Source organism: Mytilus edulis, chromosome 6 (genome assembly GCF_963676685.1).
Source record: "Mytilus edulis chromosome 6, xbMytEdul2.2, whole genome shotgun sequence".
Lineage (NCBI taxonomy): Eukaryota > Metazoa > Mollusca > Bivalvia > Mytilida > Mytilidae > Mytilus > Mytilus edulis.
In genome coordinates, this window is record NC_092349.1 from 62,404,505 (window position 1) to 62,529,207 (window position 124,703).

At 32.6% G+C, this 124,703-nt stretch overlaps 5 protein-coding genes and 3 long non-coding RNA genes across 12 annotated transcripts; 3 read left to right on the forward strand and 5 right to left on the reverse strand.

The window, feature by feature from the left end:
* Positions 1 to 3,130: 3,130 nt before the first annotated feature.
* Positions 3,131 to 45,915, reverse strand: LOC139528057 (HEAT repeat-containing protein 6-like). 2 transcript variants are annotated; one of them, XM_071323861.1, is made up of 24 exons: positions 45,654 to 45,915; positions 41,169 to 41,279; positions 40,592 to 40,732; positions 39,964 to 40,079; positions 39,042 to 39,156; positions 38,645 to 38,740; positions 36,883 to 37,332; positions 36,084 to 36,206; positions 35,482 to 35,558; positions 34,928 to 35,057; positions 31,939 to 32,038; positions 30,325 to 30,805; positions 29,457 to 29,538; positions 28,816 to 28,902; positions 27,514 to 27,648; positions 26,813 to 26,935; positions 26,148 to 26,272; positions 7,983 to 8,143; positions 7,731 to 7,807; positions 6,928 to 7,005; positions 6,203 to 6,424; positions 5,679 to 5,808; positions 4,685 to 4,849; positions 3,131 to 3,393 (listed from the first exon to the last, which is right to left on the reverse strand). In XM_071323861.1, the coding sequence occupies exons 1-24, from the start codon at positions 45,822 to 45,824 to the stop codon at positions 3,338 to 3,340; spliced, it is 3,552 nt and encodes a 1,183-aa protein (XP_071179962.1). In that variant the 5' UTR covers positions 45,825 to 45,915; the 3' UTR covers positions 3,131 to 3,337. The 2 variants fall into 2 exon arrangements, with proteins under 2 accessions (XP_071179962.1, XP_071179963.1); XM_071323862.1 differs by having other exon boundaries at positions 4,742 to 4,849; positions 45,654 to 45,906.
* Positions 45,916 to 46,077: 162 nt separating this feature from the next.
* On the forward strand, positions 46,078 to 56,426 carry LOC139528058 (2-methoxy-6-polyprenyl-1,4-benzoquinol methylase, mitochondrial-like). Its single transcript, XM_071323863.1, has 7 exons — positions 46,078 to 46,255; positions 50,133 to 50,282; positions 51,996 to 52,244; positions 52,733 to 52,839; positions 53,734 to 53,822; positions 54,514 to 54,625; positions 56,119 to 56,426. Exons 1-7 carry the CDS (start codon positions 46,102 to 46,104, stop codon positions 56,218 to 56,220), a joined length of 963 nt encoding a protein of 320 aa, XP_071179964.1. The 5' UTR covers positions 46,078 to 46,101; the 3' UTR covers positions 56,221 to 56,426.
* An 11,281-nt stretch (positions 56,427 to 67,707) lies between these two features.
* LOC139528059 (uncharacterized) lies at positions 67,708 to 68,960 on the reverse strand. The gene is made up of 2 exons (XR_011665510.1): positions 68,785 to 68,960; positions 67,708 to 68,073 (listed from the first exon to the last, which is right to left on the reverse strand). It is a non-coding gene; the product is annotated as an uncharacterized lncRNA (long non-coding RNA).
* Positions 68,961 to 73,543: 4,583 nt separating this feature from the next.
* LOC139528060 (serine/arginine-rich splicing factor 1-like) lies at positions 73,544 to 83,672 on the forward strand. 4 transcript variants are annotated; one of them, XR_011665511.1, is made up of 6 exons: positions 73,546 to 73,794; positions 77,308 to 77,591; positions 80,203 to 80,375; positions 80,679 to 80,854; positions 81,736 to 81,814; positions 82,525 to 83,672. XR_011665511.1 is itself a non-coding variant. In XM_071323864.1 (5 exons), exons 1-4 carry the CDS (start codon positions 73,622 to 73,624, stop codon positions 80,823 to 80,825), a joined length of 777 nt encoding a protein of 258 aa, XP_071179965.1. In that variant the 5' UTR covers positions 73,544 to 73,621; the 3' UTR covers positions 80,826 to 80,854; positions 81,736 to 83,672. The 4 variants fall into 4 exon arrangements, 2 of the variants coding, with proteins under 2 accessions (XP_071179965.1, XP_071179966.1); XR_011665512.1 differs by having other exon boundaries at positions 80,679 to 80,839; XM_071323864.1 differs by having other exon boundaries at positions 73,544 to 73,794; positions 81,736 to 83,672.
* A 5,434-nt stretch (positions 83,673 to 89,106) lies between these two features.
* Positions 89,107 to 94,808, reverse strand: LOC139528061 (glutamyl-tRNA(Gln) amidotransferase subunit C, mitochondrial-like). The gene is made up of 4 exons (XM_071323867.1): positions 94,698 to 94,808; positions 92,837 to 93,057; positions 90,151 to 90,254; positions 89,107 to 89,357 (listed from the first exon to the last, which is right to left on the reverse strand). The coding sequence occupies exons 1-4, from the start codon at positions 94,770 to 94,772 to the stop codon at positions 89,299 to 89,301; spliced, it is 459 nt and encodes a 152-aa protein (XP_071179968.1). The 5' UTR covers positions 94,773 to 94,808; the 3' UTR covers positions 89,107 to 89,298.
* On the forward strand, positions 91,903 to 96,096 carry LOC139528062 (uncharacterized). Its single transcript, XR_011665513.1, has 2 exons — positions 91,903 to 92,238; positions 95,818 to 96,096. It is a non-coding gene; the product is annotated as an uncharacterized lncRNA (long non-coding RNA).
* An 8,294-nt stretch (positions 96,097 to 104,390) lies between these two features.
* LOC139528063 (uncharacterized) lies at positions 104,391 to 106,046 on the reverse strand. The gene is made up of 2 exons (XR_011665514.1): positions 105,981 to 106,046; positions 104,391 to 104,923 (listed from the first exon to the last, which is right to left on the reverse strand). It is a non-coding gene; the product is annotated as an uncharacterized lncRNA (long non-coding RNA).
* Positions 106,047 to 115,995: 9,949 nt separating this feature from the next.
* LOC139528064 (dynein light chain 2, cytoplasmic-like) lies at positions 115,996 to 117,523 on the reverse strand. The gene is made up of 2 exons (XM_071323868.1): positions 117,368 to 117,523; positions 115,996 to 116,479 (listed from the first exon to the last, which is right to left on the reverse strand). Exons 1-2 carry the CDS (start codon positions 117,474 to 117,476, stop codon positions 116,202 to 116,204), a joined length of 387 nt encoding a protein of 128 aa, XP_071179969.1. The 5' UTR covers positions 117,477 to 117,523; the 3' UTR covers positions 115,996 to 116,201.
* Between the last annotated feature and the right edge of the window lie 7,180 nt (positions 117,524 to 124,703).

Here is a 124,703-nt window from a genome sequence, read left to right on the forward strand (position 1 = left end):
AGTTTATTCCCATTTGAGTGCCAGAGGTGATACTGTGATAGTTTTGAATCTCCTGGCAGAGGTGATACTGTGATAGTTTTGAATCTCCTGGCAGAGGTGATACTGTGATAGTTTTGAATCTCCTGGCAGAGGTGATACTGTGATAGTTTTGAATCTCCTGCCAGAGGTGATACTGATAGTTTTGAATCTCCTGGCAGAGGTGATACTGTGATAGTTTTGAATCTCCTGGCAGAGGTGATACTGTGATAGTTTTGAATCTCCTGCCAGAGGTGATACTGATAGTTTTGAATCTCCTGGCAGAGGTGATACTGTGATAGTTTTGAATCTCCTGGCAGAGGTGATACTGTGATAGTTTTGAATCTCCTGCCAGAGGTGATACTGTGATAGTTTTGAATCTCCTGGCAGAGGTGATACTGTGATAGTTTAGAATCTCCTGGCAGAGGTGATACTGTGATAGTTTTGAATCTCCTGGCAGAGGTGATACTGTGATAGTTTAGAATCTCCTGGCAGAGGTGATACTGTGATAGTTTTGAATCTCCTGGCAGAGGTGATACTGTGATAGTTTTGAATCTCCTGCCAGAGGTGATACTGTGATAGTTTTGAATCTCCTGGCAGAGGTGATACTGTGATAGTTTTGAATCTCCTGCCAGAGGTGATACTGTGATAGTTTTGAATCTCCTGGCAGAGGTGATACTGTGATAGTTTTGAATCTCCTGGCAGAGGTGATACTGTGATAGTTTTGAATCTCCTGGCAGAGGTGATACTGTGATAGTTTTGAATCTCCTGGCAGAGGTGATACTGTGATAGTTTTGAATCTCCTGCCAGAGGTGATACTGTGATAGTTTTGAATCTCCTGCCAGAGGTGATACTGTGATAGTTTTGAATCTCCTGGCAGAGGTGATACTGTGATAGTTTTGAATCTCCTGCCAGAGGTGATACTGTGATAGTTTTGAATCTCCTGGCAGAGGTGATACTGTGATAGTTTTGAATCTCCTGCCAGAGGTGATACTGTGATAGTTTTGAATCTCCTGGCAGAGGTGATACTGTGATAGTTTTGAATCTCCTGCCAGAGGTGATACTGTGATAGTTTTGAATCTCCTGGCAGAGGTGATACTGTGATAGTTTTGAATCTCCTGGCAGAGGTGATACTGTGATAGTTTTGAATCTCCTGGCAGAGGTGATACTGTGATAGTTTTGAATCTCCTGGCAGAGGTGATACTGTGATAGTTTTGAATCTCCTGCCAGAGGTGATACTGATAGTTTTGAATCTCCTGGCAGAGGTGATACTGTGATAGTTTTGAATCTCCTGGCAGAGGTGATACTGTGATAGTTTTGAATCTCCTGCCAGAGGTGATACTGTGATAGTTTTGAATCTCCTGGCAGAGGTGATACTGTGATAGTTTAGAATCTCCTGGCAGAGGTGATACTGTGATAGTTTTGAATCTCCTGGCAGAGGTGATACTGTGATAGTTTTGAATCTCCTGCCAGAGGTGATACTGTGATAGTTTTGAATCTCCTGGCAGAGGTGATACTGTGATAGTTTTGAATCTCCTGCCAGAGGTGATACTGTGATAGTTTTGAATCTCCTGGCAGAGGTGATACTGTGATAGTTTTGAATCTCCTGCCAGAGGTGATACTGTGATAGTTTTGAATCTCCTGGCAGAGGTGATACTGTGATAGTTTTGAATCTCCTGGCAGAGGTGATACTGTGATAGTTTTGAATCTCCTGGCAGAGGTGATACTGTGATAGTTTTGAATCTCCTGGCAGAGGTGATACTGTGAGTTTTGAATCTCCTGGCAGAGGTGATACTGTGATAGTTTTGAATCTCCTGCCAGAGGTGATACTGTGATAGTTTTGAATCTCCTGTCAGTTCAAATGAAAGACTTTAAAACTGGTATTTGCTGCTACTCTGTTAAAGATGAGACACACAGAAGTAAGAGACTTGCTCCTTTTGTTGGAGGTCATGTGATTCTCTCAGCTTTTTTTGTTACCTTGTCTCTTCCTTATCAATAAAGGTATTTAAAAATCAATAAACCACTTGCATCAAAATACTGGTTAAACTGATATCTACTGACACACTTTCACACTAACTTTAACAGAAAACTTAACAATTGTTGACAACAGTGACCAAGATGTACTGCTGGAAAACTATACCTATTACTCGACTTCTTCAGGCAAGACAAAAGCTAATTGTGTACTCAGTTTCACTATCACTGCACATTACAACACTTGCATGTCAGCATTGAGTTTTTGAGTTCTACACATTTGACCATTCTACCCATTTGACCATTCAAGATACTGTGGCTTCATTATTATTTGTTGAAAACCATTTAAGTGACGGTCTAGTTGAAATCTTCAACCCATTGCTCTATAGGCTTTTATGCAGAGATTATCAAAACCATGAAATTAAATACCCTCAAAAATGCAAGTTTTCCTCCACGAAAAAAAATAATACCAAGGAAAATAATTGGATCCACAGTAGTACTGTGACTTATTTGTGTTTTTCTTTACCTATTGCAGTTCATTCAAATTTCTGATCAAATTGTAATTTGCCACAACAAATCAAACTGATCAACCGGTAAACAATTTAAACCAACTGCTGTTTTCTTCAAAGTACCAAGTGACAAAATAAAGCATAATGGGTACTTATCTCATATAAATTCATTTCCATTCCATTGGTGGATCAAGGGGGAGGTTCCGGGGGTTGGAACCCCTCCTTTTTTGGCAGATCAATGCATTTGAATGGGGACATATAGCTGGACCCCCCCCCTTTTAAAATGCCTGGATCCGTCCCTGCATTCTATACAAAATAAGCAGATTGTATTATTTCCAATGAGACGACTATCCAACAGAGTTCAAATAAATCAACTCTTCATTATAAACATGTTCTCGGCCTGAATATGTATATTAATAAGCCATCCATTATCATCATCAAATGAATCAGACCCATTGGTGAAGATAAAATATCATAGATATTATGCAAGGGAGGTTTGTGAAATAACCAATATTCAATAACTTGACAGAATAAAAGGATTTATAAAATGCATTGAAGCACTGATCAGCTGACAAGGATTATCAAAAAAATATTTTTTTAATAACTCCTCTGCATGCAATATAAAATAAAGTGCAAAAATCTGCATTCATTTTAATTCCATTCTAACAATTAACATTACAAATATAAATGTATCACATAAAGTTATTATTCAATAATCACATTACGGAATGCAGAATTGTATCTTTGTTATTGAGTAACCACTTAAAAGTTCTTATTAATCATATGTTTGATCCAACTTGGTCTTTTCTTATATCTTTGTTCAGCAACCACTTAAATTCCAATTAATCATATGTTTGAACAAATGCTGTCTTTTCCGGTTCCTTTTCTTCATCTTCATCTGCAAAAAATAAAACAATTATTGAAATAAAACATTCAAACCAAAAGATAAAATTAAGGTGGTACCCAACACTTTCACTAAAATTAATTTGGCTCGTTTAATTTTCATAAAAAAAAAAGTATTTACTTTGAGACTTTAATAAAAATATAAAAATTAAAAAAAAAAATTGAACAAACCGTTTTGTCAGAAAAATTACACTGGTTATGTAGCAATTTGACAAACACCAATTTTGATAATTGAGAAGCTTGATATTCCTTTTACAACACAATGTAATTAAAACGTTTAGCTGACTTTACAGAGTTATCACCCTTTAGTGTTAGGTACCACCTTAAATAAGAGATTGTTCTGTATGGCATATTTGAGTTTCTTCCAAATCAGAAGCTTACTGTGGATTCATTTATTTACTTGGGTACCAGTTTCATGGTTTGGGGAAAATTGCATATTTGTGGATTTTTAATATATCATTTCATTTGTGTATCAAATTTCATGAGTTTGTTGTTTATTCATAACCATGAAATTTAACACCTAATAAATGAATAGTTATTTTTATTTTTGCTACGTGTAAAATATGAAAGGAGAATTTCCAATATTTTTTTTTTCATTTTACAAATAATACAATTATGAAACCACAAATAAAAGAAAAGTAGTCATTTGTTATTATCTTTATAATTTGAATGATTTCATTATTATATGTCATACTGGTCCAAGGACACAGTTATCGTCAATTGGTTTTCGCTGTCTTCAAATATAGTCCCTTTTGTAAACAATGTACTGTGAATTCATTAATATTCGTTGGACACTAATTTTCCTGGATTTTGTGGGTACAGAAGAACCACAAATTCAAATGTTCAAGGAATTACAAATGGTCTACAGGAATGTATGCAGAATTTGCCAAAACCATGAATTCAAATATTCATGAATATGCAAATTTTCATTGAACCACGAAAATTGGTACCCAATGAATCCACGGTATAACTTTCAATTTTTTTCTCCAATACTTTCCAAATTCATTTCTTGATATTTCATGCATGACATTTTAAGTAAATTTTAAGTAAGGGGATGAAATTACATGTTACAATTTTAGACCCCTTTAACATAGAATTGTCCATATTTTGAGTTAGAGCTGGTAGACTTTTCTATTATTTTGATATTATTTGTCCCAACAGTAGTACACTTCACTGTAAACATCTTTTTGAGATATAGCAGGTGCTTTTTATAATTTGAATTTATTGTCTAAAATAAATGCACTACGAAATAACTGTTCTTGGCCATATTATTAAGGTATTTTTACCTATACTTCTTTCTAACTTGTCTAATCTCCTGATGTATTCCCTGGCGTGTATATTACCTTCAATACGACATAGATCTATTAAGATGTTGACTACACTTTTTTCTGATTCTGTCAGGCTGCCATCAGATTCCAATTTTCTCAGCTGTTCTTCAGCTTGTGGTAATTCTACAGTAAAAATTAATACAATGCAGCTCTTAAAATTAAAATTCAAAACATCTACAAGAAAAGTTGCAACCCATTTATTTTAGTTTTATTATATACAAGAGCAGTATGAATGACAATAACCAGATTTTTTACCATTAATTTGTGTCCTGGCATTTATCAATATCCCAAGGACCAAAACTCCTAAATGTTAAAAGTTACAATTATCAATATCAACCTTGACCTCCATTTTGTCAACAGGAACAACATTTTAAAATTTGAAAAGCTTTGGTTAAATGGTTTGTGAGTAAATAAAACAACATGACTGGAAACACCATGTTCCAATTTTTCAAGAACCATAACTCCTGAAGAGGAAAAGTGAAATTCACCATAATTGAACTTGACCTCCATTTTATCATCAGTAACAACATATTTATATTTGAAAAGCTTTGGTTGACTGGTTCATAAGTAAATGCATGGATATATGACTGGAATTACCATTTTTCAATCTTTCAAGAAACACAACTCCTGAAAGGTAAAAGTCAAAATCGTCATTATTTAACTTCACTTACATTTTGTTGTCAGTATCAACATATTAAAATTCTAAAAGCTTTGTTGGAATGGTTCATGAGTAAATGCATAGACAACATTTGGCTGATCCCGCCTGCTCGCCCAACTGCTGGACCTACCGACCACCCTGACAGTCTACCGCACATCCCAAAATCAATAACTTATTTTTACTTTGTAAATCCAGTAAAAATACATAGATTTTAAATTTTTTTAGAAAAACTATAAAAATGTGTGAAATATATGTTCTACTGACCTAATTTCCCCTTAAATGGTAATAGTTTACCTTTATGTTTAGTGCTGTTTTTAAATCTATCAAAATACACAGTAATATCTTCTTTCTTCAGAAGGTCACTTAGTGTGGTCAGATCTTCTTGTGTGGTCAGTAGAATAATATGGAGAATGGCACTGCATATCTGAAAATGGTAAAATTTGTATAAATTACAAAACTCACAATATTCTTGAAATACAGCATTGCGTTTTTTACTCTGACTAATGGTTACAAATTTGTTCATATTTTCCATGGTTTTTTTTTTTTAAACTTTAACCCTTACAACGCAAGGGGTCATTTTATTATTGTCTGTTTTTTTTGTTGTCTCAGACATGGTAATGGTAAGAAAAATCTGAAACCACCTAAACTACACCATGTACACTTAGGACTGTTCCATAAAAACATACAGGGGACCCAGGGAAGGCACTTCCAAATCTCAACTATGGGGGGTGTCATCTATGTTTTGGCATCTAGTGGAAATGTAAATGAAATTCTAATTTGCCTCTATAGGTGGTTACCCCATTTTTAATGTTTCTTACATGATCATTTAAACTGTCTCTATATCTGTACTCAGCAAAATCTGTTATGTCTTCTGCTGTCTTAAGTCCCTTGATTAAACTCTCCCATACATGGAGGTACAAATCTTGGTTACCATAGTGACAACGTTCTGCTGGAGATCCTAGTGCTAGTGCAGCATTGATGCGAACTTTGAAATTCTTACAATCAGTTACAACAGAACACAAAGTTATTAGAATGTCTTTCTATAAATGAAAAGAAAAAGAATTAAATTTTATGATATTGAAAATATCCTTGCAGTTTCATGTCAATCACGGAATTAAAAAAAAAGAAATTGAACATAAGTGATAAAGAAGTTTAAGCATTTTCTTATTCTTGCAATTGCATCATTTTGCACATGTAAAATCACTTTGCATTTCTGATTTCCCAAAACCTCAGAATACATGCAGTTGTCATTATAAAAAAAACAGGACCAACACACAAGTCCAACAATTCTATGTTTTCAAATTATTCAAAAGTAAGTACCAGTAAAAGTTCCAAATAAAAAAAAACAGCAATGCAATAATTGCAATTTATTCCTACCAAAATGTTACAATCTATTTGATTAAAAAATGTGAAGATAAAATGATTTCATCAGCTTATTCAAGTATAAGTTTTGAGATAATAAAAAGCACCAAAAAAAAATCATGAATCTGCGTAAACACAACTCAATCTAAATCTTTAAAGGAATATTTTTTGTAATACTTACAATCCAAGGAGAATTGCCATGATTGAGTAAACTGTTTCTGAATAAGTTACTAACAGCATAGCATGCATTCCATCTAACCTATAAAATACATTTGTATGATAGAATGGTTAATAACTCTAAATTATACTAAACTAGAACATGCCCCCAAAATCATGGTACAGTTGGGCAAGTGTTGAAACAAAGAGTTTTTAGATTTAGTTGGCAGAACGTCGACTGAGCAAGCGCAAAAGTGTATAAGGCACGGATCAATATAAGTCTCCAAATTTGGATATTTTCTAAAAAAAAAATGGTGTTTTATGTGGAAATTATTGTATATAAATGGACAAATTTAGGAAGTAAAAAACACTACATTTATACGAGATAAAACCAATATTTTTAACTTTCTATGGTTTCAGAGGAGTTGCAGCTCAATAAAATCGGCCTTTTCCTTTAGTAGTATAGATGTATTTAAATGAATGTATACCGTAATGCATTTTACAAGAACAATGGAACAATGGAACTTAGTTTAAATAGCATTTATTCTAAATTATCAGAAAACATCTTAACAAAATTAAATCAACTATAAATAAATTATATTTCCCTGTCACAAAGATGTGTTTAGAGAACCACAAAATTTATATCTAAACTATATTTTATAAAGTTACCTTTCATAAAGCTTATTTTTTACAAAATTTCAAGTTGTTTACAAACTACCTTAAACTTCAACTTTAACAGAAAGACAGACAATTGGACTGAACAACAGACATACAGGCCAAAACATTATGTTCTAAAAAAAATCCAAACAAGATGTATATAGATCCTACCTTCATAGCTCCACTACTGATGTTTTTAACCAATGCCTTTACACCATCCTCTACTGCTGTTCGAAATGGAATCTTTGCTGAAATTATAAGGAAATATCTAAACTGTCTATTTTTTATATAGATTATTAGACTGTTGGTTTTCTCGTTTGAAAGGTTTTACACTTGTCATATTTTATGTCCTTTATCAAAAAAAAGCTCAATAGCTCAAAGCTCTGACAGCATTATATTAGACTTTCTTGCTATGTTATTTACCTAGACTTCTGGTGGGCAGGTATCTCATGATGTTTCCCAAAGCTCTGACAGCATTAGATTTAACCTTGTCATTGTCCTGACAAGCATGTGTTGCCGTGGTAAACAGTTTCTGTAGCAACAAGTCAGAGAAATCTTCCATGAACTCTTTATCACCGTCATCTCTGTAATTATAATTATACTGTGTTAGATTTTATTGTGTCTTTATTGATTGTTGACGTGTAACAGTACTTTTGGCACACTTTGCTATACAGTAAACAAACATATTTTTACGAATAATTTATTTTTTCGTGACCTGCGTGAGTAGAAGTAGAAAAATATCACGAATATGTAAAACTTGGGTCTATTTTCATTTAACTACATCAAACAATGTTGAAAATCACAAAAATAAATCGCGAAATGGTTTAGTAAGGACTAAATGTGAAATAAAGTATCCACGAAAATAAGTTGGTTTACAGTCTTATAGCAGTTGTATTTCAATGGTCGACTAAGCAGAAGTAACAATAAATACCCATTGATATTTGGAAGGAAAACTGGCAATCCTGGTTAATTAAGATAGAACAACTAAGACTACTTAGGCACTGAGATCCTTTATTAATTTCTCCATAGAGTTGAGTTTTGATATAAAAAACTAGAGGGTCCAAGGACCCTGTGTCGCTCACCTTAGATTTTTGTTGACAATTGATGCATGAAATAACAGTAATACTTTTTGTTAAAGGAAACTTTGAGAACCAAAATCTAATCTTTCTTGTGATTTAACTACTTTGAACTAGTCTATTATTTTCAGTTTTGAGGTCTAAAACACACTTTTCAAGTATTGTGTTGTTCACTCATGGACATACATGTCTATATATTTGTTCTATATAAACTCATCATCGATACCAGGACTACATTTTGTATATACGCCAGACCCTATCATTACTAATACTGGTCAAGGATAATTAAGGAAACTTTAATTGATTTTGTTCAATATATATAAGTTGTTCAATTAGTTATGACAGCAAAGTTACTGATCATTATGGAGAATGACAACAGATCAATTGTATCAATCTTTTTACTGGACCCAAGATTATCATCTTTTATGAGTGGTGACCTGAACTTTAAATTAAGATTCAAAATGAATAGGTATTACTTGAATTGAACAAGGTAGACACAGAGAACGAAGTTTTTGCTAGCTTAAATAGAGACGACCTTTATAGTAGTTCTAACATGTGTGAAGCTGCTATTTGTTTGTTCTTTTAGGGTTGTGACCATGTTTGTTTTTCTCTTCTTGACTGGAGGTTTTGTTCTTATCAATTTCAAAAATAAATGGGGTGTGAAAAATAATAAAAGACATCAAATTTAATAATAAAAGACATCAAATTTAATTGTTTATTATGAAAAATTTGAACACATGAAATACTTCAAATAATGCATTATAATATTCATTGTCTTATACATTTTTTTTTATATATGTGGATTAAAACAGTTCACTTATAGAACAATATTTACATTCTATATCTATAACAACACATTTTCAAAGTCAAAATATGACAGTAAAAACAGTATATATAAAAAGCAACACAGCGATTATATTATGATATGATTATTGTTTCCATAACTTGACCTTCAAAAATTCTTGAAGTGAATTTGTAAAGACTTGTCGAGAAGAATATTTAACAGTTATTTCCAACTTAAAGAGTCTAGATTCTATATATAATTTATTTTCTCTTGAGCATTTAACAACTATCTGTCAAAGTAATTGTCATTTTTGTTTCATTTCTATTCATGGTATACTGAGTTATACCATAGTATCTCTGTATTAAACTTTATTCATATCAGTTCTGGTGGCTTTGCTTTAATGCCAGATTCAAAAGTTTACTCCATACGTTTATTAATTGTTGTATGATGTTAATATAACAACAACTGAAACAATCTATATAATTCTTATTTTCTTCAGCAGTTAGTTTACTGAATTCACTTTACATTGGCTTATTATAAAACAGTCATTAAATGTTCTCAAATTTCTTCTCTATTAAGCAAATGTTCACAAATTTCTGCTCTATTAAGCAAATGTTCACATATTTCTGCTCTATGAAGCAAATGTTCACAAATTTCTGCTCTATTAAGCAAATGTCCACAAATTCTTTTCTAATAGGCAAATGTCACAAATTTCTGCTCTATTAAGCAAATGTTCACAAATTCTTCTCTAATAGGCAAATGTCACAAATTTCTGCTCTATTAAGCAAATGTTCACAAATTCTTCTCTAATAGGCAAATGTCACAAATTTTTTCTCTATGAAGCAAATGTTTACATGAACTGTTCATTAGTTTCTGTTTTATAAATGACTTCTATATATATATATCAAATGTATAAGCAAAACTGCAACCACATAGTTAAGTAGAATGACAAATTAATGCAATATTTGATTTTTTTTCTTTTCAACATTTAACCCTTTGCATGAATTAATGATTTACACATTTTGATAAACCTGTAATTAGAATAAGACATAATTGAAATCATAAGAAACCAAAAATGTTGGATTTATGGATTGTTTTTCAATTTGGAGAACTCCAAATAATTATATTATAATAAAATATGTGGTTTTTGTACAGAACTGATTTATTATGTCTGATATGAACATGAGAGCATTTCTTAAACAGAAAAGTCAATGAATTGGATGAGATAAATATACAGATTAATTTGGCATTACAAAAAGTAAACTGTACATACTTAATCATGATAAATGTTTTATATATCATATATATATACAGTGAACAAAAGTATTGTAAATTGTATCAAGTTATAGATATGAAAAATTACAATGAATATATTTACATAACAGCAAGGATTTCAACATTCATAAACATTTTGATTATTTAATCATAGTTTATCAAACAGCCAGTTAAATTTAATCATTTTGTAGGAAGAGAAATGAGGCATGGAACTTGTGGTCTTCAAAACTCCATTTTTACATCTATATTAAAGCAATGGCTTTTGTTTGTATTCAAAACAAATATTTCAAGAATTATATATAGATACATTTATAACAAGTAAATATCAGGAGTGTTCACATGCTAAGTGCACACAACTCTCCACTGATACAATGAGCATTCAGGTAGTAGAGGTTCTAAAATTTGATGTCTCCAATCATTACTGACTTGAAATGAATGGAATTCTACTTATCTTCCATAGCAAAATGGTTGACCAATCACCAATGGCCTTTCTGCTTTATGGAAGACAAAGTAACACACTTTCAAATTTCTTTACCTCTGCTACCGTTAATCCAGTGTACTTGTTAAGAAGAAAGATTTGTAAAGAAGCTTTCTTCTAAACAGGCAAAACTGGATATTAGGAGTCTTGAAGCCAACTCAGTCCTATCCCTACTTATGAAAAGGCAAATCTGTTGGAGTGGAAACCCATTTTCCTTTAAAACCACTCCTGCACATTTGAGGTTGCATTTTCAGCAACCGCAAATGTGTCATGTTTTTCAGCGGGTTTAATTTTCATTGTTTCAAACAAAGCTGGTTTCGGCATATAAAATAATTATGACATTGAATCATTGTGTTTCAATGGCTACATATATAACTTTATGATCTGACCAATAGGAATCAAGAACTTCTGTTTCAAAATTTACCTTACTATCAAAATTTAGAAAAATTAAGTCCAACAATGTACCATAAGATGTAGTAGGTTTAGACACAATTTGTGAACAGCAAAATGAATCTCTCATGAACTTTAAAAAAGAAGTGTTCCCAGTATTTAAATCAATATTAAAGTCTCCCATTATGATAATTTTTGGATGTCTTAAATACACATCAGGAAGAAGGTTTGCAAGGAAAGTATCTTTAAGTTGTTGCAATTTGCAGTTTGGTGCTTTGTAAACAAAGACAACCTGAAAAAGACCTTTGCTGGGTGATATTATGTCTGCTATAACAAACTCTAAAGATGGAGTTGAGAAAGTGACTGTATTGTGAAGAATACAATTATTTCGATAATATAATACCAATCCATGAGGTGGTCTTGTATTAAAGTTTGTTTGCTTTTGGTCTAATCGAACTGGTGGTTCAAAACCAGGTACATGAAAATCATCATTTTCATCTGTCGAAATAAGTCTTGATTCAGCAATACCAATAACATCAGCATCCAAGATGTTAGGGTCTGATTTAAGATCATTAAAGTGAGCATGCAATGACCTTGAGTTGTGAAAAACTACTTTAAAATAGTTACTTGATAAGTTATACAATGGCTTAAAGCACAACTGTAGAGTTGCATCTGTCCTTAGTCTGTGTAATTCTTGTCGAACACAATCTGCTACAGATATTGCTTCTTGATTAAGATCTAATATCTGTAATCCAGTTAAAGATGTTACTCTGCTTAGTGCAACATAGTGAATATGTGGTATTTTCCCTTTACGTTTTGATTTCAGACTAACAACAACCTCATGCAATGTATCTCCTTGCGATTTATGAATTGTTTTTCCGGCTGCTGGGCGAAGAGGAAACTGAATTCTTTCAAAGGTCTTATATTTATAAGTAAATGATCTTTTAATGTCAAACATTGGAGTCCATGTTTTTTCAACATCTTTTCCGTACAAGTGTGAATATTTTTTTCTATTGTTAGCACCTATTCTGGCATCTTCAAACTTAACCCATATGATACTTGGTCTTAAAGATGTAGTTTTGCACTCAATCAATTTAAGTTCACATGTTGAACCATTTGTGAGACCATCAGTGACTTCAATATTAGCTGTAAGATCATATTTCATCCCAATTGCTAGTACTACTTCTTTTGCAAGATTGGCTGTATCAGACTGTTTTTCTGGTAAAGAACTAAGTAATTTTGTTTTTACAGATGTTGGTAAATCCCCACAAACTGTGTCAACTGCTTTAACTTTAACTTTTGTTGAGCATAATTTAGATATGTATTGCAAATTAAAATTATCCACTAAAGCATTTTCAACAAACAAATGTGTAGCATTAGTTCTGTATGTTGGATCACTGATTGAAACAGTCCTTGTACTTAAAACTGCAAAATCTTTTTCAGTCAGCTGATTTTGTCTCAACCTATTTAGTAGTAGAGCAAATTCTAAATCATCTTTTTGTCTCATTATTTCAGTAAGTTCATGAAAAGAAAATAATAATTTCCAGTAATTAGGGGCTAATGCTGTTAATCCTTTGCTAAGATCATTGAAAATCCAGCTGTCAAATACAGGTTGGAGTTGGAAAAAGTCACCAATAGCTATGATACTGACGCCACCAAATGAACAGTTGCTTCCCTTGATTTTTTTCAGCCTTCTCTCCAGTAAAGAGAACATTTTGTTTCCAACCATAGAAATTTCATCAATCAAAATCAGAGACAAATTTCTGTATTTCATTCTGAGTGTATTGAGAACATCACATGACAGTGACTGGTCAAGTCCTTTATTTGGTTGTATCTGGAAAGCATTGTGAATAGTCAGACCATTTATATTGTAAGCTGCCTTTCCAGTAGGAGCACAAAGAAGAATTCTTATATCGTCAGGGTCCTCACCTTCAATAGAACATAAGTGTCTATGTAAAGCTTGAAATATTGCTCTGACAACTACAGATTTTCCGCACCCTGCTCCACCTGTCAAAAATGTATAAAATGGTTCATGTTTTGTTTTAACCCATGTGACAACATGTTGGAAAAATTCCCACTGCTTTTTATTCAAGGATCTTATCAATGCAAAATAATCACTCTCACTTATTCTGTTGGCATGATTTGTCAATTCTACTGTTCTTGCTTCTATTCCAACTTCACGGGACATATCATACAGTCTATGTTCTGTTGGTCTATCTGGATTGAAATGAACATACTGTTCAGATTCTGTTGGGCCTATTTCAGCATCTTCCATTTCTACTTGCTGAGTGGCAGGTGCTATCTGATCATTCTCATTACAATCATTTTCTGCCTCTTCTATAGCTTTCTCTAGATCTATTACTTTACCCTCATATTGCTTGGCTTTTTTTTCTAATACTCTTGCAACAGTCAAGTACATTTTTTCAAATGTTTCATGTCCACATTGCAAATCTGAAAGTTCATTTCTCCATGGATAAAATAACATTAAGCGTTCTCTGTAGAAGTTTTCAGAGTCAGTCTTGTAATTGTATTTAACATATCTTATAACCTTAGGTGTTTTTCTTTGGTATATTCTAATACCATTCTTCAGAGTTAAGTCAATTTTGTTATTGTTTTCTTCTATAACATCTGTATTTGCCTCTTCATTTTCACTTTCAGATCTATTGTCCTGCTGTTCTGATTCATGATCTGAGGACTCTGAAGTTTTAGGATACTGCAATTCAAGTTCAGATACATAGTCTGCTAGACACCAGTTCTCCAGTTGTTTTGGTCTACGCGAGTATCTTTTAATATCATTGTCTGATTCTATTTCAGTAGAGTCTGGGCCTAGTTTTTCTAGGGCTGATGATTGCTTAAGGAGGAAAGTTCTTTTGTGACGTGGAGATGTGTTAATGAATACAACTTGTCTTGTAGCTTTTGTTAAAGGCATCTGTAGCGTTAAGTAGGTTGCTTCTTGTGCGCTTGTTTCAACAGAATTTGAAAAGTAATTCCCAATGTGTCTTACTTGATGCTTCAAGTCTAAATTTCCCTGTCGTGCTTCTTTTGCTGCTTGGTCTAGTAATGCACTCATACCTTTTTGTGACTTACTTATGTATGAAACAATATACACTGCACATGCAAATGCATCTAAAACAAACTGTAAATCATGATTTGCTTGCCAGGCTATCAACACAGTTTTCATGTAACCATTAACACGGACTTCAGATGGTTTTCGTTTGAGAAAAACTTTTGGACCATTCAAGTTGCTTCTAATGGCCTTAATGTAATTTTCATCATTCATTTGTAACACGTCATCTAAAAACATATCATATGTCATCTGGTCTATATCTTCAGAATTGTGAAGTGTATTAATTTCGTTTTGTATTTCTTTATATATAGCCTTGTATTTTTCTATGTCATCATTTTCTCCCAAAGGTTCTAAAATTACTGTTGCTTTCATAGGTGGAAGGGGAAAACCAAAACGACAAATTGGGTGACCTTTTTTTCTGCACGTTTTTGAATGTTTATGAACTTGCAAATTGACTAAACTGTCATTTTCTAAAAGTGAACAGGAGACATATTTATCAATAAATGCTACAACTTCTTCATTTGAATCACTTTCATATACTGGTGCATTTTCAATCCAAATTAAGATATGAATATGTGGTGAACCTCTCTGTTGAAATTCAACCCTATAAAAAAAATCTGTCAATTTCCCAATAGGATCATGATCACTTTTCAACACCAAGTTGATAAACTGTTGGACACGATAATCAAAATATCTAGAGCATGTCACAGGGTCTTTCTGAACAAGTTTAGATTTCTGATTCCAATCCATTTCTTCCAATTCGTTGTCAGTATACTCTTTTCCATCATTTAATTTGCCAAGAATTCGTAACAAATCTTTCCAGTTAGTGTCTGCAGATGAAAGAGAGCCAAACCACGTTGGAAGACCCAACTGTCTAATCATTGCAAACAAATCTTTTTTCCTCTTTTCAAGGTATACTGGAGAGTTTCTTAAACTTCTAAAGATATAATAACCTTCATCCAATCTTACAAGATCATTCACAGTATTAGGATTCAGTACATCTTTTGCTGTCCATTGTTTTCCTTCTGATTGACACCTTCTCAGAGCAAGATTGACCTTATCACTTATGTTTTTTAACTGAATTTTCTTTAACTTAAAAAAAATGTTTGGTACAGACTGTGCTACTCTCCTATCCATGGACCTTAGTTCCCATTTGACAATATCAGTATAGTGAACAGAAACAGACCTGTCTTTATTATCTGGCCTTCTTTGACCACAAAATATAGTTGGAAAAGATAAGTACTCTGCATCAGGATCACTGTAGAGACTAATTGGTCGTTGACCTTCACCAGGAGCAAAAGTTAAACCTGTATCACATAGTGGATTGTCGTCTGGAATGTGATCTAACAGTGTATCTGTGTTTCCAACATGCGTTTCACTTTCATCTACTTCACTGAAATGATCGGAGTCATCGACTGAATCATTTTCATCCTGATGATCCTCTTGTTCTGTACTATTGTTTTCATTTTGTGTTTCTTCTTCATTTATTTTTGCTATTTCTGTAATCCAATCATCATTTATTTCAATCCCAGAAGACTTGTACAAGTCACTTGTTCTCATTAAATAATGTAATGCACAAATGACAGCAAATGGTCTGACATTTTCACTAAAATCACATTTTTTGAATTCAAGCTTTTTCTTCAATTTAACTGATATTGTACCTGATTTCTCTATTGTATGTGGAAGAGAATTTATTGTAGGTTGAACTTCAACAGGCACATTTACAACATTGCCTTTAACTGATAACTGTCCACCTCTAGGCAACTGTCGAATCTGCATAAAAGGAATTCTTAATGATAATAGTCTCTCTTCTAAAGGATACAAATTTAATTCTTTTGGTTTTTGAGGAAATCCCATTTTATTTGCTATTGCAAAACGAGGTATTTTTTGTCTTTTAATTGCATTTAGACAAGTGTGGCATATCCATTCTATGTGCTGTACAGATTTAAAATTAGTAAAGCAATGAGTCATGTTAGCAGGAGTGTTCGTTTTGACAGTTTTAGAATTTACTACAGAATCACAGAACCAAGTTTGATGACATGAAGTACATATATATGTAGGACCTTGATTTATTTTTGTTTTAAAATTTCTTATGCAAGCATCAAGGGTTATACCCTGAGTTCTTTTCTTTTTTAGGTCTTTTTCGTGATCTGTAAAATCAATGTTTTTTCTTTTAGTACTTTTGACTGTCTTTTCATAAAATCTGTCTATATCTAGGTTTTTCTGTCTGGAACTTTGTTTCTTCAAACGCTCATTTTCTAAATTTTCTGGATTTGACCTATATTCTTTTTTTCGGTGGAAGTCACGTTCAGACTCATGTTTTCTGTAGTCTTCATCTTGTCTGGCAATTTTTTTCTTTTCTGTTTCGTTTGTTTTGAAATCTTCATTCTTTCTAGCCTCTCTTTTAGAAGCAAGTTCTCTTTGTCTTTCCATCTGTCTTATATCAGAATTATCTCTTTGAGACTTCTTACTTTCCGCTTCAGCCCTTCTATAATTTTCATCGTTTCTAACTTTTCTTTTAGCAGCAAGTTCTCTTTTTTTGAAATCTTCATTTTTTCTAGCCTCTCTTTTAGCAGCCAGTTCTGTTTTTTTGAAATCTTCGTTCTTTCTAGCCTCTCTTTTAGCAGCCAGTTCTGTTTTTTTGAAATTTTCATTCTTTCTAGCCTCTCTTTTAGCAGCCAGTTCTGTTTTTTTGAAATCTTCATTCTTTCTAGCCTCTCTTTTAGCAGCAAGTTCTGTTTTTTTGAAATCTTCGTTCTTTCTAGCCTCTCTTTTAGCAGCCAGTTCTGTTTTTTTGAAATTTTCATTCTTTCTAGCCTCTCTTTTAGCAGCCAGTTCTGTTTTTTTGAAATCTTCATTCTTTCTAGCCTCTCTTTTAGCAGCCAGTTCTGTTTTTTTGAAATCTTCGTTCTTTCTAGCCTCTCTTTTAGAAGAAAGTTCTCTTTTTCTCTCTATCTGCCTTATATCAGAATCATCTCTCCGAGACTTTTTTTTATCTGCTTCAGTTTTTCTATAATTTTTATCTTTTCTGGAATATCTTTTTGCATTTAATTCTTTTTCCTTTAATTTTTTATTTTTTCTTCTATTTTGCATGTAGTTTTTCATATATACAAATTTGGGTACCTTCATATACTGGTAGGAAACTTTTGTTTGTTTTGTGTTCCTTAGTTTCTGATCATCGAAATAATTCTTAATCTGCTTGGTCACATCTTTGTCAGTATCTATACTACTGATACTTACAGGTAAAATTTCAAATTGAGAGTCTAAATCAATTTGTAAACTTGTGTAAAAAGCATATAAGTAACTGAGGAGGTCATGCAAGTCAGTAAATCCAATCAAAATACTTTTGCCAGAGGAATCTAATGGATTATTCAGTGTACATTCTGAATGAGAATGAGTGTCAAAAAAATAGTATGTATGATTAAAATAATAAACTGCCGAACATATGGCTCCGATCAAAATAAGAAATTTGTTAGACTGTTTTATACAATTTTGAATTGCTTCTTGTAATGTTAGAAATCCAGTCAACTCTTGGTACTGTAAAGCTAGACCAAACAGAATATTTTGTTTGTTAATTATAAAAATCCCTTCAGGAATTTCTATTTTGACAGGAATTTCATCAAAATTTAAAAGCATATTTTTAAATAATCCCTGTGTTGTTAATTCTTGAACATGCTTCCTGTAAATATCATCACCTTTATTCAAAATGTAATCCAGGTTCAGTGTGTTTGAATCAAAATTTGATGTAGAAAGTGACAAGAAAACTAAGCAATTACAAGTACATTGGTTTCCCCTGCTTTGATCAGCAAATTTTGTGGCATATTGGTCAAAAGTTCCAAATTTCAGAAATTTTGCATTAAAAGAATTAGAATAATCAGATACTTCTTCTAAATTATTTTTAGATTGTTCATTTTGGTCTTGCAACAGATCAGTTTGGATATTAATATGAGAATCTTTTCTTGCATAACTATTGTTTGATTCATTTGACAGAATATCTGTTTGTATTTGACAAGTTTCTTTTGCACAGTAATTGTTACTGTTTTGATTCAATTCTTTTGCACAGTAATTGTTACTGTTTTCATTCAATTCTTTTGCACAGTTATTGTTACTGTTTTGATTCAAATCAGATAGTTCATGTTTATTTAATTCAGATATTTCAAGTTTATTCAAATCAGATAGTTCAAGTATATTCAGTTCAGATATTTCAAGTTTATTCAATTCAGATATTTCAAGTATATTCAGTTCAGATATTTCAAGTGTTTTCAATTCAGATTTTTCAAGTAGTTTCAAGTTACTGTTGTTTGCATTTGAGTGGAGGTCAGTATCCCCCATATTTTTTGAGTTACTGTTGTTTATATTTGTGTGGAGGTCAGTATTCCCCATGTTATTTGAGTTACTGTTGTTTATATTTGTGTGGAGGTCAGTATCCCCCATGTTATTTGAGTTACTGTTGTTGAGGGTGTCAGTATCACCTATGTCAAGGTCGAACTCTGTACTGTTAATGGGGCCAGTATCCCCAGTCAAGTCCGTCAGTCTCTGTTTCTTTGGGTTTTTCACACCACGTTTAGCCTCAGCTGCCCTCCAATTTTTTCTTCTTGGCATCTTTAAAAATCTAAAAATACATATGCAAACAATGTACAATAACGAGGACAAAATGTTATAAATGCATAGTGTGATAAAAGAAAGGCTAGATGAACAATTACATAATGAGAGCTAATATGATTGGGGTAGACATAGTACCTTTATATATATCATGAATATAATATGTGTTTTCTGCCATAGAGTTGTCACTTGTTCAGACATATTTATAGCTATATCTATATATTTATGCTTCATATATTTGAATAAAATAATATATCAAAGTGCAATTATAGTTTCTAAACATGTAGCCTTTGGTTAAATAAGGAAATGACCATTTCAGAAATTGGTATTGCTAGTGCATTTGTGTATATTTAATTAAGCAGTATTGCAATTTGAATAACACATATGGACACAAACATGATGGTAGTCTCACATATCAAAAATCAGCTCAAAATGTGGAGGCTTATAGAAAAAAAGTCTGTATAACTGTTATTTTCAACAATTTATCAGAAGTCCAAAGCCCATAATTTCTGCAATAATTAGCAGGGCGGAACAAAAGTTAAACTTGATCTGTAACTCATCATGGTTAACTCACATACTTAAAATCAGCCCAATATTTGAAGGCATTTAGAAAACAAGAATGTGTCCATAGTACACCGATGCCCCACTCGCACTACAATTTTCTATGTTCAGTGGACCGTGAAATTGGGGTCAAAACTTTAATTTGGATTTAAAATTAGAAAGATCATATCATAGGGACTATGTGTACTAAGTTTCAAGTAGATGTCACTATAACTTCCATCAAAAACTACCTTGATCAAAAACTTTAACCTGAACTTTGCACTTTCATTTTCTATGTTCAGTGGACCATGAAATTGGGCTCAAAACTATAAATTGGCATTAAAATTAGAAAGATCATATCATGGGGAACATGTGTACTAAGTTTTAAGTGGATTGGTCTTCAACTTCATCAAAAACTACCTTGACCAAAAACTTTAACCTGAAATGGGATGAACGGACGCACAGACGAACGAATGGAGGCACAGACCAGAAAACATAATGCCCCTCTACTATCGTAGGTGGGGCATGAAAAGTACGTATAACTGTGATTTTCAACAAGTTATCAAAGTCCAAAGACCATAATGTCGGCAAAAATTAGCGGAGCGGAACGAAACTTAGACTTGATCTGTAACACATCATGGTTAACTCACATACCAAAAATCAGCCCAATATCTGAAGGCATTTAGAAAAAAAGTATGTATAACTGTGATTTTCAACAATTTATGAAAGTCAAAAGCCCGTAATTTCGACAAAAATTAGCTGAGCGGAACGAAACTTAAACTTGATCTGTAACACATCATGATGGTTAACTCACATACCAAAAATCAGCCCAATATCTGAAGGCGTTTAGAAAAAAACTCATTTGTTGCGGAATGACGGAATGATGGAATTTCGGAATTACGGACTAACGGAATTCGGAATTACGGAATTTCAGAATTTTGGGATTTCAGACAAGGGTAAAGCTATATGGCACCGACAACTTCCTTGTGGGCCATAAAAATGATCAGGAAAATTTCCTGAATGTTTTCATTCTGCTAATGAACTCAAAATCATTAACATATTTTCAGACTTTCAATAAAATATATATATTTATCAGTCTAGTAAAATATGTTTTCAGACTTTCAATAAAATATATATATTTATCAGTCTAGTAAAATATAGGAAGGAATTCAATACCAATTCCTTTTTAATTATTGTTTGGTATGAAAAAATCGTAACCTGATAACAGCGTTTCTTTGTTTACATTGAATATGACGTCATAACTTAAATAACTTCACAAGTAATTTCCTAACAACATGAACAACAGAAATAAAATCAGGAAATAAAATCAGGAACATTATAGTATTTCCGTTTCTTTTTTATCATGTTTGAATTACAGCCTTCATCCCCATTCACAGCTAATGTCTGCCGCATATTAAATCTGGAAACAGTATATCTAACGTGAAATAAATGTGATCAGTTTTTCACTATAAAATTGATAAAATCTTAGACTTTACAAGATTTTGCAAGATACATTGATTATCGGAAACGTCTGACTGAAAAACTATTGGAACTGCTCAATAAATTAACCACACAATTCCAAATATTCAACAAATATGTGTGTGATGTAAAATAAGTATATTTCGTCATGCAATATAATTAATTTTGGTGGCATTCTATTAATAATAAAAGGATACAAAGGGAAGACCCCCATTTTCTACCTCCAAAGACCTATCATGACTCAAAGAAACCTAAACCTATATGTCCTGAATGAAAACAGATTTTGATATAGTCCGTTTTAAAATGAGAAAATTAATAAAATTTGAGTTATCTTTCTTTGTATTCAGAGGTGCTCTTACCGGAGTAGGCTTACACATACGGTAAATGGTGCAAATTGTGCTCATATGATAAATTGATTAAATATGAAAGGCTGTATGACCAAATTTCTGTTTACAAATATCTGGCCGGGTGGGCACTAGGTTTATATTATACTAAAGGAAAGTATGATAGTCCCAGCAAATATTAATTAGTGAAGATTGTTGACCCATCAGGTAATCCAATTACATGCAATAACAAATTATGACACCTGTTGTGACTGTTGATTAGCATAGGGTCTTTAACTTGTCATTATATGTCCCCACGTAAAATTAAACATTCATTTGAATGGACCAGAAAAAAATAAAATTTGAAACCAATAATTTGGGATTTTGACCTGATTTATGATCCTGATATCAGGATTCGGGTAAAGGTATGAAAATCAGGATGATACCGTGAAAATCGGGATAGTTGGCAAGTCTGATAACAGATGTTTCAATTGTTATTTTGTAGAATTACAAATAAAGTATATCAGTACACAAGTTCCAACAAACAAAACTCAAATGGTTAAAATATTTTTAATGAATTTAATATTTCCATTGAAAACTTCTTTTTAGCTTCATCCTTCTCTTTTACATACACCTTATCGCTAATCCCGGCTGACCCGGCCGCTTGAACTTTTGACACATACAACAATCACTTATCCATTATGGCGTCAGATATTTTGTTTTATGACGTCAACATTTTACAGGAACCTGTGTGATATCCAGTAATGGCGGACAAATAGCAATAGGGTGTATTGTAAGTCTTTAACAAGAATATGTTTTCACGACAACATAATAATTTGAGAACATGTAAAGTATTGAGAGTAAAATTTATAAGGGTTTGCAAATTAGATACATTTAGTTGTATGCTACTATATTTTCAACTGCAAAACGCAGTAAAATAAATATTAACAGCAAAATAATGTGTAAACTATTTTCATCAGGTAATATTATTTGCTGTCATTTATAAATCTGTATAATTTTTTCCCTTTCATCAGGTTGGTAACAAACCCTCTATATGGCGATTATACCTGTATAGAGGGATAACCCTTCTTTTAAAGAGGCATACAATTATTCATCTATAGAGGGGTATTTTTGTTTAGATTGGATTTAAAACAAATTAGGGCAGAATGGCATTTTTTAGTTATATTGGCTATAATCTCTAGCATAACATGCATCAATTATTGCACTTACTAAAAATTGGGATGACCAGATTTCTGCAAAAGTGACAAAACATGCAATCTATTGTTTAGCTTAGGAATAATCACCGTATAGAGGATTTGTGATCATTTGTTCCCAACCTGTTCATTGTTATCTAGCTTCTTTCATTCTAAATTTAGAATGCTAGCTATTAAAATTTTTCATTTAACTATGTTGATCATATTCATCTATATTATATCTGAAATACAAAGCAGTTTATGTGTCCCTATTATAGTTTAAAACTTGAGCAAACTCCTCCTTACTGTACCTTTAAGACCAGAAAAAGAATTCTGACTTTTCATTGAAGAGTTTCTTTTTGCTATATCTTATTACCACAAAAAAAACTAAAAACAACAAAGTCCAATAAATATGATGACTGAAACCAAAAAATTAATGACACTGAAAACATGGGTCTTTATTCTAAGAATGTGAACCTCCCGACAGGAGTACAATAATCCTGTTTTTAGGGGTCTCATCCAGTTAAGGAGAAAAAAATCCTCTGTATGAAATATTTCATGAATGAAAATTTTCAGCTGCCATTTTTGATAATTTCTACTATTATGACTACTGTAGGGTATTAAATTTTACCTGTAAATGAAAGAAGATGTATAATTATATGGCTTCACTTGACAGCTTGGGTGTCAAACATACTGGTAATCAACAATGTTTACCTCTGGCTAACTGCCGTTGTGTATCATGTGTATTAAAAACTTTTGTGTATTGGAAAAACTGTTACTTCCCTTTGAATTATCCTTTTATAAGTTATTTTTCTCTAAAAATGTAAATTGTAAAAAGAATATAAATTAGTTATATTTTAATAAAATAATCATAAAAGGGCAGTAATTAAATGAATTTAAATGTTTTGGGACAAATAAAAAAAAACATAAATTTATAAGTTATTTTAGGAATCTAGACTTCTTTTCAAGGATTAAATTGAAAATTATATTCAAAATCTGATTTATTTATAACTTTTAGAGTTATATCGTTTAAGGAGCATAGCCTTGAATTGAGATTGGAACACCCCTTTTTTTTAACGATCAATGCATTTGAATGGGGACTAATAGTTGGAACACACACACACCCTTTTTTTAAATGTCTGGATCCGCCCCTGACACATGCATATTACCTGTGAAAGGGGACAAAGTCTATATCAATGATTTTTGGAATTCGAAATTGACATTCAAACTTCAGAATCTGTTGAACAAGAAACCAAAATACTTACATTATTGCTGTTTACATTTTATCTCTATCTATGATAATATTTAAGATACTTACAATTTTCTAAACTTGGTCCTTAAGATACAGAGGAAAAAATTTTGTAAAATTTACAAAAATTTACCAATTTAGGGAAAATTGTTGAAAATTGACTATAATGGGCAATAACCCCTTTAGGGGTCAACTGACCATTTTGGTCATGTTGACTTATTTTTAGATCTTATTTTGCTGAACACTATTGCTGTTTACAGTTTATCTCTATCTATAATAATATTCAAGATAATAACCAAAAACGGCAAAATTTCTTTTAAAAATTACCAATTTTGGGGCAGCAACCTAACAACAGGTTGTCCGATACATCTGAAAATTCCAGGGCAGATAGATCTTCACCTGATGAACAATTTAAAAAGCGTCAGATTTGCTCTAAATGCTTTGGTTTTTGAGTTATAAGCCAAAATCTACATTTTACCCCTATGTTCTATTTTTAGCCATGGCGGCCATCTTGAATGGTTGGCTTGGTCACAGCACAAATTTTTTGAACAAGATATCCTAATGATGATTGTAGCTAAGTTTGGTTAAATTTGACCCAATATTTTCAGAGGAGAAGATTTTTGTAAAAGATTACAAAAATTTACGAAAAATTTGTAAAAAATGACTATAAAGGGAAATGACTCCTCAAGGGGTCAATTGACCATTTTGGTCATGTTGACTTATTTGTAGATCTTACTTTGCTGAACATTATTGCTGTTTACAGTTTATCTCTATCTATAATAATATTCAAGATAATAACCAAAAACAGCAAAATTTCCTTAAAATTACCAATTCAGGGGCAGCAACCTAACAACCAGTTGTCTGATTCATCTGAAAATTTCAGGGCAGATAGATCTTGACCTGATAAACACTTTTACCCCTTTTCAGATTTGCTCTAAATGCTTTGGTTTTTGAGTTATAAGCCAAAAACTGCATTTTACCCCTATGTTCTATTTTTAGCCATGGCGGCCATCTTGGTTGGTTGGCCGGGTCACGCCACACACTTTTTAAACTAGATACCCCAAAGATGATTGTGGCCAAGTTTGGATTAATTTGGCCCAGTAGTTTCAGAGGAGAAAATTTTTGTAAAAGATTACTAAGATTTACGAAAAATGGTTAAAAATTGACTATAAAGGTCAATAACTCCTAAAGGGGTCAACTGACCATTTTGGTCATGTTGACTTATTTGTAAATATTACTTTGCTTAACATTATTGCTGTTTACAGTTTATCTCTATCTATAATAATATTCAAGATAATAACCGAAAACAGCAAAAATTCCCGAAAATTACCAATTCAGGGGCAGCAATCCAACAACGGGTTGTCGGATTCATCTGAAAATTTGAGAGCAGATAGATTTTGACCTGATAAACAATTTTACCCCATGTCAGATTTGCTCTAAATGCTTTGGTTTTTGAGTTATAAGCCAAAAACTGCATTTTACCCCTATGTTCTATTTTTAGCCATGGCGGCCATCTTGGTTGGTTGGCCAGGTCACGCCACACATTTTTTAAACTAGATACCCCAATGATGATTGTGGCCAAGTTTAGTTTAATTTGGCCCAGTAGTTTCAGAGGAGAAGATTTTTGTAAAAGTTAACGACGACGGACGACGACGACGACGACGACGACGGACGACGGACGACGGACGCCAAGTGATGAGAAAAGCTCACTTGGCCCTTCGGGCCAGGTGAGCTAAAAAGGAGATAATGGTATGATTACCAATGAGAAAACTATACACCAAAGTTCAAATGTAATTGATGTAAGCAATTATAGGCAACAGTACAGCCTTCAACAATGAGAAATACCCATAAGTTATAGTCGGCTATAAATGGCCCTCACATGAAAAATATTAAACAATTGAGAAAACTAACTGCCTAATCTTTTATGCATTTGAATATATTACTAGTATGCATCAGCTTCTATTAGGGTGAACATAGTTGCAACCAAACATAAGCAACAATTGTATAGATCTTTTTTTCACTAAGATTTGCAACCATTGAACATCGTTTGTTTTTTTGTTGACCAGAATAAATCAAAATAAAAAATTGTTATGAAATTGATATTGTAATTAAGAAGTTAGTTTCCAACTTACTTATTCAATACAAGAGCATCACATAAATTAGCCAGTGACCATGCTGTCTTGAGACGGACATTCAAACTACTGTCAGCCATGCAGGTCAGAATAGCATTAGCAGCATCAGCAACAAAGTTCACATCCTATGAAACATAGTGTAGAGATCAAATTACTTATATGAAATATAGTGTAGAGGTCAAATTCAATATATGAATAAAATAAACGAAATGTAGGCTGGAATTAAAAAATTTACTCAATTAGTTGTAAACAATGCCTTGTATAAAATCAAGAATTAAAAGAAAATTTAATGGTAAACAAGATTTTATCCATAAAAATTTCTTGAATACTGTAATATTTTAATCTTTTTAAACATTACTGAATAGCGAATCCATAGTATGTTATTTCTTAAAAAACAATTATATATGACCAAAGAAGTGCGAAAAAAGGGTCAAGGTTGTATGATATAAACTAGACAGACGTGTTTTAAATATTTTTGACCTGTATTGAGATATTGAATAAACAGACTGATTACTACAAACAAAGAGCTTAAGTAAATAATCATATATTTCCTTCGGGAGAAGATGTTATTAACAGAGAAAACAACATTTCATTTACTGGCCTAATCATGTTAAATCATAACTATTTAACAACATGCAAATTAAGCTATCATTACTAAAACCCACCTCTCTGAGACAGGTATACAGTACATAGACTCCAAGTGTTCTCACAGCAGAGGATCTCACAACCCTATCTTCATCAGAGGTTAAACCTAAGATCAAAGTTATACATAACATTCTTTTGTCCATCTGAAAAAATAAGAATTTATATTCTATTCTAATGAATCAATGAAATTTGAAAATACATGTATCAAAATGCTTTACTACTGTTTTTAATATTTCATAATGGATGTTACAAGCCCAGTTGGTAGAGCAGAGATCTATTGAGCTTAGGTTGTAGTCATGGTCTGCAGCTGGTTCAACAAGGACTATAACTCTGCACAAAATCAACAGACTGGAACAAAACAAAAACATGATTTGTAACTGGTAATCATAAAACTTTCTACCAAATATCAAATCAATACCTTCAAGTAATAAAAAAAACTGTGGAAAACTGATTTGCAAGAATAACAGATGGTTAAACTGTTAACCTAAAGTCCCCTTTGACATCACCAGTAGGAACTAACTAGTAATCATGATCTCTTGTTTTATATTTTCTGTTTAAGAGCAAACACACTGACAGATATTACAAGTCACTTTGATTTCATAAATGTTGTTAGGTGACCTTTAAATTGACGATCAACCGACAACTTCATTTAGCTGTATGTCTTTTGTAAAAGTTGCAATCAAACTTGAACTTTTTGGATAATTGCTATACAATAACTTACAGATATAATATTAAATACATCAGCTCCTATGTTAGACAGACAATCACATGTAACAGCTTTTACTGGGTTGTGTGTTTCTCTCTGTAGAATCTTAGGAATAGGACCATTTAATATGTAGTCCCAAAACTGGTGCACCTAAAAGAGAGGAAAACAATTACATGTATATGCTTATAAAGATATATTGTTGTACACTTTATTTCCAATCAAGACAAAAATTAATCTTGCATAGACTTCAGAATGATTCATCCTTCATTAATTGTAAATGCTTTTTTTAAATATTAAACGACCCACTGAAGCGGACAGCAACCTTAAGGTTGGTTAATTGTGAAAACTTGGTCATACAGGCTTTATATGTCATCAAATATACAAGATCTGAATATGTGCCAGATTAGCGAGAGATTTCATCTGTTTGCATATAGTCTATTCTGCTCTGCTGTCTTATGGTAAATATGGAAATGATATTCTTTCTTTAATTCAAACATCATGAAAGAAAGTTTTGACCTGATATGAATTATAACTAAAGATAAAAATTCATATTTTAACTTTGTGGTCTCTGATTTCTAGAGGAAGACAACAGAAACATCAACATAAAACTAGAGGCTCTAAAGAGCCTGTGTCGTTCACCTTGGTCTAGGTGCATATTAAACAAAGGACTCAGGGATTCATGACAAATTTGTGTTTTGGTGATGGTAATGTGTTTGAAGATTTTACTTTCCTGAACATTCTTGCTACGTACAATTTTTCTATCTGTAATAAACTTGGCCTTTTAGTTACAGAGGAAAATATTTTGTAAAAACTTACAAAAATTTACCAAATTAATGAAAATTGTTAAAAATTGACTATAAAGGGCAATAACTCCTTAAGTGGTCAACTGACCATTTTGGTCATTTGGACTTATTTGTAGATCTTATTTTGCTGAACATTATTGCGGTTTCAGAGTTATAAGCCAAAATCTACATTTTACCCCTATGTTCTATTTTTAGCCATGGTGGTCATCTTGGTTGGTTTGGCAAGTCACCGGACACAGTTTATAAACTAGATACCCTAATGATGATTGTGGCCAAGTATGGTTAAATTTGGCTCAGTAGTTTCAGAGGAGAAGATTTTTGTAAAAGTTCACGACGACGGACGACGGACACCAAGTGATGAGAAAAGCTCACTTGGCCCTTTGGGCCAGGTGAGCTAAAAATATATTTCAGATTTTCTTCAACATTATTTCTGAATATGGTTTCCTAATGATAATACTTTTAATATTCCTTGCTAAAATATACACTATTGCATTCGAAATGTAATGATATATACCTCTGTGGAAGAAAGTCTCTGAGCTCCATCTGATTGATCAAGTGCCTGAATGTCTTTTTGTAAAGCTTGGGTTAACTCATCCAATAACTGAAGATACAACCATAAAAATACATATTAACATTATTTAATCTATTCAAATTGACAGCTATTACAATTCAATTACATGAAAAAAGATCTAGTCAAATACAAGAGTTATAAAATATAAAAAGAACATAAAATTTTTAATAAATCCTGAAAGCTTACATCAACTTGCATTAAAAATGAACTTTAAGGTTTCAGGGTTTGTTCATTGTTGAAGGCCCTTTAAGTGACCTGTATAGTCGTTCACATCATTGTGCTGGTCTTTGGTAGACATAACTATGTCTTTAATATTGGTTATCATACCTCATCTTATTTTCATATTGACTAATTTTAATTTTATTTTCAACCCTTTTTTTTGCTTTTTAAAACTGATCTTTATGACAGAAATCATCTCAAAATTATGATTTATTATGCAGAAATAAATATATTCTGAATCCTTTTGGACATTTTGATCTACTGTTACATCATTTTTATTACATGTTTTTGTACTTATTTCTGACTTTTACTTTTGTGTCATTCTGCTAAGACAGGTTTTCTGTCTAAATAACAGTTCAAGTTACCTTAGATGTATGTAGTCTGATAACACCATCACTGTCCTCAAAACATTTACACGTCAGATCTCGTAATATTGGTAAACTATTCCTGTAAAAATAAAAAGTAAAATAGCAAAAATATTTAACTCCGAGGAAACATCAAACGAATGGACAACAACTGTCATATTCCTGACTTGGTACAGGCATTCTCAAATGCAGAAAATGGTGGATTGAACCTGGTTTTGTAGCACTAAAACTCTAACTTGTATGACAGTCACATCAAATTCCATTATATTCATAACGATGTGTGCACAAAACAGACATAAAAGGTAAAATTGTCAAAATATGGATACAGCCATCATCACCACGTCACAACCTCAACAGAACAACAATAAACCATTAATGATTACTGTTTCGGTGTAACTATTTGTCATGTGTCGATTTTTGTGTCTAATGGCAGATCTTTGATTGTCTGTAAAAAAATATTTGTTAAGACTCTAGGTTAGTTAGAGCTAGAGATATTGTAAAGACACCTGTCTGCTGTTAAGGGCTGTATGCTAAACTGTAGAAATATTGCTAAGATAGATAAAGTGCAATAGATTTGTAGTTAAATGAAGTATAAATATTTAAATGATGTACAAAAGACAGTAACTGTGGATTCATTATTATTCGTTCAATACATATTTTCATGGATTTCTTTGGTACATGTGAACCAAGTAATTAAATGTTCAATGAATATCAAACTGCTATAATGTTGCATGCAAACTTTGGCAAAACTATGAAAATACATATCCACGAATCTGTAAGTTTTCAATAATCCTCAAAAATTAGTACCCATGAAAATATATGAAATATCATTCTGAAATATTTGTATCTGAATCCACACAAAACAAACCTTATGATAGGAAAGTATCCTTTAGTAAGATGAGCCAAAACTTGTAATGACTCTAGCCTAACAGGAAGTGGTTCTGTGTAGTACTCTCCATTCTCACCAAACCCTCTCGGCTGAGGTGTAATATTTTTAACACATAATTTAATCAACCATGAGGTTTGTGAAGCCTGGCTCTGTAACAATGGATCTGCGTACACAGGTGTCTGGGTACCAGATATTCCAGGAGATGGTGTAGATAAACCAGGTGATACATTCCCAGCCTCAAGATTTCCAGATTCAGGTGACTGGTTGCTACTGAAACCAGAATCGACAGGATCATTTGTTTTGATTGCTGTTACTGGGTTTGGTAAGTCTTTAGTCGAACTTGACAGAGACAGGGATGTTGTTCTTGATGGTTGTATGATGTGGCACACCTCCATTAATGGTGGCTGAATGGCAGATACCGCACCAAAACATGTTAAACATGCCACTCTAACATTGGGATCTGCAAGAATAAAATAACATTTTGTCAACAATGTCAACTATGTGCATTTTATTTTTTTTATAGCAAAAAGCTTATTATATACAGTCGAACCTCGTTGTGTCGAAGTCGAAGGGACCGGACCAAAGTATTTGACTCGTCCGAGGTTCGACTCATCTGAGGTCAAGTGTGTCGTCATAAATTTTGAATGCATGAAATACGGTATGAGATTTGTGTAAAACTAGATACAATGAACAGTGTGCCTTTTCCATTCAATCTCCATTTTTGGTCCTTCGTAATAATTAAAAACACGAGTATAGATACAAATCATGCACAAATAAAATCAATAGTCTACACAAATATTTACAAAGGTCAGTCGCTATAAATTATGAAATCACGCACAGCACGAAATAAGTCCTGAACGGTCTCTGATGAGGTCGTCTGCTTTACATTAGATTATCATGAATTTATTATAATTGTCCTAATCCTTTTATCTATTGTAATTAATGAGTTTTAAATCTAACGATTCATTTAATATCGGCTTGGGTCATTTAAATTCGTTTCGTTTTTATCTCATGTGAAAAATGTTCAACACACTAACATTCCGCTTGAACGATCAACAAAGGTGTTAATTAGCGGCCACCATAAACATGTCATTTTAACTGTTATACAAACAATTATGTTTACTCAGCTTTAATCTCTTTTGAAAATGATTAATTGACATAAGAAATACATCCGACTTAAATTTTTATCATCATGATCATTAGGTCTGCATCTTTTGAAAATTCTTACTTTCAAAGTTCGAGACATCAGGGTCAATTTATATTAATTTTACTTCGACGGGACTATAAAATTTACTCGACTTAACCGAGTATTTGAATCAACCGAGTTCGACTCATCAGAGGTAATAATGCATTGTTCAAACGGGAATTTATCCGGGACCGCAAAATTACTTCGACACAATCAGATTCGACACAACGAGGTTCGACTGTATTGTTTGTGGTTATAACTCTTTTTTCTATAATTCTACCTTTTTTGCAACATGCCACCTTCTGACAACTTGTGTTCATATGTATTGATATGTAAGAACAATATGGAAAACTTTTCATATTTGTCAAACCTTAGTACAAAATATGCAATATATCAACACAACTAACCTCTATGACCCAGAAAATTCCTGACTTGTTTAACCACTCTAGACAGCAGTCCTGGTCTCATTTTCTGGTAGGGTACATTGGAGATAAGTGTAGATAGACACTGCAAATAAATTGAACAAGAATTGTTACAACACATTATGTATCATTTACTTACTGTCAGTAATATATTTAATATAAGTTTAAACCATGTTTGTTTCAAAGCATATGCAGGGAATTCACGTTTCCTAGGTTATCTGTCTTTAAACTTGTTCTATCTTTTAAAAATCTGCAACTTCTGTTTTGGAGAAGATTTAGACAATAATTTGTAAAACTCCTGTCCGAACAATTTGTCATTTTAAAGTGAATTTAAACCCTAAAATATGTTTCAACTAACTGTCGTTAATAACTATGAAATAAGTTAACTAAATGCTTTATCATACACAGATATTTGTAAGAGAAAATATAATTCCCTCAAAGGCGGGTCCAGGGGAGCCTAGGGAGCAGGCCTACTTTAGGTCAGTCACCACCCCTCCCCCCTTATGAAAACTATGGATCTGACACTGTCCTTGTAATAATAAATAAAAGTCACCCTACATGTAACCTTTAGTTTAATTTGTCCAGCCTAAACAGACTAAGCAGTTATTTCTGAACACAAGTCAGACTTACTTCAATAAGCTGTGTTAGTGTTAATGCAAGTCTTCTAATACCAAGGGAAGTAACTTACTTTAATGAGATGTGCAAGTGTTAATGGAAAGTTTTCTGATACCAAGGGAGGTTAACTACTTTAATGACCTGTTTAAGTGTTAATGGAATAATGAGCTGTGTAAGTGTTAATGGAAAGTTTTCTGATATCAATGGACGTAACTTACTTTAATGAGCTATGTAAGTGTTAATGGAAAGTTTTCTGATACCAAGGGAAGTAACTTACTTTAATAAGCTGTGTAAGTGTTAATGGAAAGTTTTCTGATACCAAGGGAAGTTAACTACTTTAATGACCTGTTTAAGTGTTAAGGCCACACCAATTTTATTTTTTTGTTCTACAGATTTTTGGACTCCAAAATTTGGGGCGAGCGAGCGATTTGAAAATTTTAATAAAAAAATATTTAATTTGCAAATTTTTGAGGCGAAGCTTGAAAAGTAAAGGCGAGCGATTATAAATTTTTTTTGTAAACATAAAATAGTAGGTTTTGACAATATTAAAACTTGATTTATCAGTTGTACTTTGACATTTTTTAAATTTCTGAAGTATTTTTTCCCTGCTCACCAAGAAATAATTAAATCTGGTCTATGTATGTGTGACTGACAATGAGACAATTCTCCATCCAAGTCATAATCAGTTTGGGGGCAACCCCTTAATGTTATAAATATCCCTTTTACATGTTTTATGAGGGATCAATATAAGCTATAATATATGTGTTTGTACAAAAGGGCTCATATTTTCTCAAAGAACTCTAAATCTATCTGGTATCAAATGGTCAAAAACATGTCCAAGAAATTTGTAATATTCCTGGACTTTAACCATGTTAAATTAACACATTTACTTTAACAGTTTAATATTATTCAAAATAAGTGGACCCCTCTTTTAGAAGAAGTTGTTTAAAATATGATGTAACTCTCCTCTTTTTGAGTACAAAATTCTAAGTTTTCAAAGGTTTTGTATAGAAGATCTATACAAATCCTTGGTATTTCTATTTTCTTTTCTACAGCAGTAAAATGACCCCTTGTCTGAGGGAGGGTTGTTCTCAATCTAATAACAAACACAGGTCAAAGTACGGCCTTTTACACAGGGCTTTGATACAGACCAAACAGCAAGCTATAATCTGATAAAGGACCCCAAAATTGTTAGTGTACACAATTCGAACAGGAAAACCAACAATCTAATTTATATATCCAATCGGGAAAATACCAATGAACAACATCAACAAACGATAACTGCTGACGACAGGCCCCTGAATCAATCAGGACAGGTGCATAAACATGCAGTGGCTATGGATAGTTTTGTTTCGCCAGTATACAATATAATTGTAGTTGAAGGCAAATCCTTCAGAAGTTCTTTGTACTTTATTCTAACAACGAACATTTTTTGATAGGGAATATAAGTAAAGGGGAAAAAAAACAATTTTTTGTTCTTTACAGGTATTTCCGCTGTTATAAATTTATATCGGAGCACTCCCACTTTGGATAAATAGGTTTCAAGCTGAAACAAATATTCTCACAGGAGTGATTTTATGTTTAAAATCGTTATAAAGGTTAGACTATGATTTTAAAAACAAATGTTGATATCTTTTTATAATATTTACAAAAAAAAAACGGTGTAGGAAATGAACATGATTACATTTCCGGATGCGGGAAGCGGGAATATAAAAAAAATTAAAAAATTCTGTTTAAAAAAAAATAGGTGTGGGCGGGTCCGTCGAACAAGGAATCAAATTGGTGTGGCCTAATGGAAAGTTTTCTGATACCAAGGGAAGTAACTTACTTTAATGAGCTGTTTAAGTGTTAATGGAAAGTTTTCTGATATCAATGGATGTAACTTACTTTAATGAGCTATGTAAGTGTTAATGGAAAGTTTTCTGATACCAAGGGAAGTAACTTACTTTAATGAGCTATGTAAGTGTTAATGGAAAGTTTTCTGATACCAAGGGAAGTAACTTACTTTAATGAGCTATGTAAGTGTTAATGGAAAGTTTTCTGATACCAAGGGAAGTAACTTACTTTAATGAGTTGTGTAAGTGTTAATGGAAAGTTTTCTGATATCAATGGATGTAACTTACTTTAATGAGCTGTGTAAGTGTTAATGGAAAGTTTTCTGATATCAAGGGATGTAACTTACTTTAATAAGCTGTGTAAGTGTTAATGGAAAGTTTTCTGATATCAAGGGATGTAACTTACTTTAATGAGCTATGTAAGTGTTAATGGAAAGTTTTCTGATACCAAGGAAAGTAACTTACTTTAATAAGCTATGTAAGTGTTAATGGAAAGTTTTCTGATACCAAGGAAAGTAACTTACTTTAATAAGCTGTGTAAGTGTTAATGGAAAGTTTTCTGATACTAATGCCAGTAACAGGCAGCGATGTAGTTCATGTACAGTTGATCCTAACACAGTGGAAAATGCAGTAAAGGCAGTTCGTGATTGGTCACTAAAATGTAATATCATAGATAAGATTAGATAAGATATATTTTATTTCCAATTAAGGGCCCACAAAGGGCATATAGAGAATACAAGTATAAGGAAAAAGATCATTGATTAGCATAGATACATAGATATCATATAACATACTTACTGTAAAATATAAAATGTAAAAGACTGTCTCACGATGTTTTTTGAAAAATTTATGATGTAACAAAGCAATGGGGTATATGACCTGATCCATAAGGTTTTTTTTTACAATTATAGGGAAAATTGTTTAAATTAAACCTTTTCAAATTTATATCTCTAAAACGGATTCTATGTTATCAAAATTTATTAGTTCTTACTTAATCGATGAACATATATATTTTTTCTAATTCATTTAATTTTATTTATGCTAATTTCTTAATTATTATTTATTAAAAAAGTCTCACCTGTCATCAGCAGCAGCTAAAAATGTCTTGGTTCCATCTAACAAAGCAGTCAATGTTGCTAGAGCTCCCATACGACACTGAAAAAATACACAGAATATTTAAACACAAAAAAAAAAAAAATGTTCCTACTATTGTCGATTCATTTCTTGTGGGAAATTGTTTGTGGATTTCCTGGGTAGAGGTGGACCTCTATATGTCTAAATAATTATAAAAGTGCATATTCCTACAGGTTTGTATGCAGAATTTATCAAAACCAAGAAATCAAGTTCATGTATTTAAGACAACACACAATTTTTCTTCAATCCATGAAAATAAATGAACCCATAAGTATGCTATTTAATTACACACAATTATAATTACTGTATTCTGCTGCTGTTCTTATAAATGGTGTGTTCAACACTTGTTTTCCTCAAACTTTGTGTGAAGGATTTTTCAGAATGTTCCCTTTGCTATTCAGTGGATATTTTTCTCATTGGTGATCATACCACATCTCTTTATCTCTACTGTATATGGAAACATTCAGAAACATTCCTTGGAAGTAAGATCATCCAGGATTATGGTAAAGAAATCTCAATTTGTGAAATGTAACTATAGTAACATACCTTTGGTGATGGGTCCTTCAGGATTATGGTAAACAATGTCTGTATTTGTGAACTGTTACCAGAAGTTACAGAGTCAGGAATGAATGAGGACCAGTAACCAAACATCACTTTCTTGTCTGTATTCTGTTAAATTATATGTCACATTCTATTATAAAAACTATTATATGTATAAAACTAATTCTTTAAAAAAAACACCACATTCAATTTGAGCATTTATGAGCTTTATAAAACAAACTTACAAAAAATATTTGCAGACTAACTGAAAAAATAAGTTGCCTCATAGAGTCAATAACCTAAATGATTTTTAATTAAAGATATTTTAAGACCCCACATTTGAATAAATGGGGAATGTGTCCAAGGGACAAAGATAATGCACCTTAATGCATAAAACTTAATTTAGGGACATAACTCAAGAACGGTGAAAGCGACATTACTTATTATTGTACTTGATGATCTGAGTTGAATAAGCATTGTGTATAAGTTTTATAATATTTGGTTAAGATAAACATTAAGTTAGATAATGGAAACGAAAAAATAAGCAATGTTTCCATTTGTTAAGGGGCATAACAGTAAAAGTGATGCCATCAAAATTCAAACTTGATCTGTGTTTTGTGGTAATAAGCATTACGCATAAATTTCAGAACATTTAGTTATTGCAATCTAATGTTAGAGAATGGAAACCAATTTTGGGACATAATATGTATGGACCTATGGACTGAGGTGCAGACAGAAAATGGTAAAACTTAATGGCCATCTGCTACAGCAGGGGCATACAAATTCTTAATGAAAATATACTTACTTTTATGACTGTGTGAAGACATGCTAAAGCACATTGCCTGACTTTAGCACATGTTGATCTATATCTTGAACTTTGACCTCCTTCTGTGTCAGAGAAATCAGACTCTGAACTACTTATTTTGGCCCAAGCAGGTCTGAATACTGCCTGTTCACCTCTAACTTGTCCTTCAACTGACAATCCATTCATTGCCTGTGATAACTTTGTGTCATCTTGACCTTGTCCTTGATCTGGTTGACCTTGTTGATCTCCATCTTGTTCTTTCCCCTTTTTTGGTTTCCTTTTCTTTGATTTTTTGTTGCCTTGACCTTTGGCATTATCTTCTGCTTGTGACTTCTGTGGTGATGTTGGAGTCTTATCTGCACTAGACGGTTCCACATTACTTAGAGGGGTTGGATGCAGTGTTTCAGGTACCATAACTGGTATGTTAGAAATTCCATGAAACATTGAAGTCTGAAACATACATGTAACAGAGATTTCAAATTTCAAAAATTTATTTTTTGCATATTTTAATCAAATAAAGGTAGTTTAAAAATTAAAATGGCTTTGTAAAAATGAACAGATATAAAGTATATAATCAAAAACAAAATATAATCAAACGCTTTTATTTTAATTTATACCACTAGTTCATCTAAATGCTAAACTGATTTGAGAGTTTGATTAGATTTTATATTATTATGAGTATATTTTTCCATTCAATAGATAATTATAACTATGTGTATGCATGAACCAAACAATTAAGAAAAACACATATTCTGTGAAAACATCTTATCTGATAATAATTCAATGTACATATATATTTAGGTTTTGATACATATATATACAAGTCAAATTATAATATAAACAGTACTTCTATAATAAAGTAGGTCTAGATTCTTATTTAAATGTTTTTGTACAAGCCTTTCACAAGAAACTAAAATTTAAATACTGTGGATTAATTTATTTTTGTGGGTATCAATTTTCCTGGATTAGGGAAAACTTAAATGTTTGTGAATATTTAAATTCGTGGTTTTAACGAAGTCTGCATACAAGCCTATTGAAAAGGAGAAGGTTCACGAAGGGTTAAAATAGGCCCTGAATTTTTTATGCTTTTTAAATTGGGCCAAAAAATTAAAAATTTCATATAGAAATACTTGTGATAATACTATTAAGACAAATTAATTTTTCTGGCACTTTCCTTTACAATTTATCGAGCTATGACCCCTTAAATAAACATAATTTGTATTAAAAAGTCAATTTTGGTACTTTTTTCCCATAATTCTAATTGTTTTTGGCATAATTAACTTTGGCCGCAATCTCCGATCCAAAAAGTTTTTATATTGATGAATTCTATATCAAAATTGAAATCTTTTGGTTACAACACATTTTAGATCGTAGGTGGCGGCCAAAGTGTTTCTAAAGCTTTTAGGTCTAAGAAATGCACAAAATCATCATATCTTGACAAAAATGGGCTTACTTTGGAGAATATTATATACTTTTATGAAAAGAACTGATATATTCAGCATTTAAACTTTAGAAAGAGACCCATTTTCGAACCATTGAGACCTTTTTGGTGTTTTATGATAAAGTTGATATTTAAGGCCATTTTGTGCCATAAGTGAACCTTGTCCTTTATCATTTGTTGAACATTTAATTTCTTGGTTCAACTATACCACAAAAATCCACTAAAGTTGGTATTCAAGGAAAAATAATGAATTCACAATATATCACAAAATAAACTCCCAAAACATCAAATCAGATGATAAAAACAGTCTGTATTCCTTACCCTAACTCCAGCTAAAAGTGGTCCAAGTTGTTCAGATGGCATTATTTTAGTGGCAGCCAGTAAATTTTGTAATCCCCTCAAGGTACAAATCATTACCTGAAAAATGGTCAATAAGATAGTCATACTGATGGCTCTAAGGATAGTTTACATTAAAAGTACATGCAGTACTAACTGTAAATTCAGAAATTATTGCAAACAACTAGTACAGCTATTTTGACATAGCTAACAAAGAATCAAAATAAATTATTGTGATTTAATGAAAAGATATGTGTATCAAATATCAGAGTTCTAGTTTATTATTACAATACACATCACTAGGGATAAGAAATATTTTTCTTACATCGATCTAGAAATGTGAAAATAGCAGGAAAATAAGAGAATTGTATAAAATTTTAACCTTGCATTGAATCATTGATTCTAATCTAGTAGTTGGTATCTTGTGTAACAATTTCATAAAAATGTCAAAACATAAACTAGCATATCTATCTTCCATGTAGGTCTGGCCTGATACTCTGAAAAATAGAAATAAAGTGTTGATAAAGTCAATTACTTTTTCATGTCTCTAACAAAAATGTGCTTGTGTATAATTCGGAGTTTAGTATGACGTCCATTATCACTAGTACTGTACTAGTATACATATTTTTAGGGGCCAGCTGAAGGACACCTACGGGTGCGGGAATTCTCGCTACATTGAAGACCCATTGGTGGCCTTCGGCTGTTGTCTGCTCTATGGTCGGGTTGTTGTCGCTTTGACACATTCCCCATTTCCTTTCTCAATTTTATTTGTTGCTAAAATGATAACTCAATTAGTCAGCTGTTGGTGCAACAATTCTCCCCTTCTTGTTTATTATTTAGGAATCACTATTTCTTTTTATAGTAACATCACAACAGTGACCTACAATTATATTGTAGTCATACTAAAATTGGGAGCTCATATTCTATTGTAGTTTAAGTAAAATAACGACATTAGTGTAGTTAACAATAACCGAAACTATGGTGGCATGGTGGCATTTCTAAACATTCATTCACTGTTATTGATGGCATAAACTATATATCAAATCTTTTTTTTTTCTAGTTACAATAGATTCTTTTTTGAAGCTGTATTTATATTTTATGGATTTTGTTAGTATTTGTGATCCATAAATATAAGTATACAACAAAATACAAACCATGAAATAAGTATCAACGAAAAACAAACTGTACACAATCTCTGAAAAATTGGAACATGTATGAAAAAATTAATCCAATGCATCCAAAAAATACCAGACTAAAATGATTAAATCACAGTTAAAAATTGGCCTTATTGATAATTTACATACTTGATTGTCATATTTTCTAAAGTCTGTACAGCCTGTCTTAGTACTTCCTCCTCCGTAGCCCCTCCCTCTATCAGAGGTATCAGTATTCCTCTTCTACTCAATAGAATATCATGGAACTGTAGAATAAAGTTTTAACATTTATTAACCTATTTACATCTAGGGATAACAATTAAAGATGTACTTGTTGGTTTTTTCAGTTGTTGGGTCAACTTATTCAAATGTATTCACATTCCCTTTCATTCATAAAAAAGTAAGAAAATACAAAGCTGACAATAAAAAAATCTCATGGCGATTATTATAAATTTTTAACATCTGACAATTTTCGACAAATAACAAAAATATTTATAGAATATATGTAAAACTAAGGAGAAATGGAATGATTGACAATCAGACAAGCTTCCACCAAAGTTCAAATGAACTTGGTGTAAGCAATTATAGGCAACTGTACTGCCTTCAACAATGGATAAACCCCCATAGCTTATGGTCGACTTGGTACATGCACAAAAATAATGTGGCAGAGTTCAACATGTTTGTGAGCATTCAATCTAATTCAATAAGGAAATGATAGGATATAATTGTTGATTTCTTTTTTTACCACAGTATATTCCTCATAATCATTTATACTGACCTTTGTTAAGAGTCCAACATTTTCATAAACAACAGCACCTAAAGCCTGAAGAATCATAGGTAATGCCCACGGCTGACATCTCTGTGCTCCTCCAACCAAATACTCTGTTACAGCTAATAATGTAGATTCTGTCAGGTTCAACTTGTAACAAAAGAAAAGTACTCTGTGAAATACATGTATGTCAATGTAGACAATTTGTCATCTAGATTAAATTACTGAACCAGATTATGGAAACTTAAATGAGTCTGTCTAATCATTTGCTTTCTCAGTATAAAAAAAAACAATAAAAATAAACATAAAGGAATTTTCTAGTGTATTTCCAAATATTTCCAAAACACCTCTCATACATGTCATCAGTTTCAACAACTATTGGCTCCAGCAGATTATGTAAATTCATGTTCATATGTGCTTTTTAAGTAAAAGTGTTTATGTAGGGTTGACGTCTCCTTGAATTTTATTCATACCAGTGGTATATGTTATCTAAAAATATTATATCAAAACAATACATGAATGTACAAAATTAACCGATTTGACAATTTAATGTCAATCTTCAATGAAATTGACAGTTTAATCTTACTTGTTGTCTTGCAGTGAAGTTAAATACTGTCTGACACACTTTAACTAGGAGTCTTTCATCATGTAGAGGTATCAGTCTACACAGTTTGAACTGGATCAATGCATTGGCTTCCTGAAATAGCAATAAATTAAAGTACATGTAGCCACTGAACTCTACAAAATATGGTAAAGTAAGATAATCAAATTATTGTCTAAAAAAAATGTAAACAAAGAGTACACACAGGCGCGTAGCTCCATATACGCTAACACGCAGTTGCGTGCACATCGATTCGGCAAGCAAAAAAAATAAATGCCAAAATAAAAATTTATAAATTAATTATGGTTAAAGGAAACACATATGTTGTTACTTTTTTAATTGATGAACTTTCATTAAATAACGTTTTATTAGAGATCATGTAAAAATCGGACAGTAACTTGTATTTTTTACCAGATTTGAATTTATTATACTCAGTCTAAGACGTGTAGTTTCGGAGCACATTTTACAGAGTACGGCTTATCTGTTTGCGATGCGATGTACCAATCGAGATTTATCGAAACCATTTGATATTATTGAAAATATGCCGAGGCGATGTATTCGACAGACTACCAGAGCCAATCACCCTGAAAACACGCCAAAAGAGCATTGGAAAGTCTCATTATATTTTGCGTTCACACACGAAGACCATATGATAATGGAATTGGAGAGTAGAGGATGTCTGGTATTATCAGAAAGGCAGTGTCTGTGCGTACCCGCATGCGGGTACGAATAGTCAAATTGACATTCGTAGGCTGCACGTACCCACATCCGGTTTTATAATAAAATGCCATCGGATCGGGAATTAAACGTGAAATATGTATACAGAAATTATCGATAATATGGGGATTTTGAGTAGAACGAGTGAAGATCATGACAAATTATATTTTCGAATTGTATTTATTAATTAATAATACATAATAAACCTAGCAAATTAAATGCACACTGATTGAAAATGAAATCTACAGTCCCTGTAATCTAGTCCTATAATATATAATATCCCAATTTTAAGTTGCTTCCACTCTTCAGAGGTAAAATATTTTTTGATGCGCTGAAGGTCTACATTTTCGTCAAATATTTTGTTATTTATTAACGAAGCTTTCATAGAAGAATATTGGCATCGGCCTTTGTTTATCAGAAATAATGTATTAGGCCTTAATTTTTCCTGTCGAACTTTTTTAGAATTTTTTGCCTCCGTGAATACAGGTAATATGTATTCTGTTAAACTTTATTTCCTCTTTATTTTTTGTGTTTCCAGTTCTTCTTACTGCAGCTGCAATTGACTCCGAGTTTGTTTTTATATACAATTGTATAAAATTCACCGACTGATACTTTTGAACAAATTGTTCCAATTCATGATAACTTTAAAATGTCTGCCCCACATGTATATCAATCTTTTCCCATTTTAAGAATATTTATTAACCGAGAAAAACTGTTCACTTACCTATATATAAATGTTTTCAAAGTAGTTGATTAAATTTATTCACTAATTGCAACAATTTCTGTATATATATATTTCACGTTTAATTCCCGATCCGATGGCATTTTATTATAAAACCGGATGTGGGTACGCGTAGCCTACGAACGGCAATTTTGCTATTCGTACCTGCATGCGGGTACGCGCAGACACTGCCTATCAGAAAATAGCTTCTTTGTGTCGATCTGCTTCCTCGTGTTGTAGGACATATAACATGTATAACCAACGAATAATTCTCAACATTGTTTGAGACATACAAAATGACCTGGCATGTATTTGGCGGACAATTTCAATCGGGAGGTCGCTCGATGGAGAACACGTACGCTGGTTTATAACATCTCGCGAGTGCTACCATGCAGATCTATCAGTTTATTAAGTCTGTTGAAAATTAACAACGTCAGGTTATCATCGCTAGCATTACTGCATATTGATCGGGATTTCAGTGTGAATGTTGACAAAGTAATAGAGAAGTTCGTTTCTGCTTAGACCCGAAGAGCAGATTTTGGTCAATGTTGAGTAAATTCTGTAATTCAAAAATGTGTTGTTTATGTATTAAATTAACTATGATTTACTCTATTCAGAAGATTCAAGTATTAATAGTTTTACGTTCATAAATTGTTTATAAGTCCTATCTACATGTAGCTCCTCTTTAAACCGTCCTATGACCGAAAACCGAAAAAAAACATTTTTCTGCATTAAAGGGTCCCAAAATTTTTTCAAGTAGTTGCTTGCACATCGTTTTCTTCTGGCTACGCCCCTGACACAGGCTGAAATGTCAGCCTCTACACCCAACAAATGGACATTTTTGACCGCCTTGACTGACTATATACAGCTCTTCCAAAGTAAGTCCCTCTACACCCATTGGATCTGCCTCTCTTTTATACCATTTATTGAAAGTGGTAATCAGGTTGCCTTCATGACAAAATACGGTAAAAAAGCTTGCCAATTGACGTTAATGGTAATTTTTGGTGTCTGTCTGACAGCATGATGATAATCCACAGGGGTTTGTTACAATTGCAGGGTTTACTATCCATACGAACCCCTAAAAAACACTTATATTTTAGAAAAACATTAACATCACTCGTTATTGTAAAGAAAGTGTACAGATTATCCACAGGGGTTTGTTACAATTGCCGGGTTTACTATCCATACGAACCCCTAAAAAACACCTTTTTTTAGGGGTTCGTTTGGATAGTAACTCGGCAATTGTAACAAACCCCTGTGGATAATCTGTACACTTTCTTTACAATAACGAGTGACGTTAATGTTTTTCTAAAAGTAACAGTAACAGTTCATTATTTGAGGCTTGTGTTGAATCACGATTAGAACTTTTTTGCGAATCACAATAAAATTTTAAACAATTTGACGCAAACAGTAGCCGAAAATGACCGTTTGACACCTGACAGTTAGGGACATTCTGTCAACATATATTTGTTCCGCCTAACAGACGTTTCAATGTAAATATTGTTATATGGGGATGAAGTCCCAAATAACGGTAGAAAAATCAATAAAAAAAAAAAAAAAAAAAATCGGGAAAATTTCCCGAATTTTTCATTCTACTAATGAACACAAAATCGTTAACTTTTTTTTTCAGATCTAGTTCCTGTTCCGGTTTTCCATGCATTTGTGCAGAAATCTGTCTTGTTTGCATGAGACTTTGTAAAGAAAATTATATGTGAAAAGAAAATTATATGTATCAGTCTAGTAAAATATAAGATTGGAACTCAATTTCATTTTTAATAATTGTTTGATTTGAAAAAAACGTTACCTGATGGAAGCGTTTCTTTTGTTTACATTGAATATGACGTCATAACTTAAACAGCGTCACAGCTAAATCCCTAACCACAGAACCGAAATCGGGAACGTTACGCGGTATTTCCGTTTCCTTTATTAACATGTTTGAGGTAAAAAAAATAATACATACAGACTTCGTCCCCATTCACAGATTATGCCTGCCTCATATTAACGTATACGACTGTTCGAGTGGTCCCAGTCAACATAACAATTGACATTTATTGTATAATTATATGGGGACTTTTTTTCATTGTACTAATGAACTCAAAATCGTTCAATTTTTTTTTGTCATGTTTTTTAATTTACGGATATGCACAGAACACATAACTCTTCTTCCTTCTTCCGGTCTTGTTGTCGTGAGACTTTGATTAGTCTAGTAAAATATAGGAACTCAAGGAACACAATACCAATATTTCATTTTTAATCATTCTTTGTCTTTGGTACATGTATAAATAAACGTTAGGCCTACCTGATGCATTGCGTTTCTTTGTTTACATTGAAAATGACGTCATAACTTAAATAACGTCACAAGTAAAATCCCTAACAACAGAACCAAAATCGGAAACGTTACGGTATTTCCGTATCTTTTTTTTAACAAATATTTAAAATACAAAAAAAATAATTTAAACAAACTTCGTCCCCATTCACAGGTAATGCCTGCCTCATATTATGGGGACAAAGTCCCCAATTATGGAAAAAAAAGCAATAATAAAAAAAAAAAATCGGGAAAATTTCCCGAATTTTTCATTCTACTAATGAACTCAAAATCGTTAACTTTTTTTTTCAGATCTACTTCCTATCCGGTTTTCTCCGCTTTTGCGCAGATATCTGACTTTGAAAAAATTTATATTTATCAGTCTAGAAAAATAAATAAGACATGTAAGATTGGATCTCAATACAAATTCAATTTTAATAATTGTTTGATATGAAAAAACGTTACCTGATGAAAGCGTTTCTTTTGTTTACATCGAATATGACGTCATAACTTAAAGAACGTCACAGCTAATTCCCTAACAATAGAATCAAAATCGGGAACGTTACGTACGGTATTTCGGTTTCTTTTATCAACGTGATTGAATTAAAAAAATAATACATACAGAGTTCGTCCCCATTCACAGGTTATGCCTGCCTCATATTAAACATAGTCTTTCATATAATTAATAAGACAGATTTCTAAAAAAAAATCATTTGTGCAAATGTACCTCTTCTGTCACAATTTTAGAAGAATAATCAATAGAATTGATTTCATCCAGAAGAAGATTAAGGTTTGTCCTTGACATTTCATCTCCCTGACTTGTGAATTTCATAAATCTTTTGAAACATTGTTCAAATCTGTCTCTTTCAACAGCAGAAAATCCAGATTCATCAGCCATCTCAGGAATTTGTTGATTCTTGATAGTTACTCAGAGTTTTTCATTGTAATCATTGTAAAACCCCGAGAGATTATGAACCTTCTTGCGGGATACTTTATTTGTTTCAATTTAAAATGAAACATATTGGTTCATTCAAAGGACTGGGAGTTGATTTGGACATTTAATTTTATTTCTAATTATTGAACACATTTGTTTTACACAATTGCTTCAAATACAAACAAAGATACTGTTTTTTATTTTTAATTTTTATCTTATTTAATGCACGGATCCCGACAAAATGGCAGCGCCCATGAAAGTTCGCCGGCTTCTTTGCGCAAGAAAATTCAACACATTTTGCCGGTTTATGCATTCAAAGCAACAGAATGAATCACAACCAAAAGAAACCCACTTTGGATTTCAAAACATCCCTGAAAATGAAAAAGAAGACAAAGGTTTTTACTTTCAGTCAATTTCTTTCTCCTTGGCTACTCCTTCATTTCCTTGCCCTTGGGCTTGTTGATCTGTTGACTGGCTTGAGTCAGTTGCAGTCAAGAAGATATCACTACCGTTAACGTCAATTTGCTTAAAATGTTATTGTTATTCTCAAAATTTTCTTACTGTGATTTGTCAGAGGTCTCAAATAATTATCTTTACTATAAACGTATTTACACTTTTGGTATTTAGCTGTATCTTGCCTCAGAATGACCTAAGATCGACTCCGAATAACCTTTTGACGTCAAGCAACAATCACTTTTAAATTGTGACGTCAAAGATTTTAAATTATGATGTCAAAGTTTACGGGAACCTGTGTGATTTTACGTAATGGCGGACAAATTTGCATACAATTGTAAATACGTCTATTGTTTTGGGGAAAAAAATAAACATGATTTGTGGAATCGTCGATTTTTTTTAAAACCGTCTAACAGAAAGAGTACATTTTGTCTTCATGCACCAAAAATAACTGTAAGTGTCATTTGACTAGAATTTTTATACATCTTATCGCTAATCCCGACTAACCCGGCCGCTTGAACTTTACGTCATACACAATCACTTTTCCATTGTGGCGTCAGATATTTGGTTTTAGGACGTCAAAATTTAAGGCAACCTGTGTGATATCCAGTAATGGCGGACAAATAGTGACAAGGTGTATTGTTTTTTGTCATGAAGGTACCCCCATTAGGACCCTCAGTTAAGGGGATCAATGTCAACACTATTTTTGAAGGATTTCAAATGAATGTTTTTACCCCCTAATAAATTACTTGTAAAGGCTACCATAGTCCGAGATTTATACTCTGATGTCCAACAGCTGTTTTGCCAGACAAGTTGGAGCCATCCCATAAACAGTAATCAAAACAAATTATACATGTGGTCTCACAAGGAACAATTGAACTCATTAAGGTGACAACACTGCTGTATCTATAGATGACTTTCAAGTTCATGCACTTTCCCTTTAATTTATAAATATGTCACAATGTTTATGATATTATTTAACAGTAAGAACCAATTAATCGATAACATGACCTTGGGTCAAACGGCATAACTTGTTGTTGAAAAGTTGTTCATATGAAAAACAACTTGAGTGTTACTAATAGTTTATTAAGTTATATTCTATTTACTTTAGTAGAGCAATTTCAATTTCTTGTAAGAAGTGTCTGATCTATAGATTTATGAATGTAATTTGATAGATCTCTCAAGGTTTTTCAGAAAATGATGCAATTTCTGTATGATGTAATTTGATTTTGAGTTATTTCCCTTGGCTGCTGTGTTTGGAGGTATAAATTAGGTTTTTTTAAGTAACCAAATGAAAACATGTCTAATAAGAGACCATTATTATATCCTGTGTATTGTTGTGATAAATAACATAATTTATTGAAGCAAATTGTTGAGCACCTCAGAATTGTTTTTGGCTGGGTTTGTTTTGCTCAGTCTTTGATTTTTTCTTATGTTGTGTTTTCAGTTAATTGGTTGTTTTATTTTGTCAATTATCTTTTTATACAACCGCAAAAATTAAAAAAATTTGGTCGATTATTGGTATCACGTTGTCGTCAGCGTCGTCCGAAGACGGATTGTTTGCGGATGATAACTTTTGAATAAGTGAAAAGAAATCAATAAAATTTTATCACCATGTTAATAACCACAAAAGGAGGGTTATGGTTCCGAAGGTTTAGAAGACAGATTGTTTCCGGATGATAACTTTTGAATAAGTGAAAAGAAATCAATAAAATGTTAACACCATGTTGATAACCACAAAAGGAGGGTTATGGTTCCAAAGGTTTAGTAATTAAGGGCCCAAAGGGGCCCAAACAGCATTTATCTAGTTTCAGGACAATTAAGTTGTGTATTAATATTTCAATTGTTCTGAAATTGTACCACAATGTTAAATACCATATGTATGTTGGGATTTATTTTAAGGGGTTATTGGGCAAACAGTCATGACAGTCTAGGAATTAAGGGCCAAAAAGGATCCAAAAACAAGTATTTTTCTAATTTCCGGACAATTACTTGTGTGTAACTGTATCGATCTCTCTAACATTGTACCACAAGGTTCCATATAACACAGGGAAGGCTTGGATTCAGTTTGGGGTTAATTTTACCAAACATGTAGGAATTTATAAGGGGCCAAAAAGAAGCATTTTTCTAGTTTACAGTGTTTAAGTGTATGGATCTCTTTAAATTTTTACCAGAAGGTTCAGTACCACTAAAGGAAGGTTGGGATTGATTTTGGGGGTTATGGTCCCAATAGTTTAGGAATTAGGGGCCAAAAGGGGCCCTAATAATCATTTTTGTAGTTTTCAAACAATAACTTTAAGTGTTTAAGTGTATGAATCTCTCTGAAATTAAACCACAAGTTTCCATACCATGAAGGGATGGTTAGTATTGACTGTGGGGGGACTATGGCACAAATGTTTCGGAATTAGGTGCAAAAAAGGTGAAAAACTAGGTATTTCTGGTCAATGGACAATTAAAACAATTTAAAAGCAATATAAGGGAGGTAATTCTAAAACATTTAACATACAAAGTTGGGTATGTTCGGATTTATCTCCCTTACACTACTTGTATATTATGTATAAAGACTTGTCAGGTTTTGGACTAATTGCAAAAAAAAGGGGGGTGTGGTAGTAGTTTTCAATTAATTTTTTTTCAAATTTCTCAAATTCCAAAATTTTGTTAAGTTAAAAGAAAAAATCTGTAATTGCACAATATTGCACAATAGATTTGTAAGATCTTGACATTTGTTTTGTGTTAGAAACTCATATTATGTCAAAAATTTGATTGCAATCCAAATTCAAGCTTAAATGTTGTGTCCATACTTGCCCCAACTGTTCAGGGTTAGACTTCTGCGGTCGTATTAAGCTGCACCCTGCGGAGCACCTGGTTTTGTCATGTTATTGTCAGTGTGTTTTCTGAGTTTGAGTTTGAATGTTCATTTGATATCAACAGCCTCTCTTTCAGAAAACATTTTTTTCGCAAGTCAAGTGGTCTTAGTATATCAAGTTGAAGTTGAAGATTTTTGAAGGAATTTTTGCATATTGACCTCAACATGGTAACAAAAGGAAAATAGTTCTTGCACAAATTGTTGCAATGGAGAGAAAAAAAATCTATAGACTTGATTCCAATAAATCATGATTTGCCCACTATCACTGAACGTCAGGATCACCGAATTTCTGAATAAATTTTGATATCATAATTATCAAATGCTACAAAAGGAAAAGTAAAATATTTCAATAATTTAAGTGTCACAAGATCTTGTGTCCAGTGATGCATTTTACCATGATTACAAAAGAAAGGCGAAAGGTACCAAAGCAACATTCAAACTCATAAAGGGAAAAACAAACTGACAATGCAAAGGCTTAAAAGAAAAAAGAAAAAAACAAACAGAAACAGAGAAAACAACAATATCTGAAATTAGCAATTGGGGATATTACTATTTTTTTTCTGGCAAAGTATTTGGTAAGGTCTATTTATGTCGTTTATGCCCTTGTTGAAAATTCAACAATCTATGTCAGTATGTTAAATGTTTTAATAGGAAAAATGTCCATGTTTTTGCTTACACATGTTACACATGTTACATGTCATTGATTATATGTCTTATGGCAAAATTTATTTATTTTTGTAGTGTCCACAATGTTTATTACTATTAGAATTTAGAAAAAATGAAAAATGTCAAACAAGCACAATAACATTGTTCTATGATACATAAGTACAGTTTACCTATACAACATTTTCCTTCCTTCATCAATGAGGAATGCATACTATCATTTGAGTAATAAACGTTTGAGGATGTGTGTTATGGTTCACATATATTAATGAATGTTCTTTTTATTTCAGTTTATGAAGTATTTAAGAATGTAGCCAGTAGCTATGACTTGATGAATGATGCTATGAGTGCTGGTGTTCATAGACTTTGGAAGGACCACTTTATCAGAAGGCTTGGTCCAACTTCTGGGACTAAATTGTTGGATGTAGCAGGAGGCACAGGTAAGTACAAATTGTTTTATATCTTTTAAGGGAATATAAAAAAAGAAAATGTGGTAATTTATGATTGCCAACGAGACAATAGACCAAAATGACACAGAAATCAATGTTTATTTAAAGTGTGTTGAGTAGCCTGCATTGATAAAAAAAAGTATCTATACATGTATATAAACTCATCATAGATGCCAGGACTAAATTTTGTATATAAGCCAGACTTGTGTTTCATCTACAAAAGACTCATCAGTGACGCTTGAATCCAAAAAAGTTAAAAAGGCCAAATAAAGTACGAAGTTGAAAAGCATTAAGGACCAAAATTCCTAAAAGTTATGCCAAATACAGCTAAGGTAATCTATGCCTGAGGTAGAAAAGCCTTAGTTTTTCAAAAATTCAAAATTTTGTAAACAGTTAATTTATAAATATAACCATATCAATGATAATTCATGTCAGCACAAAAAGTGATACCCTCGGGGCAATAAATCTCCACCAGCAGTGGCATCGACCAAGTGGTTGTAAATAAACTCATTATAGATGCCAGGAATAAATTTTGTATATACGCCAGATGTATGCCATTTTTTCAGAGGAAAAATTCTTAACAAATATAATGTTAAACATGTTAAATGTGGATAATATTAATATAAAAAAATATGTCACATATCATGCATATTGAAAGTTAAATCAGTATATGAAATAGCTTCAGTAGTGAGCAAAGGAGTAAGTTTGGTAAGGGTCATATTTGGCCCCAATTATAAAGTTCATAGTTACAAGACAATAAATGTTTTAAGTTGCATTAAAGACACGTGAGAAAGTTTAACAGAACTGTTTTTGTCAAAATTTTATTCTAACACGTTGATTTTTACATCCCAAATAGGTCAAAATAAAGGGTTTTGGTGAAATTTGACAAAAACAGCTGGATTTCAACCAATTTAAGGACCAGGGAAGATAGAGCGCAGGCGTCGACAAACTTAATATTCAAATAAAACATGTGAAATGTCTTCACAAACATTATATGAAAAGATCTTTGTTGTCGACGTATGCGCTCTATGTTCCCTGTCTAATAATATATGGAAAATTTACCCATTTTCATTGATTTTTTCGTGAATAATCAATATGAGTACAACTTGTGACGTCATAATGAAAGGCAAAAACATAAAATTTTCAACAAAATGGCTTATTTCCTATCTAGTCACTGTATAAGCTATAATTTATTGTGATATTGGTCAATAAATCCGAATTTGAAATTAACGCTAAAAATGGGGGCCATTTTAAGATCTTACCGAACATACTCCTTTACATTAGTGACATCTTCCATTCTGTTTGTTTAAATTAATTTTTGTGGACTCCAATCTCCCCTCAATACAAGTCAATATTTTTAACAATTAGAAAAGACATTGAATCAATATTTGTTTATCCATTTCACTGCTGCATGCATGTCAGAAAAAAATAGTTACATGTAAAAAGATATGTATTGTCAATTTATATTAACAATAACGTATATGGGGGGACATAGTCTTGCCTTACCATGCCGCTAAACTTATGGTTGCTTCTAAGCAGCAAAAAAACACATCTATAGCCATGTCATGTTTATTTAAAAGGGACAGAAAGCATCACATTACAAATATGCAGCAATATACTAAGGGACACAACTCTAACGACTTTGCTTTAAAACACATATGACCATACATATACACAACACAACTATCTTTTTTTTATTTACAGGTGACATTGCATTCAGGTTTTTAAAATATATAGACAATTTAAACAAAAATGAATCTGATGACCTTTCTGTACCGAACCACATTGATGGATTTCAGCTTCACCAGGAGGACCAAGATTTATCCTCATCCTCTTCGTCATCTTCAGATGAGGAAGATAATCATGTGACACACCATGTGACAGTATGTGATATAAATCAGGAAATGTTAGATGTCGGAAGACAAAAGGCTGAAAGTTATGGCATATGTTCAGGTTAGACATATTATAAAGAATATAACTACATGTAATTTAAACAAAACAAATTTGAAAAGAAATGCATGGGGTCCCCTTTGTTTTTATACATCTTGGCAATAAAGATATACATTTAAGTTCATCAATATGTTTTGAAGTCCATTTTCACAGAACTACATGTAGTACACATTTTTATTTAAAGGGCCAGCTGAAGCCCCGCTGGATGGGATTTTCTTGCTGTGTTGAAGACCCATTGGTGGCCTTGGGCTGTTTTCTGCTCTATGTGTCAGGTTGTTGTCTCTTTGAGACATTCCCCATTTCCATTCTTCATTTTATTTGTTGGCCGCAGATGTTTAGACAACTATTTTATGTATAGAATGTCTTCATTAAATATAATTCATTTTCAATAGTGCCAAATGTCATAACTTCCACTACTAGTTGTCATTATGTCAGCATGAACACCAAACCACTAATAATATGTATGTGTATATCTTTTTTTTATTATGTAGGAATGAGTTGGTTAAAGGGAAATGCTGAATGTTTGCAACTAGAAGACAATCAATTTGATGCATACACCATAGCATTTGGTATTAGAAACTGTACACATGTAGACAAGGTACACTGAGTATAAAATTAATGTCAGTTAAAACATGTGATAGATTTAGATTTTATTGCTGAGGCTACCTCAAATTCAGTGATCACTAACCATACAACTCTGAGGTTGTGATGTTGAAACCCCATTCATAGCAAGGTGTTTAGACGCAGTTCTCAATTGACAAGAAATGCCAGTTTTCCAACTGAAGGTCCATGGTTCTCTCTTGATCTCCAGCTTTCTCCACAAATTAAAACAGCAAATACAAACAAACATCAAATCAACTGAGTAAGCTTGTCAATTGGCTCTTGAAGTGTGTATGTTGCCTTGACATACATATATTATGATAAGCAATGTATTTTAAGGTGTAAAGGCTAATAACATGGCTGTGCATCTATCAAATCAAGACCTTAACAGTATTTTAATTTCATTTCTTTATTCAATATAAGATTAAAATCAATTAAAGACTTTAAGTAAGATCCTAGATAAATACAAATATAAACATCTGAACATAAATGAGATGTACCAGTATTATGATTATTTTTAGACAATAATCATAGGTATGATTTTTTGAGTGTTGAAAGGTTGTCACTAAAATGTGGCTATAATATTCCATTAGGCACCTACCATATGTTTTGGAGGGATGGATGGGGAGGGTTAAGTTGTCACTTTTTTGGTACATGCATAATTCAAATGATACTGCAAATTTTCAATGCATAAAATGCTCCAATTATGTTAAAGCCCAGGTTGCTCCTCCCTCAGGCAAACTTAATTCTATGTTTGTTTTAAAGTTCAGTTTAATTCAGCTAAAAGCATGAAACATGTGAAACAATTGCAGATAGAATGCATGAAATTAATTCTTTACCACCCAAATCATAGTATAATTTACCTTATTTCTCTAATTTTTTTTTTTGACAGGTTGTAGAAGAAGCCTACAGAGTACTGAAGCCTGGGGGAAGATTTATGTGCTTAGAATTCAGTGAAGTCAAAAATCCATTGCTAAGAAGGTTAGTAGATATGCAATCTGTTTAAAATATTGCAAAAAAAAGTCATCAAAATATGACCTCTAATGGAAAGTCTTAGAATCTTAATTAAGTGACAAACAAATCTTTTTTGTACAAGGTACAATTTCCAGAAATAACAAGTTTTCTTAGACTGAATAATTTGTTTTATTATGATTTTGACATTATACACATCATCAAACCTAGGGAAGTATATCTAAATATACACAAAACATAGATATCAACAGATGTCATATTGTTTTAAATATTTGAGAAATAAATCAAAACATTTGTTGTTCCATTTTGAAATGAATGCTATTTGGGTATAGTTGCAAACTTTTTTTTTTTATGATTCAAATATGAATTAAAATTAAATTGGTGGAACTATATAGTAAATAGGGATACATCTACAAATTAACACAGAATGGAAACTTTTGTCTCACTCTAGAATAGAAATAAATAATGGTAAAAAAAAAGTGTTAAAAAAGATGCAATTTGGGTACCCTCACATTGTCATTATAGTAGCGTTGTAACCAAAAGAAGAAAAAAATTGTTGCCATTTTTTACCATATATTTTTCAAAACATGCAAATTCTTCTCTTTTGTCAGATTTCAAAAGATAATATCAATCAAATATTGCAAAAGATTTAGTTTTGTAATTTATTATTGTGATATATTCAAAGCTATCTTGATTTCAGCTTGTATGACAACTATTCATTTCAAGTAATACCAGTAATGGGACAAGTTTTAGCTAGAGACTGGAAATCTTATCAGTATCTAGTGGAGAGTATACGACAGTTTCCTAATCAGGTAAATATATTTCTCTAATTCTATCGAAATATATCCCTTTCCGAACCAATTGTATAAACAAATTTAATCAATGTGTGGTTTCCGGTGATCTCAGAAGATGATTTGCTGAGGCAAAGGGTCATAACCTTTCTCAGCTCCCTGAATAGACCACTTTTGAGTTCATCCGTCACACGTCATTTACCAGATAGAGGGGGTCGCCTGTATCCCTGCACTATTTACGTTCATCAAGCGTCTTAGTGATCGTCATTGTGCAGGATAAACTAGAAATAATGGATGTTCTGTAGGTACTTAATGACAATTCCCTAATGACAGCAATGCTGATTGTCAATTTTGAGAATTCAATTTGCCGAATAATTCGTACAATATAGAATTATAGTTTTCCAACCACTCGCTCAACATTGAATGGAAGTGACGACGCCCCTAAACGCACAAATGTCGTTCACTAAAACCAGAGTTTTTGACGGAAATGCATCGAACTCGAAAGTTGTCTATTGATCAAAATGTTCTAACAGGTGTTAATGAAATTGACAACTTCGTGGAAAGTGGAAGGCACTCGAAGGGGATTTTGTTTAGAAAAGAAGAAATATTATCTTTTAATCATTAGAGAAACAGATTATTACATAGTAACGCGTGGATTATCAGATTTATCCAATCTCGATAGTTAAATTATCCATTTTAACTATCTCGATTGGATAAATCCAATAATCCACTTGTATGAATGTAATAATCTATATATACATATATGTACTCATCAGTAATGTTGTTTTTTGATATTGCACTTTTTTGTTCTATCACTTTGTTGCCCAGGAAAGAGACCACAATCTTATGATTAAATTGTATTGTGTTAATTCAGCAATGACAGCAACAGAGTAAACTATTTGTATAAAGCTTATGTTCGACATTTTTTGTCTAGCTTATTTTCCTTATCCACTAACTGGACCATGTAAATGAAGTAAAGGATAAGGAAAATACTGTGACTACCTAAATTCTTATAGTCTTGTTTTTTAACACAATTTTTTTTTTTTACTTATTATGGGTAAAAGAATTACAGAGAACAATGTTAAGGTATGCATGTCTATCAGACAGGTTTCAGTGAAACAAAGGTAAATCATTTGATTGACTGATTTGATCCTCAAAAACTCATTCTTGTACAGGTAAAAAAACATGATTATCATATATCATGTGTATTTTTACCCTACAATATTAGACCTAGTTTGCTATCTAATGATATTCATATTTATGTTAATATTGCTTATATGTCCATCGGCAGTCTTCGGATGTCAACTTGATATATAATTAGAAGGTGTCTAGACTAAAAAAAAAAAAAAAAGATCATACATATTATATTACCTTCTAATTGTTTATTTTAGACTTTCTATAATTTGGATATATGTTTTAGTATGTTTTAAATGAAAATGAGAATTTAAGTCAAATCAGTTAACATGAATTTGATAGCCAACAATCCTTTAAATAATGACATTTTTCTTTTGTAGGAAGATTTCAGTGACATTATCAGAAATGCTGGATTTAGGATGGTATCATACGAAAATTTAACTTTTGGTGTAGCTGCAATTCATTCTGGATTTAAACTGTGATATAACAACAATAAAATGAACATACCTGTATTTATAAAAAAGTATAGGGAACATAGTAATAAATTATTCTATCAGTAAAAATATACATGGTTTTACTGCTTATAACAGACAAATTTTGTATTTTTATGGTTGATTGACTTTTGATCATTTTGAAAGTAATTATAAATGATAGCCGAAATGTAAATAAATTAGTTATAAAGAAAAAACATTGGTCTTCTAATGTGACTGTTTAAAAGCAAAATAGAACCCTTTTTAAAGTATTCATAATTGTCATTTACAATTGTATATTCAGTTGAAGCACTGGCGGATCCAGAAATTTTCATAAGTGGGGGTCCACTGACTGCCTAAGAAGGGGCCCGCTCCAGTCACGCTTCAGTGATTCCCTATATAAGCAACCAAATTATTTCCCAAAAAGGGGGGGGCCCGGGCCAGCTGCCCCCCCTTTAATCCGCCTCTGTGAAGTTTGCAGAAATATGAACAAACTATGGCCTGTTCTTAGAGGAAAAAACTAGAGCTCTACATGCTAGTGACAAAATTTCAACATTTCAGTTTTATTTGATTATCAAACAATCTTGATTCTTATTATTCTATTACTGGTTTTAACCTAATATACAAATTTAATGGGCAAACTGGATCCCTTTATATTTGAACTTGCCTACTTGAAATTGTACACATATTTTTGTTTTCTGTAAAAATAAGAGGTATGATCGACAATGAGAAACTCTCCACCACAAACCAAATGAGGTAGAATTTAGCAACATATGTTACTACAACCTTTAACAATGATCAAAACCCATAAGACATAGCAAGCTATAAAAGGTTCTGAAATGAAAAATGTAAACCAATTTAAATGTAAAAACCAACATTCAATATAAAAAAAAGAAGATGTGGTATGATTGCCAATGAGACAACTGTCCACAAGAGACCAAAATTCAGAATATGTGAATTATTTTACAGCAAAGAGTTGGAAAAAAAGATTTTCTATTGCAGGAAATTCCTGTTTGTATGAAATTTCAAATAATTATTTGTTTAATTCATGCATTATGTTTATAATAAAAGAGTATCTTCTTTTCACTACCAACCAAATCTTAAGACTTGATGACAGCTGACTAATATCAATAGATAATGATTTTATATTTGGTTTGAGGATTTATAATGTTTAGTTGTAGCTATTTCATAATGATATTCTTCAGGTAAATTTTTGACAATAGTGTTATTAAGGCCAATTATATAAAAATAAGAAGATGTGGAATGATAGCCAATGAGACAACTCTCCACAAGAGACCAAATAACAAAGAAATTAACAACTATAGGTCACATACTGTCTACAGCCTTCAATAAAGAGCAAAGCCAATAACCTGTAACTATGCCAATTCATGAGCTGATTACCCATTATGTCTATTTGGTGAAGTAGCTGCATTGCTGATTTTAAACAACAAGAGGAATTAGGTCGGTCTTGGTAGATATTATTCACTCATCTGGCCTAAAAGGCTTTTGTCATTACTTTCAGTCTGTCATCGTTGTCATCTGTCAGTCATTTGAAAAAAAAATTATCTTCTTATCTTAATTTACTTTGCCAAATGTTACTAATCTTTACCTTAATGTTCCTTAGGTTATCTAGTTTTAAGAGTATTATTTAGGATTTAATCCATCAACAAACATGACAGCTGTTGCTAAAAACAGAACATTGGGGTAAAATGCAATCTATGGTTTCTACTTAAAAAACTTAAGAAGTTAGAACAATACAGACAGAGGGTAAAAATGATCAACAGGTCAATCTCATTTATAATTTTTCTCCTGAATTGTAAATTTCTAGAAAATGACAGTTTTTTATACGACCGGAAAAATTGAAAATTTTTTGGTCGTATATTGGTATCACGTTGTTGTCGTCGTCGTCATCCGATACTTTTGGTTTTTGCACTATAACTTTAGTTTAAGTAAATAGAAATCTATGAAATTTAAAAGCAAGGTTAATGAACACAAAAGGAAGGTTGGGATTGATTTTGGAAGTTTTGGTCCTAATATTTAGGAATTAGGGGCCAAAAAGGGCCCAAATAAGCATATTCTTGGTTTTCTAACTATAACTTTAGTTAAAGTAAAAAGAAATCTGTGAAATTTTGACACAAGGTTTATGACCACAAAAGGAAGGTTGAGATTGATTTTGGGAGTTTTGGTTCCAACAGTTTCGGAATTAGGGGCCAAAAAAAAAGGCCCAAATAAGCATTATTCTTGGTTTTCGCACAATAACTTTAGTATAAGTAGATAGAAATCAATGAAATTTAAACACAAGGTTTATGAACACAAAAGGAAGGTTGGGATTGATTTTAGGAGTTGAGATCCCAACAGTTTAGGAATTAAGGGCCAAAAAGGGGCTCAAATAAGCATTTTTCTTGGTTTTCACACCAGAACTTAAGTATAAGTAAATAGAAATCTATGAAATTTAAACACAAGGTTTATGACCATAGAAGGAAGGTTGGGATTGATTTTTGGAGTTTTGGTCCCAACAGTTTAGGAATAAGGGGCCCAAAGGGTCCCCAAAATTAAACTTTCTTTGATTTCATCAAAAATTGAATAATTGGGGTTCTTTGATATGCTGAATCTAACTGTGTATGTAGATTCTTACTTTTTGGTCCCGTTTTCAAATTGGTCTACATTAAAGTCCAAAGGGTCCAAAATTAAACTAAGTTTGATTTTTACAAAAATTGAATTCTTGGGCTTCTTTGATATGCTGAATCTAAACATGTATTTAGATTTTTGATTATGGGCCCAGTTTTCAAGTTGGTCCAAATCAGGATTCAAAATTATTATATTAAGTATTGTGCAATAGCAAGAAATTTTCAATTGCACAGTATTGCGCAATAGTAAGAAATATCTAATTGCACAATATTGCACAATAGCAAGAAATTTTCAATTGGAGTTATCTTTCTTTGTCCAGAATAGTAGTTGAATCAACTTAAATCATTGTTTTATACAATATACAATGTATATTCACTTTTACTACCAACTGATAAATTAAAACAATCTTTACCATTCAGTGATAACAAGCACTTTTTTTTACATTTTAATATTTTATGATGTATTTAAATGAGTAGTTATTGTTGCAAACTCCATTAGTAATTTGAATTGAGATCAATTTTGGAATAAGGGAAAGGGGGTGTGAAATAAAAATTGGGGGGGGGGGGGGGGAGGTCAATTTTTCTCATTTCAGATTTAATAAATAAAAAGAAAATTTCTTCACACATTTTTTTGAGGGGATTAATATTCAACAGCATAGTGAATAGCTCAAAGGCAAAAAACAAATTTTAAGTTTATTAGACCACATTCATTCTGTGTCAGAAACCTATGCTGTGTCAACTATTTAATCACAATCCAAATTTAGAGCTGAATCCAGCTTGAATGTTGTGTCCATACTTGCCCCAACCGTTCAGGGTTCAACTTATGCGGTCGTATAAAGCTGCACCCTGCGGAGCATCTGGTTGGCTTTTTCCTTAAAAACTAAATCAGTTAGAGAAAATCTGACAGAATTCAATAGAACAGCAGGTCGAGGTCTATCTCATATTTAATTTCAGAAAATTGGGCAATCCATTTTGGAGTTATTACATGAAATGTCATTTTTTTGCAATTTCGTTTTAAAAAAGATTGATTATTATCTTGTAAACTATTAGGGGGAGAAATTTCAAACATTAAAAATGACCTTACAATTAAATTTACTAATAAGTCAATGTGGTTGAAACCATTAGAAGTTATTAACCTTGAAAGACTATCTTTATCTACTTATTGGAGATACTTCAAGTGTGGACACAGATCAGTGTGGATAGTAATTGTTAAATTTTTAGTTTAAAACAATATTTTATTCAAATAAATTTAATTGGATTGGGCAACAGGCATAGCCTATGTAAGCCCTCTCCACAAAACAAGGTACAATATATTACATTCTAACAAAGCAACACATACACAAACATAAAGACAAAACAGAATTAATTTTTCAAAAATACCTCTTAGCTGACTGGAATGATATTTCAAATAGTTAACTCAGATCAAAAGTATGACTATTTTAAAATGCTTCAAATGTTAACTCAGAAAAATTATGAAAAAATAAATTATGAAAAAAAAAGTCTAGTATTCTAGGTTGTATACTCATTTTTTAGTGTTATCATCATCAGCGAGTTTATGTATTAGTGGTGCCCCCCTACAAATGTGGTTTGAGCTATTTATGTGTCTTTCACAAAGGGTTCTACCGGGTATGTTAAACAGTGTTCAACTGTGACGGTCATCTTACCTTTTTTGTAGATAACTGGAAACAAAAGCTCAAAATTGCCGTTGTGCAGGGTTCGACATAAGTTTTTTCTGTTTGCCCTTTTTGCAAGTCCCCATCCTAAAACAACCTTTTTTTAAAATCTTACTTTCTTATTGAATTTCATTACTGCCATTAACAGACGTTAAATGAAGTATGTCTTTGTTTTTCTGCCCAAAAAAAACCACTTTCCTAGAGTAAGCTACTGTGTCATCTTATATGAGATCAGCCCAGGATTGTTATAAGGAACATAAAGTGTGCTCTCTATTCAAACTTGTCCAAGGTCAATGTGCTCTACCTGGGATATACAATGCATACCATGATCCATCTCTTGTATATTTTCATTGCTGATCTTCGAGAAAGCTCAACAATTAAATTGTGTTCAGCGAAGGTCGTCACTTAGAATTTTTGATTTGGCAACAATAACTCAAAATTTGTTAAATGCTATCTATGGATATTTTTTTACAATTTTTTAAATAAAAATGCAAAGAAGTTCAAAGATATTTACAATTTCATGTAATCAGAGTACATTTTAACCCTTGCAACTATAAATTTCAGTTCAACAGCATAAAAAAGTTATTAAGTACCTACAAATATGAAAATTCATGTCAATTTTGGTTTTAGTTGGCAAGAAGGATTATGCATAAGACTAAACTGAGAAAAGTTTCCAGACGATTAATCAAAGTATCATGGTGATACCCCCACGTGACCCTTTGTTGCAGATACTATAACATACATAGAGAATATTTAGGGACAAAAATATTCAACAAAATAAGATATCCAAGTAAATCAAAATAGCTGAAATTATCAATTATTGTCCTTTGTAAGATGATTTTTACCCATTTTTGCGGAAATCATATTTAACATTTTTTGCGGAAATTATAATGAAGAAACTGTAAATAGTTAAAATGTTCAGCAAAACAAACACAGAAAAATCAGACCTACAAAATAGTCAAATTATGGCCGAAATCATAATTAAGTCGATCCTTATAAAAGTTATGGCCCTTGAAAGATAGTTTTTGCATACATTTTTTTTGCAGAAACCATAAGAGAAACAAAAACGATGTTCAGCACAAGAAGAAAAAGCCATGATATACATATAAGTCAACATTTCCGAAATTTTCAAATGATTCCTTGCATTCGTTATTTCACCTGATAAACGTTCGGTCCCTATCCAACATTCCTTCGTTTTCAACCACCAGTAGAAATATCCTTCATCCAATTCAAATTTCAACCCTCTTTAAACAAAATTTGTTAATTTGTTTTTGTTTTCAATTTGCATGGAATATTTTCCACTAAAAATAGAGATTAACCATGTCCTCTTGTGTCAATATCGCCCATACACATTAAATTTTCAGATATCTATAATACTAAAATAAGATAATTAATATTGCCAATAATTAACAAGTTCCAGGTCGAATCCGATACCGATACCAATAGTATATTCAACTGTTACATATTACCTTATCTGTACGTTCCGCATTTGACAGGCGCACCACCAAACGGTGTATTTAGGATTTTGCTACATACACGGGTCATAATCAAAGGGCTAACACTACTAAATTCAATCATTGTCAAATTGTTCCCTATTGTTGTTTTATTCAGCAATCAGCAAGACTTTCTAAGATAACTAATAAAGGACAATGCTGTTGATTAAAACATACTCCATTCCTGGATAGCCAGGACCTTTTGCTTTCTAAATAATTAATATTACCAATAATTGATAAGTTCCAGGTCTACGGGTTCAAACAGAAAGATTTGAAAGCAGAGAAAACTGTGTATCTTATAATCGACGTGACTTTATCAGATGACAATACCAATTACTAAAATAAGGCCTTAGGCATAGTCACGGGTGTGTACTTGTGTAACTAATATAGGTAAATGTTTCTATACGTGTATGGATTCACTATGCAATCCTGGATATTATGTTAGTTTTTTGTTTTTCTCCGTATATAAGAAAATAGCCATCCATTCGAAAATCTAAAAAGGTAAGCCGAAAAAAAGGCATTTCCCCTATATACCTAAGTAAATTTGTCGCCAAAATTGACGTTTTCCTATGAAAATTACAAAAAAACAAAAATGGTGACCCCCATTTTTTATTACATATTCCGATGTAACTCGATTCAAGAGGGGGGGGGGTAGGAGGGGTCCTGATCCCGAAATCCCGGGCTTAAAAACACGAAATCCCGAGGTCCCGAATTTAAATAAAGTTAATCCCGACATCCCGAAATCCGAAAAAAAAGAATTCCCGGATCCCGAAAGGGTTCATCCCGAAATCCCGAGCTTAAAAACACCCGATCCCGGAGTCCTGGTAAAGGTCCTATCCCCCCTCATTCAAAGTACACGTATGCCAAAAATTTTGGAAATCGGGAGATATGCCATTCGGTATCGTGTTACCTTAAGCAGATATATAAGTAAACAATGTTTTTGTCTGTAAAATATTTACAAAGTTACATTTTCAGGGCCCTGTACAGGGTTCAAGTGACCATGAATCATTGCATGATTATTTGAGCTTTTGCTGCAAGAGTTTATGCTACATAAAACAATTTTCAGTACAATTTTTATAAAATTAAATTTCCTGGATTTATTTCGTTTTATCAGTGAATCAAAATTCCAACTAAATCAAGTCTTCAGTCTTGAAAATGTAAAAAAAAACTATAACTTGTGACACTACCATGCAAGAACCGTTATATGTTAGGTCCCGTCACTGTGATAATGGCCACCTGGATCCGCCTGTGTCATGCTGTCTTCAAAATTAAAAAAAATTGAGTTACGGAGTTCTTTTCTATCTTAAGGTTGTTTAGTTGTGGGGAAGTTAGTGATAAAAAAAAAAAGATTGAGAAACGATTGAAGATATATATGGATATTAATAAACTGATATGAGATCCAAAGAACTTGCTTGGCCCGCGATTCATTGTAATTAATATTAATACTATTTTACTATCCAACCTGACGGAAGACCCCTGTTCTTCCTCCATAAAGATAATAAGCAGCAATCATGAAAACATAGGTCGCAAAGATACTACACATCATACAAAAAAAATACAAAATCGAATACAAAATTTCAAGCCTAGCAACTATTATGAGTGGGTCGATGCCACTGCTGCCTGGTGGAGTTATAAAAGTACCGTGACGTAAATGTATTTAAAGTTGGCATTTATCATACATAATCATAACAGTCATAACATGAGCTCTAGTGGGCTATTGGTACTTTACGGAACGGAACGGAACGGAACGGAATTTCATTTAAGGTATCCAAAGGGGGCATTTATCAAAATTTCGAAAAATCTTTAAAACAAAACAAACTTTAAAATTTCTGTGTTTTACGGTTTTCCATATACAAATAACACAAATGTATACTTAATCTCATCTTCACAGGTGAAATGTGTAATAATGTATAACATCGGGAAATATTCTGTAGATGAATATGTCGCCGGGATTGTCGTGATAAATTATCATGAAATTAACGCATTTGCAAGTCATGCATTATGATATCTAGACTGACCTCACGTCGTCCTTGATTAGAGACAGTGATCAAGTTGAATCTGATTTAAACTTTTTAATTTATTTTCCGTTCCGTTCCGTTCCGCAAAGTACCAATTGCTCTGAGGAATTGGTATTTAACGGAAAAAACGGAAACAGACATCTGTAATGTAATAAAAGCAGTATGATAACAAAAATTGTCTGACACCTCTTTTTGCATGAGTGGTATGTGTTTTAGATAGCATTTTCGACTTGATCAATAATAATAAAAAATTAACACAAAGGCAGGTTACACAAAAAGTCTTTCTCCTTCCATCGGTAATTATATTTTAAAAAAGAGGCCTTCAACAGCCCGTTCCGACGATGATTAGAGACAGTGATCAAGTTGAATCTGATTTAAACTTTTTAATTTATTTTTCCGTTCCGTTCCGTTCCGCAAAGTACCAATTGCTCTGAGGAATTGGTATTTAACGGAAAAAACGGAAACAGACAGCTTTAATGTAATTAAAGCAGTATGATAACAAAAATTGTCTGACACCTCTTTTTGCATGAGTGGTATGTGTTTTAGATAGCATTTTCGACTTGATCAATAATAAAAAATTTAACACAAAGGCAGGTTACACAAAAAGTCTTTCTCCTTCCATCGGTAATTATATTTTAAAAAAGAGGCCTTCAACAGCCCGTTCCGACGATGATTAGAGACAGTGATCAAGTTGAATCTGATTTAAACTTTTTAATTTATTTTTCCGTTCCGCAAAGTACCAATTGCTCTGAGGAATTGGTATTTAACGGAAAAAACGGAAACAGACATCTTTAATGTAATTAAAGCAGTATGATAAAAAAAAACCAGGTTACACAAAAAGTCTTTCTCCTTCCATCGGTAATTATATTTTAAAAAAGAGGCCTTCAACAGCCCGTTTTTGCATGAGTGGTAAGTGTTTTAGATAGCATTTCGACTGGATCAATATTTAAATAAACAGCTGCGCCATGAGCGCATGATACGTCCGTCGTCTTGTGAAAAAAACATTTTAATGTAAGTGCGGTTCTACCCACACATCAATTAGAATGAAAATGACCTTTATTTTACACATGAGGAATGTCAGGGAATGAAACTGTACGTGTATTGCTTGGCCGCTCAAGTCCTCTTGATTTATAACGGATTAAGAAACAAATTGAAAACATGTAAGATTATTTGCAAAATTAATTGCATACATTTAATTCACTGTCCGTGTCACTGCTAGTCATGATAGCCCTACGATACAAACATTTCACTAGATTTTTTTCGGGACAAACTAACATGTAAATCAAAGAATTTCAAAGAAAACGTTGTCGGATAAGTCCGAAAATTAATAAGTGCGCTTAGACTAAGAATGTTTTAAGGGTTTTATCAAACGAAGTTATGGGAAAGAAAAGAACGAAAATAGAATGCTTTTTGATACACTCTTAAAAGGACCCTTAATGCATTCTTTGTGTAATCGTAAACTATGACTTACGAAGACTTTAAGGGAAGTTTCTTGTTACCGCGGGCCCCTGTATCATGAAAACCTATCTTAAGTTTCATTTAAGAGAAAAAGATTTACAAGAAGATTACGATGGTGATAAGAGAGTATCTGCAATCCCCTCGTGGGTTATCTTAACAATTTAACGGCTATCTTAGTATACACTTACGATAACTAGTTAAGATAGCCCTATTATCGACTTCGAAGTAACCGTCTTTGATTTCTAAGAGAATATTAGTATTTGCGGCAAAATCGGTGTTAAAACTAAAGTCGTCTACTGTATGTGTTTAAAAGAATGCTAAATATATACTATGATTCGTTTTTTGTTGCAGACTCTACATCGACTGTCAAGTAAAGCCCTGTTTAATGCTCCTTTCTGGCATAGATAATAAACGAATATTCAAGTTAAAAAATTCTATTCTTCAAAAACACATCTACATGGAATGATAACAATAAATCAAGAGAACAAATCAACTAACATATCATACAAATACGGAATGCAATCCGCAATACGAAAAACCCCATAACTGGTTAAGGCGAGATAACTCTCTTAAAAGGATGTTATCTTTACCAAACGTCTTGACCATACCAAACTGACATATAACACCTGTTCATTGATAATTTGTATTATTCTATGTATTTTTTGTGATTTTGTCCCATGTACATTTTACTTCATAACTCTTTATTAACATACTGTTTGTAGATTTTTTTTACTGATATGGAATAATACGTATCAGTATTACCACCGTAGGTATAGTGTCCGGTTGAGATCGTGTTTTTTCGAGTGATTTGATCGGGTTTTTTCGAGAGCGTCCAGTTTTTTTCGAGAGATTATGACTAAAAATGTAAACAAACAGACATGTTTTCCTTTAACACGTAAAATAAATGCTTAAACTAAATTTACAAGATCAAACAAGTTAAGTAAGTATATGTGATGAAAGGATGTTGCCAACCATACATACTTTCAGTGGGATTTCCAGTGAAACTAGAACAATAGAAAAGTCACTCTTCTTATGAAAGAGATAGAAAAGGTCTAAAAACAGGAGAGACAATTTACGCATAAAACCCGATATGCATAGGGATGAATATCTCTTAAAACACAAAACCATTATATAACTTTTATACAACCACTATAAATAAAGTATATGTTAAAGCTAAATGTGTTAATATATGATTAGTTAATTGCCAAACATGCTGTAAATTGAACAACCTATTGTTCAACATAGGGGTGTGTAAAAAACTGCCACATTTGACTGCATATTTTTTTTTTTTTTTGAAAAAAATATATATCAAACCTTAATAATGTAGCTTTCTGGGTATCCAATTTTTAACGTGTTCCGAAATGTAGTTTCGTCACATGAATTTTTCAAAGTTGTGTCATTTTGCCTATATGAATGTCGGTAAATTCGTATGATCGAGCACACCGACAAGTATATCGTTGGGACAACTCGATATAATGTAATCAATATACGTGAAAGATTACCTAATGTGAAGTTTATCAAAATCATCATAACATAATTGATCAACACATTATGTTTGAACAACATGAGTCCTACAATATAAGATTTAAAGGTGCATATCATTTACATTCAACGTTTTTATTGGATTTTTTTTACTACAATGTAACCTCGAGGTTCAACGTTGATAGTTAAAAAAAAAATCCCAGAATTTTTTTGAATGATATTGTAAATGATATGAACCTTCGAATTCTTATAACATCGGAATAGAAAATATGTGATCCGAATTAACCATGCACGTGTGTTACAGAAGATTATGAACTTTTATGATTTAAGGGTTTTTCTTAAACAATATTATGATCCCAAATTTGATGAATTTTGTTGGCAATACTTTAATATACACACTACATATAACAAAGTATATATTAAATCTCAATGTATTATTATTAGGAAAAATGTTTGACTCTGTAAAAAAAAATCTCCCCCCTCCCCCGTATTACATGTAATGGTTTAAACCTAAAGGATTCGCACTAACTGCCCAAAAGGGGTCCGCTCCAGTCTTGAATCAGTGATTTTGTTTATCATAAACAAAATATTGTCTCACACTGAAAGGGGCAGTCGGGCAACATGCACAGCACGGATTGTCAAAACAACTAAGATTTACAAAAATGATTACAAACAAAAACCATCAGTTGGACAATCTTACTGGAATCTGATTATCTCTACTGATAAATAATGCAACACTAATGACACATTTAAGTTTTGGAATGATTTTATTCACAAAGAATGTTTCTCATTGGTATACATTTCTATGCTCTTGTCTTTTCAGAGTTTATATTGGAAATTAAAAATTGCTGCATGAAAGACACTAGCTCCACATTCCTATGCATATGATTTTATATGTATGAGAATCATTCCATAAAATATCCGTTTGATATCCTTTCAATGCATGACACTGTCTAGTGGTTTTTCTGCCACAATTACAAGGAAAACCTGGCTAAACTTGTGCTAAATCAAACACTTTTAAAATCTTACATCGCTATTGATGTTAAGCAATTATTTAAAGGGCCATCCGGAACTGTTGGGTTTTATGACAGTCTTCCTTCCATACACACCATCGCTGCAAAATAATTTGAACATTCAATTAGATGATTATAATATTATTTGGCAATCCAAAGAGAACCTGAAAACATCAGACCACAATAAACAGAGACCCCAAAAAAAGCCAATTTTACTTTACAATGAAATTGAAAAAGTAGTTAGTTACATGTCAAATCATCTTTTGGCTGTCGACAAAAAATAAATAAAATCTAAATTTCGTAGCATTTTACCCCCCCCCCCCCCCCCCCCTTTTTTCTTAACTGAATTTGTTCAAGGTATGGTGGTTTTACCCCTTTTCAGATTTCAGTATGTCATGTTGTATATCTTTTATAAATTAGATGAATTTCTAGCAAGTTTCTACGATATTCTTTATCATTTGACAAAATACTATGCATCTGAATTAAATTGTTTACTTTTTGAAAAAGCGCGCCTTCTTTTACTTTAATTTACTTCCCTTTATTTCACATAGCAACAAATATTAAAAACTGCCACATTTGACTGCATATCAATTTTTTTTCCCCAAAAAAATATATGTCAAGCAGCATAATTAACTTTACAAATTGGGAGAAAATCAAGATGTTCCGACTATAGGTTAGTATTAAAAAAAAATAATGAAAGGTTGGCATGATTCCAGGTTTGAACCCTGACGACACTTAAAATCGAAAATTCACTTATTTACCTATCATATGGAGATACGATGATGTGATAAACTTAACAATTAATAATTTACCTGGTGCATTATCATATTCACATTACGTTGACACGTCTCAGTTCGTCTGTGTTAGCTCATTTCAAGCTCGTAAACAATGTACACCATTTTCCGCTATTCTTTACCGATTACCTCTAGTCAGAAGAGCCCACTGTTTACAGGGGCGATAATATTTTGTCACCAGTTCACGCACTGCTTTGCAGTTAAAAAAGTTTGATTTGGCCTTATGATGCTTTTATGCCAAAATATAGAAAAAAGCAATTTCTATACACATACCAATGCAAATTTCAAAGAGCATGCACACATGATGTCTTTATATCCTTACATTTACATATGCTATAACAAAAGTTTTAGTTATTGTAATTAAAAGGCAATTTTAAGGGTATATTCATTTCCATCTGTCCAAGTTTTTTCGAGAGCAGTTCGGGTTTTTTCGAGAACAGTTCAGGTTTTTCGAGAGATAAACCAATTTCTTACGGTTTAAAATGTGCTATTTAAGTACATTTGAGTTTAAAAACGAATGAAAAGTCATCGGTTCTTTCAAAGTTTATAACTAATGCATTACAGCAGTTTGATAATGTTGCATAAGCACATACATTTCATAAAAAAAACCATAATTTATTTCTATATATTGTTGTTTTGCATTATGAATTGCATGGACACCGGTATGCTTTATACCTATATTATTTGGATTAATCAAATCTACCTATGTCTATAGAAAAAAAATTTCACATCATACATGATCACTGTATTCAAAGGACACTGGTTAACGTATGGTTAGATCAATCAAACATATTGCCATCCCTGTTATTGAAATGACGGAACTAAGCTAGCATGCTGATGTCCAGATAAACATATTGCATAGATCCAAATATACGTATATCGATATGGAATTTATGTGATTTAAAAAATCTACATTTTAGAGTGCCATGGATTTTAAGCTGAAACTATTCGTAATTTGAACAATCGTTTTGTGGGCACGGTCAAATTTGATTGATATTTAAGTACGCATTGCTTTTGCGCCAATTCTTAAAAGTTGTAGTTTTTCATTTGCGCCAAAAAATAAATATTGCTTCTGCGCCATTGTGCAGGTAAACTAATTAAAAAGTGAAAATATAGAAAATTTAAACAATATCTACGGACACACCAGCTGTCGTCAGGAGATAGGAGAAAAAAAAAAACAGATTAAATACGGAATGCACCTCTAGAACCGAAATTTCCCGCTGATATTATAGTAAGACCTTTGCCTATAGGTTTTGTAACAGAACAGACTTTTAGTTTTTATAAATACTTTGATTAACAGCAGTTATTATTGTGGTTTTATGACTTTTAAGGAGTTACCATTTTTTATAGTGCTTTGATAAATCCGAAAATGTTTTAACAATTTGCAAACATTTTTTTATTATAGTGTAAACCAGTGTTTAGTGCTCATATTTTTATAAAGATATATTTTAAACATATGTTTTAATATTTATGAGACCTTGTTTCTAATATAAAATTGAGAATGGAAATGGGGATCACTGTTTCTTATCATCTTCGGAAGGCCCCTTTTTTAATTTATAATTACCAATGGAAGTAGAAAGACCTTTTGTCTAACCTGTCTTTGTGATATTTTTTATACGTCCGTCAATTTTGACGGGACGTATTATGGTATACAAATGTCCAGTGTCCGTCCGTCCGTCCGTCCGTCCGTCCGTCCGTCCGTCCGTCCGTCTGTCCGTCTGTCCGGTGTAAACATGTCGCACCGTAACTTGAGAACGACTTATCCAAATTTCATGAAACTTAACATAGTTGTTTCTTATGATGGTCAAATGATCTGTATACTTTTTTGTGAAAATAAGATTACAACTTTTTGAGTTATGGCACTTTGTAACTAAAACAGGGGTGTGTTTTTTTCACATGTCGCACCGTATCTCAAAAACGATTCTTGATCATGGCTTAAAACTTTAAATGCTTCTTAGTTATATTAATCTTAATATCTGTATACTTTTTGGTGATGATTCAAAATTTCATTTTTGAGTTATTGAGTATTTTGTAAAATAAAAAGGGGGGGGGGGGGGGTTACATGTCGCACCATATCTCAAAAACGATTTATGATTATTGCTTAAAACTTTACACACTTCTTTGTTATATTAATCTAAAGATCTGTATACTTTTTGGTGATGATTCATTTTTATATTTTCGAGTTATTGAGTTTTTTTGTAAAAAAAGAGATTTTTTTTTCACATGTTGAGCTGTATCTCTATTGCTTAAAACTTAACAGGCTAATGTTGCGTCGGGTTTCCAAATACATCTTGTACAATCTTCCTATTGAGCGGGAATAAGGAATGAGTCAGGATATACTAAGCATGACATCCTGTACAACCCTGTGTTATTCAAAAAAGATTTATGTTTTTTCACAAGACGACGGGCGTATCATGCGCTCATGGCGCAGCTGTTTATCTAAATATTGATCAAGTCGAAATGTTATCTAAAACACTTACCACTCATTCAAAAAAGAAGGGTCTGACTTGTTTTTATCATACTGCTTTTATTACATTATAGATGTCTGTTTCCGTTGATTCCGTTAAATACCAATTCCTCAGAACAATTGGTACTTTGCGGAACGGAAAAATAAATTAAAAAGTTTAAATCAGAGTCAACTTGATCACTGTCTCTAATCATCGTCGGAACGGGCTGTTGAAGGCCTCTTTTTTAAAATATAATTACCGATGGAAGGAGAAAGACTTTTTGTGTAACCTGCCTTTGTGTTAATTTTTTTTTATTATTGATCAAGTCGAAAATGCTATCTAAAACACATACCACTCATGCAAAAAGAGGTGTCAGACAATTTTTGTTATCATACTGCTTTTATTACATTACAGATGTCTGTTTCCGTTTTTTCCGTTAAATACCAATTCCTCAGAGCAATTGGTACTTTGCGGAACGGAACGGAACGGAAAAATAAATTAAAAAGTTTAAATCAGATTCAACTTGATCACTGTCTCTAATCATCGTCGGAACGGGCTGTTGAAGGCCTCTTTTTTAAAATATAATTACCGATGGAAGGAGAAAGACTTTTTGTGTAACCTGCCTTTGTGTTAATTTTTTATTATTATTGATCAAGTCGAAAATGCTATCTAAAACACATACCACTCATGCAAAAAGAGGTGTCAGACAATTTTTGTTATCATACTGCTTTTATTACATTACAGATGTCTGTTTCCGTTTTTTCCGTTAAATACCAATTCCTCAGAGCAATTGGTACTTTGCGGAACGGAACGGAACGGAAAATAAATTAAAAAGTTTAAATCAGATTCAACTTGATCACTGTCTCTAATCAAGGACGACGTGAGGTCAGTCTAGATATCATAATGCATGACTTGCAAATGCGTTAATTTCATGATAATTTATCACGACAATCCCGGCGACATATTCATCTACAGAATATTTCCCGATGTTATACATTATTACACATTTCACCTGTGAAGATGAGATTAAGTATACATTTGTGTTATTTGTATATGGAAAACCGTAAAACACAGAAATTTTAAAGTTTGTTTTGTTTTAAAGATTTTTCGAAATTTTGATAAATGCCCCCTTTGGATACCTTAAATGAAATTCCGTTCCGTTCCGTAAAGTACCAATAGCCATCTAGTGATTATCATTTATTGATATTAAAAAAATGATTTTTCACTATCAAAAAAATGATTTTTCACTATCAAAAAAATGATTTTTCAATATTAAAAAAAGATTTTTGTCATAAATAAATGATTTTTAATAATAATAAATGAGTTTTCAATATTACATTCGATTTCATTGAGTGAGTATGGAAAGGTTAAATCCTTGGTTAGCTTACCTGTTAGCTGAACCGTGCAGTCATTATTAAGTTTAACATGTTTAATAGGTAAACTATCCTCCTTTAAGAGTAGACTAGTCCGACAGACAACCAATCTATCTGTCTGTAGGACTAGACTACTTCGAAAGAAGTAGTATTATTGTATAGCAATATAATATTTCCCACAGAAAGTAACCAAAAGTTAGCGTGCAATAAATTCTAATATTGCACTAGTGCAATAAATCTTCAAAATTCATGACATCATCAACGACAAAATCTTAGTTTAAACCAATTTTTACTTTTAAATATTATATTGCTATACAATAAAAGGGTTATTGCATGAATATTGGGGAATATTGTCCCTCGTAGAACATATATTGCACTCGCAAGCTCGTGCAATATAAAATTCTACTCGGGACAATATTCCCCAATATTCATGCAATAACCCTATATTACTATACCTTACATGACCTAAATCTCAGAGCTAACCTAATAATGAATTCATGGTTCAGCTAACAAGCAAGCTAACCAAGTTTACTGTCACAGAATGGAAGTTCCTTCATAATATAAGTTCCAAAAAAGAAAAAAATATTCTGGAACACAATTTCCAAAGGAATAAATATATTACAGTATATGTTCCCAACGGAATAAATGGTATAGAATATTTGTTCCAACAGGAATAGATATAATTACAATATTTATAACAAAGTTTCCATTGGAACTTCTGTTAGGTGGAACAAATATATACCTTACCCTACACACTCAATGCAATCGGCTGTAATAAATGAATTATTAATATTTAAAAAAGATACAGGATTTTTGTTTATATAAAACAAGGATTTGTATAGTAAGAACTTACTATACAAATCCTTGTATAAAAGTAGTCACTTTCTGATATAAGGTACGTTGTGGTGCATTTATTTTTACAATATGAATGAGGAAGTTAGTCTTGATCACGTATTCTGCCTCGTTTTAGAAACCAACGCTATCTTTCTTCGCCATTTTTCACAACACGTCAGCCGTAGGAAAAGAAAACGAAGCATGTCTTACGGACGACCATCAAATGATTCCAGAATTTATGTTGGCAATCTCCCACCTGATATAAGAGCTAGAGACATTGAAGATTTATTTTATAAATTTGGACGAATTAACTTTGTTGACTTGAAAACAAGACGAGGGCCCCCTTTTGCCTTTGTTGAATTTGAGGACCCACGGTAAACACTTTGTTTAGTTTATTTAAATTTAAAACTGTCAATATTTTTTCTTGGCAATTTCAAGGTGTAAACCTACTTGTATTGTGGCTGTGCTCATAGCCATATTTACATGTAAAACTGAGTAAGAGAGTATTTACTAATAATAATATTAAAAATCACAGGCACTTGTTTCTATTCATGAAGGTACTGTCTACTGTAGTAATTTTACTGTCAGTCGTCAAATAGTCAGTCTTCACGACAAGTGGCAGCCCAGGCTGGTAAAATTGCTCTTGGCCTGTAAAAATCAGACCTACAGGCCAACAGAATATAACTAAAAATTTTCAAAAATTGAGCTGTGGGCCTGTAGATTTAGCAGTTCAGAGTGAAGACTGAACAGTCATTTTAGGCATCAGTTGGTGTCATTGGTTTTACCGTGATTCGTTCGAAATATCCTTTTATATCGTGAATCGTCAGAGGTCTCATAAAATTATCGTTACCTCAATTGGTAAAAATTTGTCAGAGCAGACCTTCCATCTAAACATGAAACCCTAGAAAATTACAACACTGCCAGCGATATTGTTGGCTTTTTTCAAAACTACCTCTAGTTACCCTTTTTATTGGGAAAATATGCGTCATTTTCATCAAATTGGGAAATTTAAAATCATGAATATGACTGAAACTTCAATTTACAGACCCATTTTCAAGAGTCAAACCCTGCTTTGAAATAAGACCCTGTGATGATACATAAATAGACCCTCAAATGTGCACATATAGTCATTTTAGGCAAGAAAATTGTTTAAATGAGTGTTTTTAAAGGGGCACTAGCTGTCAAATTCATTGTAACCGATTTGACTCAAATTCTCATATTTGGTTTATAACAATGTAAAACATTTATCCAAACTATCAAAAGTCTAAAATAAGCAGTTTACAGAGCATGGGGTAGATAATATATAGGTTCGTTTCGTGTGTATTTTAGTCCAGACGCCATCTAATTAACTATCGATTTGACCTCAGATGACCATATTAGCGATGTAAACAAAAATTAAGATACGAATAGATTAAACCAACACGTGCAATTGCATTTTTATAGGTCTGTTTGATTTTATTTTATAGATTAAAAATAGATGTTTCTCATTGTTTTTAACCATATAAGAATGACTTTATGTGCATCGAATTAGTAATCAAATGATTTACCGTAGTTTCACTTTCATTGTTGACATTCTTTTTCTTTAAATAACCAGTACACGTACAACGCATGCGTTGTCAATCTCTAGCTAGGGGTTAAGGTTCATCATAAGGAATTGAAAAATATGGCCGTGTTTACACCTCCAAAATTACTATGAGTACAGACAAACTGGTACATCCAGGAAAGTTTTAAGGCATGGCAGGAACTAGATATATAAAAGTTATATGAAGTCTTCGTTTCAGAAAATTAAAAACTTACCTGGATTTTGATGTTCATTTTTTTCCAGTCTGCAGAAGATAGCAAAATAAACAAACACCCGAGTTTCATTTGATACGGTCCACTCAGTTACACAGTTTAAACCTGTTAAATAACCTATTGTTTACAGGTGTCTTGTCCATCTATTGTCCATTTAAATCAATACTACTCACAACATTGATTATATGAGTGGAGCTTCTCAATCGTTTTCACTACTTAGTTAATTTTTGCACCTTCTGCAGGAACGAAAAAAAATGGATAGCAAAATCTAGAAAAGTTTATAATTTTCTGAAACATAAAATGCATTTAAAATTTATATATCTAGTTCCTGCCATCCCTTAAAACTGTTGCAGGTGTATAGGTTAGTCTGTACTCAGAGTAAAATTTGGGGTGTAAATACGGCCATTTTAGCCAAAAGGTTATGATGAACCTTAACTTGAAGTTCACATGAATACCGGTTAGAATGATGATGACGTTTTCACTTGCAAGTGAATCAGTCACAGTGTTCCAGCTAGGTTTTCAAAAGGGCAGGGTGCCAATCCTGAAAAAGGGCATTTAACGCGCGATATGATAATATGAAAAGGGCATATTTTAATAAAAGATGTTAATCAAACATTTGTGTTTATTCGTTGAATCACAGGTTATACAAGAACAACATCTTTAGCCCATATAGAACTCTATCTTTCTACTTTTAAGGCTGAAAAACTTGTCAAGCAGCTTGTCACACAAGTTTTTTTTATCATTGCTTGGCACAGTTGAACTTTATATGCAGTATGTTTTGAAAGGAGATCTGTTTCATACTGTTTCTATGGTCTACCACATTTTACCAGTTTCACCTTTCTACCCCTGCTGTGCTTGATGGCAATACAGCACAAAACAGCTGTGCTCAGTAAATTCACAATTTTAGGATATAAAGCAACAGTGAAAAATAGTATCAAAAATAAAGAATACAGAAAAAGATGACCAAGGCACCCTACAAACACTGCTACTAAGACCCTCTTTAACTTTTCCCATAACTCAAAATAAATACCTAAACATATATATTCTTAAGCAAGAAGTATGGAGACACATTTTAGAATATGTAAATGGGTTACTCAATGCTAGGAAAAAAATCAGATTGAGTTATCTTTCTTTATTCGGGTGTGCTCCTTCTTTGGAGGATTATAAACAGTACGTAAATATGATGTAAATATGATCACAATATGGCAGCCGATTTTGTTATTTTCGTATCAAAAATGAAGGCAGTCAATGACAAATACGTCTGAATTTTCTGTTTATTTTACAGAAAACAAGTAAAACAATGTCTTCAACGAGTTTATAATGGTTTTCCAACTTTCTGTCATTACGTTTCTTCCATGAAACTACGGTAAACATCGCAAATTGTGCCCAAGTTGTTGTATGCACATTTCTTCAAAGATAATTGCCGACTGACCGATTCTGTTTGAACGAATTAATGTTGATGATCATTAATGACCCATCCGATAAACGGATTACCTATAACAACAGATTATGACACCAGTTGTAACCATTGATTAGCTTGGGGTGGTAAACAAAGTCATAATCTTTTCCCCAGGTAAAATTTAGTAATTAGCGTATCATATCAATACGCAAATTAATATGCAATCGATCTTCAAAAAAGGCAGGGTGCCCTGGAAACTGTAAAAAGGGCACAGGGCGCCACTCGGAAAAGGGCGGGCGCCGCGCCCTCTGAAAACGGCCTAGCTGGAACACTGAGTCAAAAATTATGTTTAATCGCTTATTTCAACAAAATTAAAGGAAATTGATTGCTAAAAGCAAATTATTATTTCATTATTCCAATTTGATTAATGATTGATCTAAAAAAAAATCATACTTTATTTTTTTATATATATCGTAGCTAGTGCCCCTTTAAGTTTGAATTCATGGACAATTACTTCTGAGACTGCACTGTTTGGGAAAAAAGTTGTCTTTTTGGGAATAATTTTAAGCCATTTTTTTTCAAAATTGGGATTCTTCTCCAGGGTAAAAAGCCTTTATTCTCCACTAATTTAAGGCAAACAATATCACTGACTGCGTAAATGTATTTACAATTGCAAGTTTTATCTGTTTTGCAGCGATGCTGATGATGCAGTTGTGCAGCGAGATGGTTACAATTACGATGGCTACACCTTGAGAGTAGAATTCCCCAGAGGTGGAGGCAGTGGTGGTGGTCCTGATGGTGGAGGTGGTGGTGGTGGAGGTGGATACAGAGGAGGTGGTGGTGGTGGTGGTGGACGAGGATATGGAGGAGGTGGTGGCGGTAGAGGAAGAGGTGGATTTGGAGGGGGTGGTGGCGGTGGAGGAGGAGGAAGAGGTGGTCCACCATCAAGGAGGTCAGAATACAGAGTTCTTGTGTCGGGTAGGTACATTTTATATAAAAAAGTGATATAAAAAGGAAGATGTGGTATAATTGCCAATGAGACAACTCTTCACAAGAGACCTAAGGAAACAGAAATAATCAACAACTATAGGTCACTGTACAAACTTCAACAATGAGCAATGAGACAACTCTTTACAAGAGACCAAATGAAAGAGAAATTAACAACTATAGGTCACTGTACAACCTTCAACAATGAGCAAAACCCATACCACATGGCACATCGAAATGATAAGGCCAAAAAAAAATATATGTCTGTTTCCTGTTTCCCGACCGACCCTGACTCAAAGCCCCCGACCCTAGATCTTTTTATTCAATTCCGGAAAAAAAATCGTTTCCGGTTCGATCCAGATCCGTATTTTACTATACCCAAACAATCAAAATGGCTGCTCCCCGCACAAATGTGCTACAATTAAGGTTTAAAAAATGTCGGCACTGGGAGGATTATTCAATTAAAGCTTCTTTAAAGAGATTAAATGATTTTAGGGTACAGGACCCTATCCAAACATGACATTTAACCATCTGCAAATCTGACAGGGAGTGCAAAAGGCAGATTTTACAGTATTGTGTTCTGTCTCCTACTTTCATGTTGCTAATGTGACGGAGACAAAAATGAGTAACGTTAGCGACATTTGGACATGTCACATGAGCAACAACATCTTTAAAAGTTAAAATGTATGCACACAGTGATGTTTAATATATGCCTGGAGTAATAAAATTGTACAGTCTGGTTTAGAATTTCTAAATATACAGAATGTCATTTGCAGGTGTACTTTATATCAAATGAATACACAAGGAACAAAAAAATTAGTAACGTTAGCGACATTTGGACATGTCACATGAGCAACAACATCTTTAAAAGTTAAAATGTATGCACACAGTGATGTTTAAAATATGCCTGGAGTAATAAAATTGTACAGTCTGGTTTAGAATTTCTAAATATACAGAATGTCATTTGCAGGTGTACTTTATATCAAATGAATACACAAGAAACCAATTCGTAATAGTAACATTAGCAACATCTACTATCATGACATTATGTTTTGTTGCGAACGTCTTTTTGATGGACGGAATACATTTAAGGTCCTCTTGTAACGATATTACATACAACTTACCTTCTTTGCTTCCCCATCATGTGAAGGAACTGACTCCGAATCTATTTCTGCAAAGGGCGATATCGTAACTCCTATACAGGAGAGTTACAGATATAAATATATGTTGCTCACATGACACTGATTTGGACGGAAACCTCGAACAGTAACGTTCGCAAAAAATAAAACAGCCAATGATATTGATTCCTCAAGTCCTTTGACCCCCTTACGTCATCCAAATTTAATATGATTGCTATTTTCAATTATTTATAAAACCCGGGATAAAAATAACTACAATGGGCTGTCTGAAAAGTAACAAGAAAATTGCGATCGTGACATACCACAATGGACGGAAAAGACGTGACGTTAGCAACAATATTTTTAAATTCCCTTTTTTAGCCTTTACCAATAAAAATCTGCCTTAAAGTTATGATTAAAACACAAAAGAAGTATTTTTATTAAAATATAAGTCCATGTTATTAGGCTCCACTTATAAATAATACTTCAAAATTCCACTCCAAATAAGCTGGATGTCAGTAAAGTAGGTCATGATGTCTATTCCATGTCCAATATTTTGAAATTTAAAACCCTCTAATTCTAACATAAAACACAAACACAGAGTAATTTTTATTTTTATTTACTCAGAAAGACACATTTTATTCAATAACATAATGCATTACTCCATTACACAGTCTGTTTCACAGTTTCAGCAATTGCTTTTTTGATGGATACAAAAAACAATAATTCCTTCTTATTGTAAAATCTGCCAAAAATAATAAAAAAAAAAAAAAAAAAAAATCCCGACCTTCCATCCCTGATTTTATTGCCTTGGCAGCAGGAAACAGACATATATTTTTTTTGGCCTAAATGTATAACAATTAGGAGAAAACTATTGACTGCATGTTATGGAAGATGAAAAACCATTAACATTGCAAATATTTAAATGGTTGTGTGCTATATCGTCATGATTTAAACATTTATGTTTTTGAAACAATTAGTGAAGCTATAACAGATTTTACAGATAAACAACCTCTATTGTTAAGGCAAACCGCACAACCGCAAAATTTGTACTTCACTGTTTGATTTCATGTATAATATTGTCCTGAAGACGCCACGCTTGTTGGCGAAACATGTCGACCACAATAAATTAATCACCATGCGGTAATTGATGGGTTGGGTGTTGTTGTCTTTAATTACGTTTATTTGCTTTTATAGTGAAAGACAACTGTGAATACCGCGTGGTATCCACCCGCTATTACCCAACCGCACCATAACCACTTCAGGTGTTGGTTCACAATTTTTCAAGATAAAGAAAATGTATACTTAGATATTCACTGAATATTAAATGAAGGAGTATATATAAATTGAGATTAGGACATTAGGTTCTTTTATTGAAATGCAGACAAAAAAGCTTCTAACACAGAAAGTGTTCCTCAATTAATAGACAAATCATAGACCAGTCATTCGGGTTAACACTAATTCTGCGCTCAATTTCTTTATAGGTTTACCACCATCTGGAAGCTGGCAGGATTTGAAGGATCACATGAGAGAGGCTGGTGATGTGTGTTATGCAGATGTTTACAAAGATGGAACTGGTGTTGTTGAATTTTTACGTAAAGAAGATATGAAATATGCAGTCAGAAAGTTAGATGATTCAAAGTTCAGATCACATGAGGTATGAAAATAGATGGAAGAATATGAAGAAGTCACAAAGACTGATTATTTATTAATTAAAGTAAAAATCTTGATTAAGTCTGATTACATTTACAAAGATAGTTCAAGGCTTTGAAAAATGTATCTACCAGACAGAAATATGAATAAAACCACCCTTAATTGACATCTTTTTGAATTTTCTTAGTAAGATTGCATTACATTTATCATCTGTGCTTGACAACAGCCTGAGGTAAGTATTGAACAAGCATAAGATTGAGATTGTCATGTGACAGATTTAACTGAATGGATATTTGTGTTTTTACAGGGTGAAGTGTCATATGTAAGAGTAAAAGAAGATTACAGAGGAGGAAGGTCAAGATCACGAAGCAGGAGCAATTCACCACGGAGATCAAGGGCATCACCACGGTACTCTCCACCTCCACGACAATCACGATCATCTTCTAAATCCTAGGACTGCAGTAATTGGTAGACAACTACAATGTATATACAACAGCCTAGAGGCTGTAAAATCTTAAAATTTTCTTGGCTTCTTGCATGATTAAGAAACGAAATTTTTATTAATTTTTTTATTCGGATTGCACATCAAAAAGTAATAATGAATAAATTTTTCAAAACATACTTTCATCCAAGGACTGAAGAATTACATTTGTAGACCGTTAAAGTTGTTAAATGAAAATGTAAATAGTTTCTCCTTAGTATTGGTTGCCACAAGTATTACACAAGACTTGCACGATATAAACTTTATTTCAGAATCTTAATAATTTGAAATCTCAATATCACAATTAATGTTGCTTAATTCTCCTTTACCGTTCAAACATAATACAAGAAATATTTATTATAAAATCTTTTATGAAATAAATCATCATATTTGAAAATAACAAACAGGATTATAATTTTTTTTAAACTTTACACTCATAGAAAAGCACATTTAAATCGTGATTTATTGGGTTTTTTGGTTTTAGTGGTACTAGATTAAAAAAACAATTTAAATAAGAATAAGAGCACACACTTTTTTTGTTTTGATTGATAATAATTTTGTGTTAGGTATGAAGAACATTGTAAATAATTAAATGGAAATGATGTGAAGTCACAACTACTTGTTTGATATTAAATTTTGTTTTATTATTATTGGTTGGGTAATAATTTTTGAGAGTATTGCTGACTCCTTAAGGTGTTGACATGATATACATTTCCTATAATAGAGCTAGCTGTACATAATATTTGTCAAAAACATGAAAGTTCATATCTAGAAAAAATACAATTTTTCCTCAATCAATTAAAATTTGTAGCCTCATAAATAAGTAAATCCGCAGTAGCCTTTTATATTAGAGTGAAATAACCATATGACTATTATTTTGCAGGTACTAAAGCAGCCTTCAAACAGAAGAATGGTGAATAGATCTCCAGCAATTATCATCTATCGTATCAGAGGACTATATGGTATGCATGTTATACATTGCATATCGTCGTTTTAGATTTTATCATGAACACATTTTGTACAGAAATTCATTGACTCAATAAATTCATTTGTATATATAATAACATGTCATTTAGTTTTAATAAGCTCTTTTTTAATGTATTTACATTTATCATTGAGGGGTGAAATTTTATTTCATATGAAAGAGGGTAGCTACAGAATTACAGATTGGTTAAAAAATTATGAAAGGGGAGGGGGTTAAGTAAATATATTCAGTAAAATTTTGATATCGATCATGGAAATATTTTATAAAACCATTTAATTATATGCAATCATAAGTGGACATTTAACTTTGATTTCAGTTATTCAACCTCATTAGTAACAGGTATTAAACATTTTTTTACATCAAGTTTTATTGAAATGCAGTCCGTCATTAACTGTTTTAAAATAACTTGTAAAAATTAATTCTGAATGAAGAAAAATTAAAATATCATTTAGATAAGTTAGAGCAAATTTCAAGTTTTTCGTTTAGAGATATTTTGAGAGAAATTTCAAGATTATCATTTGTAGACATTTAAAACTTTCAAAATTTCTAAAATACTGCTGATGTTTGTATTGTGTAACTATCAGAAAATGCACTGATCAGAAATGAACGGTTCAAGACTAACTAGTACATTGTTTGTCTTATAATAAGATAGCACAACTAACCTTTGTATTTTTGTTGCTTCTTAAGGTATATGGTGGGAAGGAGCAGGGATCCAAACAATCGGCTCTTGTCTCGGAATATAATTTTGGATCACTGATCAGGATTTGGATGTGCGTCTTCCGTCCTGGATACACGTGGATTGTCTCCCTTGTGCATTTTCAAACTTCTTAATTTCTGAAAAATCTTAATAGTTTGATTTAAAGAATTAATTTTTAAAGTCAATTTTTTTTTATTTCATATGAAAAAATTGTTTTAATTAAATCGATAATGAGATATAAAGTCACTTAAAAAATGTTCTTCATATTTTGAGTAAAGAATTTTATTTGATCAGTAAAAAAGCTCTGAATTCTCACGAGCAATGTTTGAAAATGCACCGATTTCTGGATTAGGAAATAAGCACATCCTGAATCAGGATTAAAAAGCATTATACTTGGATAATATGAGATAAAAAGAGGACCCGATCGGAATTAAAAAAAAGGATAGGAAATACCCTAACATTGAAAGGGTCGGAATTCAAATTAATACATCTGAAAGTTTGGATCAATCGTAATTTGGATAAATTTCTGGACCTTTTTGGATCATAATAAGGATCAAGTATTTAGAAAATTATCAGGAAATCTTTTTTTGATTATACTTGGTAATATGAGATAAAAGAGGACCCATCAGGAATTAAAAAAAAGAAAAGGAAACACCCTTACATAGAAAAGGACCGAATTCAATTATTACACCTGCATATTTGGATCAGTCATATTTTGGATAAATCTCTGGATCTTTTTGGATCAATCGTAATTTGGATAAATTTCTGGACCTTTTTGGATCATTTTTGGAAAATTATCAGGAAAATCTGGAAAAGTCATTTGGAATTTCAGTCTTGGGGATAAAAGAAAAAGGATACTCCTATCAGGAGTCTTGGAAACAGATAGAAATCAAGATCCGATGTCAAGGAATCCGCAGGATTGAAGGGTAAAATCGTCTTAATTTTTTTTACAAAGTTTTAATCCTTGGAAAAAAGTCCCGAATTTTTTTTATTTTTGGCTAATTTTCCTATTGAAAATGAAAGATTTAGTGCTAGAATATTATATTAATATCCTACTTTTTACAGGTAATGTTCAGACTATAATGTGAAATGCATTGATTTTAACTGTGATGATTGTGACAATAAAAAATGAAATATATATTGTAGTTTTTGTATACAGAAAAGGAAATGTGGACAATATTTATAAGTTCATGGATGCAGGTGCTATAAACTCCAATCTTCAATTTTGCAATATTCTAGAATGCTTCCAAATCTGGAAGAACTTCTATAATAATTAGAATGGATCATGATTGCCAATGAGACAACTCTCCATCTTGAGTTAAAAATGGCTAGGACATATAAAAATTTTCAAGTTTAAAAAAACAACAGCCTGATTTATGTGCAAAACAGAAAGCGATTTTTTTTGCACACCTGGTTCAAAGGGCCATTGGTTATATTGTCAACAATTTATCAAAGTTTGTGATTGAGTCTTGCTATTAAAGTTGATTCACTAATAGTTAGTCCCTGATATTCAGAAAACTGGAGTTTGCACTAGTTGTTCCATGAATATCATAAATTTGACATTGTACTTTTAGTCGTGGTTTATAGACTAAATCTTTTGCATAGTGACAGTTCAGATGTGTTTAAGGTGGTATGGATGTCTTCCTCCATCTTGGATTGTAAAAAACAGAGAATCAAAGGTCCAGATTTTCCACTAAGTTAGCAAAATTTGATGCAGGAATGCAGATGTTTACTGACATTTTCATTTAAAAGTACCAATTTATAAGAATGTAACTTCTAAATATTGATATTTTTGCAAATGTTAATTTTTTTGGTTGTTTTTTTTTAAATTGGCATTTTAAGGGGAGGTAATTCTAAAAAAGTGCATTTTCTGAAGGATTCTGTATGGAATTTTCCTATTTTGTATTTTAGCCGGAAAAAACGTACGGTGACCCTATCTTTCCTTTTCATATTCTCAAAGCAGTGTCTGAAAGCTATCTTTTCCTGAAGTATTTAACAATTCTATCATTTTGTTTAGTTTCTAATCACAAAATGGTGTTTTTTCCTGTATAATCCATACAAAATTTATGTCCTATAAAAGCAAGCTGAGGTATGATTGTTAATGAGACCAAATGATGTAGGATGTAGAAGTTTGACAACTTATGGGAGACCTCGTGTTGATGCACACAGATCCAGGTAAGTGAAGTCATGAAAGGAAATAACCTTATTGTTAATCAACTGTCCAACTACTTTAAGGTGATCATTACGAGGAATCGGGACTTTGTACTTGGAAATGCTGAATATCAAAAACTAGTATTTTCCCTTCAATTGACTTGAAAGTTTCACTCGATTGAAGACATTTCCTTAACATAAGGATTGGGCAAAACCAGGTACTTTTCAGTCCCAATTGACGAATTTAATTAATATTTATAAACATGCCATCCAGCAACTAGAGAAATGATTTCTTTTCACTTGAGACCAGTTTAAATAAAACATTGTATACCTACATATGCTAAATGAAAATTTGAGGTACTACAGCTAGAAGTTATGACCAATTTTAATCGCTAAAATTCAATGGCTGGTTAGATATATTTGGTGTGTGGAATGTTTGTGTTCCAGCTGCAGTGGAAGTGGCATTAATTTAAATCCTGGTTGTCTACATCCCAAATTTCCTTTAACTATACCCTATGCAACAAAGTTGCGAAGGATATGTTTTTTGACCCATCCGTCCTCAGTCCCATAGTCCTTTTCTTGTCATCACCACTCTGAAACCTGAACAGAATTTCATGGCACTTTGTAGATAATAATTAATATAAGTACATACTATGTAAATGTGCATATCGACAGATAATTAAAATTCATTTTTTTCTAGGAGTTATGCCCCTTTAAGGGAGTTCGCTTCTCTGTTTCAAAGTAATTAAATTTTCAAAACACTAGTTTCTATTGATAGGGAATCAATAAAGGAATCCAAAGAGCTGAAAAAATATATAGGTCACCGTGCTTGTTTTTGAGATATGAGCCATTGAAATTTTGGCGGGAAAATATTCTCTCTTGACTTTTCATAGCTATATCATTGACAATTGACGTTCTCAAAAACTGTTAAAAAGTAATTAAAATTTTATAAGGCTTTTGCAGATGACTTATCATTATACATGTAAAAGATTTTCAAAAGAAAAAATGGGGGTCACCGGGCATTTTTTTCCAAGGCATTCCAATGGATAAAATCAGAGGATTCCGAAAATCTGACAAAAAATCAAAAACATGACAAGCCAGCTTCCTTAACTGAGCCTAATAATACTACTGCAAGTTTGTCATTGCAACTTCTCTGAAACCACACAATTAAATTTCATGAAACTTTGTATATAATAAGGACATACTGTTTAAAAGTGCATATCAGCAGGAAATAACTTATTTGTTGACCTTTGCAAATGGAAAACCCAATTTTATGAAACTACACTATGCTTATTATCACAAAATACAGATCAATTTTAAATTTGGGTAGAACTACTGTTACCGTTCTAGAGTCTTGTCCCTTTACAAATGGAAAAATTGCTGAAATTTTCATTGCCAATCTCTTAATTTCAGTTTGCCAATTTCAATATAATTTATTATTACTTGTTACCTCAAACTCGGATACTGTATAAATTTGGAAAGCATCTGTTCTTGAGGAATGTCCCTTTATTCATTATATGCAAGTGGGGGCATCATCTGTGTCCCATGGACACATTCCCCATTATTTTGTTTGTCTAATGAAAGGGTTCATATGACCTTGACCCCACTTTTATGGTTCCATGGTATATGTTTAGTATATATATATCTATCTTTTGTCTGACCATTTTATTTTACATAATTTTTTTGATTAAATGTTTCTTGGATACAGTTGGTAATGGGTAAACTTTATTGTTTGTATAGAAGGTTTGCTTGGTGTGCATGTTTCTCTGACAGGGTTGTTTCAACCTTGGCCTCATCTTCTATGATTCATTGTCAACTGAGATTTTGGTGATTTATGAACTTATGCTGATGACTTATGTTATATTCTATTAATGCTTGCTTGACTAGACTAGAACCAGTGAAAAAGGGATTCTGAAAGATAATCATGAAAGGGGAGCCACTTATGTAGGCCAAGATCTCATCACTGACAGTTCACATACACACTTGCTTAATGGCAGCAGTGTGACAGATGAATTCTCAATGAAAACGAAGCAGCAATGTTGCTCAATTCATACTGGTATATTTGTTTACTGGTTGTATGCACCAAATCGTTTTTAAACGACTGCAAAAATTGAAAAAATTTTGGTCGTATATTGGTATCACATTGGCCTCGTAAGTAAATAGAAATCTATGAAATTTTGACACAAGGTTTATGACCACAAAAGAAAGGTTGAGAATGGTTTTGGGAGTTTTGGTTCTAACTGTTTAGGAATTAGGGGCCAAAAAAGGGCCCAAATAAGCATTATTCTTGGTTTTCGCACAACAATTTTAGTATAAGTAAATAGAAATCAATGAAATTTTAACACAAGGTTTATCAACACAAAAGGAAGGTTGGGATTGATTTTGGGAGTTGAGATCCCAACAGTTTAGGAATTGGGGGCCAAAAAGGGGTCCAAATAAGCATTTTTCTTGGTTTTCGCACCATAACTTTAGTATAAGTAAATAGAAATCAATGAAATTTAAACACAAGGTTTATGACCATAAGAAAGGTTGGGATTGATTTTGGGAGTTTTGGTCTCAACAGTGTAGGGTTAAGGGGCCCAAAGGGTCTAAAATTAAACTTTGTTTGATTTCATCCAAAATTGAATAATTGGGGTTCTTTGATATGTTGAATCTAAAAATGTACTTAGATTTTTGATTATTGGCCCAGTTTTCAAGTTGGTCCAAATCGGGGTCCACTTTGTTTGATTTCATCAAAAATTGAAAAATTGGGGTTCTTTCATATGCCAAATCTAACTGTGTATGTAGATTCTTAATTTTTGGTCCCGTTTTCAAATTGGTCTACATTAAAGTCCAAAGGGTCCAAAATTAAACTAAGTTTGATTTTAACAAAAATTGAATTCTTGGGCTTCTTTGATATGCTGAATCTAAACATGTACTTAGATTTTTGATTATGGGCCCAGTTTTCAAGTTGGTCCAAATCAGGATCCAAAATTATTATATTAAGTATTGTGCAATAGCAAGAAATTTTCAATTGCACAGAATATATCAATAGCAAGAAATCTTCAATTGCACAGTATTGTGCAATAGCAAGATATTTTCAATTGCACAGTATTGCGCAATAGCAAGAAATCATCAATTGCAGTATTGTGCAATAGCAAGTATTTTCAATTGCACAGTATTGCGCAATAGCAAGAAATATCTAATTGCACAATACTGCGCAATAGCAAGAAATATCTAATTGTACAATATTGCGCAATAGCAAGAAAGGAGTAGGTTCAGTAAGACCCCTTTTTGGCCCCAAAATATAGCAGTTTTACAAAATTGTTAAAATGTAAACCTTTAGTTATTTATTGGACAGTAGAATGCTTCTGCTACATAAATATGGGCTGTTTTTGACAATACAATGCTCATATATCGGGTACTAGCACCATTAAGTCATGCTAAATTACTGAAATCCTCATAATTCTAGCATTATAGTTAAATTTTAGACGGTTTTCGTGTAAAACGAAAGTGGCCGCATTTGTGTTCATCTTTAATATTGAAATGTTAGTTGTATTTTATGATAATACATAACATATATAAAGGTTGAGGATGAACACGGATGCGGCACTTTCATTTTTACCAAAAACCATCTGAAAAGTGACATTTTTCGGCATATTAGGTAGATTTTTCATATTTGAGCTTGAATCGGATCGTTTTTAATTACTAAATCTGTTAAAATCTTTCACATAAACTAATTATTTAAATAAAATAGACACTTAAGTGTTTAAAAAGTGGTCAAAATCTTTCGTCAGTTGAACCTGAAATTTGAGGCCAAAATCAGTTCTTACCGGACCTACTCCTTTTCAATTGGTAAAGATTGTTTTAATTTATCACTTGGTAGTAAAAGTGAATATACATTGTATATTGTATATAACAATGATTTAAGTTGATTCAACTACTATTCTGGACAAAGAAAGATAACTCCAATTGAAAATTTCTTGCGATTGCACAAAAGTGTGCAATTAGATATTTCTTGCTATTGCGCAATACTGTGCTATTGAAAATATTTGCTATTGCACAATACTTTTGTGGTCATAAACCTTGTGTCAAAATTTCATAGATTTCTATTTACTTAAACTAAAGTTATAGTGCGAAAACAAAGAAAATGCTTATTTGGGCCCTTTTTGGCCCCTAATTCCTAAAAATGTTGGGACCAAAACTCCCAAAATCAATCCCAACCTTCCTTTTGTGGTCATAAACCTTGTGTTAAAATTTCATAGATTTCTATTCACTTTTACTAAAGTCAGAATGCGAAAACTAAAAGTATTCGGACGACGATGAAGCAGACGACGACGCTAACGTGATACCCATATACGACCAAAAAATTTTCAATTTTTGCGGTCGTATAAAAAGTTTGCATGAATTCACTTTGGAAACTAAATGCAAAATTCATAAAATAATGTCATATATTTAATTATCAATTATGTTTTATGCAAATATGCAGTCCATGCATAACAAGATGAATATGAAATATGACACAGCAAGCTGGACAACATCAACATAGGATGGCAGACTTCATCAACTCTAAGCTGCACAGACACTGCATGTTACTGTTGACATTACGTCAGGTTTTATCATTTGTAGTCTTATCAGCTTCCATTTGAATTGCTTCCATAGTCTCTCTCTTTTGTCTTCAGTGGAATATTTCCTTAAATGGAGATCAAGAGTTATAATGACTTGAAATATTTGTTAACAGTTCTTTCATAGAAAGGTTTATACTTGTAATTGAACTTGTATTGTCTTTCATCATGCTGAATTCATCTAAATGTATTTGTACAGTACTATACAATTTAATATTTGCTAACAGAATTTTTTGTTAAATATCAGTAACATGTGACTTTCACTAAACTGATGACAGTCATTTGATGGATGTATGATTAATAACCAAAAGTCAGAAAAAGCTAGGTCATTTAAACTGCCTAAATTTGTGTTTGATAATCAAGAAAAAAAGTTAGGAAAGTCATTAAAAATTTTGGGTCCATCATGTCCATGTTTCCTTCAAAACTCTTGTGAGCTCAGCTGTTTCTGAATAACTGCATGATTGTACCATTTTATTTCTGGACAACTGTATTGAAAAAATAAGATTCTTCCATGATGCCTTTTTTTCTGTATGAATGAATCATTCCAGTTGATTTCTGAGTAATTTAATGTTTCAGGGTGATTTCTTAATCATTCCTCTGATTTATATGCCCTACTAAAGGGGATTATGTTTTACAGCCTGTGTTGTGTGTCTGATCATTCGTCTGTCTGTCCTTCTTCAGGTTAAAGTTTATGATGAAGTTGAAGTTTAATATGCACTATGATATGCTCTTTCTAATTTTAAAGCCAAATAAAGAGTTCTGACCCCCAATTTCATGGTCCACTGAACATAAGAAATAAAAGTGTGAGTGGAATATCTGTACTATGGACATATTCTTGTTAAAGATCTATGTTCATCATACCTGGTGGAGCAACAAAGTAATCCTCTATTGTTTTAACAGCATTACTTAGGACCTCTTGTTTACACTTCCCATCTGTAACTTTATCTTCTCTCAAATACAGCATCCTGTCGAACAGAAAATCATAATATATTTATGTAGATACCGGTATTTCTATTTACTAAAACAGCTAAAACTTCATGCCAAGTGATGAGAATAGTTCATTAGACCCTTGTGGTGAGATGACCTTAAAATAGCTAATTTCACTTTTTTAAATTGTTACATTCAGTCCTATAAATCTTCAAAGATTGGGAACCTGATAAATTAAATCTTAAATTTTGCAAGTATGTTCTTGGTGTCTCAAAAAATTGCACAAATATTGGAGTTATACCAGAGCTAGGTAGATTTCCGTTATATATTAACATAGTAATTCAAATGTTTATGTATTGGCACCGCCTTGAAACCTGGCCCACTGATCTCTTAAGTGATGCTTATATTGAAAGCTCCTCTGATAAAGCTGTGGCTAATCAATCGTGGTATGCAAACATAAAGTTTCTTAATGAAAAACGTTGGTTTAAATTTAGCACTTTGTAAAAAACTCAGTAAAAATAAATTCAAAATTTTACTTAGAAAATGTATCAAAACTGATTTTTTAACATATTGGAGCCATCAAAAAGACTTAATAAAAAAAAGATGATCACAGTAAATTGAGCAACTACTTAAAATTTAAACAGAATTTCACTTTTGAAGATGACTTCAATATTTAGAACAGAGATAAGAGAGTTATACTAACTAGATTTTGAATAAGCAATCATTGTCTCCGCATAGAGAGAGGCCGTTACGAATGAAAAATTGATGAACATGGAAAAAATATTACACTGCCAAGATCAGAGAGAACATGCCAGTTTTGTTCAATGAACTTGATTGAAGACGAAGAACATTTCTTATTTAAATGTACCCTTTATAATAAGGAAAGAAAAACCTTTCTGGATGAACTCTTCACAAAATACCCATATTTATCCCAAATATCCAATAGTAATCTACTTATTTGGTTCATGTCAAACGATAGCCTTGATTTTAACTCTAAATTATATGAATTGCTATCCTCATTTTACACATTGAGAAACTAAATATTTGCTTAACTGAAACTTATAAAACTTATTTATAGTGTTCACCAGTTCATTGTCACATTATACTTGAATTGTTTTTTTGTTTTTTTTCTGGGCAGTAAGAGTTATCCTTCGTTCCATATATACAATGTAGGCAACTGACTCTCCTCATAAAAAAAAATAAAAAAATACATTTGTGTCTGTATTTTTATCTGTATTTAATTTTTCATTTACATGTTGTACTGTTAAATCAATCATCCTTAATCAGAACGATAGTTGTATGTGTGAGTGTATGCGAGTGGGAGAGAAAGGCTTTTTATTTTTACTTAATGTGATTACATGCTTGTTATGAGCCCTATGATTAGGTATTAAAATATCTTTATCTTTATCTTATAAAGCACCGATTATTTATCTCTTGTGGGATGTGTTTCTTTCTTGACAAACCTTACTTGGGGACCTTATTTTCAATGGAAGGAAATATTTTCTATTCCTTTTTGAAAGAAAAAAGAAATTACATTTTCAAGAAAAATGGAATCAGAACAATTAATTTTTAAAGCAGCCTGTCCCAAAAGATGAATGTTTGGTCACCGTTGGTGCGTGCCTTCGTGACATTCACAGCTCCAGTCAGCACGGATATAACTTGTCACAATATTTGGTAATCCGTGAGTGAGTTAAAAAGACACTGAACATAATGTGATGATCACATCTCATTAAATTTGACAGTCAGTAAAAAAATAACCACAGAAGGCACAGATGTAAAGGAAAAGAATACCAGAAGTGTAATTAAAAATTAATAAAAAATGTAGCCACAAAAACCACAGAAAATGTATAAATATGTATTTTCATGTATATTTTTGTACATGTGTGGTCAAAAGTTACACAGGAAGTGTCTACCTTTTCATATGAATAAATTATGTATGTAGCAACGAGGCATACTAGGTTTGTAATGTAAAATTGGTGCAAATTGCAGTAAAAGGCAAAGTGTCATGTCATTATTTAAACAGTATGTATACTGACTTTATATATACATGTTTATTCAACATAAACTTTTAAAAAGTCTCTGTCAATCATATTAAGTATCAAGAGAAACATGTACATTTATGATATCTTTTTAGAATTATGGTTGATGACCCATCCAATATGGTAACCATTAGTTCTAAAATAGATACCTGACAAGAAAATTGTAATAAAAATTACAAGACACAAGATAACTTATTACTAATTTTATGCTTATACTTGAGCATATTTCAAAATAATGTTAAAAACAAAATTGATATGAATTACATTGTGTATTATCAACCACTAAAAGCAATAATTATCATGATTATATAAAGGTCCCAATTTTAGTGAATATTTATGACTATAATTTTGGAAGACGGTAGTTTAATACAAATTTTTTTTTTATGAATCACCATATACGGTAATATTTCCTAAGTTCTTTAGTCTTTTGACACTCAGATCTTAAGAGCTTCTGCTCATAATTGTTCCTTCTGAACTATTCTGGCACTCCAATCATGCTTCAATGATTCCCTATATAATCAACCAAATTTTTCACACGAAAGGGGGGGCCTGGGCCCATTCTAGCTCATTCTAAGATTTACCTGTCTTCTAATACAGATTCCATGGGTTCAATTCCATCTGTGTTAACCATATGTAATTTATTAGCTGATTCTATAGCTTTAGACAGTCTCTCAATTCCAGCCTGATTATTAAACTCAACCAAGGAAACCCTCTCTAAATGGTTTATCATCTCTTGGTCTATTTGTGGAACATTGGGAATTCTTGTGTGGTCCACCTCTTCCCATATTGGTGTCTTTGGGACCTGTAAATGAATAATAGCCCCTGGTGAAATATGAAGGTTAACATTTTTAAATATTAAAGAATGGAAATGGTAACAACAATAATTTGCAAGGAGTATAAGTTTTACAAAAAGTTTTTTCCAAACTTTTGCAACTATTCCAAAATTATAGTTTATATAACTTCATAAATATTCATTTCAGGTGAGAGAAAATAAGGTTGACTGCAATTCAGAGTTACAATTTTTGTAGTTATATGTATCATGTGTATCATTTACATTAAGTGATAATTTGAACACATAAAAAAAAACTTCTTTTTAGGAGCTATTCACTATTTCATGTTTTAGCAGGCAGAGCTGAAAATAATTTAGTAACAGAAAGAAAAGATTTATTTGAAAAATTGTTGAAGAATTAGAACAAAATTGATTATTCAGACAAACCCTTGCTTGCTTGCCCTCAAGTGGGCGCATTGTTGATCTTGATATGGAATGGTGACACGTCAGACTGACATTACTACAGCATGCATCCATCATGTAAAGATTTATTCAAAAACCTTAGTTATACTTTATATTAACACTGTTTAAATTTGCCTTATAATATTTTTTTAATGAAAGTCATGATCTCAGATTACATTTGGCATCCCCAAAAAACCCATGGTGGTTTGAGAGGATTTTTAGATGGGGTATGTGTTATGGGATTAAAGAATTTGTGAAATCTGTAAAAGTGGCGAAATTGAAAATGAACAGCACATGCTGCTACACTGCAGAGGTTACTCTAGTATTAGAGAGACTTTTGTATTAAAAATGTTCAAAATTACAGGAAAAAATATAACCACATTGTGCGATAAAAATAAAATAAATCTTAAACTTAATAATACATCTTATACGGCACTGAAATTATCTTCCTCTTTCGTAACAAATTGTAAACATGTTAAATGCAAGAAGTAATCTATTGCAATAGATTTTCATTGTACCATTTATTGTAAAAGAGTTTGTGCCAATAAAATATTGTCTATTGTCTTAATAATGGTATGAATGATGACTCTTGAGGTGGGAGAAGTGTGACATGACTGCTTCCCTTTATAGTATTGGTAGGAGATACTTAGTCAGTAGTAAGTAGTTAAGCTAAGGAATTACTTCTTTAGCTCAGTTGGTTAGAACACTGCCTTGTCGCACAGAGGGCCAAATTTTAGTCCCAGTGGAGCAAAGTAAATACTTGTGTATGTAGAATCAGATCAGTTTAGGGGTCCTTCGGCTGTTGTCTGCTCTATGGTTGGTGTGTTGTCTCTTTGACACATTTCCCATTTCCATTCTCAATTTTACATGTCTCTGGTTGAACAGGGACTTCCTATAAGAATTAGTATATGTATATAGAAAGTCCCTGGGTTGAATCATGCTATCTTCATTGATGATTTTTTTTTATTTAATGTTTGTTTTGTGTCTATATTATTATATTATCTGTTTATTCTTCCTGCCATGTTTGTTATCATTCTATCAAACCATGAAATGAATTATGCATTGTGCCCTAAAATAAATAACGTACTAGATTTTAACCTTTGTGAACATTTTACATTAACCATCTTGATTTTGTTATTTTACTACTTATTACAAGTTCAAATTAAGAATTAGAATAGAAAAGGATCAAATGACTGCATTACAATCCACACCTTGCTACAAAAGCAGTTCTTGTTTCGTGAAACTCTTTGAAAACACAGTCTGCAAGTGAGTTTTGTCAACAGCATGTTTGTTTTGGATTATTTCCCTTACTACCTATTTACACTTCCTGTTAAAAAAAAATGAACAGCATTGGCGAAGAATGCCAAGAACTAAAAGTTGCTTATGACAGTTGTTTTAACAAATGGTTTGCAGAACAATTTTTAAAGGGGAACACAAATGATCCATGTAAAGCATTGTTTGGTGTTTATCAAACTTGTGTGAAGGTAAAATGAACATAGAACGTAAAGTCTAAAGAACTTTTAATTTGTAAATACTGCATAAAATTACATCATTCTCATACTGTAATATGATTTCTTTCAAGAGACAATGAAAAAGAAAGTCGAACAATTAGGATTCAAAAGTACCAATAATTTGATCCATTCTGCTTTAATCCAAGACAAGATCATCATAATACATGAAATATTTGCCACTGGTTGTTATGGTGTCATCCTACTGCTAATCTGCTAACATTATTATACTGTTTTGTTTCATGATATTATTGATAATAGCTGGAATATGCCAACTATTAAGTATTTGGGACTAATAAAGTGGGTTTCAGGGTTTAAAAAAAGGGGGGGGGGGCAAAATAATAATAAAATAATGAGAAACTGTATGATTGCTAATGAGAAAACTGTCCAACAAAAAATGAAAGTGGATGAAAGCAATTATAGGTAAAGTATGGCCCTCAACAATGAGAAAAACCCATATCCTTTAAGTTAAGTCTGCTTTAAAAGGCCCGGACATAATATTATGAAACAATTCAATTGAGAAAACAGTGATGTACATGTTATGTAACAGCACAACAAAACAACAAACTATGTAAAATCAGTTGAAAAAGGGTTAACTCATCAGATAGATACAGAGAAAATATGGAACACAAAACAGAGAATTTTCAATAACTAGTTCTAAGGAATTACAAGTATATAGATGTGGGTTTTAAAAATGTCTATTGTTATATAGGTCCATAAACATTACACAAATGTATAAAGAATAGACTAGACCAATAATCATGATAATAATGAAGATTATAAATATCCCCAAATTAACACAATTAAGTTTATGTAATTTCAGAAAGCAATACTGGAGAAGAAACTTGATTTGGGAGAAATTGAAAAAGATGTGTTAGGAACAGACAGAGAGGAAAAGAAAACTTAAACATTTTCTGCTGTCCACTTACCAATGCTCACAACATTACAAGAACAGTGAAATAATGCAGCTGAAGGAAATCTATTGACTTTTTTATCAGTGTGAATGACCAATGACTGCTAGTGAACTTACATGACTTTTATGATTTGTTTTTTAAATATTTTTATTAAATTTTTATAAAAAAACAAAACCATGCAAACCATTTTTACAGTATTGTTATTTTTTTCAATGGTGGGGAAAGGGTTGATGTTTTAGCGGTTTTGAAAGTGATCAGGAATGAAATTCTTTCTTGTGTAAATTATCATAAGAGCATTGAGCAATACAATTCATGTACATACTAAACATTATGAATGAGGAGTTTAAAAAACATGTGATAAAAAAGTTTCTGATTACGCTGAAAGAAAAATTTATCAAACCAGGAAACTCAATATTTGAACCCTGTCAAACAACCACTACATATGGCCCAAGAACACAGTTATTTCGTAGTGCATTTTTTTTAGACAATAAATTCAAATAAAAAAATGGCACCTGCTCTCTCAAAAAGATTTTTACAGTGATGTGTACATTGGGACAAATAATATCAAAATTATAGAAACTTCTAACAGCTCTAACTCAAAATATTGACAATTCTGTGTTAAGGGGGACTTAAATTCAGTTTTGACAGCTTCAGATGTTCTAATTTTTTAACTGGACCAAATCACTACTTAATGATTCAGCACCCACATTTTTTTATGCCCCACCTACGATAGTAGAGGGGCATTATGTTTTCTGGTCTGTGCGGCCGTTCGTCCGTCCGTCTGTCCGTTCGTTCGTCCGTCTGTCCCGCTTCAGGTTAAAGTTTTTGGTCAAGGTAGTTTTTGATGAAGCTGAAGTCCAATCAACTTGAAACTTAGTACATATGTTCCTTATGATATGATCTTTCTAATTTTAAAGACAAATTAAACTTTTGACCCCTATTTCACGGTCCACTGAACATAGAAAATGAAAGTGCGAGTTTCAGGTTAAAGTTTTTGGTCAAGGTAGTTTTTGATGAAGTTGAAGTCCAATCAACTTGAAACTTAGTACAAATGTTCCCTATGATATGATCTTTCTAATTTTAATGCCTAATTATATTTTTTACCCATTTTCACGGTCCATTGAACATGGAAAATGATAGTGCGAGTGGGGCATCCATGTACTTTGGACACATTCTTGTTTAACATGTAATTTCATCCCCTTACTTAATCTTTCATGCATTAAATATCAAGAAATAAATTGGGAAAGTGTAAAACCAAAAAAATGCAAGTTATACACTTATAAACTAAGGACTATATTAGACAACGAAAACCAAAGGACAATAACTGTGTCCTTGGACCATATGTGTTAATTACATATCATTCTGTCGTGATCAAGTAGATAAATTTCTAAATTTCCGCTCATTCACAAACATTTATTTCTTACTTGTTCTTGTCCACTGAAATCATTAATCTGAATATTATTGAAGCAAGACCTTTGTTGCTGTTTCCTTAAGAAGTGTAGAAAGGAGGGATAGTCTCAGTGTTTAGGTGTATTTTTACTCACCTATGAAAAATGGTTGTTTAACTTGATACCTGCAGATGCATAAATTTACTTGTTTAAAAGTGATGAAAATAGCAGAGGCGGATTAAGGCCCTATCCCCCCTTTCTGTGAAAAATTTGATTGGTTATATAGGGAATCATTGAAGCATGACCTTAGCTGGCCCCTTATTAGGCAGTCAATGGGCCCCCACTTATGAAAATTTCGGAATCCACAACTGAATGGCATAGACTAAATGTCTAGATAGTATAAAAGTGCTATTTATTATTTTGATGTTGAGGTCACCATGTAAAGGGATAAGATCATGGTTCCTAAGAACAGTCTACAACTTGTGCAGAATTTTCGAAAGGGGGGGTGCTAACCCAGGGCACCCAGGGCAAAAGGGGGGGGGGGGGTGCAAAACATATGTCCCGATACAAATGCATTGATCGGCAAAAATATAGGGGGGGGGGTGCGCACCCCCGGAACCCCCCCCCCCCCCCCCCCCCCCCTGGATCCGCCACTGTCGGATCACAAAGTAAGTTTCTAAAAATAAATCTAAGCTTGCTTGCTTACAAATGTAATAAAGGTTCCTTACTTGTTAAAATGTTCTACTAGTCCTCACGGAAAATGCATGAAATATTTATCACTGGAATTGAGACAGCAATCGGTCAATTGTTATGAAAAACATATTTTGGAAGTTAAACAATTTTATTAAAACAAGAGGTACACCTGTCACCTGTGTATTTCCCCTGGATAAAATAAAGGGAGTATGATTGGGAAGACCCTCATATGAACAGGCAGTCATCATAAGTTGTTTTAAAATTTCTGTGTCATTTTGGGCCGTTTTCCACTTCACTATGATGGATGGCAAACTCATTCATTGCCTTATGTATGCTGATGACATTGTAATTTTATCTAACTCAGCTGAAGGACTACAAGAGAAATTAAATGAACTTCATAATTTTTGCAATGACTGGTGCTTAGATATAAATACTAAAAAAACTAAGGTGTTGATATTCAACAAGGCAGGCAGACATATCTCTCAAAAATTTATTTTCAACAAAGATGAGCTGGAGTGTGTATCTAATTATAAATATTTGGGTATCCAATTTAATGCATCATGTTCTTTTTCATATGCTCAGAATGATTTATACCAAAGAGCCTTAAAAGCATACTTCAAACTATGTAATGATTTTTTAGTGCATAATCCTACTGTTAAAAATGCAATTCATGTTTTTGACCATACAATAAAGCCTATACTTTTATATGGGTGTGAAATTTGGGGATATTTCAATCCCTTTACTGCACGTTTAAAAAAAGAAAACATAACAGTGGATACAATTTACTCAAGGATACTTTGTGAAAAACTTCATATTAAATTCTGCAAATATATTTTAGGCGTTAATAGAAAGAGTACAAACTTTGCAGTTTTGTCTGAATTAGGCCGTTTTCCACTTCACTATGATATAATAGTCAAACATGTTTTAGGATATTGGCATCGTTTAGAAAATATTGGCTCATCATTTCCCTTGTTAAAAGCTGCATATAATTGTTCTAAAAAGCTATTTGAAACAAAAAAACCCTCTTGGTATGGATCAATTAATATTTTAAGGGAAAAAATGTCGGGCATAGAAAAACATATTCTTGAAAAATACTCAACATTTAAACTACACTGTGGTCAGATAGTTAAGGGATACTATACTGCATTGTGGAAAAAACAGCTAGACAAACATAAAGATGGTAAACTACGAACTTATGTAACATTCAAGTGCAACTATGGTTTTGAAAATTATTTGTCAATAATTCGACATTTTGAGCAAAGGAAATGTATTACTAGATTAAGAATATCTGCTCACAAATTGCAAATTGAATCTGGTAGATACCAGGGTACTCTTCGACAAAACCGAATTTGTCTCAGGTGCACCTCAGGTGAGGTTGAGGATGAAGTTCATTTTTTATTTAAATGTGACACTCATTTATTAAAAAGAGAGGAAATGATGCAAAATATATTAAAATCATGTCCAAACTTTCAAAATTTGAATATTGATAACAAATTAATTTGGATAATGAATAATGAGGATCCTAATGTACTATTTGCATTTTACAAATATATAGAAGATACTTAAGAATTAAAGTACAACTTAATCTGCAATAACTAATTCATTATAACTCTTTAATATGAATTTGGATACCCTGTTAAGCCTGCACAGATCATAAGAAGAATTTCAAATTCTTTGGCACCGTCCCTTGATGATCTTTGCTGGCTGGACACAGAATCTATAATCTTAGAAATATGTTTTAAAAATATATTTTCAATAATTAAGGAGCTTGACTCATCTGCATTAAGTACAAGTAGGGACTCCCCTTTAAGCACCGACTCTTGGTGCTTTCTGCAGATAAGTCATATTAAATATCCTTTATTAAATAAACTTTGTTATTTGCAGTATACCTCATAGTCAAATGTGGGAGTGCTTAATTGCTTTGTTTTTTACTGGGTTCTTTTTGTATTTTTATATATTGACATTTCTCCGCACAAACTACTAATGCCTCATGTTTGTCTTCTCAAAGTGAAGATACACTTACCGGGTGCACTTGAGTCATTTTCAACATAGTATTCATTGAATAATAATACATTGCTACTATTTCGTTGAGTGTATTTTCTGTGTTATATTATTTTATTTTATTATTTTTATAACACTTGTTACATATCTTTACTGTGTGTGTATTGCATATGTTATTGTTTATAATAATATTGTCTGTATCATATGCCCTCCTGGGGCCCTAATTTGGTAAATAAAAATATTCTATTCTATTCTATTCTTTGTGGAGAGTTGTCTCATTGGCAACCATACCACATCTTTTTTTTTTTATATCATAGACAAACTGTCGAAAAAGCGAGATAAACGCGATTCCATTGTTAGATATGTGTATCAAAACTAAACTCAGTGGTTGTCGTTGCCAATTCATAAATTTTATACATTCACGATCACATGTTAGTTTGCGTTTTTTGTCTTGACTGGAAAAAAAATGCATCAAATATTTTCCGCTGGACGATAAGCAACGGAAGATCAATCATAATTTGGTGTGAGTAAGTTGTTAATGGTTGTAATTAGGAAATAATAAATGTAAATCCATGATAAACAAAATGACGATGTGTCCCTTTAGGTGTTGTCAGCTGAACCAAAGTATTTACAGTTGAAATTAAATTGACCAAAAATGCTATAGTATTGGAAACGAAAGGTTAATGTTTTGTTTCTGTTGTAATTTTGGTGGCCGAGCAAAAAGAAAATTAAAAAAAAATTCTAAAAATTCTATCGAAAGTGCAACTATCAAATGTATTTCAAATACAAGTATTTTGTTTGTTTATCTCCAGTCCTATTGACCTTTATAATTAGGTTAAATATGGAAGTATTATATTTCTTTTACTTCCATGGGTTAAACAAAACCGACATCAACAACGTAAGATGAATTTATATTTTCATTTATTCTAATCTTTCATGTATGTTATGATCATACATACTATTCCCTACAATATCCACAAAGCAATAGCAAGGAAAATTGTCCACATCTATTTCAACTTTACTGAGATGCAAAAATCCTAGCTTAGCAGTTTTGATAAAGGATTTAGAATTATTAAGTTAAGTAACCAAATGAGATGCAATCTTCATCTAGATATATTATGCAGATGCATTTTGAAAAAGGGATGTGCCAATTGAGGCAACCGTAGTTTAAGAATGTAAAAAAAATCGGCTTTGAATAAACCAAATAGATGGGTACAATGTAGCTCAACCCCCCCCCCCCCCCCCCCCCCCCCCTTTCCATTTTAACCCGCATCTGTTATATACTATAGAAGTATTGAACTATCTTTACGTGCATATAAACTCTTATCACACATCATTTGTTTTTGATTCATATTGTTGGCAAGGTTATACTATCAATCATTAACACTATGTGTAAAACTATTTTATTTATTTATATCTTGTTTATGTTAAGGAATGTGATTGATTCAGCCATCACTTTATCATACATCCACAGCTTCTGATTGTTAATCAAATGTTTCTGCCTATCCTTCAGGCTGGAATGGTTTGTCACAAAGCCAAATGAACTCTACTTGCTATGTCCACTGGCGGATTAACGTGACATTGATATAACAAGAAAGGTGTCTTGTCCTTTATACTTTCTCTATATAATTTGTTCTGGGCGTTTTTTTTCTTATAAAGTTGTTTATCTATTTTTCAGAGTTAAGATTTTAGCAAATATTAAAGTGTAGGACGAATGTGCCTTGTGTTTAATTTTAGTAAACGATAGTATTTTATTCATGTGTGGTGTCTGCTATTTGGTCGAGCTGCTGTCTTTTTGACAATTCTCCATTTCCATTCTCAATTTAATTGTTAATTGTACTTATTGTACCAATATTTTATAGTTGCATACCCTGTCTTGAGTGTATTCTCCCTTATGTTCAACTGATCACATTATAAAAAAGACTATATATAGCAGAGTTGAATAAAAAATTTATTTTTTTCATAAACCCACGATGCTTTTTGAAAATTCTTGTCGTTGAGTTGCTGTCTCATTGAAGTATACTCCATATCTCCTTTTATTTATGCATATATAATGTGATTATGAGCAATACAGTTTCTGTCTATCCTCTATACGGGCGGATTAACGTGACATTGATATAACAAGAAAGGTGTCACGTCCTTTATATTTTCTGTATGTGATTTGTTGTAGACTTTTTTTTTTATAAAGATGTAAATCTACTTCAGAGCTCAGACTTTCGTCGATATTAGAGTGTAGGATGGATGTTTAGAGTGTAGGATGGATGTTTCTTGTGTTTGCTTTCAGTAAACGATAGTATTTTATTCGTTTTTGTTTGTTTGTTAATTGTACCTATAAACCAGTATTTTTATAGTAACGTACTTTATTTCAAGTGTATTCTGCCTTATGTTGGTATTCTATATATACTGGTCGATATTAAAAAGACAAAGAGTTTAGATCTAAACAAAACCAAAACACATTTCTTAACCCGCGATGCTTTTTTGAAATTTTGTGTCGTAACTCGTTGGATTGCTGTCTCATAGCCTTTTCAATATTACATGTATTACACATGCAAGGGTTTTCGATATCCCAAACTAGTCAAAATACTTACTAAATTTTATCATCGGTACAAGGACACCATTCGTAAATACAAATCAACATGCAATCTTATACGTTCAGGTCTTTCATGGTAATATTCATTACAAAGCACAAAAATATCGGCAACCACCTCAAAATCTATAAAATAACCAAACCTTTAAATAGATTATTGAGAAGGGATATCGTTACGATACTGTCGTCAAGTCATTCAGGATTGCATATTTTGGTAATAATATTAATTCGCTCATAGGGTCTTTGCGTCGGAAATAAACACATTTATTCTAAACCCAGTTGTTGGCATGATACTGGCAATGTTCTCAGTCTCATATATTTCATGATGGTATGATCAGGTAGATTGGTATTACATCTATGGTATGATATACTAAACCTCTTATCATATGGGAGGGATTGTTGTTTCTTTTGTTACCAATATATATATTCTGACATCGGACTCGGACTTCTTTTAAACTGAGTTTTATTGTGCATTTTGCTGTGTTTCTTTATTCTACATTGGCTGGAGGTATAGGGGAAGGTTGAAATCTCACAAAACTTGTTTAACCTCGACGCATTTTTGCGCCTGTCCCAAGTCAGGAGCCTCTGGTTTTTGTAAGTCTTGTATATTTTTTTTAATTTTAGTTCATTTATATGTTTTAGAATTTAGTAAGGCGTCCAGAGTGCACTATTACACATTTTTATTAAGGGACCGGCTGCGTGATTTTCTCGTTGCGTTGAAGACCCATTGGTGGCCTTCGTCTGTTATATCATCTGCTCTTCGGTCATGCAGGTTGTTGTCTCTTTGACATATTCACCATTTCCATTCTCAATTTTATAAATGATATATAAGCTATACAGTTCAGTCTGCATATATTAGAACACATACATAGAATCGATTGTTTTATGATACACGAATCCGTCACTGAGACAGAGTCCTAATATAAGGCCCCGAACCCAACTAAATAAATCAGTGCTCTCGGTGGTACAAAGTATACCAAAATATGTGACTAAATCCTGTTTACTAAACAACATTTCAGTTGTATGCCTTCGTGTTCCCTAGTCTTTTAGTTTTCTCTATGTTGTGTTTTGTGTACTTTATTTGTCCGTTTGTCTTTTTTTCCATGGCGTCGTCACGGTTTATTTTCAATTACTAGTAATGAGTTTGAATGTCCCTCAGGTATCTTTCGTCCCTCTTGAAATACAAGTCTTAAAAACAACACTAGGAACTGAAGCTATATATTATTGCTTGTAATTGTTTGGTTGTTGTAGGTTGCTGTATATATCATATTTGTTTTTTGCTTATTGTTTTGTATGTAAATCGGGCAGTTTCTTTTCTCATTTGTATTGTTTTATATTAAGAGGCCTTCTGCAGTTTACCGTGCGGTATGCTCATTGTTGACTTTTTACGCTAGCAAAGGGTTACGATCCAGTCTCAACACCTCATAATCAGAACCCTTGGCTAGTGTAGATGTACAATGACCCTAAATTTGTTATGACTTCAACACTTTGTCTCTGGTGGACACTTGTCTCATTGACAATCACACCATATCTTCTTATTTCTGTATTAAGACATGACTCACGGTATGGTTTGTATACATTACATTAAAAATTAATAACAGAATCCTAACAGGTACCCCGTGTTCTATAGATTGTAGGTATATGACAGCGGGGGACCACTGACTGCCTAAGAAGGGGCCCGCTTCAGTCATGCTTCAAGAATTCCCTAAATATCAACCACAAAAGAGGGGGGGGGGGGGGGGGGGGGCTAAATCATCTCTGAATGACACCAGCGGCATCTTTCACTTTGATATCAAATATAAGGAAAGAAAAATATACTAACAATGTTTTATTATAAACTCGTTAGCCATGTAACAAAACAAGGTATAACAATAATAAATAGGTAACAATATGTTCATCTAAAATGTTCACATCATAAATTCACAGGCAATAATTTACCGCAATCGGCAATCACGTAGGTTAATATAACGCTGGCAGTGTTCATTTCGTTCCTCTGGACCCGATGCGCGATATACGTCTGTCCTATATAAAGATTACTGTGACTAGTACTTTATAGTTTGGTTTACATTTCTAACCGGATTTGAAGAGCAGGATGGCGACTTGTCCCAAGTAGAAATAGATGAAGTGCTTGGTCTCGTGTGTTACGTAGCTTCCAAAGTTACGTCCAACGATACAATGCCATGTTGGGTTGTATTTTTTGTCGAACTCTTTCTTGATGTATGCTGCAATATCTTTCTCGATGTTGTATTTCTCCAGAGCTTGTGTTGCACAGTCAACAGCATCCTGCTGCATGTCTTCTGACATGTCAGCATTCTTGATTACAGCTTTTCTTTCAGACATCTTAACCTGAAAAATATTTTAAAGAAATTATAAAAACGGTGAATGGAATACTAGTATTGTATTACATTTATATATTTAGACATTTAATTACGTAATTGATGTAATAAATTGCATATTATTATATCACAAGCCCTTACTCGGCAAGTTGATTGTGACTAACATCTATTGGTCCAAGGTTTTAAACCATTTAATCATAAATCTATAAATTATTAAACGAGTACGGATTTCATGTTCTAATTTTCTATACAGGATTCCTGATAAGCGGAAAATTAAAATGAATTACGAACTCAATTTAACTGTTGTCAAATCTAGCAGTTTCCTTTAATAGTTAATATCTACCGAGTTTTTGGGAACCATTCTAAGAAGAATATTATACTCTACATGAAACGTCGCTATGATAGTACAACAACAAAAACAGCTGCAATATACGCATTACTATGTGCACTAATTGGAGGTTTTGATTGAGGTTATGCGATCGTAATAAACCACAGGCACTAGACGTTCTGTCAATAGTATAAAAAAATATTGGCAATGGGAAGAAAAGAGTGTCCATATATATATGTCTAGTGCCTGTGAATAAACAAACAATAATAAACAATGTTTACATGCTATTTGCATATCACGAAACATTTGTTCGTATCTAAATTTTCTTATTAAACATGTAAACCTTAATTAATACCAGAGATCTTTTACCAGAACCTTATTTTAATTATTTCATAGAAGTAAAAATGGAGGAAACAATTTCCAGTTAGGTTCAGCAGTAAAAGATATCATGAAACAAAATAAACTTTGAACAACCAAAAAGTATTTGAAAAAAAATTGACATGATAACTGAATTTAATGATGAAACATTAACAAGGGTCAACAAGCGTATTAAACCATTCAAGCAAAAATCAATCATTCTGATGAAGAGCGGACGTCTTAGAAATGACCCATCACTCAATATGAAGCGCGGACGTCTTTGAAAACACCATTGATTAAAACTATAACATACAGTGATAATAATGTAATGCTACATAACTTAAAATAAAAAAAGTTAAAGGTAAAAATTAACAATACTTACAAGTAGTTTCTCTTAAGTCGTCAGGACGGTCTACAGTCAAAAATATCTTTCAATTGCTGAAGCTTTCATGGATACGCAAAGATTTTACTTATGTTAGTAACCAATGCGTGCATTTCACTGGTCACCGTGTAATAGCTCTCTAGTTTAGTTTATCAACCCATAATTCCACCAACAGGAAATGTACAGTCTAATATCAGATCACTATCGGTATAACTAATAGATTGCGGCATTTACTGAACACATTCGCACAAGTCATAGCTTTTCTAAAAAGCTAACCGTCTTTATCTGATAAAAGTGGAAATGTTTTATAATAGCCTTGTATATCAACTAAAGTGAACTTATTAAAGGCTTATAGGGCTAATTACAGTCTTTCCGATTGAATTTTCCTCGGAGTTCCGGGTTTTTGTTTTTTTATACATTTTTTTTTAGATTTAGAGGAATGTATTAACACTGGATATGGAGGGGTGATGTCTTCACTATCTGCGATAATTTTGCAACTTTTTTTTTTTTTTTTTTTTTTTTTTTATTTAATCATTTTTTGTGATACTAGTAGGTGAATTAAGTTTTCTACAGTAATCTTCAAAGACAAGGAAAACACATTTAAAGATTTTTAAAAATTCTTTATTCTCATAAATGGATTTACTTTTTAAGTCAACATTACTCCTTTACGCTGCTAGCAGCAATCGCAGGCAAGACACAGGGTTTCACAGACCGCTTTATGATTTTTTTTGCTATTAAGATATTTGTGTACATGACTTGTATTCACAACTATGCTATATATTATATAGGCATGAAATAGAAGATGCGACACGGGCGTAGGAGTAAATCTTTCTATAGATTTCAGGAGAAAATTTGTGTAATTTTTAATAACTAAATACATAAATAAACTAAATGTACATGCATATACATGTGTTTCACTATTCATATTGTTGCAGTTCTAGCATGCAGTGTATGTTCTTTAGGTTTGTTTTTATGTTATGATATCATATTGACCATTTTCAATATCCAGTCGCAGACAATATAGATTGATATATTAATTTGTGCTATTTCGTGTCTGTCGGTTTTTGTGTATGACGTGCCTGCAGAGAACCAGCTATCTTCGGTAGGAAAACTGAAAATCCTAGTCAAATAAGACCGGATTCGAGATCAACTGATACGTGTGGGTTTCGAACTTACAAACTTACAACCTCAGATTTCCCGAAAATATATTGAATACCATGCTATAGTCCTATCACTAAGATGACCCCCCTTAAGATAGGCAACTAGCTAAGCATTTTATAAAAAAGTGTACGCGAAATAAAAACAGCATACTATAATATAAGTTTGTCCCGTCCCTTTTTAGCTCACCTGGCCCGAAGGGCCAAGTGAGCTTTTCTCATCACTTGGCGTCCGGCGTCCGTCGTCCGGCGTCCGTCGTCCGGCGTCCGTCGTCCGGCGTCCGTCGTCCGGCGTCGTCCGTCGTCCGTCGTCCGTCGTCGTTAACTTTTACAAAAATCTTCTCCTCTGAAACTACTGGGCCAAATTTAACCAAACTTGGCCACAATCATCATTGGGGTATCTAGTTTAAAAAATGTGTTCGGTTACCCGGCCAACCAACCAAGATGGCCGCCATGGCTAAAAATAGAACATAGGGGTCAAATGCAGTTTTTGGCTTATAACTCTGAAACCGAAGCATTTAGAGCAAATCTGACATGGGGTTAAATTGTTTATTAAGTCAAGATCTATCTGCCCTGAAATTTTCAGACGAATCGGACAACCGGTTGTTGGGTTGCTGCCCCTGAATTGGCAATTTTAAGGAAATATTGCCGTTATATGGTTATTATCTTGAATATTATTATAGATAGAGATAAACTGTAAACAGCAATAATGTTCAGCAAAGTAAGATCTACAAATAAGTCAACATGACCGAAATGGTCAGTTGACCCATATAGGAGTTATTGACCTTTATAGTCAATTTTTAACCATTTTTCGTAAATCTTAGTAATCTTTTACAAAAATTTTCTCCTCTGAAACCACTGGGCCAAATTTATCCAAACTTGGCCACAATTATCTTTGGGGTATCTAGTTTAAAAAAATGTGTCTAGGGACCCGGCCAACCAACCAAGATGACCGCCATGGCTAAAAATAGAACATAGGGATAAAATGCAGTTTTTGGCTTATAACTTAAAAACCAAAGCATTAAGAGCAAATCTGACATTAGAAAATTGTTTATCAGGTCAAGATCTATCTACCCTGAAATTTTCAGATGAATCTGACAACCTGTTGTTGGGTTGCTGCCCCTGAATTGGTAATTTTAAGGAAATTTTACTGTTTTTGGTTATTATCTTGAAAATTATTAAAGATAGAAATAAACTGTAAACAGCAATAATGTTCAACAAAGTAAGATTTACAAATAAGTCAACATGACTGAAATGGTCAGTTGACCCATATAGGAGTTATTGCCCTTTATAGTCAATTTTTAACCATTTTTCGTAAATCTTAGTAATCTTTTACAAAAATCTTCTCCTCTGAAACTACTGGGCCAAATTAATCCAAACTTATCCACAATCATCTTTTGGGTATCTAGTTTAAAAAATGTGTCCGATGACCCGGCCATCCAACCAAGATTGCCGCCATGGCTAAAAATAGAAGATAGGGGTAAAATGCAGTTTTTGGCTTATAACTCAAAAACCAAAGCCTTTAGAGCAAATCTGACAGGGGGATAAATTGTTTATCAGGTCAAGATCTATCTGCCCTGAAATTTTCAGATAAATCGGACAACCCGTTGTTGGGTTCCTGCCCCTGAATTGGTAATTTTAAGGAAATTTTACTGTTTTTGGTTATTATCTTGAAAATTATTATAGATAGAAATAAACTGTAAACAGCAATAATGTTCAGCAAAGTAAGATTTACAAATAAGTCAACATGACCTAAATGGTCAATTGACCCCCTAAGGAGTTATTGTCCTTTATAGTCAATTTTCAACAATTTTTATAAAATTTGTAAATTTTTACTAACATTTTCCACTGAAACTACTGGGCCAACTTCATTATAGATAGAGCTAATTGTAAGCTGCAAGGATGTTCAGTAAAGTAAGATGTACAAACACATCACCATCACCAAAATACAATTTTGTCATGAATCCATCTGCTTCCTTTGTTTAATAGTCACATAGACCAAGGTGAGCGACACAGGCTCTTTAGAGCCTCTAGTTTCTTAAAAAAATCAACCAATAAAAATCAAATCATGTTTACACAAAAAACACGGCAAACGAACAACGAAAAACAAATATGATAAAGACTAACGATAACCACTAATATACATCGACTTTGGACAGACACATACAGAAAATGGATTATACAGTTTAGGAAGTGCTTAACCCTACCCGTGCATGGGATGGCTATGTATCGTCAGCGCAACGATAAAACAGTACATGTGTGTTGAAAGGATACTGTGTGGACCAAGCATATACCTTGCTGGAAGCCCTTCATTCTAAAATATGGGCACGGTCATCTCTTTAACAACCCTAAACATGGGTCCCTTTAAAGTGCGAAACGGAACTGAAACGAAATGAAACAGCGAAACGAAACATGTAAATTGAAATCTTATTCAGGTTTATGTTATTTTTATTAGATTATCCTGACTTTTATTACATACATCGTCATTCTTCCTTTATTGTTGCTGCTAAATTGCTCACCCAGCCTTTTGTTTTACTGAAAACTCCTGTTCTGCCTTTTTTCAAATTTTATATCCTAGCCAAACCCCTAAAAATCAAATGGTAGCTCCTTAATTTGTTCTAACCCTATTGTGCATGTAAACATCGCAGCCAGACATTATAAACAACCAACCCATCTTTGTTGTGTAATTTTGCTTCTCGGGTAGATTACTCTGACGTCCAACGGCTGTTTTACCAGACATGGGACCCTAGCTTGTCTGGTAAAACAGCTGTTGGACGTCAGAGTACTCTCGGACTAGGGTATAATTCAATCATCTTTATCAACCCAATATCATATCAATGTAGTCTGACCGAGTTTAGTCCAGTTTGCCAGACTTTTTTTGATTTTTTTTCTTCAAACGGACAACAAAACCAAGTGTTGACAATAGCTTATTAAGATTTTGAATCAAACACTGCCTCCGAGGCACTAAAAAGCATGTGCACATCTTTGATGGCCATTAGACTTTTTTTTCTAAATCAGAAACCTGTCCCAATAGTTCCATGCAAGCGATGGTCTTTGAAAAGACTGAAGATGCACGATTTGTTGTATTAGTTGTTAGTGGCCTTGAACTAGCTGTCAGTTACTGCGAGTACTATAAGATCAGTCGTTTTGTTGCTGGGATATAAAAGTACCCGGTCAGGGGCATAACTAGAAGGAAACGATGTGGAAGCAACTACTGCCGAGCGGAGCGAGGCGAAAAAAAATTGGGACCCTATTTGCCTCGGCATATTTTCAACGATATCGAAGGGATCTGATAATTCTAATGTCGATTGGTACATCTTATTCCAAACTGATGAACTGTTCACTGTAAAATGTGCTCCAAAACTACATATCTTAGGTCCGTGTAACACTTATCAATTCAAAGTTTTAAAAAGTTTTGAAATTTTTGATTTTTGGAATTTTGATCAAAGTTTTAAAATATCAAAATTTCAAATTGTGTTAAAGTTTTGAAATTTTGAAATTTTAACCAAATTATTAAAATATCAAAATTCTAAATATCGTTTATAAATTTGATATTTTAGAAACTTGATCAAACTTTTAAAATACTAAACCTAAAGTGCAATTTTGATTATTTCACTTTTTGAAAGTTTAATTTTTTAAATGTTTGCTTAAAATATCAAAAATATTAAGGGGCGACAAGAGGGGTACCTGTAATCACTGATGTAAACACGGCTCTGATAAGAACTATTCTTAGTTATAAATAAATAGCATGAAATATATCAAATCATTCATAATAACAAAATAAATAATGAAAAGAAAAAGTCGTTTTTTTTTATGAAACATATTAGACATCACATGGGATAACAGTATCCTGAAATTTTAAGGTTGTGCATCTATCAAAAAAAAATATAATTAAACCTATTTAAACCGGAATCAACTACGTTGATTTAAATCTCTTATATAAGGTTAGCGTTTGAGATAAATAATTCAAATCTATTTTGTGTTCCCAGTGCCCAACATTTAGAAGTATCAGTGAAAAATTACCAACTCGCAGTAAACCATATAGTATTATTCGCCTTTTTGACGTTCCTGATGAAGGTAGATCCAGAAAAAGCGCCTCGGTGGGCTGGCATACAACTTAAAACGTTTTCCTTTCTTGTTTATCGATTGCATGATGATAATATATTGCCTTTTATGATGTATTTCAGTTCCAAGAAATGATACGAAAGGAATACTTAAATATAGCGTCGCAATAAAAGTTGTTCTAGGCGTATTGCAGCTGGCCCCTAGACAAAAAAGTGTACTGGTTCAGCGATTATAGACGTAATACTAAACTCCGAAACATAACAATGAACTCAAATCAAAATCATACAAGACTTAGAAGGACAGAGGCTCCTGGATTGTGACAGGCGCACAAATGCGGCGGGGTTTAACATGTTTCGTGAGATCACAACCCTCCCCTATACCTCTAGCCAATAAAGAATGAAAAACACACAGTGATACCTACAGTAAAACGCACTTCAATAGGAAATACAAGTCCTATGTCAGAATAGGAAACAAACTAAGAAACTAATTAACATGCATGACAATGATAATAAAATAACAAAGAATTACTATACATAAGGCTAGCAGTTACTGTCATACGCCAGCTCCAGACCTCAATTAAACTAATTGAAAGGTTTTATATGTCCTCATTATGCACACTCTCTCCCTGTTGCATTTATTGCTAATTTGTTCCAGAACATTCATGAAATATTTGTCACTGGCAACAACAAAAAAACGATAATTTTAAATAGGTTGTTTACATACAAATTACGAAGAAACGTAAGATTCAACTTCCGAGGACAAAGTTGCCCTTTGGATGGAGAGTTGTCTCATTGGCACTCACACCACATCTTCCTATATCTACTTATAGATGGATTTAAATATGTTTTAACTTCACTTTGGTCAAACACCTCTTGAATTGTTTCGTTCTTATTTGCTTGAATTTCAAATTTCAGTTTCAGCGTTCCGTATGTGATTTTTTTACTTCAAATTCTGCGTTTAACATTGTACTGGTTTTTCGAGAGTGACATTGGTGTACGGCCAAAAACGGAAAAAATCCATCATGCAGCTGACAATGTGGCTTCTCTTTGCACGCCCCATTCTGACTGGGTGTACATGTGAACTTTTAGTTTGCTAAAAGTCGATTGTCGTACGATAACTTCAAATATAAATACCCAAATAACAAAATGCAAATACGTAACAGTAATATCCTTTAATACAAAAAAATCTATTCCTTTTGTTTACTATAATAAAACAGTGGTTGATTTAGAACCTATAATGGAGCTACGTGTATGATAACCAGTCCAAACGTTGTCTTTAAGGTAGCAACCATGTAACTTTAAAAGTGGGGTGAGGTTGTTTTGTCGAAGCGCTAACAATTTTATTAAGTTTTTCATCGCCATTAATCAACTTGTCTGGTTCAAAATTCAACACTAAAAGGCATGGATAATTTTTCTTTTGTCCTCGTCTGGCACAGAATATTATATCATCAAATTAGGGATCAGAATATTTTAATGTACCATTATCGAAGCCCCTAGTGGTAGTATCAAGTAAAAAAACAGGGACTATCTAAATATTGGTTCCCCAGACGATTACCATTTATCGCTGATAAAACTTTTGAACACAATTTTCAACTTTCAAAATGCCGATACCTACAACTGGATAGATGGGTGCTTAATGTAGTACAGCGGCAACTATTACATAAACATGAATGCAAGTTGGGTGCTTAATGTAGTACAGCGGTAATTATTACATAAATATGAATGCTCGTGAAAATAATGTTTATGGTATACGTTTATATATGATATGAAAGGTTTTAACTTTTACAAAACCAGAGCTATACGTTGGATTTAAAAGTTTACTTTATTTGGCCTTTTCAATTTCATTTGACTTGATTTGCCTTTTTAATTTAATTTGGTTCGAGTGTCAATGATAAGTCTTTTGTAAACGAAACGCGCGTCTGGCGCAATAACCGGCAAAATTTAAATCCGGTATCCATCTATGATGAGTTTTTGTAGATACCTTGTAACAGTATCTTGGCTCCAATTTGCTGATATTGGATCCTATTACCGTCTTAATTTCAGCGTAAAAAAGATTATATTAAAAACCTCCCATACTGTGGACTAGCACAACCTTAAACCATGGCCATGCATTCAGTATTATGAAGCGCTTTTCTTGATCGACCTCCTTACGGAACGCTTAAAGCTGAATATTTAGGGCAAACAACTTACAAAGAACAGATAAAAACGTTTAAGATGATCTTTCATTCTGTACATGAAATGATATATTCTTTAGCCAACATGATTGCAGAAAGTAAGAACTCGTAAAGCAAAACAGAAAAAAAAATGAAATCAAAAGAGATAATACATCGTGTATTGGGCCTTTTTATGGCTTAGAGTTTAGTAGAAAATGTATATATATACATGCTCAACATAACCATACTATTTGACCTACTGCGAGTTGTTCAGTTTTTACTGTTACTCCTGTTTCTCCTAAAATATGGGTGCTAGAAAAACCAGCAGGTAAAATGGTCAATATCAGAGCCGTACGTCTGGTTTTTAAATGAATTATCTTCTTTTAAGAAATATTAATTTTGTCATCAAGTTTTTCACCGCTTTCAACTGTCCGTTTTATTTCATACATACACTTTTAAGTATCAGTATGTTTTTAATTTATATTGTTTCGTTTCGTTCCGCTTTTATTTCGTTTCGCTTTTTCGGGTATCCCTCTTATTGCCCCTTTTCTATTTTGATATTTTAAGCAAACATTTAAAAAATCAAACTTTCAAAAAGTGAAATAATCAAAATTGCGCGTTAGGTTTAGTATCTTAAAAGTTTGGTCAAATTTCTAAACTATCAAATTTATAAACGATATTTAGAATTTTGATATTTTAATAATTTGGTTAAAATTTCAAAATTTCAAAAACTTTAACACAATTTGAAATTTTGATATTTTAAAACTTTGATCAAAATTCCAAAAATCTAAAATTTCAAAACTTTTTAAAACTTTGAATTGATAAGTGTTACACGGACCATCTTAGACTGAGTATTACAAATTCAAAAGTAAAAATCTTGTAAAAAATACAAGTAACCTTCCGATTTTGTCATAATCTCCAAATTTTTTTTTTTTTGAAACCAAATGTCGTTATTTAATGATATTTCATCAATTAAAAAAAGTGACAACATAGGTGTTTCCTTTAACATTTAATTTATAAATTTTTATTTTGCGATTTCTTTTTTTGCATGCCGAATCAATGTGCACGCAACTTCGGAGCTACGATCTTCAAGTTTTCTGAATGAACAGCTTCATCAACACTTGTAACTAGGTTGTCAAACTAATATCCGGGGTAGACGGAAAGACACCAACAGTGTCCGATTCCGATTGACCAACTCATCTATCTCTTCTGCTTTTTTTTATTTTTTTATTTGTGAAAACGACGTGGATGCACGTGCTGTAGCTACGCCCCTGCAGGCCATGTCACTCTGTTTTTGTTAGATTTATTTCTGTGTGTATCCAATTGGTTTTTAGTTTTTTTTTCTTCTAATGTATTGTTGCACCACTGTCCCAGGTTACGGGAGAGTTGAGATCAGGCTAACATGTTTAACACCACCACATTCTGTATGTATGTGTCTTGACCCAAGTCAGTGGTTGTCGTTTGTTGATGTGTTACATTTTTGTTTTTCGTTCATAAATTAGGCCGTAAGTTTTCTCATTTGAATTGTTTTTCATTTTGGGGCCTTTTATAGCCGACTATGCGGTATCGGCTTTGTTCATTGTTGAATGCCGTACATTGACCCATAGACGTTTTAAATTTCTGTGTCATTTGGTCTCCTGTGGAGAGTTGTCTCATTGGCAATCATACATCTTTTTTATATTCAGGTCAAAAAGTAGTTTAACCCTGGAGTGGATCGTATTCACGTGCCCATGTCAGAACAGGTACCTCTACCATACCATCTATTATTTTTGAAAGAATCAATGTTGCACTCAAGATTCCGTTTTTTCTCCTTCATCAGATACCATCCAATGTTCATTGACATTTAACCTCCATCCCCAACCCGAAACCAAACTTTTAAAAATCTTGTGGCTTTGCTATTTGTTTGTAGCACAAATGAATTGGTTCTACATAGAAGGTGTTGTTGCCTGCAGTAACCAAATACCAGAAGAAATATTTAAAGTCCATATTTTACTAACAGGAAATCAGGAAGATTTGAATGAAATCAGCAGGTGCAGAACTTCATGCCCTGAAGAAAAATATGTGCAATTGTGGTTGAATTCTGTTTAGTAGTTGTAGGTAAACATGAAGCATGACAACCAAAGTGATCCCTATGTGTTACTAGTGATAGATCTTTAGGCAATGAAATAATTTGTAAGATCATTTACTATTTTGAGCACATTTTGTTCTACAAAGAAGGAATGGCTGTATGCATAAGGATGTTGGGTAAACAACAAGAGATTTTTTTAGGTATCACACAGCATTGATTGCTGCTCATTGTTGGAGACTATAGATATTGAAAGTGAGCTTTTTACAATTGCATCTAGTTGGGACATTTAAGATATATATGGAACATTAAATAATTTACTTTACCAAAAAAAATGAAGATCAATAGTAGGCTAGCTACATTTGTTTAATTTTTTTTCCCAGAAAACTCCAGATATCAATGATTTTTTGCACATTTTCTTCATGTCCCAACTTGGTTATGAGCAATCAAGGTTAATGGTCAGGTCCCACTCTTGTTTAGAATAACTTTTTCATTATCATGCAGGACAGCTCCAAGTACCAAAGAGACAAAATGAACTCTTCATTACTTTATGATAAGGAAACAGAGCACTCAAAATACAAATCATCAAAATATTTATACAATAACACTATCTGTGTATAAAATAAATAACAAATAACAAAATATGATGTATAACAATGCTGTCAAAGGTCAATAATGATGTCACAGCCTACAGAAAACATAAGCGTCTCATGATCACAATAATGGCAGTAAAATTTTGTTCCCATTGTTCGTGTTTCCTCTGTCTGTAATGCTGAGTATTTCTAACCGGATTTGAAGAGCAGGATGGCGACTTGTCCCAAGTAAAAGTAGATGAAATGCTTGGTCTCGTGTGTTACGTAGCTACCAAAGTTACGTCCAACGATGCAATGCCATGTTGGGTTGTATTTTTTGTCGAACTCTTTCTTGATGTATGCTGCAATATCTTTCTCGATGTTGTATTTCTCCAGAGCTTGTGTTGCACAGTCAACAGCATCCTGCTGCATGTCTTCTGACATGTCAGCATTCTTGATTACAGCTTTTCTTTCAGACATTTTGACACCTGGAAAACAAAATTAACAAATATTTATTGAATAATTAATTAATGGTTATAGTTAATTTAGTACAATCTGTTAAAAATATTTTTTAAAAGTGTTCATGCTTGAACATGTGTTACTTGTATGTGATCTGACATGATGTTTTGCGGATAAATGATTTTTTTCTCCATTTTTTGTTCGTGTAAAAATTTTCTGTGTCCATCAGTTTTTCCCACTTCTTTACAACCTCGTATGTATCTCTAAATTCTTAAAACACCTCAGACTCAGTGCGAAGCCACACTGTGGGACACATCAGTTTGACGCCTCCTTCCATTTCAGGAAAATGTGAGGGGCAATGCCAACGGAAAAGTGTTTGTTGCACATGTATGACTTCAAAGTTTGAAGTGGCGCAGATTTCCTCAAAATAAGGTGATGTTTGTCGGTAGCCTCATGTCCAGTGGCAAATATTTCATGCATGTTCAAGACTAGTACTATATACAACACGGACATTTGGTGCAGGACACAATGATTGTTTACTTGTCAATGTACTGTGCAAATCTATACAGCTATAGCATAGTTTATATGTTAAATATTTGAAACGTCACACGAGACTCACGGAGTGTCTTATAATTTTTTTGCGATGGGGAAAAATTAAATAATGGGGGGAATTTATTTTTTCAAGAGGGGTTTCGATAACAGGAAGTTTCACTTTTTTCACGGAATGTTTCAATGTGGATATATACAGACGTAGGACAAAACAGCTGCTGAGACTGAGTGTGACAAACTTGTATCTTTTCGCCGGGTTGAGCAGACGAAGGATGTAGAGCAGGTGTATTGCCCGCCTACTAAAGAAGTTAAGCATACTAGATCAAGTCAAATATTTTTAAAAAATGAAGTAAATAGTAAATACTTACTTGTTCTTGTTTGTAAACAGGTGGAGACTTTACTGTCAGATGTAGAATGATGTATTTTACATAGCAACCCACAGATTTTGTTTTTCGTAGAAAATATCTGAATTTTCATTGGTCATTTTGTTTCGTTCTTGAGTCCAGTCTATCATCCCAGCATTCCGTTTAAGCGGATATCAATACTAAATTTAAATTTGTAACGGTACAATAAGGGATATATTCCGGTTTTCATCCTTCAGAAGAAAACTTTCAAAATAGATGCAAATTAAGACAGGTATTTTGAGAATTAACTATCAAGATGTGAAAAGGTAGTAAAAATGTTTCAAGAACGATGATTTTTAATTTCAAGTTTGGTTAATGACAAAAAAAATCATTGGTTCTGACTATTCACACGCGGCCGAGCTGATTAAGTACATACTAGTTCCTGATGAAGCGACAAAATACTGCCTAGAAAAAAATTATGTAGAACATTAATGAAAAAGCCACTTAATACTGGTTTGAAAAAAAATTATGTAGAACATTAATTAAATTTCAAACGTGAAGATGATGATTTTGTAACTAAGTGTACCATTGGCCGATCCAAAACTTTTCATAGGAAGGGTCCCACTGACTGACCTCAGGGGCGGGGGGGGGGGGGGGGGGGGGGGGGGGAATCTCCACTGAGTCATGCCAGTTCAATGATTCTCTATATAATCAATCAAATTTTCCCTTCAGAATGGGGGTTCGGATCCCTCAGGGCGGGCGTATGACATTTTCGCCAATTATTTAAATTTTCATTCTTTGATTTTATAAATTATTCCGATTTTATATTTGCTCCTAATTGCATTTACAGAAAAACATAGGTGAGTAAATACGGTCCATACATATCGGAAGGTCAGTGTAAATGATCGTGAGAAAGGTTAAGGTATCATGACTTATTTTTTCTACACACCTCAATCTTGAATGGCTTTGTAATGATATGTCTGCAATATTTATAGATGCAGGGGCGGATCCAGAGAGGGTGGGGGGGGGGGGCTGTCTTGGGGGTTGGAACCCCCCTTTTTTGGACGATCAATGCATTTGAATGGGGAAATGTAGTCGGAACTCTCCCCTTTGTCTTGGGTTAGGACCCCCCTTTTTAAAGTGGCTTGATCCTCCCCTGAGATGGATCTTTTAAGTGCTGTCCGAAATACTTTTATCAGTTATATATTTTACACGGACGTAGAATTGGAAACTTTGTACCTTTAGTTTACACCCTCTTACCAGCGAAAGATGAACAGTGTTACGAAGTGATATGGAAAATAATCTCTGCCGTCAAAAACAACTTTCGTTTGTGGCCGAGGTTATGCATATTGAGTTTGAACAAGCAATGCATAACCCAATTAAGTATGCTTTTCCATACTGTAGAATAGATCGTTGTCGTTTTCATCTGGCTCATAATAAGGGCTGGTGAAGGAAACTTCAGTCTGTTGGGCTAAGCACAGAGCAGAGTATAAAGACAAATTAAGTGACATTATTAAATGGCTATCCCAATTGATTGACAATTCCTAAAATTTGTACAACTCGCTAACGGAGGAGGTCTTTGATGATCAATGAAAACAACATTCACCTGTAATTACCTGTAATTTACATGTAAAAAAAAATCGTCGCAAATGAAGGAAAAATCGGCGCAAATGAAATGCAGATCGGCGCAAATGCAAAACGCAGCTCAGGGTTCCCTCGATCCGCCTATATATGCGTATTGATGGTATATTTGGTAAAACTTTTAACAATTTCTGGCCAAGTTGTGGTTACGTACAGCCAATAACACAAACTGATAAACTTTTCTATTGATGGAGCTAGCAACATTTCCCGATAATCTCAAAGAAACACACGTGTCGCCTTTTTTACTGAGACAAATTGTTCAGCTGGAAGTGGTCAACTTTAAGAGGTGTAAAAACGAAAAACTTATTGAATATAATTATGACCATGTCCTACTATCATTATTTAAAGAGTCATTAAAGTTGTCTCAGAAAATGCATGTGCACTTTAATCTGTTATTTTGTTATATATTTTGTAACGGAAAGTGTTCTATTACTTGCTGATTATTATACAGTGTTATAATCAGGACCAGACATATAGAATCGAATTCATAACAGTGTGGCTATGGACATTGATTGGCGCACTTTAATATCCCATTGACTGGGACAGATTAGGTGAACGTTCGTCTATAACACCCATTGCTCACGACGTCCTTAATGTAAACATTTAAACAGTGGGGTCACCAAAGGTTCTCAACGCCTATATAATATAATTCGAAATACTAATCAGGAATTTGTGTTTTGATTTATATTGATTAATTAAACGTCCTTTACTTGTGTTATGTTTCGACAATCAATTTTCATAATAAGATATCGCAAAGCCATGTTCTTTCAGAAAAAAGATTGACTTACTGGCTTTAAAAGTTGCAATGCATGTATTGATTGATTATCTTTTTCGGATGTCAAAGCGATTTAACAATTGCGATTGTCGAGTTATGTAATCTTCTAACTTTTATCTGGTCTAATTTTATTTTAGAACGAATGCATAATCCACTTTCAAAAGTTGTGCAAATACGAAACATAAAGACAAAATATACTTATGCCCTGTCTTTTTCGTACTTGAAAGTTATTGGATAGTAAGAAAGCTATTTGGATTAAATCTTGTGAAATTTGCATGCATTTACGTTATTGTATTGGCAAAATGTATCATTTGGTGTATATAGGAAACTTAAACCGTTCTGCTATACTGCTACTATACTTGTGAAAAACAATTGGCAACAGAAACGCATTCATCTTATCTATATAAAAAAATCGACCCAATTTACATAGAAATGGACGTCTTCGTGCATTTGTGATCGCAAATAAAATATGTTCCGGACCTTATGCGTATTTGGACCATACGCGCATGACCATACCCGTCATTCGCGTACGATCGGACCATACGTGTATGGTTGGGCCATATTAGTATACCCTTATGGTCATGATATATGCGTATGGTCCAAATACTCATATGGTCTGGAACACATACATGATATTCTGTGCGTTGTCGGTCGTCTATTAATTTTTTTCTTTTGTTGATGGATTTGACGTCTTTCTGTGAGTGATTATTTGTTCATGACTTAAAACTTACTTGCAAATAATTTAAAACCAAGACTTGATTTATAAAAATGTCCAAACAAACCATGATTTTTTTTAAACATACATCACATCCATTGCAAAAGGCTAAAATTCGCCAGGTCTTTAATTTCAACTAAGTGGGTTGACTAAATTAATGTTGCGGACCATTTTCCAATTTCCATGCGGTATCCCTATTTTTTTTCTCGCTCATCTTTTATGTTTGTTTTTTTTTCATGCCAAGACCTCTTGGAGCTTTCATTTTATAAAGTGTGTATTTTGCTAATGGTCGAAGGCCATACGGGGACCTATAGCTTGATAACGCCTGTTGGTCCCTGGAAAGAATGTTTCTGATTGTCTATCACACTACATATTCTTATTTTAACATGCAGTTATATCTATGATAAGAAAGAAAATTGAATTGTCATTGAGACAAAAACCCAACCAAAGAGCAAAAAAAGAAAAAAAAAGCCCAAGGCAACATGTAGATCTTTCGTATCAAGGGAATTGCTATAAATATATTTATTTCAGGTTAATAGTATTAGGCCATACATACTCAAGTTATAAAATAGATCTTGTCGTCAACTTTTGCAACCAGCTTCTATGTTTCTATAATGCACTGTTCATCTTTTTTGGGCTTCGACTTTTCCATTGGACAGACAATTTTGTTTTCGACTATTTTAAAAAGATGCATTTTTTTACAAAATCATACAAGTAAGGAGTCTCTGGCCTTTGGTAGTGTTGTACGTTAATTAATGTTTGTTAATTTATTTGTTTTGGAAATAAGTATGACGTACATTTTCACTGAACTAGGACACTTTTTATAATAGTTTTTCGATATCGCTCGGGCAAAAATAATCACGAATATAATGCCTACCCATGTTATAACTACAATAAAGTATAGTTTGCATCAATTATTTCTTGAACCTACCATTTTTTGTTGTCTGTGTTGGATTTGTGTGGCATTGAAAAAAAACGAGTATAAACTACACAGTGCAGCTTCCAACAAGAATACAAGATTTATTGGTTTTAAAAATGCGACCAAAATTTAAAATTTGCTCGCAGCGGAAAAATTCAACAGTTTGATTTTCATTGAAATAAAATAATTGTTATGATTTACACACCGTTACTTTTTCCAATATAAATATTCGAACTATTTTTGTTGTTGTTTCCTTTATAAATTTACATCATTTTTAAAAAGACCATGGTGCACGTGTCTTCGATATTCAGAAGACTATAAAAGCGATGTCCATTATCTTTCTTCTGCTGTAAGTTTAATTTAGTTATTTTGTGTCATAATTGCCATATCTCGTATATTTTAAATTTGATTAAAGAAGATTCAGGTTGTCTTACACGTCAATGATACACACAAAAAAAAACGATAACAAATAAAATAAGGTGCAACATTCATTCCCCATGAAAAGAATACATCACATGGATGTAATTTTTGTAAGAAAAATACCAATTTCGTGAGAAGTTGTGTATTGGACTGGAAGAGCCAAGGCAAACTGACAAATATCTGAATGAACGAATCGATTTATGGTATATATAAAAAACAAAGCCCACATGGTTAGAATTGAATAAATAAAATAGAAGGCCACTCTTAAATGATCACAACGTAGAAGTTTTTGTTCTCTTAATCAATAAGATATTTTCTGAAATAACGCGGGTCCCCATTAACTTAAAAGTTTTTATTTTTTTTAATTTTTTACCATGAATAAACTTTTTTTTATTATTATTATTATTTATTGATATCAGCTCTGGACATTAATATTCTTAAAAGTGAAACTGTTGTAAGTGATGGTATAACAATTATTTAGAATAAATTCCTTAAATGATTTGTGAAAAGAAAGTTTCATTTTATGTATCAAAATGTGTAACAAATGATTATTTAAATCCCCACTTGAAGGCCTCCGATAGACGAGTTAGCATAAAATCATCGCCCACGACAAACAAGTTATAGGTAAACTTTTCAGTACAATTACTAATAAACGTTTTTCCGTCGACCACACTGTTATGAATTTCATTCTATAACACTTATATAATGCGAACTTAATAATTTAATTTGAACGGGAATGGAATTGAGCGTGAAAATGAAGTCAAACTTCTGGGCGTGACAATTGATTTTCAACTTCAATGTGATACTCATATTTCTGTATGATATATTAATATGTAAGAAAGCATTTAAAATAACTGAATGTAATAAAACGATTTTATTTTCATCAACATTGGAAAGAGTAATTAGCTTTCAAGATTCAAGTATTGTTTCGAGTTTGAATTATTGTCTGGTAGTTTGACATTTTTATCATGCATGAAGAAAATAAAACTAGAAAAAGAGTAGAGGGAAAAAGACCATAAACTTGACTTGCTAAAGATTCATCCATGAAGACTTAATAATTTTCTAATAAAATCAGGCTTGTCAATGTTAAAAATAAAGATGAAGAACTGCGGTTCTAAAAATCTTCAAAATATTCCATTAAAAAATTTCCATTATATGAAGATCTGGATGGGGAAGAGCGTGGTCACTAATTTCTGTATTCTGCAAATTTTAACGAATTTTTCTTTATCTTTAGAAATAATGCCCATTCTGTAGCATTCTCTTGAAAATGATTTTCATGCTGATTTTTTCTGAAATTATATTGATTGATTGATTAGTGTTTAACGCCACTTTCAGCACTATTGTGCTTCTCCGTGGCGGTCAGTTTTTATTAGTGGAAGAAGCCCTCCAACTGAACAGAAACACCGACCTTCGTTTAGTCTGGTTGCACCAGAGTTATCGTTCTTACTGTGAACAATAACTCTACATATGCATATGGAGCGTTTTGATAATCTAGACTAACCTTCGGATAGTCTCGATTATCCCGACGCTCCATATGCATATATGTAGATTGTTGGCTGTAAGAACGATAACTCTGGTGCATCGAGACTAACCTTCGGAGGGAAAGCTGACAATCCTAGTCAATTAAATTTTATGTCGAGCACCACTGCCACCTGCTTAGTGCGGGATTTTAACCCACAACTTCAGTATTGAATGGGCTAGTGATACAGTATTTAACCACTGGACCACTTTTCCCCACAGTTGTTTCCCCTGTTTTAGCATCGAATCATTTGTTCTTCATTATATTTTTCTCTATAAATTATGTGTGTGCCATTCTTTTCTATTCTTTGAAGTTTCTTCAAGGCATTGTATTGTTTAAATTTGTTACTGATTAATGTATCTATTTATAAGAAAACATTGTAGAATTTCTGCAGTTGAGAACAACTTATGTTGACTTATATTACTTTAAGATATGCTGTGGCCACACTCTGGAATGAGCTTCAAATGATATTTACAACCAACTGAGTTCTAAAGTATGACTAATAACTGGAATTATTATGATAACTTTCACAGACTTGGCTCCTGCAGATCTTTAGTGATAACATTTTAAAGTGAATTTTATCCTTTTAGTTTATTCCTATTGTGTGACGATGTGCTGCTTTTTTTTATTCATATAATCAATATTTCGTGAATGTGATTTTTGTTTGCCGTGTTCAGGTATTTGCGCTTATGTTGAGGAACTTAGTTATGAAGACCTAAAGTTTCTTAAATCCGCTTCATTTTAGACAAGGCGGATAGTTGTCTCATTGGCATTGTACCACATCGTCTTTATATGTTACCTCACCTTCCTATAGGTAAAGGGAGGGTTGAGCGCTTCTTATGTCCATTCCCACCACATTCTGTCTTAAGCTAGGGACTGTTTATCAAGTGTTTTATTCTATATCAAATTTGTTTTTGTTTAACATCATAGGCATGCAATATACTGTTGGTTTTCTATGTATTCTGTTTCATATTTGTTCTTCTGAGCCTTTTATAGTGTGCGACACGAGTATTTTGCTTTCGGAAAACCCGATTAGAAATGGTTATATCTATAAAGAACATAATTATAGCGAAATAGATAGACAAATGTTAGCTCATTGAAAATGAAAATTAAGGTTAATATGTTTTTACGTAAGGCTGGCTGTGATTGATATTTTAGTCTGTGAGAATATAGCTTTCAGTAATAGCAAGTACTCCAAGATCGACACTTTGTGTCTTTTGTCACTTCGTTATTTTTCTTTCTGCATCGTGCAGATTTGATATAACAATTAAGCCATTCCAAATGATCTTCATTTTTTTTTATATTGTATGATCAAGGTAAGGGAAGCGTTGAGCGCCATGTGATATGTTGAACCCCGCCACATTATGTATG

Bases quoted from the DNA above. Each gene is read 5' to 3' on its own strand.
- LOC139528064 (XM_071323868.1), bottom strand. From the start codon at position 117,476: ATGAAAATTCAGATATTTTCTACGAAAAACAAAATCTGTGGGTTGCTA. The intron at 116,480-117,367 runs GTAAGTATTTAC...TTTGTTTTCCAG, and splicing joins CTGTTTACAAACAAGAACAA to GTGTCAAAATGTCTGAAAGA.
- LOC139528061 (XM_071323867.1), bottom strand. From the start codon at position 94,772: ATGCTGTTGACAAAACTCACTTGCAGACTGTGTTTTCAAAGAGTTTCA. The intron at 93,058-94,697 runs GTGTGGATTGTA...ATTCATTTACAG, and splicing joins AGAACTGCTTTTGTAGCAAG to GTCCCAAAGACACCAATATG. The intron at 89,358-90,150 runs GTATGATGAACA...TCTCCATTTAAG, and splicing joins TTACTTTGTTGCTCCACCAG to GAAATATTCCACTGAAGACA.
- LOC139528058 (XM_071323863.1), top strand. From the start codon at position 46,102: ATGGCAGCGCCCATGAAAGTTCGCCGGCTTCTTTGCGCAAGAAAATTC. The intron at 46,256-50,132 runs GTTTTTACTTTC...TTTTTATTTCAG, and splicing joins AAATGAAAAAGAAGACAAAG to TTTATGAAGTATTTAAGAAT. The intron at 54,626-56,118 runs GTAAATATATTT...TTTCTTTTGTAG, and splicing joins TACGACAGTTTCCTAATCAG to GAAGATTTCAGTGACATTAT.
- LOC139528057 (XM_071323861.1), bottom strand. From the start codon at position 45,824: ATGGCTGATGAATCTGGATTTTCTGCTGTTGAAAGAGACAGATTTGAA. The intron at 36,207-36,882 runs GTAAGTATATTT...ATAATTTAACAG, and splicing joins GTCTTCACACAGTCATAAAA to AATACAGACAAGAAAGTGAT. The intron at 7,808-7,982 runs GTAAATAACATA...TTATAATTTCAG, and splicing joins CCTGCCCACCAGAAGTCTAG to CAAAGATTCCATTTCGAACA.
- LOC139528060 (XM_071323864.1), top strand. From the start codon at position 73,622: ATGTCTTACGGACGACCATCAAATGATTCCAGAATTTATGTTGGCAAT. The intron at 73,795-77,307 runs GTAAACACTTTG...TCTGTTTTGCAG, and splicing joins GTTGAATTTGAGGACCCACG to CGATGCTGATGATGCAGTTG. The intron at 80,376-80,678 runs GTATGAAAATAG...GTGTTTTTACAG, and splicing joins CAAAGTTCAGATCACATGAG to GGTGAAGTGTCATATGTAAG.